At 36.6% G+C, this 139,358-nt stretch overlaps 1 protein-coding gene across 1 annotated transcript; it reads right to left on the bottom strand.

The window, feature by feature from the left end:
- Window positions 1–53,346: 53,346 nt before the first annotated feature.
- SLC16A7 (solute carrier family 16 (monocarboxylate transporter), member 7) lies at window positions 53,347–121,696 on the bottom strand. The gene is made up of 5 exons (XM_014963656.1): window positions 121,657–121,696; window positions 89,764–90,006; window positions 66,136–66,279; window positions 63,650–64,462; window positions 53,347–60,834 (listed from the first exon to the last, which is right to left on the bottom strand). Exons 2-5 carry the CDS (start codon window positions 89,975–89,977, stop codon window positions 60,563–60,565), a joined length of 1,443 nt encoding a protein of 480 aa, XP_014819142.1. The 5' UTR covers window positions 89,978–90,006; window positions 121,657–121,696; the 3' UTR covers window positions 53,347–60,562.
- Window positions 121,697–139,358: the final 17,662 nt, after the last annotated feature.

Here is a 139,358-nt window from a genome sequence, read left to right on the forward strand (position 1 = left end):
GAAGGGAAAATTCATGAAGCTTTTAAATTTCATTTTTTTAAAGTACAAGTAATGTTACTTCCTATTACCATATAAGTCATTACATGAAATACAGTGAAAATCATTTCATTAATTTTAAAATATTTCTAGAAATGTTTAGTAGAAAGCAGAACTAATGGGTTATCCTGCCTAATTCTGTACTTGCTTCCTGTTGTTTAGGTTTCATTGAAAGAAATGTTTCCTGATGGCTCATTGTAGGGGTTTTGGCAATGCCTGGAATGAGAATAGGATACACGAGACCAAGGTTTGCAGGAGGAAGTTAGGCCATTTGGACCTAATCCTACAGAACATTGTAAAAAATACATTTTCATATTGTCTCTAGTTTGTTTACATGAATTTTATTCAGTTATTTTATGATGTTCTTGTACAATAGTATAAATTGGCATAGAAAAAATTAATAGAATAAATACGTGCGCTTTCTCAGTAAATCAGTATATAAACTAGTCACCTTACTGTAGATAGCATTCCGCAGTTGAATAATCAATAATTCATTCTTGGTGGCACACATATTCCTTTATCACTGTTTCTTACAATCTGATGAAACAAATACTTTCTGCTAATATTTAGTGTTATTAATAAATGTTCATGCTAATTTACAGGAACAATCGCATACACACTTGAACGAGGTTATAAGCTACAGACATAAAAGTGTTACACTACTCCAAAAAGGTTTGAAAGCTTAAGTCTTTATTAAAGGCTTTAATAAATTCCTAGTCACATTCTTTTAAGGCTCTTAAATCCTGTTCCCGGAGCAGTGGCATGACTCCTACATGAAGGGATAACTAAGTATGATCTATATACTTAGAACACGGCCAAGACAACTGGTGCAGAGATAGTAGGCATTGCAGGTCTAACAGACCTGTAAGTAACAGATATATCTTTCCCTTCTGTTTTGGGTCTCTTTACTCCTCCCCCAACTTCGAGGAAGAGCAGCCACATAAAACCAACTAATTCTGACTTGAAGATGGATTTGAAAAATTTACCATTTGTGCACAATGGTGACTTCCCCACAGTCGTGTTGTCCCCTGAGGATGCTCCTGAAGCTGCCAGCTTCATCGCCTGCCAAGTTTGGTTCTGTTTTATTAGCTTGACACATTGCACAATGACAGTCTCAAGCCTTGTGTGTCTGAATTCTATCTTTCAACATATTGCTTCAGGCCTGTTGTTTCTAACTTCTCATCAGGTGTTGTTCCAGTAGCTCGCTGTGGAGAAGTACCTTCTATGCTTACCTAGCACACTATAGTTCCTGTTTACATTAAAGAAATCTGCACCAACTACGAGAACAATGATGACCTGCCCTCCTGGCACAAAAGTGAACTCTGTAAATAAAAGCCCACTCTGAAATTAATCCAAGAGATTAGGCTTTTGTCACAAAGAAATTTTATCAATTAACTTAAACATGTGTGACTTCTCACAATAAATAAATGTCTGCTTCATACCTTGACTAATTTTCTGTCACCAAAGATGGATATTGCAGTACAGTGCTGTACAGTGCAACTTATTTAATTCACCTAAGTTAGGAGAAACTTAATAAATTCCAATTATGAAAAATAAGCACATAAGCACTGAAAACCAAAAAATATTGCATCAAAACATTTTCTGAGATAATTTATTTTTGATATGTTCATATAATTTTAGTAATTCATAATTTACTTGTAAATGCAACCAAGAAGTGTTTGTAAATATTGTGATGCTGAGTAATGTGATTTAGATTATTGGAGTTTGAAATTCCTGAACCGATGGGAAACCTGTGTTGCTGATCACATGAATGCTGTCACAGTCATGGTATCACACCGGGCCTGGGCCATGACATTAAGGGGAGTGGAAGTTCTTAAAGGCCCTCGGGAATAATCCTGGAAAATGAGGAGTAGTGAAGTAGCTCTGCTGTCCTCTACTTACACCGTGTGTAGTCTGTGGTCCCTGGAGCATGGTATGACAGGAATTGCATCTGGGCTTTGTCTCAAAGAGAAATGTGCAGTTCATTGCAAAAGAGAATTAAGCGATATATGTATGTGCAGGGTGGACTATTAGGTGAGCAACCAGGATCTGGGAGCAAAACAAAAGGCTATTTAGCTGTTGGCAAAATGCACCCTGTATTATCTGACTCATAATTATATATATCTAGTCACTTCTGAAAAGTTAAACTCTGCATTTTCTGTTTGTTGAAGCTTATTTTTAATTGCTATCCAAAAGTTTTGTTGAAATCACAATTCCAGTGCTGGCCCAGATTTGGGAATTTAACTTGAGGTGTTTATTGTTATATTTGATTAAATACAAAGCCTGTCATTCCTGCATGCCAACAGTTTGTGTCCAGGAGCACATTTTTCTTCCGCACTGAAATAAGAAAACAAATTTTGCTCATCTGCCTTGTATTTATGCATTTATATGTATACACGTATGTATCATGAGGAAAGAATACCAATGGACCAATGAGAATTAGTTACGCAATGCTTTTTATCTATGTGTTGCTGAGTCCTCAATAAACAATGATAGGCAGCAAGAATGACTAAAATCAACATGCTCTCTACCATGTTTTCTCTGGGTACTGGAAGTGGAATATTCAGAATAATTTTTACTGTTTATTCTATCCCTTGGTGCCCTGCTAAGCACAAGACTTTTTTATGAAAAGAAAAAACAACCACCATCACAGCACTATAAATAACCTCTGTTCTAGTTCTGAAGGACATTTCTCAAAAGATACACTGCACGTAAATCAAAACAGAGAACATCAAGCATCAAAATGAGATATTAAGTTCTCTGTTAGGGATAAGCAAGGTAACTCCTAAATCAGACATCTACCATTGTTCAGCTACCACTGCCTTCAAAGCTTGCTTGTTTTGTATCTGAATATCTAGAATTTAATGGCAAACAATAAAAGGAAGTATGACTCTATTTGGAGGATGAATTATAATATGCGGAGGTCTACCATACAGGGTGCTGAAATGAATAGGTCAAAAAAAGAGACTGTGAAGTTGTAATATTTAAAAATATAGAACCCAGAAGTTGATGTAATTTACTTATAAAATGGTTAAGCTTTGTTTTAGAATGGTTCTTTGTTTTAGAAAAACATAATCAGATATGCCCAAATAATAGAAAAAATCTATTAATCACTTCCCTTCTTAAGAGAAAAAAAGTATTTCATAACTATACTATACTGCAGAATATATTATGCTTGTTATTCTTTAATGACACATTTTTCCTCATTATATTGAATATTTTTTTTCAAAAAAGCATCTTTTCATTATTTCTTGAAGTTGTAAGAAACACTTTCCCTTACCCAGAGAAAGCTCTTCACTGGCAGGACTGCATGGATTGTCAAGGTTTTACTTTTCTCACAATTGCTCAAAACTTCAGAATGTAAAAGGATGAACCCTTACTGTTAGAGGTAAAAGCTGTATATCAGCTGAAAATGTAAGAGATTCAAACCTCAAAAAGGGACCATGATCCATATAAGTCATATAAAAATGTTAGAAATGCAATGAAAGAGTTGTGCTTGTGGTTGCAGCTGGGATTCCATAAAGCACAGAGTAAAAGGAGTCATGTAATTTTGGTATTTTTACCTTAAGTTCTGCCCTTAAAATTAGCTATCTGTAGATAGCTGCCAGTGATCAACTAATTTACAAGTATGTAGCTGTGCTGAAAACAATGCTTGTAGGATGTTGTTCCTTGTCTGTATTTTTTCTTTAGGGAAAGGCAGAAAGTCTGGCTCATTTTTTCATTTGGTCAAAGGCTCTTAAGCCTAATAAAGAGTGGAAAAAAATGCTATTCTTTCCAATCTTCAGTCATTTATGAAAGCCGTTTTTCAACCATTCTGATTTTTCAACTTAAAAATTAGTCCCTAATACTTTTGAAGAAATTAAGCCTCCTGCCTACCAGTTGGCTTTATTTCTCTGACACAGAACCCTCAAAGGGAACTTATAGATCTCAGGGGATCACATACCTTGTAAAGGGAACTGCTAAGTAGTTTTACGTAGGTCAGTCTCATGTATCCTCACAGTAACAACCTAAAACACTGAAGATAGTACATCGATGGTTGAAGAACTGACTGGGAATCTAGTTTCCCTTTTTTTGCACAGCCCTGTGTGTTGCTGACCTTTTTCTTAATTCCCACACTTGGTTCTGAAGAGTTAAAGGATTGAAATGCAATGATATACAGCAGTGGAGCTTTCATAAGGTAGTTGGGTTCACTGACATCACTTTATTGGATGTAAGACAGGCACCTTCCATGAAGCCTGGGTCTTCTTAAAAACCTTCTGAAGTTGAGAAGACTTTTTTTCTTTTTTTTTTTAAGTTAGAAGGACCTCTGGATCATGCAGCAAACAGTTGCACAGGGGAAAAAAAAAGCCAAAACAAAGCAAAAAAATCAAAAAACTCCCAACAACAAAACAAGCAAGCACACGAGGATACCTTCATCTTTTGCTCTTTTTATGAGCAAAGTTGATGCACATGGCGGTAGGACATTCTAAATTTTACACAGACACATTGGAGAGAATAAGGAAACACTCAGGGAGAGTGAATTTTCCAGAGAAAAATGTTACCAATTTCAGCAAATCCAAAGCTCTACAGTAAACAAAATAAAACCTCAAATTTAAAAAAAAAAGGCAATTTGTGTTAAGCTATTTTTATTATCTCTGTAGAAAATCTTTTCAATTTTGTGTGGGAGGAGAAATAGTAGTAACATTTTGTGAGAAAAATAACAATTTTTTGTTAGAAACATCTATATAAGGAAACACAAGAAAGTGTCTGAAAATTTAAGTTCAACAGCTACAGGCTGACTCATATGGTTGTTTCCATTTATCAGAAAGTGTGCCTGCATAAAGAATGCAGGTTGTGTTTCCAGGACATCAGTTCATTTCATGCTTCTCTTATGAAAGAATATGAAAATGAAACAGTGGGAGAAAATTGAGAATTTTTCCTGCATGAGGAAATTTATCAGTGTATAAAACTGGTGGGGCAATGCCACTGTCTCTCTGCTGCTTTCTTCACCAGCCACGGCTGGTAGCAGGAACTCTACAGACTGGGACAAAGAGAAACAGAATACAAGGTGCTGGCTTAAGGAGGAGAATGGGAAGGTGACATAGTAACACACATCTCTGCTGAAACTGGTGAATGAGTTGATAATCTTAAGGATTTTTAGCCAAAAAAATATAATTGTATTTTAAACAAATGCCAGTATCAGACATCCTGGTATCTGCAAGCCTCATATCACTGCTTCACAACAAAGCTGAGGATGAAACATATAGACATTTAACTGCATCACTTTTCTCAGCATCTCAAGAAGTATTTGTTACCGTAGCCTAAAAATGTGGTAGGCATCATATCCTTCTCTATTTATGGACCACTTAGAATCCTATCTTGTATCTTCACTGAGCCTCCCAGGCAACACAGTAAAAATGGAAAACATACATTTTGAGTGAATTTTCCAAAATTCCTCCAAATCTTCAAGCAACTCTTATTATTTTTGCTAGCATTTCATTTTCAATTCAATACTTAATTGCTTTCAGTTTGCTCACTCTTTTGATTGTTAGTCTAATTTTCACAGTATTTCTCAAACACAGGGCTGATAGATAGCGCCCCCAAGTCCATTATCATCCTCAAAGGAGTGATTAACGTTGTGTCTGATCTCCATGAGAAGTCAGTAATATGCTTTGGGCATTAATCTGTTTTCTATTTTTGTAAAATGTAGAACTGCGGGTATACCTCTTTATATAATGAAAATCATCAAAGTCTGGAAAGGAGTGGTTCCACACACAAGCAAGCGGTGGTACCACAGATATCTCTAGCAGGACTTTCATTTTAGGATTTTGTTAACCATTCCTTTTTTTCAGTAGGGTAGAGGGTTGTTATGTTTTCCCGATTGTGTGGGGTTTTTTTACTACTTTGACATATATTTTATTTCACCTTATATCCTCACCAGCAGCCACAGCAGCATGAGCAATAATTGATTAATTAAATGGAAGGAGCAGGAAAAAGGTGGCAAGACTCTTCTTAATAACATTTTGCCAACAGACAAATCATAATGCTGCATCACAGTGAAGTTTATTGAATAAAGTGGAAAAGAACATTTTGTACTTGGAAGAATTAAATGCTTGTTAGTAGTTCTGCTGAGTAAATGAGGTATTTCTGTTATGTCCAATAAACAGATCTTTAACAAAGGGAAAAGCAGCTCATAGGCTTGTCTAAGAAGATTCAGAGCACCTCCGTAATAAGGGTAACTAATCCTTTGGGAAGAGAAAACTTGAAATTGTAAACTCCATCCTCAAAGCCCCACCCCCCAAACTTTATAGGTAAAAAACATTAAGCAAAAATTTCTTGGAAGGGAAGGGTACACTAGGAACCCATATTCTAGGCTATACAGGGATTGAGTGAGGGTCCAGCTTGACCAATGGACAAAGAGGAAAGCAGATGTTTGAGTTTGATTCTGATGGGGGCTTGTTTGCTTCCTTGTGTGTCATGCAAATTATTATATCTTTGTTTCCTATTCTGATTTTTGGAAATAAACATATAAAACCCCACAGATTAATTCTTGCCTTCCATTTCTTTGTGTTATGGGTGGTTGCAAGCTAAAATCGAATCTCACCACCCCTTTGGTGTACCTTCAATGAGGCTTGTGGGTTATCCTAGCAGTTTGAATCCTCTCCAGTTTGTGGCTGCAGAGAATCCCTAAGCTAATATTTGTCTTCTGAGCTATATTGGCCTAAAGCTAGTGAAAGAAGAACCTTAGGGGGATAAGAATTTTACAGTCATACATGCAAGTGAAAAAAAATCCCCTCAGAAGAGAAGTGAAGAACAAACAAAAGGACAGTGAAGAACAAACTTACATCCTGAGGTTCTCAGGCAAGTTTGTGAGCGTTGTATTTTGTCTTCTGCCTTTATTATTGCCACTGAATTGCATGAACATGGGTAAAATCACTCTTATTAAGGGATTTCTATCACTGTCATTAAAAATAGTGATAAAATATGACAAAAATTTGACAACAGACTGAGGGCAAAGTTGACATCAATTTGAAAAAAAGCTTTTCAAACTTACTTGGAAAAGGACCAGAACTGGTCCTCGTTAAACTTTTCTTTGCCTTATAGGGAAAAAAAGAAACCCAAAGCAAAAAAAAAAAAAAAAAAAAAAAATAAGCTACCCATATACAGGCAAAGCTCACGGATATTTCCAACCTGCAGCACCGTAGCATTGCCTGCAGAGTGCTGGCTTGTGGGATGAACCCCAGTGAGATGGGATCATTTCTTCCCTCAGCAATCCAAAAAAAAAAAAAAAAAGACAACCAACCAAAGAAACACATGACCACAAAGTTGTTCACTGTCATACTTACATACAAATGTTGCATAAACATTTTGCATTGTATAAAAATCTGTAGTTTCTAGCTCTTGATGACCATATCTGAAACCCAACCTTTCTTATTCCATACTTAAGTGATCTAGTATTACACATATAAAAAATCTCTTATTTGATATGTTCCTGGCAATATACCTTGTCAGACCTCAATAAGTCAAATTCATAAAGCAAATTAACAAAAATTGTAAGATACATTTAAAAATCTTCATAGCATTAAAGGATGATTGGAAAGTTACCATCAGAATTATGTTATCACTGCTCTTCCGTTGTAATACTGTCAGTTTGGTTAATTCTGCTTAATAAAATTGTTTCCTCCTCAGCTCACTATAGTTTAAGATCCATGTTGTCCATATTCACAAAACTAGCATTTTTACCATTCACAGGAACAAGAACATAGCTGAATGCTAGCATGATACAGATCCCTCAGTGATGCCCATGTGTAGGGCTTTGATATGGGAAAAGATTTTCTGTCAGAGAAAATAGTTGTTTAATTTTTAAAATATATTTAAATCCCATAAGTCAAAGATTAGCTTTGTGCAGTATTTATGGGTAAGAACACACAACCTGAAGTTATCAAGTCAAGATCAGGTTTCTGGAAGATGTTTTTTTCAGTCAAAGAGAACTTACAGAGCTTATTACAGGAATAAGTGAATTATATTTTCCAGTTTTGTTACATAAAGTTTCAGAATAGATGGTCTAATTGTTGCTTCCTGGGTCAAAACCTATGAGCATGCTGTTATCTTGAATTGTGACAGATTTAGGTGTGTGCTTAAGTGCTTTTCTGTACGAGGTTATAATTATTTTTGTTGCAAGTGGGAGAAGGGAACACTACTCTGCAAATTAAAAAAAGAAAAGAAAAGAAAGAATCCTTACCAACAATACATTTGGTCTTAATTGTAGCTCGTAAATACCATTTTTAGAAGTGATTCCAAAGGCTTTTAATTATGGATCCAGTAGAGAGACACAAATATTTTTACAGTGATTACTTAAAAAGAATATAATGAGCAGTCTGAAGGAGTCTACAAACCTAGAGTCTATGCAGAGCAGATAACTATATAATTGGGAATATGTCAGCACCTCTACTCTGAATCAGAGAAAGCTGTTGAAGAGGAAAACATCTTTCTTTTTTTTGAATTTTATGGGTTTTAAAAAAAAAAAAATGATCAATCACTTTTTCTTGAGAATAAGTGTTGAGTTTCTTCCCCTGTAATTTATACCAAATTGTCCTCTGACATTTCATTTTACTGTTTAAAATTGTTGCAACTTTGAATAAAACATTTTTTGTGCTTTGTGTGTTGTAAATTAATTGCTCCTGTCAGATGAACAGCTCATCTTGGGAATACAGCAAATTGTATACTTGACAGTGGTTTTATAGTGCACCCATGAAGACTGAAAGACGCAAAAATGCAAAAGAAAAACACAAAACAAAACAACAAGCCCCACTCCTTCCTGAAAAAATGAAATAATAAGCAGAGCTCAGTTCATCTCGGAAAGGGCCTCCAAGCACTGTCACGTCAGATATTGGAGAGTAGAGTACATTCACCCTTCAGGAAAGACCTTTTTAAATTCATTTCAGTCATTGCTAGTAATTGAGTTTAACAGCTGAAAATCCTTCAGTTGACCTCCTGTCTATCTTTGTTTCTTCTTCTAATCCAATTGCTCAGAGAACAAAAAGTCTATCCAAACGATCTGGAATGACAACAACATTGCACATACATACACACATATATACACACATATAAAACAGCAATATGTTGCATATACACAACAATATGTATATAGTATTGTTTTTATATACATATATATGTGTAATATATGTTTGTATAGTTGTTAAATATATACCATACCTCTACACACATTAAAAAAAAAAAGAGTCAAAGCCATCTGTTTGTTTTGAGAATGTTAGAACTGATGCAGGTAAATAATTGCAATTGCTTAAATTGCTTTTTTTCCATACACAAAGAAAATCTCAGAGCCACATGGTACAAACAGATCACATATGGAAACTAATTAAAACCCTGTCAAAGTTAGCCTGTCATCTTCAACTGAAGTGAGTGAGCGAGAAAATGGAACAACACTTCTAGAAAATTTGGCACAATAAGTTGCTTTTATTTGAAAATGTATTGAGAGAATTTAGAAGCTGAAATAGGCTCTTGAAAACACTGTTTTAAAGCAGGTATTCTTGTCACCTCCCTACTATTATTTCTATTACTTGAAGTTTCTAGCCATAAAATACCTCCAGCCTGATTGGAATATTATCCTAACATCATAGCTTTATCCAGTTTTGACAAAAACTTATAATACTTTGTTCTATGGAATAAAGATATGGGAGGAAGTAGAATATGGAGAATGTAAACCAGATGAAAACATCAGCCGGAATTCTGGAGTTGCTGCACTTTAAAGGAGGACTTCCTAGATGGTCAGTCCCACCAACTTATCAGACCTTTGGTAAAAGTACCAAGAATGGTCTAATTGCCTAAAGGCCTGACAGTCTGCAGTTCTACCTCCTGCAAAAAAAAAAAAAAAAAAAAAAAAAAAAGTTTTTCTTACTTAATTTACTTTGGTCAATATCTTGAAGATGTTGGCTTTGCAGCTAGCAAATAATTTCATTTCACCTTTGCCACTGTCCTATCAGCATTTCTTTTTGAAATATGATCAAGGTGTTTGACTAAGCTAATAGTTAAACCACGTACTTCTGAGGGAGATACTTATCATTGTACCACCTATCAAATCGAAAAGGCGAGGAAAAAGAAGCTTTTGCTAATTGGGTTACAAAAGTATGTTATCAGATAGTGTACAAGTTCCCTGTATACCTTTCTTGTTGCCTCTTTTCTTTCCCAGCTAGGAGGACAGACAAACTTTCTCACTCCTAAGGAAAGACAAAATGAAGCTTGACATCTCTCTACTAATTTTTTGTCTTCTGAATACCTTATATCTGTTCTAATGAAAGAGAAAAAGATTTTCACCTAGGTTTTCTGCCTACTCTATTCCAGTACTTTGTCCAGCTCCACTTCTCATCCTCAGGCCCTGACTAATCTTACCTGGAGCCTTCACCCACACCAATCATCCTGTGAACTCTATTTAAGCTCAGCCTGAGGCACTCAGTCTGTGCCTGAGCAACATCAGAAAGGTGGTAGTCTCCAGCTCAGCTATAGCCTGGTAATGGGTCCTGTTGATACTGATTTTGACTTATAGACTGATTTCTTAGCCCTGCCTTATCACAATGTATTTGTCCAGAAATTTCTGGACCCTGGCTTGACCTTGAAACTGCCTCAGCACCAAGAAATTACCTTTTGATCAGGACTCTTGGTTGGACCTGGCCATAGTCTCCAGCTGATTCATTCACTGACCAAGTAGGAGGAGTTTGGAATTTGGCTTTAGTTTTAAATACTTATTTCCCTTCCTGTAGAATAGTTGCACATACACTGGTTAGGTATACATACACTGTATACTGTTTATTTTATTAAACAGTATTGACTTACAAATGGTGACTGGAAATCAAATAAATATGTGCATGATTAGACTATTTACTGTATATAAGTGAGATCTGAAAGGTGGTTTTGTGTTTAGAAACAGGCTTCTCTCCTCCCATTTATCTGTCATTGAAAATATAGGTGATATTGCATTTTGTCTTCCTTGATTGCAGGACTTCTGGACTCCTCATTGATGTTTTAAGTCCTCTTTATGCTTATAGTGGAAAGTTTATTCAGCAACATAGGGGGTACTTTCGTTCACTGCTGCCAACAGATGTTTAATGTAAAAATTTCAAATATTATTTCTAGTAATTAATATATGTAGCTTGACTATGCCCAGGAGCTTTGGCCTAGAACAAATATGATTAATTGATCTCTACAGCCTGCATTCAGTTTGGATATTTTCCACTGCAAAGACTGTGCACCCTGCTACCTTGTAAGATTTCTCAGATCCAGATTCTGTTCAGCAGTCATGCTGAAGCAGGACCAGAATAAATCTTTGCAGAGTCTCTAAGCCAACAGATATCATTAGATTTGAAGTTACAAGCTTAGACATATGTCCTGAGACTGCAGTACAGATCCATCTGTAATCAGTGAAAATGAAAAGAAAAAATTACAGTTGTATCTCTACTGTGAATGCTGATTGAATCCAAAACTCAGGTAGAAACAGTCAAGGCACTTTGGTCCAATATTTTTGTTGAGCTTTAACATGATTTTATGCAGTGGATCTAGACACCATTTTGCATATTTCCATGTGATATACAAGTATAATCCAACAGGACTACTTAGAAATCTAGACCTCACAGAAGGCGGCCATTCATTACCACCTTCATATTCAGAAATTATGAAGGGGCAGGAGAGGGGGAAGATTTTATCCATTCTTTTCATTGTGGCTGCAGAATAGTCAGCTGAAAGATTTCAACAGCCGTCAGACTTTTTCCGCCTTGAAAAATCCTACAAGAAATAAAAGCTCAAGTAACTTCGCATTTCCAGTTCTACCAGCAATGGGAACACTGGAAGACCTGCCAAGTCTGTACTTTCAGGGCATTTTTATTTGGTTGCAGAGCAAAGAGAGCATAGATATGCATATGAGACGAAATGTAGATTTTGTCCTTCAAATTAAAATTTCAATGCCTTTGAATTTCACCCAGTCATCATTCCTTGTTTTCAGACCCTTTCCTTGTAACCTTCCTATGACAGTTTCCTGACGTCTCTTGCTGTCATGCACATTCAATCAAGTTACAGAGATAGTCCTTGTAATGTATATTTTAATTTGATTCTTTTGAAAGGTAACTCTTATGCTGGTCCTCAGGAGGGACTAACACATTAGGAAAAGCACAGGAAGTGCTTAAACAAACAATAATTGGAACAACTAGTGAATTTGAATTTCTGTCATTTTTATTTTGTTCTATTTGATTTGTTGCCCTAATTTACAGAACCAGACAACATACCCATAAAATGTCATTCTCTATTCCTGAGCTAAGTTATGGCTCCATTCACATGTTGTGAAAGCTTCAGAAAGCAGACTTTCATATCTTCATAGCAGAATGGATAATTTAACTAACACATTTCTCTGAATAACTTTATGATGTTTTCTCCTTGTCTTGTTGCTATGAGGGTGTCTGTCCAATAATGATGTTCTGCACTCATGTTCTGCACATCAATTAAGAAGATTCTAAATTCTATTACACTATTATAATGTCCATATTGCAATGAAACCATCTAAATTGCAAAGAATTATTTCTTATTCCCTGATTGAATGAAAGATCAAAGCGCTTCAGCCCAAATATTAAAGGTAATTTAACACTGCTTTCCACAACATTCATGCCAGTAAACTGCATTTCTCCATTAACTGTGAAAAGCAAGTATATAAAAAAGCTGTAGAACAAACAGACAACTGTTGCACAGATCTTTGGACTTAATATTGCAATTGTATATGTATAATGTAACATCTGTATTTTAATAATGAATAAAGAATTTCTTTATGGGTGTATTTTTTTTAGGTTTTTTTTCCTTTTGTTCTAATAAACTTTTTTCAAATAATATAAAATAAATTATCTTAGGTCGTTGCATCTTTTTTTCAGAGGTCCTAGGTAGATTTTGTTTTACTTTGACAGTGTTCACTCAGAAGTTAGTTCTATGATCTCATGTGAAAGAAATAACACAAAATACATTAAATGAATCATAGATAGGTCTTATTTTGCCTGTTGATTGTATTGTTGATTAATTGAAGGATGGAACATATGACACAGGAAGCTTTAAATGCAATTTCTGATATAATCTTTTTGAACTGACACTTCATGTTTACAGAAAAACTACTGTTATGAAAATAACAAGGAACTGGATACAGAATGAAATGGCTTCAGTGTTTTTCAGCCTGACTCATGAGTATGAATTCTTACTGCTATTGCAAATCATGCTGTTCTGGGGTTTTGACCATTAGCTGAAGAATTCAAATCAATGGTTCATAATTTCCCCACAAGGACGCTAAATGCCTACCCTTATGTCTCATGCAGTTTGACAGAGTGCAATTTATCTCTTACTTCAAATTGCCTTGCTGCCTCTTTATAATATTAACAAGTCCCAAGCAGACCAGACAGGAATATAGAAATTAAATGTAGCTCTGAAAACACTCAGGTGTATTTTATTTTGCTGTTTTCCCCCTTTGTCTAAGAGAGTAGACATTTGAAAATCTCATGGTATTTTAGTAAAAGAGGAAAAACTTCTGAAGAGAAGTTGTAAGCAGAGCTGATGATCAGCAGAGGCAACTGTCAGTTCTTGGAACAGGGAGCAGACAGAAGCACCGAGCAACTGCTGAGATGAATAGCACACAAAAAAAAGTTCACATGTGATAAAGAATCAAGAAGCAAGGAAGAACATAATGCAAAAATGCGTCCATGACAATCTAACTTCCTAGAGTAATCATTCCCAGTTCATACTTTGCTACTTAGGAATGCAGTGGCCTCTCCCTACTGTCCTGGAGAACAATATTTACATGATTTTACTGTACTAAACTGGAATGGTGATGGTATTGTCAGTCCTGACTCATACACAGTATTTTCACAATATGTATGTGTGTGTGTGTGTTTATATCTATTTAGTCATTTATAAAAGAATTCACATATATTAGTATAATGGATTTCTTGCTAGATATTATGTCAATCCATTTATCTCAGATGGTTGGACTAGATGACCGTAAAGGTCCCTTCCAACCTAGACAATTCTATGATTCTATGATATTCTAGCTCAATTTTTAACCAGATGCAGAACTTGAAAGTAAATCAGGTATGGAGGTCTGCTTAGAAATCTCAGCAATTGGTGACGTTATCTGCCTAGAGAAAGCCCTCTGCCATCCAAAATAAAATGGTTCAACCTGTTCTCCCTTAATCTTAATTTCCCCTAATTAGGTGTTAAATGCATATACACATATATGTACATGTGTATATGTGTATACACACACCCCTGCACATAGATGCATATCTGGGGGCTTATGCCATTTCCAAGGACTTGGGTTTGAAGAAGTACTTGGATTACAGTTATGTTATTTTCATCACATCTCTCTGAAATATCTGTCAGGCTTGACTTTTATGACATCATCTGTTTTGTCCTGTGTGCTTCAGGCCACAATTTAAATGAAAATTTAAATGAGAAAAATTTGTCATCAAATAATCTAAGAATGAGCTAAGTAGTATGCAGCAAGACATCCAGCTCAAAAGTGGGAAATAAAAGACCTCCCTGTCATCTTCTGTTCTGAATCTTCGCAAGTATACTGCTATCTCAGTTTTAATCTGTCATGTAGTCATGAAGTCTCAATGTGGTTTTAATTTTTTTTTTAATAATTTTTCCAGGGTAACTGAGTTAATAGCACTTTTATAAGTCGCTTGCTATTGTGAATTTGCTATAAACATTATTAGTAAGCACTTACATGCAGTATTTTCTAAATTTGTCACACTTATTTTAAGAAAGAATCAAGATATGTGCTACAGAGCAATCAGGGTTCTTGATTTATTCATTAATGAGCAAAGTAGGGCCTCAGATGTTGTATCTCAGAGGCTTGAATTCCATACTAACCACTTCTGAATCATAGGATCACAGCTGCTATTTTTGTAAAAAAAAATCAAGGGAAGAAAAGAGCATCCTTTAAAATAATACAGTTCTGTTCCTTCTCTCTCCTGTGAAGAAAAATAAGAACAAAACAAAGAAAAGTAAAAAGGAGGAAATATTCCTAAGCAAAAACCTGCAATTTAAATTGTGGTAGTTTAAAATCTGGTGAGTGAAAGTTGGCTAGTTTTGCTAAAAATTAATCAAAATATGTATTCTAGGTTCCAACAGAAATGTTTTGAGCTATTCTTTCAGCGTGACACATCCCAGCCTCTCCTGTGCCTTTTTTGTCACACAAGAGATGTAGCTACACAAAAGAGTGTAGCTCTTTTGTTTGCCTTGTGGTGTACTGGTGTTTTGAGGAGAATATGGATTTCTCTCTGGTATTATGAATCATAGAACCATTGGATCATAGAATGATTCAGGTTGGAAGGGACCTTAAAGATCATTGAGTTCCAACCCCTCTGCCATGGGCAGGGACACCTCCCATTAGATCAGGTGGCTCAAAGCCCCATCCAGCCTGGCCTTGAAGATATTGTTCTTCCGGTCTTAAGTGGCCAAGTTCTACAGAACATGATATTGTCTATTTCTCTTTCTCAGTTGAAGACTGTTAACAAGTACACCTCAGGAATGTGTAAGGAGATTAAATCGTACACTAGATCTGTAATGAATGGTAAGCAAATGGTGAGACATCCTCATTTCAAATCTTACATATAATTTAAGGTGTTGATTCCATCAGGGAAGGAACTATAAATTGATGCATAAGCCTTTATGCATTTTACATATTTTCTCAAGGATCTCTGTTTACTGGGAGAAAATAAGGCTTTGTTGTTAATGCAGTTAAGTCAATACTTGAATTCCAAACTGAAACTGATTTTTTTTCTGACTCATGGGTCACTAGAACTGCTAATTCCAGTTTGGGAATATATTAGCGTATGTAGTGCCTGCCAAAGTTGTTCCTGAAGCTTCAGAGTAAACTAGTCTTTTTAAACAAGCTCTTCATATTTCATATTGAACTGCTTTATAAAAAGAAGAGGAGATACAAAGGCAAGTGAGATAATCATTAAGAAGTTTTTTTAACCCTAAGCATTTTTTCATCAGTCTGCCTCACCATCTCTAAAATTAAGCACCAATATTGATTAATAAATATCATACAGAGAAACCTAAGCTGAAATACAGAGTACAGAAAATTTCCAAGAGGAATTTGTTTCCTCTCTATGTTACAAAATATGCAGTTTTATAGGTATAGTATTAAAACTGAAGCAAAGTATGTAGCCACTGAAAAGTCAATCCATTAATTCAGATCAAATTTGGTGTTATATTTTAAAATGCAGAAAGGATCATGCTGCAGAGTTTTCACCAAAACTAATAATGTTGCTTTCTTCAGAGATATTTCTTAATCACTTCAAAGTTTAAGAAATAGGATTAAGGAATGGATTTAAGAAAAATATATCTTCTCTAAAAATTTGTAGATAACATAATAAATTGTTTATATTTTTAAGGTTCCCCATGTTTGGTGGCTGAAATCTTGATATCTTTGACATCAGTGAGACCAGAATTTTAGCAATGAGTTATGGGGTTGCTGCAACAATATGTCTAGCACACAGATATATTTTGGAGTTCTCCACATACCAGGACTGAACTATTGCCATAAATTACAAGTCTCAATTCAGTAAATATTTTAGAGTTACCATATATGAACATTTATCCTAAATTTTACAAAAATCTTCTATTAGAACTCATTAAGTTTGTTCCTTCCATGTTTTAGAACTACAGACTGCAATTAATACAAGAAAACGTTATGAGAAAATTGGTTTTGTAATTTTGCAGGTCCTATTGGTTTTACAGTATTCCTGAATTTATGCCTATTCAATACTATTGTTAGCACACATAGACAGAATAAGATGTAACAGCCATGCATTATTTAAAAGTCATGCCTTGACAAGTGATGACAGTTGAACATGACAATTTTGGAGATGCTTATTTGTTAAGATTTTACAATAATCACTTTTCAGACTTCTTGAAAAATTCCAGTTAAATAATAGTTTGAGACAGCTCAGCAACAGTACTTTATTCTATTAAACTAGAAAATTCCTCCTCAAACCATCTGGGCTGGCAGGTGTTCATCATCAGATCTAGGTTGCTATGAGACAAGAGATTGCTTATGCTAATTAGTCATATAGCAAGAAACTCGAATTTTGCTCATTTGAAACAACTTACATTTGCAAGAGGATATTATCAGTGCCTGTAAAACTCAAGGTATAAAACTCAAGAATGTAAAAAAAAGCTGCTTCAGAGTAAGGTCTTTGGTGGGGCTACTCTCAGGTAGCCTCTCAGGTTCACCTCTACCTCTTACCTATGGACAGCTGATGTCTTAGCATTTATCTCCATGAGACAGATTAAGTCCCAAATCCAGCTCAGTCATTCAGTTTAAATAACAGAAATTAGGAGTGCCTCTCTGAGTTGGAACCATTGTAGTGTTGATTTTTTCTCCCATGAACTTTCTTAATGCGTTGAAACCCACAACAGGGGAAGACAGGAAACTATGCGGCTCGAATACTCCAATTACGATTTTTTATTATTTGTATTATAATAAAACCCAGAAGTTCAAGCTGATGTTAATATAGCATTCAGTAATCAACATTATAAACAGGTAATAGACATAGCTACGGAGTGTTCCATGCTGGAGTTGGAACAAGAAAAGGGTAAAATTCAGTGTAAAATCTGCTTAAATTGAAACAAATTCAGACAGTATGCTCTGCAGGCCATCTAACTCTGGTAATGTTTTAAGTAAAAGACGACTCCAGTTTTGGATCTCAGCTTCCCTACCCACTAGCTCCCAAGCAGTCTATTGCATACAACCATATAATCACTTAGTCTCTTTGTAAACAACATCAAAATTAAAAGATAGGTTGGGAGAGGTACACAGGCACTGATTATGTCCCCACGTCGGCCAAGACCACTGAAAACAGGTTGAGTTAATTCTAAAACACAGTTGTCCAGCATTTCACAGTCATGGTGGTTTCATTCAAGGGCGTACCAGCAAAGGAGACAGCATCACTAACTTTTTGTCCCTGCATCCAAGGTTGTGTTTGCATATTTTCCTTCAATGCAATATGTCTAAAGATTTCCATAAACAATATATATATTTTGCAGTTAAAGGCTTTTTTTCTGTTTCATGTCTCTCCTGTTGATTTTTGCTGTACCCAACATAACGTGTGTGGACTGACTCCACGCAGTTGTAGCTTCCCCAATGACTAATACTTGATCGTGTCTGTTCTAGGATAAGCATCCATCTGTCTTAATCAGTACATAGGGGCTCAGATTCTATATTCCTTTCTCTTGGTGGCACATAGCCTTCCACAGAAGCACTAATTTGTAGTGTTGATTATGTTGTTCTCCCTGACTCTACACATATTTTTTTTGGTCAGAAGAGACCCTGTTTTCAGTTGAAGAACTTGCAGGATAGTCCGAATCTGAGAATGAAACATTACTGCTAAAAGATCTGCACTCAGATTAATACTGCAAGCCAGTTTTTACTTAATATCCTCCTGGGGAACTTCAACCACATCTAGTTCTGTTTACATTACCAAGCCACAGGAATAACAGAAGTGCATACTCTAGAATGAATCACATGATGCTGAAGACTTGATGTCCATATGTGTTTTGGAGGTTGAGATGGGGTTGTTAGAAATGGTATACATTATTTCACAAAGTTTTAATGCTTAAATGAGGGTGCAATTTTGGATCTCAGTCCATTCCTAAATTTTCATTTTCATTGTCTCAAAATATTAAAAGGCTCAAAACAGTCTAGTAATTTAATTCTGAAGCATGGAACTACTGGAATTCTTGCAGAGCCTCTCTAGTTCAGGTTGAAATGTCCCCCCAACACCTCCCAATATTAAAGATCCCATAACCAAAAAAAAAAATTAGAAAAAGAAATAAAAAAAATACCATCTCCGTGAAGCTGACCTGAAAGGGATTAATTATTTTCCCCACAGAAAAAATTGTTGTGACAAGAGATGAAGCAATGTGAAGTGTTCCACTTAATTGCTGAATGGAATAATTTGGCTGGAATCGTTAAAGTCTTATTCACTCATGCAGCAAGCAAACCAAGAAACCTGCTGATTCAAGGAAAGTTTGATTATTTTATAGACATCATTCTTCAGCAATTAAGGAGAAGCAAAATTTTGTGCTGTCTTGATGTGGGGTTAGGAAAACAGGCATTTAATTTTCTGGTAGCACAAACTCATATAAATTGAGAAGAAAAAAAAATTGAAAATTAACTAAATTTATCCTAATATTTTTGATGAACCATGTAACCAATGCTTTTATTTTTAAGGTGAGTGAAATGCAATAAACTGTAGGGATATTCTGAGATTTATATAAATTATTGATGAATACCTTCTTATTTTAATTTATCTGTGTTTGTGAGATTAATGGCATTTATGTCCTGTGTTTTTGTGGTTGTTTTGTTTGTTTGCTAGACTATTTGAGAAAGAGATTTTATCTGCAATTTGTACATGTCAAAGTGCAAACACTGGTTTTGTTACTGTATACCTGCCTCAGGTGCTCTGAAATGCATGTGTTACAACAGGAGGAGGAAGTTAGTTTTCCAAGACACCAAGCAATCAATTAAAATTAGTAAGAAGGAAGAGGAATGTGAGGAGTATCCTGTGCACACAAGGATAGCGTTTTTTCTTCTTCAAAGTGTCCACTGCGTAGCTGGATAAGAAGACAAGTTGAAAGATTAGACACTGCACAACATGCACTTTGTATAACTGCATTTGTCCAGCACAAGGTAATGGGCTATGGGCTTCCCGAGTAGTCTGTCTAGTCAAAGAGCTGATGGGAAGGAGAAATAGCCAACACGGTTCTTCATTAGGGAGAAGTACAGAACCAGGAAGAAAGAAGGAAAAGACATCATAGAAACAGATAAACAGTACTTATGGCTTGCGTAACACTCCTCCGACAATATAAAGGCTGCTGAATTCTTTGTCCTACTTTCCTACTGTTTTCTCATTAGCACCTCATCTTCTGAAGCGCAGGTCACTGAATTCCAAAATAGTTATTTAGAAACCAATGTTTCTAATTTTTTTCCAAAGTTTTTATCTTAGAACAATAACCCTTAACTTGACTTTTCAGAGAGCTGTGAATACCATTTCAAGCACAGAAAGGTAAAGAAATACTGTCTTTCCTATTGACTCTTTATGTGTCTTTAGGCAAACATCTTTCTGTCTGCTAAATCGAAGTTAGATGCAGCCATGAATTTGAGATGCTATGTATGTCCAAAAATAACCTGTCCAGACCAATGTCAGAAGAGGAACTAAAAAGGAAAGCTGATTGTGTAAATAAAGAATATATATAACCTGTGACTTTTATTCAATCTATACTACTTAGACCAAAACAGTGTGCATGCATAAATGCACACACATAAATCCAAGCAAAGTTAGGAAGAAGGAGGTGCTGCAGTAGTCACAGCCACAAGAAGGATGAAGTAGATGCTGTAGCGGGTGTTGCAAAGCTTCAGATGTGTACAGGAAGCTAATTTTGCATAACAAAGAGGCTGACAAAATAAGAAGGGGGAGAGAGAAAAACAAAGTTCTGACCCAAACAAAAACCAAACAAAATTCCCAGAAAAAGAATCTAAGAAATAATGTGGAATCTGGACTCTTCTCTGGCAAGAGATAACACCAGCTCAGTCTCAACCACAGTTTTACTTACTTTCAGTATAAAGGTTTAGGAAATGTTATATCCAGTGGTCTTTGGTATTGAAGCCACACATGGTGTGTCATCCTGTTTGCACTTTTGAGTCAGTCACACAGTAGATTAGAATAGCTTTTCATTCTTCTTCCATTGCCTATGTCCTTAAAATACCTATAGGTGAGCACACTAAATGTCACTCAGGTAGTCTGACTCCTGAGAGGTGACTGTGGTGGTCCTGGCTGGCATGCGTCACAGTCCCCAGTCCTTGGATGAGAGGAAATGGTGTGTGCCTGCACAAGCTCTCCCCACTATGAGATCCACAATGTACGCTGCTTTGATCATGTGTTCTCTCCCTGCCCAGGTGCCAACCTGATCTTTATCTCTCATAACGCTGCCCAAGAGATAGCCACTCATGGTGGTCATAACGGGTGCATGTAGTTGTGATGGTTACACCTGCTCAATGTGGTTTTGGGGAGACAGATAACAACACAAAACCAAGGGATATCTTGAGCAACACTGCTACTGTGCTCAATATGCAAATATGACTATAGGTCAATCATATTACCCCTGCAAATAGTGAACAGCTCAAGGATCTTTTGAGCTTTCCTGCATAGCAGTGGGCTGCACACTCTCCCCTTGAGTTGGGATGCCTCTCAAGGTTATTTCCCAAGATTCAGAGATACCTTGCCACAATAGATCCTCAGTAAGTGCCTAATAGCATGCTAAGCTTTGAAATATTAACTAAGTAATATAAAGGTTTGATTGCTCATATATAATCCTTTACACGTAAACTGTTGACCAAGTCTGGGACTATAAGGAGTTTAGAAAGCAAAGCATTCCTTTCTGAAACCTTGACTCAATGGGAAGGTCTCCCTGACAGCTCTGTCTGACCCTGTCCACTATGCAGTAAATAGCCAAGTGTATCTTACCATTGAATCTTGTTAAAGCAATGCCACGTTTACTAGGAAACTTTGTTAAATCCCTGTTTTATATCAATAAATCTATTGCTGCTTCTTTCTATGAGTGAAGTGCATCACTTCATCCTCAACACCTGCCCATGGCAAGGCTAAGGATGCTGCCCCACTACTGCCTCAGAAGTGACAGTAGTGTGGAATGATGTAACTAGTAAAGGGGAGCATTCCAACTCACCTCACGTGACTGGGGATAGAAGGTGCCCTGGGGGTGTAGTTGCAGAGCCACCATGACATTGAGCTACTGCTTTGCCTCCTGATTCCTAAGACAGACCTGAGCCCCCTGTGTTGCTCAGAGCAGCCTAGATCCTTCTGTGGCTGAACGGAAACAGAGCACTGCCCCTACATTGTAACTGAGCCACGCATTTCCAATAAAACTCCAGCATTTCCATGCCAATGGAAATTTCTCTTGGACCTTCCTTGCTGTCCTGTGAAACCCCTATGATTCTTCAATGGTGCAGATGGCCTGAGTCACAAATCTGGCCCACACCACTGTGCTGCATATAAATAACGTTGCTCTGAATACTTTGTCTCAAAGGATGCTGACAGAATTTTAAAATATTCTTCACAGAAAAAGCCAGCCTTAACCATATACAAAGTCCTATAAAAGCACTTCTCTTAAATGAATTGCTAATTGGAAAATGTTTAATGCTTATGGTTCACGACTTGGACATTTAATTATTATTTTTTTTTAATTTTAAATAAATTAGTGAAATTCTGTTGCTAAGATAATTAGGCAACTGCCTTTCATTTCTGTGCTGCTTCTTGCCAGCTTGGTTTTTACAAGTAAAATGAGCATGATGGTTCCAGTTTACTTTCTAGCAACCTGATACACTGAACCCTTATATCTGGCATACCTCAGCAATTAGTATAATGTCCAAATGTAATGGGTTTGCTGGTACAGCATCTGAGCTCCATCTCTGGTAACTCGTATAATTAACTAAACAAAATAAACCAAGCATACTTTGTGGAAGCAGAACCTTATTGACAGCAAGACTTGAACCCTGCTTTGCTTCAACTGTACATTCTTTCCCATCAACATTTGTTCTCTTTGTGTGAATGATAAGGCAAACAGGAATGAGTGACGGTTTGAGCAGAGGATTATTGTGTATGTGTAGAAGACGGGATATACGCTGATAAGAAGGACTTCATCATCAGCCTGTGCAATACAAGTGGGCAAATTTGGAAGTGTTCAAGGTCAGGTTGGATGTGATTTTGAGTAACCTGATCTAGTGAAAAAAATCCCTGCCCATGGCAAGGGACTTCAGAATAGATGATCTTTAAAGGTTCCTTCCAACCCAAACCTTTCTATGACACTGTGGTAAAGGACTTGATCATTAGGATGCCTACATAAAGTCAGTTACTTTACCACTTACTCACTTGCTTAAGTTTGATTTAAAGTATGCATTTCCTTAGCTGGTCAGCTGTGAAATACACATAGTGACTTCTCTATGAGAATAGACACATTCAGAAAGCAGGGCAACAGGGTAAAATAGGTAGAGCACTGCTGACAGCTAAAACAATCTTCTTTTCCTTTCCATGACACAAAAAAATAGCTAAATTATGCAGCAAGGTGGGCATGAGGTAAGATCCCCCCAAACCCCCCTTTTTTTATTACCTAGGACCAAATTTATTTTTTCATCTTTGCACTCTTTGCAATAATAAAGCACTTGAGAAAATAAATAAATAGGTAAAAATAGTTCAACCCCTCTGCTCCTTGACCAAAAAAACCTAAAAACCATTTCTGTTGTTTTCTTCAGATGGAAGAAAGACTGGAAAAAAAAGCGGGAGTATACTACAAGTTAAGTAATAAACAAGCTTTCCACAATAAGTACACTTTGCAAGACTCAAAGCAAGATAACAGGATAAGAAGCCCTCTACAAAGTGATAATGGATACATTGTTCATGATAATACTAGCAATAACAGCAAGTTGTATTTTACAATAATGTATCTTCTTGTACAGATGATAGTGTTAAAACTCCTCTGTGCTCCTTCTCTTGGTATGAAAAATGAATAGTAAACATTAACAAGAGCTTCTGTCTGGTGTCTTGATTCTCTGTTTGAAAAATGCCACTTTTAGGTAAAGAAAGCTTCAAAAGCCTGCAGTTATCAAATTAAATAAAATCAGTATGAGTTCAGGCATTAGTACTCAGAACCCTCATTGGATCTGTTGCAGCATTAGCGCACACACACCCAAAAAAAACCCTAAAAAAGCAAAAAACCACCCACATCAAAGAAAGACAAAACCAAAAAAAAACCCAAAACCAACAAACCCAGAAAAGTTTACTATATTACTTCATTCATTTCCTGCTTTGGATGCAATTTTGTGCTGAAGTGCACCAGTCAAACCTCCTTACTGTGTGAAATTTACCATGCCTGGTCCCTTGTATAAAGGCAAAGAAAAATATATCTCAGATCTTACTGTCATTACCCACTTTTCTAAAAGAGCAGTGAGTAGCCAAGTGGCCACAGACTGCAGTTGGAGCCATGATCTCCATCCAGGCTTGGTGCCTGTATGAGAGCAAGTCCAAGGCAAACCGGAGACGTCCGAGGAGTTTATGCTGATGCCATAGCTGCAACTCAGCTGGTGTTCTTGCCTTGACATCAGAATTGAACAGCATTGGCACTGGGATGAAGAAATGGGCCAAAAAGCTGCAGAAGGTGTTCTTTTAGTAACTGAGGTAATTAAATAATCTAAAAGTGGAAAGAAATAGAATATTCCAGAAGCCTGTGAAGGTATATTAAGCAGAGATAGAAGTTGACTGATAGTGTAATGACCCAATGGAAAATAAAATGTCATATTTCCAAGAATTTTTAACACCTGTTTTTTGTTACCCTCTGGCCCATGTGGAACTGGTCCACATGGTCAAACTGGAAAAATCAGAAGCATCAGCCAAATAAGCAGCAAATGTTAAGAAGAGCTGGGGAGAGGAAAGTCTGTCCCTCAAAGGGCAAGTCCACACAGAATTTGACAAGCAGTCAGCAAAGGTCCTTCCCACGTTGCCTGTGCTTTTAGCTCTAGCCCTAATTTATTTAAACACAGAAAATAAATTCTTATTCCAATATCCTTTTCACATATTTTTATCTTTCTTTTTTTTTAAATTAACAAAAATTATACTTAGTAATTTTGGATAGACTTAATTTTATCAGAGAAAAATAATGTAATGGTGAATTAATAGAGAATGTCTTAAGAATAAATTGCTTTTTTTATATATCCCTTTTAGTACCTGGCTATGATAGGGTAAGCTCCCTCATCTACCAGTTTAATATTATTTTTCAGTATGATTTATTTTGTGTTTATTAAATGTTAATGATGAGAACATTTATCATAACTCTGTCTCCAATATTAGTCAGGTTTGGATCTGTAGGCATTCAAAATTTAAGAAAAGAAGGTGGTTGTTTTCAGATATTTAAATCTGTGAGATCATCTCAGAAGTGGATTCGTAACCCCCCACTCCGGCCCATTGGCAAATGGAAAAGATTACTCTAATATTTTTCCAGGTCTTTAACATAGATTTTTCTATGGAATGAAACACCAATGAAGTTAATAGCTATGAAATTTCAGAAGCTTTTGAGGAGGGAAGCAAAAAATGAACACTAAAATGTTAATACATAAAGATATCCTAATTATTTCCATGGTGTTAAAACTGTGAGGGAATCCACAAACAAACAAAACCCCCCTCCCCCCAACTAAAATCACAGAATCAAAGAATGATTAGATTTGGAAGGGACCTTAAAGATCATTGGGTTCCAACCCCACTACCATGGGCAGGGACACCTCCACTAGAGCAGGTTGCTCAAGGCCACATCCAACCTGGCATTAAAGACTTCCAGGGATGGGGCATTCACAACTTCCCTGGGCAACCTGTTCCAGTGTCTCCCCACCCTCACAGTAAAGAATTTCTTCCTAATATCTAATCTAAGTCTCCCCTCTTCCAATTTAAAACATTACCCCTTGTCCTGTCACTACGCTTCCTAACAAGAGTCCCTCTCCAGCTCCCCTGTAGGCTCCCTTCAGGTATTGAAAGGCTACTACGAGGTCTCCCTGGAGAGAAGTTGATAAATACAACAGATTTTGTGTTTTATTCTTGTTAACACAATTTTCAGGACAGCTCTCTTAGTAGTTGCACTAGCTCTGTGCCTGGGTAAGATTTAAAAAGAGAAACCAACTTCAGTACAGGATATTGCATGAACTGGACCTGACATTCTTACCTTTGGAAACCATTTTTTGGTGCATTGTGTGTTCTCTGGGTACAAATTTTCCAGAGACATTCAATGTGATTAGTGATAAGTTTTAGCCTTACTCTGCCTCAATTCATGGATAGATATCCATGATATAGTATAACAACTTACTACGGAAATGAATAAGGCAACTTTATGACTCCATCTTCTGTTATCTTGCTTTTTCCTCTCTACATTTTCACCTGGAAATGCTTAGAAATAATGACCATGAGTATGGACACTCAGATATATCATTGGCTAATCTAAATAGAATATTATCTGCATTATTTTCTGCATTTTTATGTTCAGATTCAATGAGCCTCTTACAGAGGTTAGCAAAATCATATATAGGATTTCCTATTTCATAGTAAAGAAACATTTTAAATATAGAGAAAAAAATACACTTATTATGTAAACATGCACATCTTTTTAAAAAATGGTTATCAACACCCAAAGGTAACTCTGAGTTTTTCATTCATAACTAATTTTCAGTAGCAATTTAAAGTCATAAATATGACAGTCAGGGGTTGTATCTCTATGGGCCCACAAAACATTTGATCTACATGCGAAAAACTCCAAAGCAAAATATACTCATTTCACTCCACCTTAAGGTACAGTGTAATAAATAAATAAACAAACCCACAAAATCTTTGGGAAAGAAAAATCTGTTAGAAATACATGGTCTTCATCCTTATTTTTTCATATTTGCCTGTTGGTAACACAATCACATATAGATGTGATTTGATCAAAATCAAATCGTTTTCTGTAGTTGTGTAAAACAGATTATACCTACGGAAACTTTCTAATGAACTTCCCAGTAGAACTTCATAAGAGACAGCAGACTTAAATCACAAGCATAGAAGTATTTCCAATGTCACCAATATAGACTAAACCACCTTCTCTCATTTTAAAAGTCATCAGAAGTGTCATCCCAAAGGCAGGAGAAGATTGAAAAATTTTCTTGATAGCAAGCATGTAGAATACTTGCCTTGCATTAAAAAATTGCAAATGTTTCCTATTATATCAAATGCAATTTACTTCTCCAACTCCTAGGAGGTTTTGAAGACTATTTCATCCCTATAAATTTTACAGAAAGTCAAGTTACCATTTCTTAATGAAATAACTTTTCTTATTCAACTTCAGTGCCATGACTCTCAGGAACTTTTATCTTTGGTGTAGTCTGTATCTCTTAAAATTCCACAACAAGGCATTAAGTCACATTTAATCATATTTAATTAAGAAACTATTAGTTTTTATTGAAGTAAAGTATTGAAGGCTGCACAAAAAAAAAAAAAGGTTGCACCATTTTACTATTATAATTTATAATCTCAGTGGATTTAGTACTTCTGGAAATAAAGCTGAATTTCAGTTGTGGAGTCCCCTTCTTTGGAGATTTTCAAGACCCGCCTGGATGCAGTCCTGAGTAACGTGCTCTGATAAGCTCTAGGCAATCCTGCTTTAGCAGGGGAGTTGGACTACATGATCACTATGGTCCCTTCCAACTCTAAAAAAAATTCAGTGAAATTCAGTTAAATTCAAAAAATTTGGCAATGCATGTTGCCAAGCAGTGCAAGCTGTGCTGAAAGTAACCACAGGACTTTGCCATGGGAACTGAGGTGTGATTCACCTTTGGGGGACACAGTAAAAGGCCAACAGTCTTCTCAGGGTCTTTGATGTAGCTGTGAGGAATGATTAAATTTGAAACACTAATCTCTCTCATTTTCATTTGTAAACCAAGACAGCATGTGAACAAAGGTTTTTGGAGATTAAATAAGATGTATTGACTGACAGTGTCATTAGTCCCTAGCATTGCACGTGTCTGGATTTGGAAAATATATTTCTGCTTAGAAAAAGGCAGAGCTTTATAGTAAAAATATGTAAATCAATGGAGTTAGAGCACTGTTGCCTCATTCAACCGCTAGCAAATTGACTTGAGGAAGTTTGACTTTCATAGCTCTATGTGACAAACAGGAAAGTATTTTTGATCTCTATGGGATTTTTCCTGTCACATATTTGTGACAATGCTACCATATACACAATTCTGTCCTGAGAACTGTGTGCATCTAATGCTGTCCGTCCTTATCAAGAAGTATCCCATGTTTGGTAACTTGACAAAACCTGCTCACCACACACAGGGGAGTGCAGAGGAATACCACAATTAGGAGAATCCCAGTACCACCCTGCCCAGTTTGTCCATGTGCTGGATGGGATCCATCAGCCTGTGAAAAGCTCATCCCCATAGCTGCAAAGGAACACAGAGATGTCATGGCAGGGGGGAAGGCCAATACCTCAGTCAGAGACAAGTGTCAGAGTCCTGGTCCCAGGGCTGTCCGAGGCCAGCCCTGGCTCCATGTGCCAGGGGACATCCAGCACCAGAAGAGGGTCTCCTCCAGGTCAACTCACAGAGAAGGCACTGCTTATGGTACAGGGCTTGCTGTGGGGTGCAGGAATGAACATTTCAGGACTGCATAGAACGTACTATGGGATGTTAAGGGGAAGTAGTAAAGGTGGGGAAAGGGAAGGATCACAGTGGTTTGGGGAGGAACAAGTGTGGGAACAGAGGGAGAAGGGAAGAAAAGGAACCAGTCCTGTGCAAACAGGTGCTGGGATGGATGTCTGTCTGGCCATGCCTGCATTTGACCATCGCGGCCTGCGCTGGATTCTCACTAAACTCCATATGAGGTGATTTTCCTGGGCTGTGTACATGTGTGAATGGGAGAGCTGAGAGTCAGGGGTGGACCAGGGGTGAGAGTGCCATGTGCCCATGCTGCCAGCATGACATGCTGTCAGTGTGTGATTTGGCCAGCAGCAAGCTGTATTGGCTGGCAAGGGATACATTTGGCTTGGGGATTGGGTGGTGTCTCCGGGAGCTGGGCACCTGGATGATACTAGGGGAGCATATGCTGGAGACAGTGCAGGAGGCCCTCGGTGAGAGCAAGAATCCAGGCCCAGCAACTGGACAAGCTGAATGTCTGAGCCCATGACGGAGAGACACAATGAGTGACTCACTAGACAAAAAATAGCTCACCATTGGCACTGTGTGCGTGACTCACATTTTTTGGTATACACCCTTGAATCATCTATGGCAATATTACTCATCAAAATAGAAATTACCAAAATAGGGAATTTCACATTTCAGATTTGAATCTATGTGACAAAATTAAAAATTGTGATTAATGCTGTCTTGCTGTATTTCCTTTTATAAAGTGATTTCTAACTATTTATGAAAGTTTATTAGATAATGGGGAAACTCTTGAAGTAGATTGAGCCTACCTAGGAAAGACTGGATTCAAATAAATCAAAACAGAGTACACCTTCTAATGCTTAAATTTTAAAAGTTCATAGGGGACTGGAAAGTAAGGTGTGGTGGAGAAGTGATGGATTAGTAGTGGTGTCCTGGGATATGTGCAGGATGGGAGGGGCCCCAGGGGCTGTGCAGGGACAGTCAGGGCTGTGGGTGCCCTGAGAGCCTGCTTTGAGAAGGAGATTGGGCTACCAACATTTCACCCTGAATTATTGTATGACCGTATGACTGTGGGAATGGCAGCATAACATGTCTTTTTCCTAAAATTAAATGCAAACAAACAATATAGGAAAGGAAATATTTAAAGATTGAACTTTCTAGCTTTTAATAATCAAAAGACAAGCTCAGCAAATGAAGTCACTTTAAGCAGGGTATATTGACTATAGCCTATTTGGATGGAAAAACGCCATACAGCCACTGCACAAAATGCATAGAAATAACAGAACAGACCTAGTAGTGAAGAAACAGTGCTGCTGCTTAGACAGCTTAGTAAGTTATAATGAATGTGTTATATTTGTATTATATATGTATTAAAACCTAGCATGAAGTACATTTCTAAAGATAAGTAGGAAATGTAATACAAAGTATTAGCCAAGTGATTGTGCATCTGGCAATCTTAAAGTACAGAATTCCTAATAATAATTGGAAGATCTAGTTATTCAGATGGATAGATAACATAAGATTTAGTTCAGCAATAAAATTTTAGACTGTTGCTTGAGGCAGTTAATCACAAAGTCCAAATCTATGCATTAAAACTGTTTGAAAACTGGCTTATAACCAGTTAGTGAGCGAAATTTACAAAATTCAGTAAGCTGCATAAAACTGAAAAGCAAACAAAATTGCCCAGTATATTATTTATTAACTTCTAAGAAACGAATTATGGAAAAATGAGCAAGAGTTTTAAAGGAACATCAAAACAAGTAAAGTGTTTGTATGCCACACTGAGCATGTTTAATGACACCAAATCCTCCAAAAATAACCTAAACCATCTTTAACAAGAACAGAAATAAATACAGCATGTGTGAAAAGAAGTGTAAATGAGTATCCTAAAACTAAATGACTAAAATGACTGCCTAAAAAGCCTGAAATTTCTGTCAAGCTATAAAAGTACACAGATTATAAAAAAATTAATGAAAAAACCTAATACATGAATCTAAAAAACTATTTAGGAACAATTTAGTAATGACATCAAAAACAAATACAATTTTTTTGAAAGACATTAGAAGAGTCTCAGAACAGAGACTGAAGAACCAATGGGTGATCAAGATACAGTATTCAGGAAAACAAAGACTGTTCAAGGAAAATGAGGACAAGCCAGAAAGCTATATACTATGTTTTGCACCAATGTTTCCCATGAAGATATGAAAAAAGTTTCCTTTATGGAATATATTTTTATATGGTGGAGTTTCTGTTTCAAATTAGAATACGTATCATTTTAAAAGAAATCAATGGCTTTCATAGTAATAACCGCTATAACCGTATTTTATTTTTTTTTGCCACAGAAAGCTAAAAGAATTCATTGTCAAACTACTAACAGTCATTTTGTAGTTAGTGGGGTGTGTACTCAGTTCATTAAGTTGACTTCAGTATGAAGGAATAGTAGACAATAAAAAGTGATGTTAATTATAAAAGCATTCAGGGGACTTATCAGAAATTAACCTTGAATAAATCTGATTCATATATTAGAAAAGCTGAAAATATACATTTGACAAGGGTCAGAAATAATATTGGGAAATATGGACATGTGGTCTGAGTATGGCAGCTGATCCTGTGTTTATATATGTTTCTTATGTAAAATTATCCATAATACTATTCGGTTTCACAGATTAATGGATTGTTTGGATATTTTTGCAAAAAATATTTAGCAAGATTACATGCAAAAAAGTCTGTTTCTTCAGCAGAATGTTTTAGGTGCTCCAGTGATGTCTATCAGATGCATGGGGATGCTTTGAAAGCACAGTATTACTTCATTTTCCAGGGAAGAACAGTGGTGGTAGGTGTGAAGACGGAAGCTTTTTCATGAAGAAGTGGGAAATCAGTGGTGACTGCAGAGTAGCTTACTAGAGGTTGAATGGCTGTTAACTGTATTACCAAGTTGTTGATTTACATGTTGTACACTTTGCAATTTTGCAAGTAAGTCTCTCAGTCTAACTGACAGGAGATATATTTATGTTCTTTAACAGCTTTTGCTTGCTTCAAGTATTTCTGTTTTTCCTTGAGGTGCTTACCAACAGGGATTATTAAGAATAATACCCACTTTTCTTAAGAAGAACTTGACTTTATAAGCAAGGACTGCGGATAACCCTTTTTGATATTTTTTTAGCCTTCCATTAAACAAACCTTCTTTCAAAAACTGCTGACCACACTGGTCCTACAAACATTTAGGCATGGCTATGCAGACCACTGAACAGGGAGGGACATAAGTGATGAGTTCTTGCGTTTCTCTATATGAATACAAAAACATTCAATTTCTACAGTAATTGCATCTCAATTTACAATTAATTTACCAGCATAGCATATATGGTAGTTATGAGTTCTTTCCTGAATTTATCTGCATGCTACGTTGATTTCCACTCACTACAATTGTATATTCCAGATCAATTTATAATATTTGAATCTGTTGATGAAGATTTAATATTTAAAATTCATGTTGTTAGTAAAAACAATAAGACGTCTTTTCCAGGATTTATTTAAATTATGGATTAATTTGATTTAAAAAATCAGATTAGATTTCTATCAGCATTGAAAAAAATTGAGACGGTAACTGCTTAATAATTGATCTCAGTTTAAGAATTATTGTGCTGCTGTTGCCTTTCTGAGGAGCTATTTTTTACCTATTAGAAACCTTTTTTTTTCCTGCCTAGTAATCTACAAAGATGTAACTTGTAATATATTTTGATTAAAAGTGCTAGGGTCTAAGGTACAATGAAAAGAAATCTGCTCACAAGAAGAATTTATATGCTTTGACCTAGTAATAATTTTGAATACCCACACCATGCCAGAATCCCGTCAAATTAACAAAAAATGACAGATTTAATTTTCAGCATTGATCTTCATTACCTACACTTTACAATTTGTGTTGTAAAATTAAGTTAGTGAAAAAACGCAGGATGAATTTTATATAAATCTTTTGATATAAAAAGAAAACAACTGTTATATGGGATTAACAATTACTTGAAATCTTCAGTTCTGAATTATTGAAAACTATAATTACTAGGATGAAAATTCCAGTATTTGATGATTATTTTTTTTCTTTCAGCTTCCAGCTGAAAGTATAGCTTTCAAGCAGGTGAATTTCAATTAATACATCCAGTCCCTGAAAAAAAAAAAGGATGATCCTGTGCTTATGTCAGGGTATCTGCTTGACATCTACATGATATTAATCTTTGCTGAAAAGGAACAAAAAGATCAGTTAGATGACTTACTAAAGGCAACATTACCACTGAAATGAAACTGTGTACAGTAGCTGCTTACACGTAAAAGTGTTTTAGTGGGTGCCCTTTGATCTGAGAGTTTGCCTGATTTCTGCACATCTAGCTATGGTGCATGCAGCCACAGGTTTGGACTTGACTTTTGCCTAAACATCACTGAATTGTAAAGACTACAGGATTAACGCAAAGGTCACTTGACTTGATCTATAGACAGCTTTTCCACACGTCTAATGATATTAACAGTAATGAGGCATTAGTGAATGCAAGGTACAGGTTTTCACTACTCCCTACCCTACACGTCCTAGTGATTAGAGCCTCAAAGTAGTAATTATGTATTTACTTCCCTACTTGAGATGGAGAGTTCCAAATCAATATTTCTCCCTCTCATTTCCTACAAAATTTTTAGTAGGCTGGATAGCCTGGAAAGCCAGTATTTTCCCTCCTCCTCTGGAAATATTATGAAAAACTGCAGTTTTACGTTTAGGCTACTTACTGTCTTCAGTGTAACTGAACACAAGCCCTTGAAGCATTTCTGCATTTTGCATTACATAATTGAATAAAAAAAAATAAATACTGGCTGACCAAAATCCAAGACTCCCTTTGGTAAGGAACATTAATATAAAACTATAATAATAAAGCATAATATAAAACTATAGAATCATATTCTTTCTTTCTCATTTTCTGTCTACATGACAAGGATTTAGTATCACAAAAAGTACACAGGAGAGAGATAAAACATCCTCAGTCCCTAGATCATCCTTCTGGTAGAAGTTAAGGAGCTTTCCTAGGAAGCACAGCTTTGAATCCCAGTTTCCCCAGGGACACAACCAATGTATCTCTCTCCTTAATGATTTTTTAGATAACAGTATAAGGCAAGCTTCTTGTACCACTGCCATCAGAAAATCAATTATTTCAGCTAAATTCTGACTAACAGTCCTCTGAAGGAATTTCAAGCTCCAATTTCTAAACAGTAAATTTTATACTTGTAGTACAGTACTGAGTGGTGCTCAGTAGCCTGAGTCTGATGATAAACTGAAAAGGCGGAGTAGTTTAAAGGCATAATATCTGCCCTATTTAATTTTAGCATCTAACTGGATCTAGAGTAAGAACATATTTGCAGGACTATCTTCTAATATGTAATCAGCTCTGCTTCAATGTAAAGGACAAACAAGGCAGAACAAAAAATTGATGCTACCTTAAGTGATAGGCTTATTAACATTATCATTAATAATAATTAAGTAATTAATAAGTTATTATCCCTTACTATTTCAAGAAAAAAAGATTCTTTTCTATTTAATCCAGCACCAAGTGGGGATTTTTTTATGCCCTAGCTAAAAGGGAAGTTTTATTTAATAACTACCACTAATAATTCCTGCATCTTGCATATTTTTTTTTGAGGATCTCCAAATTAGATTGAATGCCTCCACGTTTCCTTCCTTCCACACATCATTTATAAGATCTGACAGGATCACAGTCCAGAGTAATATGGCTGTAGAGCACATAAATAAATATTTAACGTCTACTAAAGGAAAGATATTTGGTAATTACACTGAATTTTACAAATGCAAGTCACAAGAGTCTCCAAACGTTCCATAGCACTATATGAGGTTCCATTCACATGTTGGAACTTATAAATATTCTCTCCAACTGGAAAAACAAGCAAACATGATCTTTAGAAGCTGGCCACATCACACCATCCTCAGTGCTAGCAGCTCTTACTACTGTCAGGACAAAATGCAACTGTACTCTGGAATGACTCTGAGTCTTGCTACTGCATGATCAGGACACTTCATACTTTTATCTATTTTTTCTAAATAAAGAGCATGGAGAGATGATGCATTCACATATATCACAAAACTACAAGTGCCCAGTATGTCTACATAACTTATTATTTCTGGATCAATAACATGCTTATGACAAGTTTCATTTATTTTTACATGATCAATAGCCTTTTTCTTCCATATGTGAGCCAAAATGGAGGGGTATGGATTTAATGGGTGGACTGTTCAGTGGATAAGGTTGCACCCAGAGGGTGGTACTCAAGGGCTTGAAGGCCAGATGGAGAGCAGTGACAAGTGGCATCCCTCAGGGGTCCGTGCTGCGACCGGTACTGTTTAACATTTTTATCAATGACATAGACAGAGGGATTGAGAGCACTATCAGCAAGTTTGTGGATGACACCAAGCTGTGTGGTGTTGTCAATACACCAGAGGGATGGGATGTCATTCAGAGGGACCTGGGCAGGCTGGAGAGGTGGGCTCAGGTGAGGTTCAACAAAAGCAAGTGCAGGGTTCTGCACCTGAGCCAGAACAATCCTCAGTATCAATACAGGCTAGGGGCTGAGGTATTAGAAAGCAGCCCTGATGAAAGGTACTTGGGGGTGCTGATGGATGAGAAGCTGGACATGAGCAGGCAGTGTGCACTTGCAGCCCAGAAGGCCAATCGCAATCTGGGATGCATCAAAAGAAGTGCTGCTGGCAGATCCAGAGAGATGATTCTGCCACTTTGCTCTGTCTGCCCAGCAGCTGGGCCTGCACCCTCGCTGTCCCCAGTCGCCTCTCACACTGCCTTCAGCACATGTGTCCCACACTTGTTCCTCCCCAAACCACTGTAATCCTTCCCTTTCTCCACCTTTATTACTTCTCCTAAACTTCCCATAGTACGTTCTATGCAGTCCTGAAATGCTCTTTCCTGCACCCCACAGCAAGCCCTGTACCCCAAGCAGTGCCCTATCTGTGGGGTGAGCCAGAGGAGAGCGTTCTCGCTGTCTTCTGGTGCTGGGTTTCCCCTGGCACAGGAAGCTGGGACAGCCCTGGGGCCAGGACAGGGGCTCCTGTCTCTGACTGGGGCATTGGGGTCCCCCTGCCACGACACCTCTGTGCTCCTTCTTGGCCATGAGGATGTGCCTTTCAGTACCACATGAGATCAGATTGCAGTTAACACAGACAGGGTCTGTAGAAGCACCTGAATAAAATAGTGCCGTGAAAGCTCCATTTTTCTTCCACTCTTTCAAACTGAGAAAATTCCAAGTACACGTGAATCTGTAAGGGTCTCAAGTAAGATCCTCTTTTTTAACAGATCTGAGAGCTCTTTATCATTCCACAAATTAAGTTGGCTAAGAAGGTACAGCAGCACCTGTGCCTTACCCTTTACACACTGTTTTCTTAGGTTGGATAAAAGAAGAAAGTTTCCAAATGTAATATTCCAGTCTTGTCTTGAAAGTCATTTTCTCGACCTCATCAAATGCAATTGGTGAGACTGCATTTCCCAAAGTAAATCAAGATCTTATATTTGATAGTCTACATGGAACCCCCCTGGGACATAAAAGAATGCTCCTAGAATTATTAACATTCTTTTTTCTTCTATTTACATTTGCCCATTCCTTGAAATACCAGATAAGAACAGATATTCTCTATAGCTTTTCAAGCTAGGACCTTTTATTTTTTTTAATTTTGTTTTCATTATTTGCTTTTTGTTTAGTTTCTAGAAATTTTGATAATAAACTTTTCACTTTTGGATTACATTTTCACCTGTATGCCATATTTTATCCTGCGAGTGTTTTCTGTTCTTATTAACAATTAAAAACAAAAGCTTTCAGATTCCATGACATCAAATGTTTCAGAGGCTGATTAGACCCAATAATCACAGAATCACAGAATTGTGGTGGTTGGAAGGGACCTCAGAGATCATCGAGTCCAACCACAAAAACAAAACAAAACAAAACAAAACAAAACAAAAAACAAAAACAAAACAAAACAAAAAAAAAAAAAACAAACAAACCACCACACCACCTAAACACACAACAACAACCAAACCAAAAATCCATCACCCACCCACTCAGCAGCCCACGACAAACCAATAATCTTGGGCACTAGAGCATGCCCTGAAGAACCATGTCTACACGTTTCTTAAATACCTCCAGGGATGGTGACTCCACCACGTCCCTGGGCAGCCCATTCCAATGCCTGACAACCCTTTCAGTAAAGAAATGTTTCCTAATATCTAACCTGAATTTCCCCTGGCATAATTTGAAGCCATTGCCCCTTGTCCTATCATCTGTAACTTGGGAGAAGAGACCGACCCCCGTCTCTCTACAGCTTCCTTTCAGGTACTTGTACAGAGCTATAAGGTCGCCCCTCAGTCTCCTCTTCCCCAGACTGAACAACCCCAGCTCCCTCAGCCTCTCCTCGTAAGACTTGTGCTCCAGACCCCTCACCAGCTTCGTTGCCCTTCTCTGGACCTGCTCCAGCACCTCAATGTCCCTCTTGTGGTGGGGGGCCCAAAACTGGACACAGTACTCGAGGTGGGGTCTCACCAGTGCCGAGTACAGGGGGATGATCACTTCTCGGGCCCTACTCGCCACACTGTTCCTGATACAGGCCAGGATGCTGTTGGCCTTCTTGGCCACCTGGGCACACTGCTGGCTCATGTTCAGCCGACAGTCGACCAACACCCCCAGGTCCTTTTCTGCCAGGCAGCTCTCCAGCCACTCTGCCCCCAGCCTGTAGCGCTGCCTGGGGTTGTTGTGACCGAAGTGCAAGACCCTGCACTTGGCCTTATTGAACCTCATCCCGTTGGTCTCAGCCCATCCATCCAGCCTGTCGAGATCCCTCTGCAGAGCCTCTCTACCCTCCAGCAGATCAACACTCCCACCCAATTTGGTGTCGTCTGCAAATTTGCTGAGGGTGCACTCGATCCCCTCGTCCAGATCATTGATAAAGATGTTGAAGAGAACCGGCCCCAGTACTGAGCCCTGTGGGACACCACTCGTGACCGGTCGCCAACTGGACTTCGCTCCATTTACCACCACTCTCTGGGCCCGGCCCTCCAGCCAGTTTTTAACCCAGCGGAGAGTATACCCATCTAAGCCATGAGCAGCCAGTTTCTCCAGAAGAATCCTGTGGGACACTGTATCAAAGGCCTTGCTAAAGTCTAGGTAAATAACATCCACAGTCTTTCCTTCATCCACCAAGTGAGTCACTTTGTCATAGAAGGAGATCAGGTTTGTCAAGCAGGACCTGCCCCTCGTGAACCCGTGCTGGCTGGGCCTCATCACCTGGGTGTCCTTCATGCGTTGCATGATGACACTCAGGATGATCTGTTCCATGACCTTCCCAGGCACCGAGGTCAGACTGACAGGCCTGTAGTTCCCTGGATCATCCTTCCGACCCTTCTTGTGGATGGGCGTCACATTTGCAAGGCGCCAATCGGCTGGGACCTCCCCAGTTTGCCACGACTGTTGGTAGAGGATGGAAAGTGGCTCTGCAAGCACTTCTGACAGTTCCCTCAGAACCCTTGGGTGAATCCCATCTGGGCCCATAGACTTGTTTATGTCAAGGTTTTGGAGCAAGTCCCTCACCATCTCCCTTAGAATTTTGGGGGCTTCATCCTGCTCCCCACCCCTAACTGCTATTTCAGGGGTCTGGGCACTTGGGGGACACCCTAGTCCACTGCTAAAGACTGAGGCAAAGAAGGCATTTAGTACCTCAGCCTTCTCCTCATCCTTTGTCACTATGTTACCTTCCATATCGAGGAGAGAGTGGAGGTTCTCCCGAGTCCTCCTCTTGCTATTAATATATTTATAGAAATTCTTTTTATTATTTTTAACATCCAGGGCCAGGTTTAGTTCTAGCTGAGCTCTGGCTTTTCTAATCTTTTCCCTGCATAACTTTGCTACTTCTTTGTAATCTTCCTGAGTAGCCTGTCCCTTTTTCCAAAGGACATAAACTTTCCTTTTTTCCCTGAGCTGTGATCTTATTTCTTTGTTCAGCCAGGCCGGTCTCTTCCCTCGACAGCTCGCTTTCCTGCGTTCAGGGATGGCCTGCGCCTGTGCTTTTAAGACTTCCTCCTTAAAAAGTGTCCAGCCTTCCTGGACTCCTTTGCCCTTCAGGGCTGCCTCCCAAGGGACTCTGTCAAGCAGACTCTTGAAGAGACCAAAGTCTGCCCTCCGGAAGTCCATGACGGCAGTCCTGCTGCCTCCCTTTCTTGCTTCCCTGAGGATCCGAAACTCTATCATTTCATGGTCACTGCACCCGAGACGGCCTCTAACCATTACATCCTCCACAAGTTCCTCTCTGTTTACAAACAGCAGGTCTAGCAGTGCTCCTCCCCTAGTTGGCTCACTCACCAGCTGTGTCAAGAAGTTATCCCCGACACACTCCAGAAACCTCCTAGACTGTTCCCTCTCAGCTGTATGGAGTGTCCAGCTGATATCTGGTAGGTTGAAGTCACCCACCAGGACAAGTCCAAGTGATCTCGAGACCTCTGCTAGTTGTTTATAGAACATTTCATCTACCTCTGCATCCTGGTTGGGTGGTCTGTAATAGACTCCCACCATAATATCAGCCTTGCTGGTCCTCCCCTTGATTCGTACCCATAGACACTCAACTCTACTATTACCCTCATTTACCTCCACACATTCGTATTCCTCCCTAACGTACAGGGCCACTCCTCCTCCTCTCTTTCCTTGCCTGTCCCTTCTGAAGAGCTTGTAGCCATCCATTGCAGCACTCCAGTCATTTGATTCATTCCACCACGTTTCCGTGATGGCAACTACATCATAGCTTTCGTGCCGCACAATGGCTTCCAGCTCCTCCTGTTTATTGCCCATACTACGTGCATTCGTGTAAATGCACTTTAGCTGGGCTAGTTTTCCTGTCGCTTCTATGAGGGGGCGAGGCCCATCACCTCCCTGTCCATGCTTAGGCCCTTCTGTGGTTGCCAGCCTATCACTATCCCTCATGCCTTCACCACATAGGTTGCGATCCTCCACCTCTGAGGCAATTGACGACAAGACCTTGCTGGTACTTTGGCCCATGAGCACTGGTAGTCTGCTCCTAAGCTCTTCTTTAGTAATCCTGCTTACATCCCCATCCCCCTTCAATCCTAGTTTAAAGCCCTTTTAATGAGCCCTGCTAATTCTTGACCCAGTATTCCTCTTGCCCTTCGGGTAAGACTTGGCCTACCAGTTGCCACCAGGTCTGATGTCCTATAAATTGTCCTATGACGAAAGAAACCAAATTTGTGACGGTGACACCAGTCTTCAAGCCAGGAGTTAATCTGCTGGCTCTTCCTGTTTATCCTCTCATCAATTCCTGCAAGTAGTGGGATGGAAGAGAACACAATTTGTGCTCCTGATCCCTTAACCAGCTGTCCAAGGGCCCTAAAGTCTTCCTTCAGGGCCCTTGGACTACTGTTAGCTACCTGGTCGCTGCCTACTTGAAATACCAGTAATGGGTAGTAATCCGAGGGCCGGACCAGGGTTGGGAGATTTTTCTTTATGTCCTTAATCCTGGCCCCAGGGAGACAGCAGACCTCTCTGTGGGATGGATCCGGTCTGCAAATGGGGCCCTCAGTTCCCTGCAAAAGGGAGTCGCCAATTACAGTTACCCTTCTTTTCTTCTTTGTTGTTGAAGTCCTGAGGCCCAGGGGTGGGTTACCCATCCAGGGTAATGGTGGACAACTCCACAAAAGAATTTAAAAAATATATTATTTTCAAATAAAATTATAGACTTAAAATTTATCAAGTAGTGAGACAAGGTGAAGCATAAAGCAATAGCCATTTTTGTATAAGTACAGTTCACTAAAACTAAAGAAGTAACCTCATCACATCTGAGTTGGCTGAAGCCTTATTCACTAATTAGCTAATAAGAGGGATTTTCTACTAAAAGTACTTCTGTGTAGGGGATGTTCTTTAGGATTATGTTGAGAACCACAGTCAAGATAGTGTTCCATTATTCATACTAATCAAAACAAAGGTCAGCTCCAAAGGGGTTATTCTGGAAGATTTACATCTTTTTAAATGAACAGTATAGTACGTTCACATGCTATTGTGTATTAATTCCAGATTTACTTCTTCCTGATTATTACAAAATTACAGTAAATTATGTTTTTTAAACATATATTCCCTTAAGAGATGTAAGGATTAATTTATAACTTATTTTTGGGTTTGAATTTGATAAATCATGAGGGGTGACTCAAAGACCAGTGATGGAAAGAGATTTTCAACTATTAATGTAGTAGTTCGAGTGCAGTATGCAGACGGGAGCTATCCTTACTCTATCTTCGCAAACCTTCAATCCTTGCTCATTTTGCAGTCATTTACATGTGCAAGTGACAAGTGAGAAAAAAACAGGAGCAGGTGAAAATAAAAGCTTTTTTTATTCCCTTTGAATATGTTAAAATAATAGCTTAATTGAATTCTGTGATTTGGCCTTTATGATGTCCCATTCAAAATGATGTTTTAATCTGGCCTATGTATGTTATTTTTCTCGAACAAAATAATGGACAAATTTAAACACCTATTATTGAATGTAAGTTCAGCAAATCAACCAGCACTTCGGATTTCCTGCTGTCAGCACTACCTCATCCCGTACCCATGCTCTACTGCTCAAGAATGGTGCTCCCACAAGGCATAGCCTGTATCTTTGAGGAAGATAAATATGCCATTTTGCTTCATGATAGGATACTTTGGTTCTGCTAAAATTCAGTTACCCTTCATCCATTTTATTTTCCTAGCTCAAGGAAAAGAAGAAACAAAGCAACCAACAAAAAATAACGCCAGTATCTCCACACCCTGTAGAATATCACTGACTGCTGAAAAAGTTGATAAAAGATCTAGAAATAACTGTAATAGAAGATGCATAAAAATAAACTGAGAAGACAAATAGTTACTAGAAAAAAACGTGTAACCAGAAAATAAAAGCTCTTAAGTTTGATTCCAATTTGAAGACATGTATACGAGTTGATTCCTGTATTATTTTAGATTTTTTTGATTACTGACTTATACTTGGTTCAGCAGAATCTTGTTCTTACCGATGATCAGGAGGAAAAATAATTACCATGATTTTCCTGTAGTCTTTGAGATAAATACTCTGAGATGTAAAGAACACACTTGTAGAGTTGGGAAGATGAAGTCCAAACATAATTAAAAAAAAAAGAGATAAGCAAGCATAACAATACAACTAGGAGAGAAGGAAGAATATTTACAAATTGGAAAAGTAAATAGTCACACAGATTTCAGTCATTTCTTTAGTGACAAAGAGACAAGCTATGGTGCCAAACAGTTTTGGTTTTCTTTCTGTGCTTCACCAAGGCTGACCCAATCTCACACTTAGTAATTACGTGCCTTTCATCACAAAAAAGTACATCTTTGAAGTGAGACTCCATGAGCCAATTAGGCAGATTAGTTTCAAAACACACAGGATGCAGCAGTTCTCATTTGTTGACCTTTGGACAGCTGTGCTAATGGCTTTGTCTCCAGATTATCAATGTATTAGCTCAATTACAGCTCCTTTGGTTTTAAAAAATGTTAGGAACCTGATTAGTGTTCCCAGCCTAGCTGGAATATGTGGGCTGACTGTCCAGCTGTATCTTCTGCTGCCGAGTATAAAAAAAAACATAAAGAGGACAAAGACACAGTCAGTAAAGTGGAGCGTCAGCTCAAAGTCCAGGTCTAAATGTTCCTAATTGCAATTGCTTTAATTGGCTTGATCGACAGAAATTTTCTCTGTAAACAGTGTATTGTTTATTTAAGATATGGGCAGCAACACTGTCGGAAACTGTATGTATTTTTCTCCTACTACATAAGAGTAATGAACAAATTCTAACTTGATTTATTTTTAGAAGGTTTTTAATTTATATGTTTTTACTTTCAATATTGTGTTATGTATAAAGATATGTACTTTAATTAACGTGAAAACACAGAGGCAAATGCGGTAGTCATTACTCTTCAGTCGTCATATTTATGTCTTGTCTTGAATTTTAGAATTATTTGTAATAAGGCAAGGAATCTACAGCCATCCATTTCTCGATTATACTTATGGGGAGTAGTAAACTTGCAAAAAATAGTAGGGCTTCAGTTTAATATTTCAAGAGGATTAAGTCAGCATATCCTATCACAGCTTCCTCCCAGCCTACTGAATATTAATACTGATTCTAGTTAAGGCCAAGAAAAAACTAAGCTGAAATACGACCTTCAAAAGATACAGAAGCACTGCAAAGGTGATTACATCATTTCCTCTGCTTGCCCTTAATGTTACAGGGGAAAAGATCCTTAAACCAGACTTCTGCTGTCACACTGATGTTAGTGATCACTGTACTCCAAAATATGTTAGACCACTCCTGATGAAAGTAAAAACAGCTCAGGAAAACTGGTCTGTGCAAAATGTCATCAGGATTCTGTGAAAAACAAATTTATGAATCTCAGTCTGATCTAGCCATATCCCAGGGGTGAACCAGGTTTTTCACAATACTGGATTTTACTGCTTGCTAAAAAAATAGTTCTTGAAGGATTTTTCACTTTGATAAGGCTTTTGTTGTTTTTTTTTTGTTGATGATGAATGCAAGCAATGTTTTACACTTTTTCAGTAAAACCTGAAATATGAAGAAAAATTAAAGTTTATAGGGAGAAAAGGAATGAGGGAGAGGGAAAGGGAGGAGAAGAGGGAAGAGGAGATGGAGAGGGAGAGAGAAGGTGATGGAGGAGAGGGAAAGGGAGAGGAAGAGGGAGAGGTATTCCATAGTTGTCATATGCAGGAAGAGACAGACATCTCTAAAATAGTAATTAATCTCACCTTACTTAGGACAGCAGAAACCCGCCTCTAGAATTAATGAAATTAGGTGACTTGATGTGTAAAAAGACTGAGGTATCAAATACCAGCAATATACTAGTGGGGAGTTATTTTCAAATAATGTAAAACAGTTCAAAAGCACAATACATGCACAAATAACCATTAAATTTATTGTGAGTAGGGGTACAAAACCAGATCTGTCATGTAGCTGATGCATTTCCAATGAAAATGTTGAATTTGGTTATCAAGCTCACAGAAGCAAAGAGCTCCATTTATTTTCTTGCAATCTTTTCTACTGTGACTGAAAAATATTCATTTATCCTACCTCATTGCTTCTAGATAAAACCTGCAGTGTGACCTTCGCTCTTTTTCTTATTAGTTGAGTGCAATTATTAGGTAGGGAAAGACTAATTTGAAAAAGTAAATGCACTATGCTTGTGGTATGTAAAATTATAGTAATCATGCTGATTTACATAGATGAGGATCTGGGTTCTCAAAGAGCATTATTTATATTATCAAGTGTTATGGATACAGTTTTACTTGGACCTATTTTTGCTTCGCAGGTGCTTTCACTTTTCTTTTTACATTCAGTTTCCCAGTTTAGGTGCGACACATCAAATCCTCTCATTTTCCCCCAAATTATTTGTAACAAGTTCATAGCTTTTAGCACCAGGATTGGAAAGCTCTAGATAATATATGACTTACGTGGTGAGCTCTTCAAAGGATCAAATATCAGGTGACATCTCTCTCATATACCAGTCAAATCTCATTTAATTTTGGGAGGATAATCTTATTTTTTTAAACTATTTCTTGCATTCTGTCAACAATTTATTTTTCCCTCACAGTGCTGAATACAAATATCTAGCAGAAATAAGCCAAGAAATTTCATGGAAAAGCATATGCCACTGGGGAGCAAGGAAGCTATTGCTAGATGAGAGTCATGTTGAAGGCGTGTTCCATAGTGTCATGGAAATAAAAGAATCAGAACTGGAGGATTACTGGCTTTGCACAGGTATTCACTGCAATGCAATGGACAGCACACTGGAAGATCAGGTTATCAGAAACACGCTGAAAGGGCAGAGAGCTGAAGACGGACACAAAATTAAAAATTCTCAGATGATTACATAAAGAGTTGCTTCGGCACATTAACCTGGCCTTTGATGAGCTTTATATATATATATTTTTATTTTTTAGTGGGTACAGTTTGTTGTACCTGAGTGTGCCTTTTCAAACTATTTTAAAAGATGTAGAGCCCCAACTGGATTTCTTACAGGAAGACTTGAATCACTCTTCAAAAGCTTAAACCTAAATTTTTGTTCTCTTCAGCTCAATTCTAAGCTGCAGTCTTGAAGTTTGAGAAGGCTAAGGATGCCTTTAATTTCTTTTGTTAAAGTATGGATTTCATGAACAGAGCAGCAAGTACGCTTTTTGACTTTACACAACTTCTCTTTCCACAACGTTTCAGGGCCATTCCTTTAATCTTCCGAGGAGATTCTCTTGATGACTCAGATTATAAGGATAGATCTCATTTACTGATCAGTACAAGCAGACTAAGTTTCTGACACTTTCATATATATTCTTTTTTTTTTTAATAATCTTCCTAACAGAAGAGCTTAAGGAGACGAAATATAAAATAGACAGATAATTATGAGTATAGAGAAACTGCCTGAATTAAATGAGGATTGTTCCCTATGAGCAGGAAAGCTTTAAAAGTGGAAATATGAAACATTTTTTTAATAATTAATATTTTTAAATTGAAATTAATCAAATGAAAATTCAGCTGAAAGCTACCTGGAGAGCTCCACAGGAAGTGTATATCCAGTACAGCAGATTCCTATGGACCTTCACACATACATGCTACGGAAATGAAAGTGAAGAGATATAAAAACTGTATTTAGTACTGGGATTTTAAATTATCTGATTGGGATGAGAAATTTTTTTAGTGCTGAGTGAAATCTTGTCTGCCCTTTTTTGCAACCAACTCTACTTTCATTAAATGTAAAAGAGGCCAAGTAAATAACTCTCAGAAATATCTGTTTTCTGAAGAAAATTATTTTCTTTCTTTTGTCTTTAGGGACAATTACAAGGTATTGAACATTAAATAAAATGTGTATACAAATGTGATAAAACAACTTTTACAAATGTATGCATTTAAAAAATACATTTATAATATAAATATGTATGTATATCCAGATAAGTTCCTGGAGATTAATTTAAAATTGAAATTCACTGCAGTCACAGTCAGTTTCCAGAACTGTTACCTGCTTATCCACCTGGTAGATTTTTACAGTAGGATTTACCCAATGAAACATATGGCTGGTATTTTCAAAGCTGCTGCTGACATCTCCAGCTGTGGATCACCAACTCGTTTAAAATACGTTGCAATCAAGCAACAAAACTGTTGCTCAAGTTTGCAGAGCTCCATACGTATTCAGAAACTCAGTTGTAAATCCAATGGTAGGCGTGAATGTACATCAGGATGCACATTTTCATTCTTGCTCTGTATTAAAAGGTTAAAAGTAGAAGGCCATAAACTATAGCTTCTTAGGCATTTGTTTTTTCAACTGTCCTATAATGTAATCAAAATCATGTTTTAAATAAAAAGCTTCATTCACAATTACATCACAGCGGGCAGAAACTCTGCAGTGCACCTGTGAGTCACTGCTGCGTAATGCAGGTGAAAGCAGGAGGCTGATTGTGATTTTTGTCTGTTCATGAAGAGTTACAGAAACACTGTTATTAACTGAAAAGACTGCAACACTTTGAACTTCATAAATAAGACAATAACTAAGAAACAAGCAGAGCTGACCATGTCCTTTGTGGATCGCACTCATTCTTTCCTTCCTTCCTTCTCCTTGTCTTTGTACTGTTGAAATGAAAATTTTGGGGAACACCTTTTTCCTGATCCCCTGAGAATACACTGTCTTCTTCTGCCCAACAGGCAGCTCATTTATGACTGTCTCACAGACGCATGTACAGATATATGTGGGTTGGTAAAGCTGAAGCAATCACAGCACATAGCTCTGGAAGACCTCCCATTTTCTCCTCCCACCTTGTACCTTTATTAATGAAGAGTCCAAAGCTAGTTTGAAGTGCTGCTCATTAGGCCATCTGCTGCCTGTGAGGACTCCTCACACACACCCTCTTCAAAGTTCCTCACCTTTGTACAGGAAGTTGTTGCTTTCAGGTGGATGGGAACAGCAAAATATGATGCAGTTTAGAGAGCTATTTGTTTGATGATGTGGATCAGCCAGGCTTAAGGATAGCAGATACAACAGCGAAGATGTGGATAATAATAGAGATGGAAGTGAAATGCTTTTCCATTTTGAAGCAAGCAGCTGCTGTGATGCAGATGTTTCACTGAATCGCTACAACATAATACATCACAACTTGTCATGCAGCAGCATAACCATATTGCAGTAAGATTATTCCTACTCAGCGGCAATCACGTGTATTCACAGTTAGAGAGCATTTTGAGAGACACTATGGTGCATTTGGAAAGCCCCAGTGAAAGGAAAAAGAGAAGAGATAGCCAGACAAGGACCAGCTCCTAGAGTCCACTTAATAGTTTTCAGGGTAGAAGTTACTCACGTGTTATGGGGAAAATGGAGCCTTTCCCCTTTGTTGCGCTTTTTCTCCAGGCTGAGAACTATGAGAGAGCATGCCTTACCTTTTGAAACAGAAGAAAAGATGTAGTCAGGAAAGAACACCTTATATCAGCTTAGCAACATGCGACCTCTTCAACCACTGGTGACAAAAAGGAGCTCTCTGTGTTTCAAAACAGCACCCAGGATCGCTCACAGGAGTAGGAAGTGGTATGGGCCTTCCTTTTGCTCTGCATCCTCTACAGGTCCACAAACCTGTATAAGGTTAGCCAATTAATACAATGTAGTGGTAACCAGCTGGGTTTACAGTTACTTGTTTTTATAGTAGAAAAGGAGACACGGTGACTGTGAGCAGGATGACTTTTCATAGAGACTAGATACTGCTTCCGAGACTCCAGTGCTTGATTTGTATTTTTAGTTCAGAAAGCTTTATACATTCTTTAGCATATAATCCACTTGCACTGTTACAAATGTTGTCCATATTTATTATTTCCTACTGTAATAAGCCTCATGTAGAAACAAGCAGCTAAGTAGAGAGACAGTTGCCTTTAATTTAATGTGTGGCTTTGAGTTTTGCTTGTGTGGCTTTGAGTTTTGCTGAACTGTGAAGGCATTTCTAGGACAGAGGTGTTAGAAAGCGAGTAGCTGTGTGGTACTCTTTCTTCAGGGATGTTAGCAACCTCATGCTGAGAACTTATTGCCTGCAATTCTGTAACAGGGTAGTGGTTCTTCAGCTGCTACAAAGGTGACAAGGAAAACAGTGTGTGTTCTGAGAAGATAAAAATATTAGTAATCACTGGTATTACACCTTGAATTCATAGGTTTCACCTTTCTTTGCAAAGGTGTTTAACCATAATTTCTTGATTGCTTAGAAATGCATGAAAATAGAGACAAAACAAGTCCAGAAAGTTGCTTGGAATTTTCCTAAAATAATCCATAGGATATACATGAAACAAACTCCAGTTACCTTGCATTTTAATTTCTGTGACTCTGTTTTAAAGGGGAAACTTTCTAAATATGCAAACTTCCTAAAGTCTGTATCAAAAGAGAAATTCTCTTCAGGAGTGGAAGAAAGACTCCTGAATATGGTGTTCCTGAATCTTCTTATATTGGAAGTTTTTTTGTGTTCCTGCCACTCACTCAAAGATACTTTCTGAACTGGATTACTTATAATATTCACAGTCACGTGTGTTTGGTCAAAAAAATTGTTCCAGAATGTATTTTTCCATACAATGACTGAAAATTTCTTGACAGAGAAACCTTCCTAGGAGCAGGCATCCTGAATTGGAAAAATCTATTCATAAAACTTTTTGATTGGTTCCATGTGAGATTTTTTTAGGTTTTTTGCAAGATCCATCAGAAAGAGAAGTTCCCGAATTAAAAACTTTACATTTTTTTCCCGTGGATTATATTCACGCACACTGAAGCTTACAAATACCAGAGAAAGAACTGCACAAATTGTTCAGCCTAAATGTTTTGTGGTCATCCCTTGATGTGGCTTGTGTCAGAGTGAGGAAGAATCTGTGCCATGTTCAAAACAGACACTTTTTAGTGTAACCCAGTGAGATGAGCCCCTGACCTGAGCACCTTGCCATGCTGAAGCAAGCCATTGCTTGTTTGTGTATTGGGGCTTCTTAGCTGTAAAGTGGAGAATGTGCAAAAAGTGTGAGGCAAACAATTTCCACCCCAGGCTCTACAGTCAACTGTCTGGTCTGCACTTGGAGAAAGGTGAGAGAAAGGCTATCGTGGAGGCCTCTCAGTGACTGTCGCTTCGGTAAACAGAAAACACGTTGCCGAGTCTGATGACACAGGTGTGGGAATAAGTTATTAACTGGTACACAAAATGGAGTTGTAAATGGTTCCAGGGTGTTTCATGCTTGTTGTTGATGCCCTGCACCAACTGTAGAACTTAAAGCATTCCTTCGGCTGCAAACTCCCATTAATCGTAAATTCTTGAAGGCAATTTAGTGTGTCACACTTTTGAGTCCCTGGGACTATATACATCTGTTAACAGCCCACTTGCCACCCTCTGCCAGCTGCACTGAATCTCCAGGCTGCTGCTGCTGCTGTTATTAAAGAGGAGTTTAAGAATGCGTTTTTAATATCTTTTCACTTGATTAATTTTAAGACAAAATCTTGCTTTTATAAACCTGAGTGGAACCCAGAATTCAGACCCTTTAGTGACACTGTTACTTGTGAGAAAAATACTGCTAGAAAGATTAACTCTTGGAAAATAATTGCTACTTTGGAGCATTATTTCCCATTTTGAGTTACCTTTTCTGTCCAGACCAAACTTTCACGCCTCTGGATTTAAGGATGGGAAAACAAATATGTGGTTCTGTGAGGCAGTCGTTTTCAGTCAACTCAGGCTGTATCTCTGATACAAAAAATCCAGTGTCCATGTAAACACAAAACAGCTGACTGTAATTTTATTAATATCCAACAATATAACCTTTTATTTGCAGTGGACATCATCTGAGTAAAATGAAAGAGGAGATTATCAAAGCCAATCTACTTTATTTCATTCTTTCTGAAGCTATGGATTCTATATATTTTCAAACCAATGCATTTCCTATAAATCCGTAAACACAACTCCATAGGATTTTTCTGTTGTGCATGTATTAGCAATTTGTTTTATTGGTGCTCCTTCACTTTGCATAAAATATTTGCTGTTGGAAGATGCATAGTCCAGGTGCTAGAATGACACCATGTGAAATGGAGCAAAAGGTTTCCATTTCTGGTCTCTGAGCAGTAAAAATTATCAGCAGAACAGCAACTTGCTCCTGCATCTCCAGCAGCTTTAGAAGAAGGAATCACGGGTTCATTCATGTCAGGCAGAAGAAAGAACTGAATGTGTCTTTCTTTATGTACGATGAATAATGTGATCATTGCTGAATCCTATTGTTTCATAAATGGTATCCAGCTCTCCCTTTATTTCCATTCAGAAGGTCTGACATAGAATCGAAAGCTTTGCTTTGTAATTAAGGCAAAGAAACACTTTTTCTGTGAGGGGAAAAAAACCCCTTCAGTTCAACCTCAACCATTTTCCCCCAATTATTCAGTTCAGTGATTGAACTGAATAATTACACGGCCTAACTGCTACTCATCTATCATTCAGGCCAAACTGGAATTGCAGTTATTAATCAAAGTATATTATGATGGTTGGCAAAATGAATCACTGTTCCTCCAAAATAAACTCTTTGTCAGTGAAAACTGATACATCTGTGATATTTCAGCAAACTTTGCCATTTCTTTTGGTACCTAGCTACAGGTTTAGGTTTCTACAGGACCATTTCTGAAAATATTTATTTTGTGGAAAATGCAAGTATTACAAATTATGGATATCTGAACCAGATTATGTAAACCAAACATTTTCTATTCGTATTCAGTTTAAACTTATTTTAAGAGAAACTTTTGAGAGTTTTAAGGTGTTTGAGTAACACGTTTTCCTAAATATTTCACATGGCTTTTATGCTCAGACTTTATCATACAGAGAGTTTTAGTAAATGTTTGTGAGTTTTCTAGGTCTCTGTGAACCTTGATGAGTACAATAAAACCAAAATTTATTGTGCTAATATATTTTTGCCTGTCTTAAACTAAGAAACAAGGAAAGTGGCATTAGCAAATTTCCTATTCCAAATTCATAGACACATTAAGGGGTTCAAATAGATTGTGCACATTTCCAGCTTATGAAAAATGACATGAAAGGGAAATAGGAAGGAGAACAGCCATAAGACTTGACTGGGACTCCATATAATTGGTATAGAAGGCATGAAAACTCTTCTGCTGTCACAGTAAATCTGCAACAGTTTCATACAGAAAATATATATTGCTTGATTAACTACAGTTACACATTTTCCAGGGGGAAATGCTTCTGTAACAAACCAAAAGAAACCCTTGCATAGATACTACTGCTTAAAGCACTCAAATTTATATTGACAATTTCCAGATGTTAGCATCTAAATCTATCTTTAATTGAAATAATATGTGCAAGATTTTAGGATGTTATCAACAAACGCTGAACAGTATCTCCTCCTGTCATGCATTTCCATTCAGTTTTTTCTTTATGGAGACTTTGTCATTTCCAATAAACTTCTCAGAGATGCTTTTTATCACATAAGACCTGAGAGTTTTTGTTTTTCCAAATGGGTGGAAAATAACTAATTTTTTCCATATTCTTTTTAGTTACTGTTGTTTAGGTGTATTTTTTTTTAAAGAAGATTCATGTCTAGTGGCCAAAATATATTACTTGATGGATATTCTTTTAGCAATATCAGCACAAGTGAAGAAGTTAGGAGGAGAAGAGCACATGAAAGAAGGGAAATAACTTGATTGCTTTCCTGTCCCATTTACTCTAAATTTTGACAAATCAGTTAAGAGAAATACTAATTTTCACAACTTACTTTTCTTTCAGATATTCTAATTTGAAATATCATTTTGAGGTAATTTGTAAATAATTCTTTGAATCTGCAATTCTAAAATTATAAACAGAATTGAAGTACAGTTCTAGATGCTTTAAGATACACCTGTGCTAATGAACGTAAAGTGGGTTAAGTGTCCTTAAAATATCATTCTGCCTGAGTGTTTCTGGATTTTCTCCAAGCAAATCACTTTTTTTAAAAATTTTTTTATGTTGCGAGAAAAACAGTGGAACTGTGTCTTAGCTCAAGAGTTCCTTTGTACAGAAAAGACTACAAGGCTGAAGCTTCATGCTAGTCAAAAAACAGCAGACTCATGTCTTAACATCTCAGCTTTGAGGCAAAAACATCATTACATTTAACAATAGGATCCAGTAGGAAGCTTCTATGAGAAAAACATTTGTTTGGCTGGGTGGATATATTCTAACAAAATATTTGTTACCACATGGGATATACTTACGGTTTAGTTCACTAGGCACTGGAAATTAGAAGCCACTTAATGAAAATTGAACAACTTATTCAACCGGTGAATGTCAATCACCAATTATGTGTCTCTTTTTAATGCACTATATACACCATTTATTTTTCTTTGGCTTATCATTCTGATTTTATATTCCAATAATAAACTTGGTATCTCTGATCACTAGGGACTGTCCTATCTCAATTTAGGAACATGAACTGAAACATAACGTGTTATGGCAAATGCATGCATACCAAGGCATAGGAAAAGGAAGCATGAGGAAAAATAGATGTTTGCGTATATACTATTAGAGATATATTATATGTATTATAATATATGCATATTATGTATTAGAAACCTTATTGAATGGCAATGCTTTTAAGTCTTGATCAGAGGTAATAAAACTGTGGAAGTGATTACTTCTGAGCTGTAGTGGTAAATATAACCTATCAGCTCAATTTGGGATAACTAATAGAGTTAAAAGGGCTCATTACTAGAATAAAATACCATTAGTGGGAAAACATAGTAACAACTGACCTTAGAGACAAATTACAGATTGAGGTCACCATCTATCTTGCCACTGAACTATCAAAATAGAAAACCTCAGGAAGAGGTTCATCTGAATTCAGTGTCTATTAATCAGCAATGTATTTAAGTCATGCAATATGAGTCAGTGAGGTGACATGCTTTAGGCATGCAAGTGATATCACCAATGTCTTTAAGCAGGGTTAAATATCATACCTGGCTCATTGTGCTAAAGGGAAAATTTTACCACTATGCATTTTAAACTTTATTTTTATTTTTTGCTTGATCAACCCTGAATATGGATTATTTATGAATATTACAAATACTCAAATATGCAAATATGCGGCTGGAATTTAAACAAAATCTAAATACACTCTGGTAGCTGAATCAGCACTTCCTCATCAAGAAGTTTACAAACAACATTCTTTGAACACAGATTTTAAAGTTATTAGAAATCTAAAAATAAAGACCATTTGCTTTAACAGACAAAGTTATTCCTTTCTTTTTCAATAGTTCATCTTTTAAACCTTTGTTTCCTAGTATCTGTTTGTTCTTCTGTGTAAAAAGTGTGTAGGTAGCATGCAATAGATGCTGGTATCTCTAATTTTAATAGTATCTCTACTATCTTCTTAACATTTCTAATTTTAAATGTCCAATCATTCTATAAATAAATATCATTTTAACTGGGGCAAGCAACCATAACTTTAAGTCAAATAAGTATCATCTGAGCACACTTAGAAAGATGAGAAGAAATAGAATTATTATATAATTACATCCACTATTTCAAGCCATATGGATAAATTCCTCTTCTGCGTGAATACGAGTCTTAGCAATAAATGAATCATTACATGTAGATCAAATATAGAAAAACATTCCGATCAGAGTAATGGGAAAAAATCCTGGGTGTCCAGATGGTGTTTGAGTAAAGTATGAGGTTAAATTATAATTATGGTGGAATTAGGAATAGCAAGGGGCCGGTAGCATGTTCTGATGCTAGTAGTATCTTTCCTAGAGGAAATCTTCCAGTTCTGTTTCTGTATGCAAGGACAAGTGATTCTGATATCCCAGTTATATTTGAACTATATTTGAATACTGAATCAATTAATATATCTATGAATATTAATACTTTAATAGTGTAAATTACTTACTATTAAAGAGTCTGAAAAACCAGCATATACATCCTTTCAGAAACTTTACATGGAAATTTTATTTTCTTTTCTTTTTTTTTTTCCCCACTATTTATCATACACATTTTTCATTGCAATTTTCCATAAATATATATGGACAAACTTGACATATTAGACGCTAGTACAAGCCTGGAATAGAAGTTAATGAGCAAGTATGCATTTAAATACAATATAATGCAGTGTATAAGCATTTTACAGGGTTAATATACATTATGAACAATGAAATTTGTCAGGTTAAAAAAGGGATTTGGCATGTAGAAAGAGAATCTTATCATTCACCCAGATCTCTTTGGAACATAAGTAGCACCTCTAGCTAATAAATGATTGTCAAAAAAAAAAAAAATCTAGCCAATATATTCAAGTAAAAACCGTACAGTATTGCAAAATACAAAAAGGAAGAAAAAATTTGTTAGTCAACAGCAATGGCTACTGCATGTTTAATTATTGCATAGCAATACCAAGTTCAGTTGGTAGACTGCAGATATGGTGAACTTTCCGAGTAGGCTAATACGAGTGGAAAATGCACGTATCTAACACTTCAGGAAGGGTATTTATGTAAGTACTTTATGTACCACTCTGAAAAATCCCTCAATAACTAAGGTAGAACTTTTGAAGTGTCAGAGACACATGTAGGTTTTTACTGGCTTGCCTACTAGCAGACAAATTAAGAAATCCAAAACCTGGAAAAAGTATGAAAAATTGTCAGTGTTTTTAGATCCTACTATTCTGGAGAGTTTCCCATAAGAATTTAACTTATTTGACTTAATATTTAACTTAAATATTGTTTACAGGGCCTTGAGTATCCTCATTCTCCATACTTTTTACAAGAATATCATGTTCCTCAATGCCTCGTGTGATCTTGTCTTACATACTACAATAGATGACAGCTCAGTCTATGTGTTGCTGTCTGTTCAGAGATCATCTCCGTAATACTTCTACAGCAAAAACAACCAACCAACACCCCTCCACCAACAATGTAGGTTTTACAGTCTAACAACGGTGAAAATTCTGAATGATCTTATGCCACTTTGAACTGAGTAATGGTTGAAACACCAATGCTAGGTAATATAGCAGTTTTATGAATGAATTTCTAATATAAATAAAACCAGCAGAAACTGAAAAATAATAAAATATATTCTTGTAGAAAACCTCTATATTTTTCTGTCATTTGGTGAAGTCATTTATCTGCTTACAAATATGCTTCATTTATCAGGCACAGTATGCAACTTACTCTAAGACATTATATATATTTTATATATACATAAATATATATAATATATATAAATTAGAGTTTTATATATAGGGGAATACATATATACACACATACACACATATGCTTATATATTCCCTTATATATAAATCTATATATACATTCCAAAAGACATAGAACATTTTCTCAGAAATAACAAAAATGAAGATTATAAACTGCTGAAGGAAAGCTTGAAAGGAAATAGATAATTTCCTTTGGGGTTAAGCAGATTTGTTTGGATATTTATTTAAATATATCCTTTATATTTTATAATCTACATTCAGAGTTTATGTTTGATTTTTTTTTTTATTTACATATGCTATTAAAATAATACATATTGTGCATTACTTCAGGGACTGATTCATTAGGTATACTATGCAGGCATAGCTAAATTGCCAGTCACCACAAATCCTGCATTTCGTTTGTTATATCTGATACTCCTGAGATTTGATATGGAGAAAATAAGGCTGAAGCCTCCACTGAAGCCACATCACCTCCAATGTCAGATAAAGCTTTTTGACTTTGAAAGGTTTTTTTTATGTTGGTTTCAGTGGACTTTGTACTAGGTCCTAGAAGGCAAGAATGGTTTTCAGACCGAAAAGAAGAATATTTTTGAAGAAACAATCATTGCTGTTTTTGTGAAGAGCACATGAAGAATAATCATCATTTCTTGACCCCAGTCCAACATTTTGTGATCATCTCCCTCAACCACATCACAAAAGGGGAGACAAGCTAAAATTCTGTATTATAGCAAAATCAAAGAAACTTTCTTTTTTTGGGGGATGTAAAATGCAAAGTATTCTGTAATGCTTTTTCAAACTGTTTCACTGTATTAACTGTTTCCATTTAATTACTTCCACTAACTCAGAAATCGAAAGACAACCAAAAAAAAAGTGAGGGACAGCATCTCATAGAAAGGGCAGTAGACTTTGGATAGCTAAATGACACACTGAGTTTTTATACCAGTTCAGTGATGTAAAAACTACACCAGTATGAGTTAAATTTTTAAATTTAATAATGCTATGGCAATTGATAAAAGAATTTGGTCATAAATATGCACTGTCTTAAAAACAGAACTCTTAGCTTCAAATATTTGGGAGATTTTCTAATAGTCTGTACAGGTTTTAACATTATGTGTTTTGATAACTGTATTCTTCCCGGGTCTTGCAAGTCTCCAAATTTCAATTAAGAGGCAGATGACAAGGAAAATTTGAACTGCAAATCAACAATATGCAAATTATGTAGAAATTACTCAGCAATGCTTATGCAAATTGTGATCAAAAAGGTGGTAATACATGCCAACAGTTTATATATATATATATATGTGCACAAATATCAGAAATGCACTCATTCCCAAAAAAATCCAGAGCGCCTTGTCAAAATTGATATGTCATCTTGGAAAATAATTATTTAAAAATTCCCTTTATATTCCTTTCTGTGAGTAGAAAAATAGGCATCTATAGATAAACTAACAAAAGTTGCCTCGATTCAATTTTATTATAGGCAAAACTGTCAGTAACAGCATGTTTATCTATAAAAGTGGTCACTGGCTTCATTAGTGAAATTCTGATGGCTGCTCCAAATCTGGCTGTATGTGCTATCGGTAGCTTATTATGTATTTGAATAATGCGTCCCCACTAAATACTCAGCCATCCAGACCTGAAAGTAGGAAGTGAAAATGTTGCTAAGGCATTTGAGGAAAGAGAAAAACAAGAAAGAATTTAAGAAAAATCAGTACATGTCAGGCCCAAATTCTCTGTGTTACGTCGGAATGGAGAACAAGGGTGGGGGTGGGGAACCTTCAAGAGGAACGAGAGTTGTCTGGGAGGAACAGTTATGTACGCACTGCAAATGTTTTTTAAGCAGACTGGATGCTGATATGCAAAAAACCGATTAAAATTCATGCGAATTTTGAATCATGATGTCAGTGAAATTGCTGCCATTCACTTCAGTTGGAAGTAAAGCTGAACTTCCTCTCATAAGCACAGCACCATTTAAAAGAAACTATTTGAAGATAAAATAAGACTTTCCCTAACTCTGTCAAAACAGTTCTCAAATCACATTCCTAAAATAAAAAGATTGTAGTCGACTATGTATGCTGCAGGATTTCATATAAAAAGATGCTTTTGTGAACTTAATAGAAATACGGAACTGACAACATTTGCAACCACAGTTCAATGGCGAGACGTGGGAGGGGTGAACTTTTGATATGTTCTTGAAAAAGTACTGAGAATTAGTGGTGAGAAGTCTTCCTCTGGAGTTGGAGGAAGTTAGTACAAGAGAGTACAATGTCAAAAAACTCTAAAGAGAGAAAAATATCTGGATGTCTACTCTGAAACTACTTGAAATTTAAGTTGTTGTTAAACAGGAAAAATGTTATTGCTGTTGTCCTACTGTTCCTACTAATTTTAAAATTTTGACATTATTTTTCTTGATTGATCAAATAAAAGCAAGATGATAATTACGCTCAGTGATATAGTAGCAGAGAAATTAAAAGGATGAAATATACTTGAGTATCAATGAGATTAAGAGCAATCTTGCACTGCCTGACAGAGTCTACAGACTCCATAGTGTATAACAGATGCATCTGGTAGGTCTTGAAGCTTGAGCATACATTTCTTGATTGTAGGGCAGGGGCATCTGTTAGCCCGAACCCTGCAGTGGTCCAGATTAGGGGTGTGGTAATTAAAAGAAATCAGGGGGATTTAGAGAGATGGTATATACCCAGGTCTTATCCTGAAGGCAGAAATGCAATGATGAAATGATTTGCAGTACAAATTACAGCTCAGTGCGAGTAAGAGTGATATTCAGGGATTTGAAGGCAAGTTATACTCATTTTGCTACTTTGCTGCTCAGTATAGAATTGATTCAAGGCAATTTATTATTATTACTACTTTTTGAAATAAGAGCTACATATACAAGACAATTGCCCCTTTAGGACCTGTTATTTGGAAGACATCATTTTTTTTGAATTCCAGGCAGTTTTTGCATAGATATGGTTCCAATTTTATTCATTCATCTCTGGATTTTAACTTCCTTAGTATTCAGTAATATCATTAATATTTTGATGTTTTTTATTTTGTTGCTAGTATTATTAGAAAAGCAATGAAAGAGGTATAAGGAATTGTTTCACTTGACTCAGTTCACACTTTATATTGCTCCATTTGCCTGTTATATCATTTTACTTTATGGGATTAAAAACTGCACATTGGTGAGCAGCTCTTTCATTCCTATTATTTTTTAACGTAATTGACCAGAGATGAAAGAGTAGTAGCTTTGTAGAGGTTTGTGTTTATATAAATTTTTATTTCCTCTGGAATAATAACATATTTTTTGTACTGGTGGTCAGGTGTGTCTATGGCTTGAGGAACCTTGTTTTTCGATCGAACAAGTAGTTTGCCTGCATGTTTCTTGAGAGCTTTTTTTTTTTATTGAGTCCATTATTTATGCAATAGCAATTTTCAACAGACTTAAGGCAAAACTTAGCACTTGTCTTCTACTCTATATTCTTAATAATGCCATTTTTTGCAAAGAGATAATAAGCACCTAGAATTTTGCCTCAGTCATTTTGGTTCAGTCTCTATATTCATCTCTTTTCAAATAATATCTGCTGTTCTACCACTTGCTGTCAAGAGCAGAGTGATCTTCCCGATGACTACTCTTCAGCTAAAATTTCAGTTCATCTTTCACAATTCAGTATTTATCACTGATATTCCTCCCTGTATGAAAGCTTAGTGTCTATGAAACTCCTCATCACTTTGTGGTGGCTCTGGGCACATAGGGTCTTCACAGACCCTGGAATTCAGCCTGTATGTTTGTGTAGTCAAAAACAGAGCAATACTTTTGCCTCATGGGGTGATGGCAGGGCTATGGTTTGAAAGGAAGTGCAATGTATTTATTTCTTCTCTGAAGCTGGGGGCTGGGAGAGGAACTGCAATTTTCCTGGGACTAAATAATTCTCCTTTACACAGTTCGCTGCTCAGATCTGAGCACATAACCCATATTTTCTACCAAAACTCTAAAATGCACATATTTTGTTGTTGATTAGAGGACTTGTAGAAGGTATTTGGTTTTCCTGCATATAATTAAATAACAAGTAGGTATTAACTGCTGTGCCAGGCTGTGAGCAGATTCATGATGCTTCTCCCCCAAAACAGTGCTGAGATAATGAAAAAGTTCAGCATTACTGTGGAATTTCACAGTATATAAGATGATAACCCAGCAAAACAGGAGCAAGCACTACCAAAATTTTTAGAACAATGAAAATAATAATATTGAACGTTATTCTTTCTTAAAAGCATTCACATATTTGCTAGATTTTACTAGTAAGTTTTTTATTTTGTTACTGGTGCTTCAAACTATGTTTAATACAGGTAGCTGTCTGTCCAAAATACTTGCAACTTTTTGAGATTTAAAAGAAGACTAAAATAAACTATATTCTTTTCCCTGATTTGAATGTATGTGTATTCTGCATAAACAGTGCATAAATGTTTTATGAATCAGACCCTTAATTTTCACAATTTCTGAGGCATTTATATGCATCTCTCCAAACGAACAGCACCTTTCCTCATCAGAACAAAAATATTTTCACTTAATACCTTCAGAAGCTTGCACTTTTAGCTTTCAAGTGCAATGCTAATTTCTGTAAAGTAAATTTGTTGATTTATACTTTCTTTTGCCTAAAGGAACAGTTGTGTACATTTTAATTTATTTGAGTGTCTGTGTGACATTGCAGACAGAAGACCAAATATCCTGCACAACGATGATATGTTAATACAAAGCTTCCACACTGGCACGGTTAATGTGCACTGCAGCTTTTCTGCTCGAACTGGCATTACAAAGAAGAAGTAGCTTTTCACTAAATACATGGGAAAGGGAGGTGAGAACTGATATAAAGTTGTCTGCAAAGACCTGAAGTTAGACCTTAAATCTCCTCTCAGCAGACCGTCAAACAACTAATGACCTGCCAATAAACCCGAGCATCTGCTTGAAGACATTGCCATGAAACTGATTCAGGCCACAGAAGCCAAGGGTAGGTATCCTTTTAACATCAGCAGGTTCTGAATCTAGTCCCTTTAGGAACAAGGTTTCACAGTCCAATCCAGTTCCTTCAGCCATACAGGAATACATAACAGAAAAAACTAATTGTCACTCTTGTTAGCAACGCAGATTTTGGTTTTAAATCCTTTTATGTACAGGCAGATTTTAGCTTAGTTTGAATTAGTGAGGTCTGAACACATTTGTGTTCAAATGTGTATGTTGAAGTACAATGTAGCCAGCTATCACAGCTATCACAGGAGGAAACAACTTCTGGAATATATTGCAATTCAGCTGTTTATTGTATTTTGGAGATGGTGCCCACCAATCATTTGTCTTCAGACCTTAACTTTTACATCCATATTATATTTTTTGTACAGACATAATGAATCTTTTTGATCTAGTGGCCATACAAAAGAGAAAAAAGTTTCAGTGTGCTTCACTTCAAGTACTCTGTCTCTTTTGAAACAAATCTTCGAGCTTATATTCTTTTTAATATCAGTGATAAGTGCAGTTTGGGCAGATTATTTCAACAGACTTTAATGATAATCTAAAGATGAACACAAAGTGTCTTCCCAAATAACAGTTAGAGATACTTTTGCATTCGATATACTTTTAAAACAAAACTGTTTGTCATTGGAGGGCTTTATATATAGCTTAGTTTACCTGACTCTTGATTGTCCAGAGTCATAGTTTGATGGACTCATTTGTGTGGAGTCACTACTTCTGTAATCTCAATTTTGTATCACTGAAATAAATAAACTGTAATAGTAATTTAACTTAGAGTCTTGCCACGGGTCAAAAATCTGTTCCCATCCAATATTGTGACTGATCATTATTACACAAAACCTGGCCTGTGTCTTGAAGACGTATTTCTAATGGAAGTCATAAATGTTGCCTCCTGAGCTATATTGCCGATTAAATGTTGGTTTCTCTTTCTGAAGGATCTTCAAGAGCTTTATCAGCTCTGCTGGCAGCATCTTCATTCTCATTGTTTGTTAACGGTTCTGCTTCCTTCAAGTCAGTGTTCTTCTGTGCTTTCTGCTTCTCATCTTCTAACTTCTTTTCTTTTGCCAAAAGCCTGTAGTTAATGGTATTGCCAATGAACAACCAGATACTGGCCACAATCACAATCACTCCGCAGACAAAATACATGTATTGATATTCACCGGTAACATCCACTAACCAACCTGAAATCAAAGAGAGGAGAGAAAAAGAGTGTTTAGAATAGAATACCCAATACAATCCACATTTTTCCTAGGAGAAATACCTATATATTGCCTGCTTTTGAAGTTGGAGCAGAAAACATGTTCAAATGGTCTAACATATATAGCAGAACTCTAACAAAACCTGTATTATTCAAGCTAGCAATTGTCACTGGAATCACTGACAATGATAAAATGTTGAAGAACAAAGTAAGTAAAGCTTAACGAATAATGACAGACAGTTTTTTAGTTCTTTCATTTTCCTTCTTTCATTGTCTTATTATTTTATTCACCTCCTAATTTTGTTTCTTATTGTTTTGGAGTGACTGTCTGACACTCACGGAGGCCGCATACAGACAATAGGATGAAAAGGTATGTGCCTTTTTAGGCTGCTGTCACTGTGCCTCAACTGCTTGCTTTTCATTTTTACTTTCCTATGACTGGTGAAAGAGATAGAAAGGCTTGTTCCTTCAGTTATCATGCTCAGCTGCCGAGTTTTGAACTCTGAAGCCTGTACCTAAAAATTACATCCACACCTCTGAGATTAATTTGGTCATGACATGACATTATAAAAATAAAATATAACTGTTCTTCAGCTTTTTGAGCCATTATTTCAAAATTTTCTCAACTGCCAAATCAAGATTTGTATGTATCCAACTTTTTAGCTCTGAACTCTGCTACACTATCATTGAAATTCACAGGACAACTCAAATGCTTCAATTTTACAGTTTTTAGATGCTTTTACTGGGTTGAAACCATAATGCCAGCCTATTCACCTGATACACATTTACAAGCCATCAAATTATTTTCGTCTTTTCTTTATTTCACAAACTTAGTATTAGGAAAAATCTCAAATAGCACTGCAACTGTATAATTCACCTCAGAGTAAATAGTACCATTTACTGTTTTTTATCTATGAGCAGTCTCATAAAAATTATGATTAAATATGAAATTCTCCATTAACATTAATTTAGAATAATATTTTAAAGGATATGAACTAGTCAAAACTGGAATTTAGCTTTTCAATATGCTCACCCCCTTTGTTGTCTCTATTTAACAAGGTAAATCAATTATTCATACAGTTATAGCACAAACACATACTTTTCGAAACTTCTGCAAAGCTAATATACTGAAAAATAAATAGTTGCATATTCTATTCCTCCAAAAATATTAGATTTTATCTCTTTAGACATAATACTAATATTGATTTCAGAATCTGACTGAAAAGACTGGACTCCATTGGTCACAGGCTCAGTCCCCCCACTAGGTGGCAGAGGAAGAGTCTGCGTGAGAAGAATATATTTAGTTCTACCATCACCAAAATGAATTTCTTTGTTAAAAGACAAGGGAAATATGGAATATCTTGAGGACTGTTAAACACTTGCTTGTACAAATATTATTGTACTGAAATGAATGAAACTGTTTTGACATATTTAAAATTTCACTCGACAACACTATTTTCACACAAACTGTGAGAGTAATCCTTAAAACACTTTGATACTTAAAAATGGTTTTAGGCGCATATAAACTTTCTGACTTTTGTGGCTCTGCTTATGTGGGTATAATGTATGTTCACAAGGCTTGTAATCTCAGTATCTTTATATTTTCGTATTGGGCTTACACTGCAACACACACACATCCCTTTAACAGACACTTTTCAATAAGATTTGAGCATCTATTTCTTTAGTTTCTTATATCATCAGAAAGTTTAGTATTATAAAACTTACTAAAAGCATTATTAAATACTGACTAAAATTCTAGAAAACAGAAAATACTTTAGGTAAGACTTCATCATTTTTGGTGCTAGAAGCCCAAAAGTTACGAATACGGTCCAGGCTATGCACTTAGGCTCCCTTTAAGATACCCTTACACTCAAAAGAGAAATTAGCAACATTACAATCTTTTAGTCAATGTAGGATGGTTCACACTCTGAATTGCCTTATCTGTTGGCTATAGAAATATATGTTGGCTATAGAAATATATGTTGGCTATAGAAATATATGTTGGCTATAGAAATATATGTTGGCTATAGAAATATATGTTGGCTATAGAAATATATGTTGGCTATAGAAATATATGTTGGCTATAGAAATATATGTTGGCTATAGAAATATATGTTGGCTATAGAAATATATGTTGGCTATAGAAATATATGTTGGCTATAGAAATATATGTTGGCTATAGAAATATATGTTGGCTATAGAAATATATGTTGGCTATATCTGTTGGCTATAGAAACACGTTAATGGAGCTGGCTGAAAGTGAGTTTTCAGTGTGAAATCATGCCAGGGCACAATGCTCCACAGCTCTGTGCTGGAATCCCACCAGGCACACACGTCGTCTAGGCTGCTGAGCATGCCTCTATCCTTTCTGGCACCTCCCTACTGTTTTCTTTTCTCTAGAAATGCCAATCTTCACAAAAACTGACTAGTGGATTCGACCAGTTCAAGAGAATAAGAACTGTGTTGGCAAAGAGTAAATTGGAGTGAATACATGTAAATCAAGGCTGCAAAGCTAGCACTACATGCTATCAGAAAAACATACATTTATCACATGGATTTATAGGCCAGTAGAGATATGCTCTTAATCTATCTACTGTACATGAACACATTGTATGCCTTTCAGATTCTCATGTAGATCTGCAGCTGTGAAGTGTATAGACTGATGCAGTGCACTGCTGCCACAGTACATTCCTAGTCACGCAAAAAACACTAAAGAACATTAAGTATATTAATTAAATATTAAATCGCAAGGTTATGCTGTAATGTCTGAAAAAAAATGGAATAAAAGAGATTCTTACCTCCTAGTGGAGGGCCTATGAGCACAGGGCAACATTCCACAATGGTGACAAGTCCAACTGCACTGGAAAATCTGGCAGCCCCAACAAGGTCCATCAATGTCTCAAAAAGAACACTGCTAACCATTCCAAATGCAAACCCAAAAAACACAGCATATATCACCAAGCCAGTATAATTTGTTGCCAGAGGACACAAGATATGACAGACGCCATTGTACAAGACAGCAAAACTAAAAAAGTACTGAATCTTTGGCCGGATAAACTTGGAGTTTGCTACGAGTCCCATTGAAGGCCTAGCAAACATGTCTACAAAGGCTAAGATAGATAGTAAAAAAGCAGCAGAATATTCATCAATTCCCTTGTGCTTGGCATAAGGAGCCAAGAATACTATTGGAGCGAAGAAACCGATAAACATAATGACATTTCCTGACAAATAGATCAGAAACCCTCTGTGTTTGAAGAGGGACAGGTCTAGATATTTATTCATAGTTTGACAAAAAGATTTCTTGTTGTTTTTGTGCAAGGTAGAATCTCCTGTGCCCTTTTCAACATCTTTTTTCGCAGGAGGGACTGTTTTCGGTCCAACAGGTCTCATAAGTGACCCAGCCACGCAGCAGTTCAAAAGAAGTCCTCCCAGAATGAGAAAGCTTCCTTTCCAGCCAAATGCATTAAAAAGGAATTGATTGAGAGGTGCCAATGTACTCAGAAACACTGGACTTCCAGCCATGGCCAATCCATTAGCAATGGGACGCTTCTTATAGAAATACTTGCCAATCATGGTCAAGGCAGGCTGTAAGTTGAATGCTAAACCCAGACCTAAACAACACATAAAAGACAGTATTATTGAAGGTCATGCACTAAAAACCACATCACACTTCTTTTAAGTTCTTTTTTAAATGACCAGTATCTAATCCAGTGATTCCCAATGAAGGAAGAAACCAAGTAGCATTAGAGAATGAAATACATCTTCATTGCCGTCCATATGTGATAATGCCAAGACTATGTCAAGGGTGGCATTCTACTAGTTCCCCCTGTAGCTCTGCAATAAAAACCCAAACTCCTTGTTGTGTTTTAGCAATGATAGAGACAGGGGAACTGCAGAGGAATTATGCTATCAGAGCCTCGACTCACCATTTTTATGTTTACTAAGCTGTAATGCAATTCTCTCCTGGCTCATTTCAGAAAAGTTATTAAATGTCACCTCAGCTACAAGGCATACAAGGTATATTTAAATGCATAATTCTCCTCATTTCATATTTCCAGCTCTGTTTAAGATCAAACTTGTGTAAAAAAGTGGAGCTTAAAATGGCTAATTCTATCAGAGCACATTTAGCTCACTTCCCCAGGTATGGAAATCAATACTAAAGGTGGAGAAGTTGTAGAGGACATGTGTGGGAACAGACCCCATCCACATCAACTGAATGTATAAGCTGAATCTCTAGGCCACCTCTCTGTATTAAGACATCTAGGCAATAAGGTCTAAGTAGCTATGCATCTCTGAATGGCACAGGAGAAAAGTTTTCTTCTCTTATAGTCCTATTCCTGGACCCTGCCTTTATTCTTTCAGTGAGCACTAAGTTTAAGATGTAAAAAATAAAACTTTAAGAAATAATTACTGAACAAAGCAGGACTCCTTTAGTCCCAACACAAAGAAAGATGAGCTTGAATATAGCAACAAGTATTAACTCATTCATTTATTATCTACCTATATTTCACCTCGCTTGACTTCCTTATTCTGAGGAGGTAGTTTAAAAAAAAAACCCACAACTTTTGAAAAGGAGGTTATTTAATTTACTGGCTTTATGATCACTGTAGTTCATTGCCTTAGGCAATATCCAATATATGAATAATTTTATTTGGGGATTGACCTTGGGGGATTTTAAACAGAAAGCTATTGAACTGAAAGTTGCTATACTTTCTTGTGAGAGTATTTATATATATAAACCTACAGAAAGCTGGTACTAGCTTTTGCATTTTTACTAGAATTCTACTAGCCTTTGCCACCTCATTTGAAGTGCAACATGATTGAAAGCTAAAAGAATAAATGTGATATTTTACACAAATGACTGTAATAAGTGCTGTCATGAGCCAATCAATTTTTATATCATAATTACAATGCAGTGTGGAACAGTACATACATACAGCATTTATTGAATAAAATCATCAGTTGTTCCTGAAATATCCTAAGAAATAATTTAACATCATACCAGCTAATTTAAAGGATTAGATACCTCAGGTAGCTGAAATGAACTGATTTTGCTACCTTTTTGATTTGCATTTGTACAATGCCTTGCACAGTGTGTTCTTGATCAGTATGGCTCATTGGTAGAACAGTATTAGAAATGAAAGAATATAAATAATATAGCATAACATAAAATAATTAACATAACATAATATATAGAATAGAATAGAATAGAATAGAATAGAATAGAATAGAATAGAATAGAATAGAATAGAATAGAATAATCCCTTTTAAACAAAACTCTTACCTCCAACGACACCAATACATATATAAAGTTCAAGGACGCTATTGCAGAAAGACGAAGCAATCATACCAAAGGAACACAGAATACCTCCTGCTATCATCACAGGCCGGCTACCATATTTATTCACCAAAATGCTGCTTATGGGACCTGTTGGTAGAAAGAAAATACGTTAAAAGGTATCGGTCTTTGTGTTTAGGATAGAATGGCTTGGAATGCCTTACTCTTCCACCCCAGAAAAAGTTTAGCTGTTTCTGTACCAATTTGTCTTACAAACACACTTTGTGAGTTTGCAGACACCTGGAGCCTGGATGTGGATATATTGCCTCCATGACAATATAAATATTGATTAGTCATGGAGATGGATCAAAAGATTAAAGACATCAGACAAGCAAGAGGGATTGTTACAGTTCACAAGCAATCAATACTGAGATCGGTCAATGGAAGTTTTGAAAGTGCAAGGACTGGAGAATTTCAAGTATGGGACAGATATCAAAACTCCACAGAGCTGGCGGAATCCAGGCAAGCAAACAAATAACTGGTCTTAATACTGTTGCATTTCCTGGACCCCTACTTAAAACTACACATAGACTTAAAAATATTGTCAAATCAGATTGTAAATCGCTGCCCCTGAGGCTTGTTTTCCCTTACCTCATCCAGAAAGGAGTGTTAATGGGCAGTAAGATAACTATAGGTTGTCTGGGAAAATCTAAGATATAGTTTAGCATAAAGACCTATAAGCTTCGAAAATAGTGCTACAGGACCGTTTTTCACTTTCAACTGCAATTCAGTTTATGGTGTAATTACGTCCATACTAAACAAAGAGCTAGTGTGCAATTTAGCATGACAAGCATTATATGTTTTTTAAACGACCGTGACTAGAATAGATGGTGTGCTACATATCAAGATTAAGAGGTTGTCAAAGCTCTTTAGGTAAACCTGCATACCATCTGACTGCACTATATTTGGCCCAAACCATTACGAATAGTCTTGCTTTTGCAATAACTAAGCTTATCCAATTCAAAAATAAATTAAAAAAACATAATAAAAAGCAATAAATTTCAAACTCAAGATAACGCAGGCACCTAGCATAAAGTGGAATGCCAAGCTCTCCATTTGATTTTACTGCAAATCATTCACTGTACTGGCAACAGTTTTAAGGCTTTATAAATATCTAAAGGAATAAATGCCAGAAACTCCATGATGTGAAAAAACTAAATCCAACTAAATTTAAAAGTATATTTTCATAAGTCCAGTGTTCTTTTAGACCCCACTGTCTGAATTACCTTAAATGTTTTAAAGTATTATTACGGATGTACTTTAAATATTAATTACTACTTGCATATAGAATCATAAAATAGAACAGAATAGAATTGTCTAGGTTCGAAGGGACCTTTTAGATTGAATCCAACTGTTAACCTAACACTGCCAAAACCACCACTAAACCGTGTCGCTAAGCACCACATCTATCCATCTTTTAAATACCTCCAGTGGTGACTCAACCACTTCCCTGGGCAGCTTGTTCTGATTTTTTGATAATCCTTTCTGTGAAGAAATTTTTCCTAATATCCATTCTAAACCCCCCCAGAGGCCAGTTTGAAATGAACTTGACTGAAAAGCAAAGATTTGAGTGACATTTAGATCTTATGGTTTGTGCACTCATTAAATAGCTTGGGTCACAAAGAGTCTAGGGCAGCACTTGTTTAAAACAAGGAGGTCCCTGTCCTGGCAGCACAGACACTGGCCAATACATTCAGCTCCCCACCAGGAAAAGCAATCTATCTTCTTGCCCAGGCAGCTGTACTGTTCAAGGAAGGTGTGGGCATAGAGGATAAACAGGGTGGCTGTTTTACTGGGAAGGTAAAGGATACTTAGACTGAAGGCATTATGGCTCACCTTACAAACTGCAGTTTAAGCATAACTATATATTGAAACCAACAGACTTGAAAATCCACAGCATGGAATGGCTCACCAAATATACAATAGTCCAGAGATTTATTAAGAGACTTTAAATCACATATGAAGCAATAAAACTTTTTGCTGACAGCTTATATTATAAGATACTTAACACTTCTTTATTTCCATTTGGTGGGAACCACTGAGCAGAACAGTGACAGTGACCTTTGAGGTCATATGGAGAAAGCAGTGAAACATGAAGAACAGACACATTACACTCCGAAGACTTCCCAAATATATCATGTTTACTTCTCCTGTTGTAATAAACTTGTGCTCTCATAACTATGCTGAAGCATAACTTCAATTACAATTTTTTTATTTAGAGCTATATTTGGACAATCAGCAATTTTGTTGATGTTTGAACCAGAAAGAAAGCCCTTCTGAAATACATGAACAATACAAATATTTCCTCTGGGTCAAAAAAGCTCATTTTAACTTGGACTCTTTGTTTAACTCAAAGCAAAAGTTCCATTCCTATATCACTTAATATTTATATTTTTGAAAATAAAAGCAATTTTCTGGAAAAAAATGCTATTATTGCTAAACACAATAACAGTATTTCACTATAAAGATACCAGAACAATGGGTTTTTTTATATTATTTTCAAGTTCTTTTTCCTGTGATGAGACGGATGTACTTATGAAATTGTAAATTAAAAATTTGTGTAGTATATGCTAACATTCTGATCTCCCCCCCAAATTACTACTATAATAAACATTGCCTTGCTGTAGTCTTACTTCAAATGTTCCTTTGCCAATCTTTAGAAAAAAATGTAGGAAAGAGGCATCATAGGAGGTAAATATTTGACCATACAATTCGCAGATTTATTCTCTAGAGGCAGCACCTTGAATTCTACCCTTACATAAATACTTCACTTATGATGTAGATAGACCTGTTAGCAATCTGTTTCTTCACTCATTAAACAAAGACAGCATGAAAAGCCAGAAGGATAGCTGTGAGACCAAATGAAAAGATGAGGGAAATCCACACATAGCAGCCTATGAATTGTTGGAACGAGAAGAATGGCATTAAAAAAAGATTGTTGTGCAATATTGTTATATTGTTAGCATTTGAAATAAAACTATGGATCAAAAAGACAGCATTGCACAGCACTAACATAGTTTTCCAACCATAATCAAGGGAAAAGATAAGCTCTTCTGTAATATTTTCCCCAGAAGAGTACTGACTATAATAATCATATTCTTTACTACTGCTCGATCAATCCTTCTTTTCTTCTCCTGTAGAACCTGGATATGAGCCAGATCCTTGTTTGTTTTGGGGGAGAAGTTGGTTTTTAGTGTTTGTTTGGTTGGGGCTTTTGGGGGTGTCCAGAAATGGTGAGTTTCATAGCACAATCTTTTGAGGGAGATCATTTTGCAAACCATCCCTTATTAGGAACAAAAAAACTTGACCTCTGTGGATCTTAACTGTAGCAGTTAGGCCAGGACTGTAAGCTACAGCTTTTCAGATCAAAGTGTGCAATGTTAGCCTTACCTACAGGTCCTGTTAGCTAGAGGTCAAATATGGATGTATTAATTTATGTAGTCAGTGGATGAAGACACCAGAGGAAAGACAAAGCTGTCTGATGGGTCTGAGCTCTGTACTTTCAAATGACCTACATCTGGAGTGTATTATGAATTTAAAATTCCTTTAAACATAATATTCTCTTTGAGATGTTTTCCTTAGGTTAATGATGTGTATTTACCACCACAGCTCCATTTGATTTGGGGTTTTATTTTAGTGTATTCCTGTATTTTGATTTAAAATTTGTACATCTGGGAAATATTAATTGTTCTATGGGCCATAAAGTTAGTTTAACCTTACTCCCTAAGCTATCTAGGAACCTTTCCAATCTGATGAGTAGGTTGAATATTTTCTAGTGACATCTGTGCATATAGTTGGTTTTGGAGTCTCATAAAATGGTGCATATTCATACATTAATGTATATGAATCTACATAAATTCCAGCTGTCTGCCTGCCATCATACGTTTTACAGCCATGCACAAACTTCATTTCACATCTAACAGCTTCTACAATTATTTAAGCAATGCTGACATGCCAGCATGTATCCATATTCCTCACGTATCGTTTCTTTTTAGCAGAAGGCAGATTAAGCTGTTTAAGTGCTGTAACACTGCCAAAATCATGCTATACATTAATGCTCATTAATGCACTAAAGGACTGCTGGATCTCTGAGTCTACTTTCCCGAAGCCTGAAGTAACTACATAACAGATGTTAAGTCAGGAAGCCCACAAGAATATTTACTGTGATCTCTCCCTTAGCACCAACAAACCCTCAGTCACAAAAGACTATACACTCCCTAAACCAAATTTAAGACCATTATCATAATATGCTAACAGTCTCCTGGCTGTTATTTTTGTTTTATATCTTTCTGTTTGAGGCAAATGACAAGAGTGTGAGAAGGAATGGGACAGCAGCTGTAAGCGGTGCCACCGAAGAACAGTTTCAGGGCCGTGCAGCAGGACACAAAAGCTTTAGAAGCAGACAAGAAAAAATAGCAGCTTTTCATATTCTTCGTCATATGCCAAGGGAAAGATGGCAAAAGTTATTTCAGCTATGTGAGCAGAGACTGGCTCATGCATTTGTGAGCTGTTTATAATGTTTCATACAAAGCTATAATCATGTGACACCTATGTTCTGGTTTGTTGGCTCAGCAGAACATTCACCTGCACGTTTGTATTGTGCAAAATGTGAGGACAAAGCTGCTTTCACCAGTGTTCAGCGAATGCCAAGACCTCTTGGAAGAAATATATTGCTTACAAATGAGTTTAATTGTTTCATATAGTAATTAAGGTAGCAATGATCCATATTTTCCTCTCACTTCCAAGTTTAACTTTTCAATCACCATTTAAATCTTCCTTTTTCTGCTAAGCCATACTGTTGTAAATGAAAAGCAATAAAGATTACATAACTGAATAATAAGTAGATTTAAAAAGCAGATGTTTGAAGAAAAAGATGCTTATTGTGCTGATATGGTTTAAACATAACTTAAACAGTAAAGTTTCTTTCTAAAGAAACATGCCGCTTGCTTTTTTTGAGGAAATGAAGAGAGGGCTCAAACTCTGCACTATAAATTTAATAGTCTTTCTCATACAGTTACATTCTTAGAGATACATGCTCATATACACACATCTATCCATTTATTTGCTTTTTTCAGCCCTAAGAAAATATACACTTTAAAAATTATCTGACTCTGGAGACAATGCAACAACTTTATATCTAAAAGCTTAAAGGATGCACACCAGATAACAATATTTCCAATTCATAATAACTTGAGGTAATAGTACAGGCAGATCAGTTTTAAGGCCACAAAATAGACTAAAGGAAGATTTATTTGGCATAAAATCTATATCTTGCTCGGCTCTCAGGTAGAGTAACATTTATAAGTCCAAATGCATTAGGTACACTCCATTAATTCATAAGAGGAAGAGAATCTAGGACACTAGAATTCTCGCCGCCTTTTCTCTTTTCCATAATTTTTTTTCTTACCACAAAGAAAAAACATATATTTACTTTAGGCAGTTCTCCTGTAAATAGACACCTCTTTCTGCAAGGAATGAAAAATTGTTCTGCAACTAAAATGGATAATAACTATTCTGAATGGTTACAATAGTAGGAATGGTTTGTAGCAGTATCAAGCTGCTGTAATTGACTTTTATGTCCATAACGAGGTCATCTTTGGGTCTATTCTATATGTATATTCAATGCAGGAATAAAAGTTTCTATAGAAAGTATATAATCTAAGTCGTAGTGTTTAATTTATTTGTCTTGCTTCGATTTCTCACTGCTATAATAGATCATTCACATCTGTAATTTTTTTCACATACAGCCAGTGCATTCATGCTTTTTATTTTGCTACCTGCATTATTTTTAGCATGGAACTAGAGATGAACCTTGATATAAAGGTAATATTTTAAACATATATTGACAATGTCATACAGTGTTCATAGTGTCATTGATCCAAAGCAACCTGAAATGACTCAGTCTGAACAATATGACATTTATTTAAATAAAGTGAATTGCTGAAATAATTTGGAAATAAATGCAATAATAATATTTCAAGTTGCACTAATGAAATATTGTTGATTGTATCCTGTCAAGTCAAGTGATTTAAACACAAGTACATTTTCAGCCATCGGCTCTGCAGAGTCAATGCAGCTATCTTTCCAGTCCAGGTTTATTTTTTATTTCCGTTTCCTACAAGGCTGAAAAATTCCAAGGATCTCCAAGAATTAACATTAGGATAAACTATTTACTGATATTATCAGGTTTTTATTTTTCTTCTTTCTTTTTCCTTTTCTTCTTTTTTCTTTCATTTTCTGTTTTTGTTTGTTTGTTTATTTGTTTGTTTGTTTTACAAAATACAAAATCCACTTGCCAGAACTGATTTGCTTTGTTTGGCAAAAAATCCCCAGTGTTTTGCTAAAGTAGAGCCTTATCTTCAACCACAAATACTTTAAGCAGTACTTAGTACTGCTATTAGAATGTCATCTCTGGCATCCAGAGGTAAATCCAACTCAAAATTTATTCTGATCATGTCTAAAACCTGTTCATTAAGTTGGAATATGCTTGAAAAATATGCTGCTTTTCTCAAGCAGGATGGGATGAAAACAAAATACTGAGCATTCTGTGACAGTCTTACCTGTAGCTCAAAAACCTTTGACTAAATATCTTTAGTAGTCTTGGACAGGCATTTAGAGAAGGCAGACAACAAAAAATCCCCCCCCCCCCTTTGAAAATATTGAAATGTCATGCAGCTATTTTGTGCTAGATTCTTTATCACGTTTCTTGAAATGGCAGCATGTGTTTCTGACACATCCTGTGTGTTTGTGTTACAGCAATGAAGGTAGCATAGTTCAACTGTTGTTGGAAAGCTTTCTCTGTAGTTCCTCTGTGCATTTGGCAGTATTTTTTTTCCATTTCATATAACATTTACAACTGGCTGCACTGATTCCATAAACCTAGATAATATAGTAACCTTGACATAAAGCAAAGAGAAAAAATATGCTCTTGCAATAAATATTGCCAAAAAGAAATGGCTAACAATGAGTTAGGGTCGCTAAACTGTGAGTTAAGGTAGGTCAACAGCTGAAAGCAGACCATGCTGGGGAGTATGCAGTCAGTCGTTCAATCATCCATCACACTTTGCTCACCACTTCTCCTCCTCTAACTACATTTCCTCAGCGTCATTACCCTGAATGCACCCATTCTCACTCATGTCCTGAAGGATCCTTGAATTCTATTAAGTTTTTTTATCTTTTGATTACTAATGAGGATTAATTTGATCTTAAGAAGTTCCTTTTATAGGAAATACAATAATCATGTATGTGGTAACCCATAGGAACTTGGCTGATGGTAGAGTGCCTCCACACACTGGTTGCTTCTTCATGGTTCCTCCTCCCAAAAGGTTACATCTGACAATTTTGAACTGATGTGGTCTAGTCAGGAGCACATAAATCTGGCTGCAAATATGAGCTGTCTTTCTCCTGAAATGTTCCAAAGAAACAAAATAAATGATCAGTGATGCTGGTGCTTGCTTTAAATGGATCGCTTTTATGTAGAAATTACAAATCCTTGATCTCTTTGGGTATTTTTGTTTTCTGTTTTCCCAGTGATACATCAGAGATATGAACCAAGGGCATTACGTATTTTGATTAAAGCTGTTGTTTGCATTACAGTTTTTTTTTTCTTGTTTGCTAGGGTGCAAATATATAAGGAGTTATGGACCATGTAATTTAGAAAACATCTTCAAGTTAGCAAATTACTCTATATGAATTTTTAAAAAGTTGGAAAATTGCCTAGTTTTTAATCAGGGAGTAGCCATGCTGATTATTATTTACATGGATACATATCAATGCTTTATATTAATTAACTTTTGCATGGTCTGCTATGGAACTTTTTTCAGGAAAGGCTAAAACACTTGATTATAAAGCAGAAGACTTTAAGATGATTTATAACATTTCTTTTGAAGTCAGTAACATGAAACTTCATAATATTTAATAAGAAATTAGTGTAATCCTATGAGCTGCTGAACGCTCGGCAGTTTTCAGAAACGTTTGTGGTCACCAACTACAAAAAAAAGTTCTGTGTCAAAATTAATTGCTCACATTTCTCATTGACACATTTGTTGTGAAATCAAGTCAGATGCAGCAAAATATCTCAGCATTTCTTTAAACTGCCCTTGTATTTGTATTCCTGTTACCTTCAGTATCACTGACAAAATGAAGCCCATGCATAGATATTTGCAAAAACTAGTCTTTCAACTTGGAAAAAGGCAAGAAACAAGAAAAAAGAAAGGAGGGAACAAGTTAATGATGAGATGGAACCAAAACACCTGTAAGTGAGATGCATATAAACAGAGACACTGTTACATCAGGCATATATTTCTCACAATGTGCCCTGCATGCCTCTGTAATGGGGATAGCTAGAAATAGCATCAGCATGATATCTGCATCCCAAATGGTCTTCTCAGAAAAATATTCTTTTCATCTCAGAAAGCCAGCTTGTAACTTAAGCATTACATTTAATGTAGTGTCCCAACATGAACATTAGAAAATTCAGTGGCAAATATGAGGTATTTGGAAGAACTGACAAAAGTTTCCTGCAGAAGACAATGACATTTTAAAGCTTAGTGTTTTACCACAATTTACTCCTCTGGATGTCATAGGCTTGCATCAATCTAAATTTAAAGCAGCTTTTCAAACCAAAAAATGTTTTGGAGATTTCACTTAAATAATACACTGTTGACACGCACAATGAACCTGTGCCATTAAAGGTTACTCCTCCTTTAAATGAAAAATCAGACATGAACTTATTCATTTTTCCTCTCTGGAAATGCAGTAATGATAATATTAGTAATACATTGCTATTAGTAAATATAATTCTCTATAGCAATAGTTATTATGAAGGTATTAATAATAAACTTCACTAAATTTATATCCTTTTCAGGGTTTCACCAGGAATTTCAGGAGGCATAACTCTGCTTCAATGAAAATATTTAGTGTTTTTCTTCCAGAGGTTTCATCCTTGAAGTATTATCCATTCATCTCAGTGGCCGGTCACTCTTTCTCTGTGGATTGTTGCAAGTGAAAGACTTGGTTCAATTTGTTAGTATCTGTGTTTGAGCACTTATACTCGAAGAAGCACCATATTTCTTAAAAGGTCCTATCTACTTTATCTGCTTTCAGGAAACAAACAAAAGTTAATACTAATCCAAACCAGAGTTTCATTTATAGCAATCCAGTATTTCTACTAGTTTTTCTGTCTCAAAAATAATCTTACTGAAAAACTGCTATGCCCAGAGGTAGAGTACATATTCACACAAACACACAGCCACACACAAAAAGAACCCCAAAAACCAAAAACCCCACCACTTTTCCTTATCTGATTGTCTGACTCCTAATGATACACTTTTCCCGGTGTAATAAAATGTACTCATCCCATTTATAAGTATTTTTCACCTGGAAACTTCTGAACTCTTTCAGAGAACTTGAAAATTTGTCACTGAAGAAGACAGTATTTAGTAATTTGTGCCTTGCCAAAGCAGATTATAATTTTTAGCTATAATACTTCTCTTTACAGCTTGCTAACTGTGTGGACCAGATTGCCAAACAAGTTTTGCATATTCTGCTGTTACAAAGGGAGAACGGTTTTCTGTGTTGTTGCAGATCATAAAACTGAAAAGACAGACATAGGTTACAGTGTACCATTGTCACAACTACAATTATAACAACTTGAAAATAAAAGATATGTTGTTAATCTCAGAACTAATTATTGGGAAGTAAAAAAAAGGCAAGACAAACAGTGCTTGCAAACATTTATTTTAATTCTTCATAGACTTTGTCCTAAATCATGTTATTAACTAGTTACAAATATTCCCCTTTTATCTTTCTTCCTCTTTGAAGAATGACTGTCTTTTCTACAAATCTGTGTATGCACATATGAACAAAATATTCGTAAATGTTCATTACTCAACACTTGATATTATTATTCCCTATTATCATTCAAGATTTGTATACACCTTCTTAAAAATCTCTGGCTACTTTTCCTGGAAGCAGAACAATATTTTGTCATTTGGGAGCCTAGCAGACATCACAGAGAGCAAAAAGTAATAGGAAACTCTTTCAGAAGACCTAGGCTATTTAGTAGTCCTTATGAACGTTGGGTATATTCTATGCAACTCAAATAATTACATCTTTTGGATAATGTATACACTGAAAAATTCAGCCAACTTCAGTTAAGATTAATATTGTCATTTGGATTGCTCTGTCTTCTACAAATTTCCCATCATATTAATGTTCATACGATATCTCATTTTCACCCTACACATCCTCTTACAGTTTATTTGTTTTCTTCCAGAATAATATTATTACTAACTCAACTTGGAAATGATTCCTTATATATTGTTACAGGCAATAATATGTAATTTCAGAGAAAGCACAAGATACATGCTGCTTCCTAGTTGCTTCTTTATCATATTCCTTTCTGGTCTTAATTTGCACTGTATAATTAAACTTCAAATTGAAAATACTCAGTCAACTACCTATGATGTTTCCATGGATCACTTACTGTGAATTATGAATCATGAGTGGATCATGAGTGGAACATAAAATCTCATTTACATATTCAGAAGATATGTAATGAGATGTATAAATCTGGATGTATTTATAACTTGGAAGTGTCCTGAGAAGTCATCATACTTAGGTCATCATCAATAACATTGTAGGATTATTTCCAAATGCATTTGCTATTTAACAAATATATATCATTAAACTTAAAATATACTTTCTAGAGAAATATTTCTAAAACATTATTTTATCATTATTTTCATTATAATTGTATTTTAATAATATCCAGTAAAATGCATATGGTGACTTTCAGTGGTAACAATAAGAAGCTTAAGAGTAGGAAATTCCCACATTCCTTTATAGTCTATAAATTAGATCATATCTGAAGAACTGCGTAAGGTAAATATATGTGAATAATCTTTAGTTCACAACATACTGGGGAAATGGGAAGAAGAAGTGAAGGGGGAAGAGGGAAGGCAGAGGGGAAGGGAAAGGGAAAAGGAAAGAGGAGGTGGAAGGGAATTAATTTCTGTTTCAAAGATATCATACAAAATGGGAACTGAGCATTCTCAGGTTTTGGCACCTAAGGTATTCAGAGTGTAAATGCAATGGTAGTTTATTAATGGGATCATATGAGGTAGAGAATTTGCAATTTTTCCAGTATTTTGCAAAAGGGAAGACTGAGAAACTGGGGTGGGGAGTGGTGGGGGTGGTTTGTGGTTTACTTTTCCTGTTTTCAGATAAGTGAAAAAACAGCGTGTATGTATATTGAGAAAATCTGTTTAATAATAAAGTGGTATGTAAAGGTAACACTAAATATTTTGTCTTCCAGGTCAAAAAAGACTAAAAGCAATATAAACCATTAAATGGCTAGAAACATGAAGAAAAAAACAAAACTAGAATAATAAAAGCCAAAAGTTATCAAAAGAGTATCCTCTTGATCAACAAGAGTAACAAGATTTATGTGATGTTTTCCATCTTTCAATGAATTTCTTTATTTCAGCTGTGCCTGGATCAAACCCTAGCAGAAACAGAACCTTTGGAGACAACCTAGTGAACAGGTCCAGAATTCTGAAAGTGTCCCACAGGTTCAGATCAGAACATTTTTGAATTTTCCAATTTACTTAAACTTTAGACAACCTAGATTTGACTGCTTTTTAAAAATAATAATCTTTGGGAAAATATTTCCTGATTGATTGATAATTTAAGAATGAGTTCTAATTTCATCTCTCCTTGTTCTTTTTTCCTTGCTTCTCCCTAGCCTTTCATAGCAAAATATATACTCTATCTGATAAAATTGAAAAAGAAATCAGATATTTTTTTTTTAAATCTATTCATTATCTGAGTGGATGTCAGTTTATCTTTGCATATTTCCATACCCACCTCACATACTTTTGGTCATCGGAGTTGAATTTGTCATTAAGTTGACACTTTTAGAATTCCACCTACAATGGAAAGAACTTTACCTGATGGGTCTTTCAAATTTTCAGATGTTTCCTACAAATAGTCACATGCCATTTCTTTTGTGGACTAGATCAACAAATATACTTTCCATGGACTGTAATCAACTAAAACATGACGACTTCCTTTACTGAAGGGGAAAGTATGCCTTCCCCTATGAAAACAATAGTTCATAAAATATGATGAATTAAGGAGTGAAAGAATCATGAAAAATTAGAAGAGGAAACCTGGGACTCAAGCAGTGGAAAAGGAATATATTGTGAGAGAGTTGAGCAAGGTCTTTATGGCATTTTTGTTTTTCCAGGACTAGAGGGGAAACAACATGTACACGCTCCTTTCCCTTCTAGCAGCAGAGGATACATCTCCATACAGAAGGTCCTATGAAAATGTAGGGGTGGAGGGGTGGGGGAAGTCTGTATCAGGTCTGCTTACACGAACAGTGATTGTTTGAGTTCTGCTGCAAAAAGCAACATGAAGTGCCTTGGTGACCTAGGGCCATCTTATTGCACTTGAAGATAATATTTGTGTGGCTTTTAAACCTTTCTTACCTAGTGTGAAGAAATAAAACAATCCACTGCTGGCAGAAACTTTTTCTCCACCGAGTAATGTCAAGCAGCTTACTTCTGATGACTGTGATGCATCATAAATTCAAAATAAAGTAGTGGCCATTAAAATATAGGCTTCTCATGATTTGTATTACAGATGCTGCCTAAACATCACGCATTTCTGGAGCCCTCTTTCATCTAAGGAGTTATGTTGATATTCTTCAGCCAGAACATATTAAAATAATCCAATGAAATATTCCCCCTTCTGCAAGGATTTAACATGTGTGCCTGCGAGGAGAATATTACTTAGGTTTACTAATAAAATAATTATTTTCTTCCCACAGGAGGAACTATGTTTCTTTTACATCTTACTGAAAAGCAATTGGTTAGAAAGTTGCCTGATCTAGGCAATATATATCTGAACATCTTGTCAGGTAAAGACAGAAGAAATGATCCAGAAGAAATTCTATGATACAAATTTGTTCTTGTCTTAATCCCATATGCCACTTCAGCTCTGTTTCTCTGAGCATAGGGTCAAGTGCTTTGCACTCAGGTTACTATTTACATTTGAGTAAGTAAATATGAAAAGCTTCTAAATCACAATGGCAATGGTTTATATAACCTTGCACACTCTTTGCACAGGTATAAACTATGGTGCTGTGTGAAAGACAAGACAATCACTCCCACGTGTACTATTTTTGTGACATGCTATTTGATTTTTAAGGAACGACACATAAAATTAGAACTAGCATTGCACAAAACACTCTTACGCTTCAACATCTATTTTATTCCCAAGGTGAAATAAAAATTTCAAGTCTCAGATTTGTGAGCTGAATTAAAACTCTTCAAATAAGTTACTCTGAAATATCTCAAATGTCTTCTGTTGTACAAATAAACAATTTAGAAATATAACTATATGGCATTCCCATGATCTAATTCTTCCTCTTATCTTTTCGAAATAATCACAAGCATTTTGTTTCAGATAATTCGATACTATTTTGCATTTCATTAACACACTGTCTTAAAAAAAGTGCAGCTCTACAGTTTGTTAATTTAATATAAGCCCAATTGCTGGACAGTTGCTCATTATTGTATATGCAGTCATATAACACTCATTGGACCTCTGTCTGAGATGAATTGGCCCATCACATGCGGAGTAGTGTAGCCCTTCTGCAAGTCCAGCCCATAGGAGAGAGGGGTTTGTGGGGGTTTTTTTGTCAACATTTTATATATATATAATTTTTTTTAACTTTCTACGACAATAAAAATACGCTAATCAAAAATGACTATTCAGGCCCTCAGCCCCTTACAACCATCTCTAATATTGACTACATACTCTTCTCATGTGGGAATCATACAGTTTCAGGTCACTACCTGAAAGCGTTTTGTTACATAGTTTGTTGCTTCAGTGAATAATCAAAACAATCCTTACAGTCATGTTGCCTGATTTGGGGGTTGGACTAGATGATCTCCAAAGGTTCCTTCCAACCCCATATCATATCATTCTGTGATTCCCCTCTCCTCAGTGCACTTTGAAGCACTGGAACTCTATGGAATCCAATAAATTAAAATTGAAGTTAGGAGACTCATGGCTAAATTGTACTGTCTCCTTAGATTTTTATTTTTTATTTATGAAGCAGAGATAAGCTTATTGACAAATAAGCCAAGAGTTTAATCAAATTATAAACTTACTAAAGTGAATATTTCCAGTTTTACTCAAATACTGTAAATCCTCAAAGCTAATCTTTCATATTTTTTTATATTTTATTTTGGGGAAAAGACATGGATCTTTTATAGATAATATCTTTTTAAGGATGATATAAATAAAAAAGAGATTTTAATAAATGCCTCCAGGAGCACTTAAGTCATTGAAGGTACACTGTAGGTGTACTGTCACTGAAGGTACACAAGAGATCTTGATGTCACAAACACCTATGGATAAACATATTTGCATAAATATATAAACATGTTTATATGCTGACTTTAAGCAGACGAAAAATTTAACGTGGAACTTTATGAGATTACTAAAATATATAAGATTAAGCACATATTGCAGTATTAGCACCATGGTGTCTACACCTGGAATGGAGTCCCAGGTAGTTATTTTACATGTCTCTGATAAGAGCATAACATCATCAGTGAAAACTTTCATTCACCACTATGTATATCGATGGATCTGTTTTAAGTTTTACTACTGTCATCTTTTATTTTTTCCATTGTCACTAGCCAAACTATGACTTTAGAACATTTGGCTATAAAATCAAAGAAAACCTGCAGATTCCTCATATGTAGCACATGCCCTAAAGTTCTTTATCAATAATGTAGTTATTTTACATCAATTCTTTCATTTTACTGCATTTTGCTGAGCAGATGTCCAGTCAAACTAGCTAACTAACTGAAAAGTCTTATTTCACTATAAGTAATGTCATGCTGCTTCTCACTAGCTTTCAAACCTTATCTACCTTAAATGTTTCATGGTAACTGTTATAGAGTCTTGGTTTCTTATGGATTGCAGAGTTCCTTCAAAAAGAGTTTTTAAAATATCCAGCAGTAAAACTGTCATCACTTTGTTTATTTACTTGCTTCTCTGGAAATTACAACAATTTTGATTAGGCAAATAACAACAGATTCAGCTACTTAATTACACACACTCAAAGCTTAGCAATGTCACAATAAGGAGGGATTAATTCTGCCATTTGAGTATATGGCAATATTTAAATCAATTTACAACAGAACTGCTCTTGAAGTTTTCCTGAGATAAATTTGACTTCCACGGACACAAGATTACTCCCCTTTGTAGGGAAGGCCAAACAGGACACCTGTCCTCTCCTCTTGTGCCAGTCCTGCCCTGAAAGCCATTGCAGAGTTCTTGGGAAGTTCTGACATTAAGTTTTATTCTACTATGCAGAATATAACAAGAGATAAAAGCTAGGACACATCTGCAAATCTGGAAGCAGTATGTGCGGGACAGAGGAGCTCATTCTGGTAAATGAAGAACAAAAATTCAGGCAAGTAATTTCTGTTCCTGGAAAAGCAAAGGAGTCCTCCAGTCCCCCATAAGAGAGCAGTACAAGTAATGCTGGTACCATGACAAAATTGGTACTGACAGGTGGTACTGAGAGAGAAGTGTTTGGGGATCTTGTTACAAGGGGGATGAAGTGTATTCAACTTTCAAATCATTTACAGAACTGAAGAAAATATAGATTTCTAGATAAATCCATAGATTTCTATCAGCTTATAATCAGCTACAGAAGAATGTAAACTTGGTCAATTATTAGACAAAACAGCTATTCTCCCAGTTGTGTTTTCTTAGCTGGTGATGGAAGAAAGGGAATTATGGGTATGAGGAAAGTCATTGCAAGATTAGAGGAGATTTACAAGCTAATAGGTAATCTTAAATTTACCAGGTATTTTTAATAGTACCAGAACTAGTACAACTGAGTCAGTGTCATTGAAACGTAGGAGAATTACAACCCATGTAAGATACAAGAGGAAGATTGAAGAAGAAAATCGAACCTTAACCAGAACAAGCTCAAAATCACTAACCACGGGTGCATATCTCTAACAGGAACATTCTTAGATTTCAGGGTCTCTGGGGAGTAAAATATAACATCTAAGTATAGGGCAATAATAAGGTAGGGTGGCATCACCTTAGATTTGTGGAAAATGGATATCTGAACTCTTCATCTAGGTTCCTTTGGCATTCAAAAGACAGAGAAGACTTTCTAAAACATGATTCATCTGACATGTTTCAGACATTTAACTTAGGAAGGGATGAATCAGAAATTCCTGTTTTTATTGACTGACAACAGATGATGTCTAGACAACTGGATCAGATGTAGGTGTCTATGCGGAGGAAGACTAAAGACATGAGTCCTGTCCATATAATCTCTAGTTACTATTGTTAAAAAACTGTAAGGGTAGCGCTACTTCCGTCACAGTTTTCTAAAAGTCAAAGGACTGAGATATAAGTGTTTCAAAGCAGTAGACGTAGAAAACCAAACAGGGCACATGTTCTCATCATCAGTGGGAAAGTGTTGCAAGAAGTGTTTGAGCTATATAAGGAAATCAACGTCCCTTTTCACAATACAGTCTCCTATTTTAATCACATTCTTTCATTTGGTTGTCTAGTCATAGTACATATTCACCCAAAGTCAGGTAAAACTGCAATGAAAATGCTTAACTGTTTCTTGGCAATTAAAAAAAAACCCTGCCAAAACTTGTGGAAAAGAAAGGTGAGGTCCTCTTATGTTTGTCTGCACCAATGAAACATATATTACCTACTAAAGCTGCAGTTGTTTGTGCTCTTTGGCATACCTAATCTAAATAGAATACCACTGTTAGATGAAAAGGTTCTCACTGATCAGAAGTTCTTTTTTATGGTATGTATGTTTATCTACATGTGGCATCTGTGATCTCTGCAAAAATCTTCAAAACCAGTGAATCAATTAAAAAAGTGTCTAAAGTAACCACAAAAGATAATTTAAAACCATCTCATACTTTGATTTCTGTAGTTCCCCTGGCATCAGCATAAAACTGTCACTATGTCCCTGGTCCACTTACTTTTGTTAATTACTATAGATCTAGAAATCTTTATGAATCACAGTAAAAATCTCAGCTGTTGCCATTTGATACTGGCTTAGAATATCTTCTAAACATATCAGTACAACTCTGTTTCCCTTGAATATACCCTTCAAAATAAACAAGGGAATAGTTCTTAGACATTCCAAAACAATGGACCAGTAAAATTCTATAATAAGTTCTTTGTAAAGTGCTGGGTTTATTATTTCATTTGAAGTACTGGTGTGACTACAATGGTATACACAGACTTTTCCTTCCCCACAGTACTTCTCTGGTATCTGCTTAAATATCTCATGATTCCCAGTTGTGTTAGACCATTGTTTCACTACCTTTGAATTACGAGACACACATCACAAATACAACCATTGTATGATCCAGTGATATGAAAAACTATATGGGAACCAATCCAACATTATTAGTACACACAAAATAAGCATTCTTTCGTCAAAGTTCTACGAGCTCAATGAACATATCAAAGGCCTAAGTTTGTCCCTTGATATCTTTCTTAAACAAACCCAAAGTTTTAGCCCCTTAGAAAATGTATTTTATGATGCATGTTATTTATTATTGTTTGACTTTGACCCATTACTTGAAACTAAGCGGGAGAGAAAAAAGAATATTCTTTGCAAAGCTGTCAATATTGATTACTTTTATTTATAGAAATCCCTGGCTATAAAACCAAATGAAGATTAAGACAAAAACAAAGCCTTAAATAGGAGAAGAGCACTTAACTAATGTTTATTATGTAATCCACGTTGCCTACTTGTATGCAAATGAGAACTGTTTTAGTAGAGGGCTTGAGCTAATTAAATTTAAGTTACCACAAATATTTCTATGATATTCATCCAATCATTATTAATAATCTATGGTTTGGATACCAAAAGAGCTTGGTAGAAAGCACAGTGGGAATTCTTTGTCATGTAATGTCTTTCTGACAATTATTGAAAATTAACATAAGCCTACAATAAAAGAAAAAACACCTTTATTTCTCTCAGTGGCAGCATGTCCTTGACTTTGAGACTGGCTTCCTGAGTGTGGCTCAGTGGATCTCACAAAAACTTATGTTTTTAGAAAACTTGACAAAACTGGATCTCCAAAAGGTACTGAATATTTAACAATTAGATCTTATCTGTTCAGCCAAACACGACAAGTTGCAGAACAAAAAATCTATCTTGCTCCTATAGGGCAACAAACCTGTTTGAAAAAAATGTATAAAGCAGTCTACAACAGATCTGCTTTTTTCATCTTTCTTCCCATGAGCATTTTAAAGAGTGTTTTCTAAACATTAGGGAAGGCCTCTGTTTAAAACAACCATTGCTGCGGCAGAACACTCTGCCCTACAAGGCACTCTGCCCTACTAAAACGCAAAGCCTCCCAAGAAATATACGAAGTGGCTTTATTATCCTTCAGAGGCTTTATCAGGCACTCAGGTCTTCTTTTTAAAAACTGAACTACTGTAAATTTATTATATTTTTGCTGCTTATGATACCTCTTTTTTGTACTTACCTCCACTTGCTAGTAAGATTCAAAATGCTCTGTTCTTGTGTCACCTCATTATGACTTCTTTTCCTTTATCTGAGAGTCTCAAATTAACTTGACATAGATGTTTTACATGTGTTTTAGGCTAAATGTGAAGTATTCCCTCATGTCCATGAGGCATTCAGAAAGTTGATAAGTTCTGCTTTCAAGGACACTCTAAATGAGGTTATTAAAATTCAACACTTTGCATATTCTGATGGCAAAAAATGCTTGTCCCTGACAACAAAGGACATAGGTCAGTTTAAGAAAGTTTCTCAATCTCCTTCTCCATGGCCACTGAAATCTTTGTGCCAGTATTTGTAAAACCAAGATAAGAAAATGTTGCCAGAGAGGACGAAAAGTGTAGGAGCCCAGGTCCTGTCCAAAAGTAAAAATCCATAACCATCTGTTGTTTGTGTTACATGGATTTCGCAACTGTCATCTCCACTGTGCACGCCATTTCATCTTCACAGCAATATCACCAAAACACCCACTGAGATAAAATCACAAATATTTTGAACATACCATATGATATGTTATTTTCCAAATTAATATTTGACAAAGTCCAAATGAGAACTTTTCTATAGGTTACTTCTCTGTTGTCACCCAAAAAAATCCTTGAAGTTTTTGCTACTATTTGGAAATACTTAACCTCAAGCTTGAATAATTTAAGAAACATAGAAGAGCTATTAAATGCTGCATTTTTTGATTATAAGCATGTTTTGAAAAATGGTAATGGCCACTAGGTACACAATATAACACCTTTCTGCAAAAGGTCCTTTTTAAATTATTTACTTAGAAATATAATTTAAAATTTAAATGGACTTTTCTTTTTTGGTCTTCAGAACAGCCAGAGTATCCTACATTTCACAGCTGGATATTGCTTGAAGGATTTATCATCTCTCAAGCTAATCTCTGTAACCCAGTGTCACACCCAAAAAGTTATTTTGGAAAAAAACCCAAATGAAACAAAGAAACAAAAACCCCAAACTGAAATTGTCCTTGGAAAAATGACAGAAAAAGAGTTAAAGACAAACGAGTAAACCAACTGCTTTTTCCCTCAGGAAATTTAAAACTCAAGGTCAGCTGTGCCTGAAATCACCGGACCTGTCACATGGCTTTCATAGCTGCCACGAAGGCTCCTATCAAACCTACACTGAAAGCAATGAAAACATTTTTAATGGAAACAGATCAAGCTTCGATAAGAAGCTCTCTGATCACCTTCGGCTGTTAACACTGTGCAAATGAGAGGTGAAGTTTTGAAAAATAGAAGAATAAGCTGAGAGAACTTGAGGTCAAATGAATTTGAGCTTTTTCTTGAATTCCTTAATGCTTGTGTGTGTTAGAGCATAAACATTGCTCTATGAGTATATGAATACATATACAGTTTATGTATATAAGAACACATACGTGCACACACATTTTATAGACATACGTGTTCATACACATACAGAAACACAGGTTGCTCTGTCAGGGTAACTCAACTAATTCCATTTTATCCTAGCTCCTGTCCTCCAGTAACGAAAGTTTGGTGGTCTCAGTCACAGTCCCTTGGGTGTAGGAGTCCATCACAAAGCCATCACCCTTAATATCATACAATTGACAGTCTCTGCTCAAGAGAGGCAGAAGAAGGAGTTGCCATGGAGACTGAACTATTGCTCTTCTCCAGAGGATGTTTTTTTCAAGGCACAGAGGCTGTGCAATACCTGTAATCTTGATCACATCATAGGATCTCACTTTTTGGGATGGCTTTTTAGTAAACTTTAACAAACATCCAGGAGATAAGGGGGGCAAAAACGAGAGAGCTTAAGAAAGCAAACAAACAAAAATAAACAAAAAAAAAAACCCAAAAATAATGTGAAAGTGCATATTATGCCAGACTGAGAGAGGAAAAGAGTTTCATATTGATTTGATTTATCAGATTTGTCACCTCTGCTTAGTGCTTTCCTAACGGGGTGAATGCTGTGCTTGACCTATTTGCTGGAATTAACCAGAACTGCAGGAGACCATATGGATTGCCAGATGGTCTGCTATAATTTAATGCCATTTATTCTAAGTATGAAGTAAGTGATAAACATAATTAACATTCTTTTAGCTCCTTACTGGATGCCTTTTATTAGTTTCTTTTTTTTTTTTCCTCAGGCATTGAAAGGTAAGTTAATTCCTTGTTACTGAAACACAGATGCCAGCTAATTACTGCAAGAGGCTGCAGCCTCCAAAGCAAAGAGTGTCTGCACAGACTCTAACTTATTCACTGACCCCACTGTGATGATTAATAGGTTGAATGCTGAGCTCCAATGAAGATGACAGATCTTAGATGTTTTCAGGTTACCTTAATTAGTAGCACGATGAACAGAATGTTCATCGCAGACGTACGTTATCACACTTCATAGTAAACAATACACCTTGTACTCATGTTCTGAACATGTATTTCGCATTACAGCACATCAAATGCTAAGGAACCAAACCACCTTCAGACAGTAAAAACAATGGAGTGATTTCCTTCAGAAATGTTTTTCCTGATTGCTATTTCATATTCTGCCAGTGATTGTCTAAATGGCCTATTTTTTAGGAAGTGATTCTAGAGAAGCTATGGCTTCAAAGAGTGTTTACATCAAGCAGGGTCGTCATTCTCAGCATTTTAAAACCATGAGTCTGTAACAAGATAGCCAAACAACTTTGACTATTCTTCCTGTGCTCATAAACTTCATAGTGACTGAGGTAGGTGTTAGCAGAATTAATAGCAAACCATTTTGTAATTTTTCATGTCAATGTACAGACAAAGTTAGTATGCTGGTACTCAGAACAGTAAAGGAAGAATTAGAGAAAAGATAGGAGTACTGAATGCTTTGTATTGTGCATTAAAAGTTGTGCACATTGGCCCTCACAGATAAAAATGACCACAGCTAAACATCTTGCGATTCATGTCTGTACTTGGGTGAACTTTGAGATGACAGAAACAGCATAAATTAAATGTTATTCGAAGATTAAAACAAAAGAACAGCACTTGCGCTATAAAGCAAATCTGCCCTTAGAAAACAGAACCTAAATTAGAGAACGTGGTGAAAAAAGAGTCCAGGTCACAAGTCACAGCATAGGGAAAGCTAAAAACAAACTCCAGCTTTTCAAAAACTGTGCTCTTCCCTTGTTCTGGATGGGTCCAGCACTCGTTCAAGATCCTCCACATGTACACCCCACAGTGCAAGTGCTCATGTGTCCTTAAGAAGCAACTACATTAAAGGGGACCTGAATGTGATGGAAGATGCCTCCTCTTTTACTCCACTCTTGAATGCATTAGTTCAAGTTACTTCTTCAGTTGGTGAATTCTGGTGAATCAATTGGTTATTGTTGCTGGTCCTATAAAATCTTTTATGATTCTCTACTAGTATATGAATAATTTATGAATCTCTGGGATACAGGGATAAATGGGATCAAAATATCTGAATAGCAAGATTTTGTTGATATTGACACCACTTGTCAAGACATCTCCATCTCTGCAGCATTTGAAAAAAGGATCCAATTTTCCAACGCATTAACTGAAAAATATTTACCTGAGGTGCTTAAGCTAATCCTATCCTGGCTGAAGGTTCATTTTTTATAGTCAGGGAGGAAAACCGGGTACTTAGAGACAGTAACTGAGATAGCCTGAATTTCTCTCAGGAAGCACTTACCTCTCTTCCCTGACTGCTACGGGATCTAGGATCATTTACGTGTCAAAACTTACATAGGATGAAATCAGAGATAAAAAATTACCATGTTAAAAACAAGAATTCATCCTTCCTCCCATGGGTTGTTTACTGGACCTGATAATACCATGCTTTGGTACTACACAGATACCACTTCTGAAAAATATTTGAGTGATGCTCTTCAGTGATCAAAGATGTTGAATCTCAGTGTGATACTGGCATGTTTTCAGTTTCTATGTATATATATTTATACATATGTACATATACATACAGGTATATATAAAAATGTACACATTCAATTGCTTCACTGTGGCAAATAGTCTGAGATGTTCCAAGTGGTTAGCTCATAACATCCAAAGAAAGGGCAATGCCAGATCTATTTACTGAAATAACCTCTTATTCAGACCTCTGGACTGCCTGAAAAAGTATTTTGCCTAAGTAGCACCCAGCTCCCACCCATACTTAACAAAAAGTATTCTGAAAGAATGAAGAAATCAAGCAGAATTTAACAGCTAGGCTTTACAGTTGATAGACACAAAACCTGCCAAAGCAGGTTTGACACTTAGTACTTAAACATGGCTTTATACTTTAAAATCCTTTTTCATCTGTCTTGTTCTTCACTTACTTGCTCACAAGAAAAAAGACATCAGAAAATTTATGTTCACTGTTCATTTCAGTCCCAAGAATAAGATTGTCTGTATCTTAGCTGTCATGCAGATGGCATGTATGAAACATGGCTCTTGGCCTAAATGGAGGTAGGATTTTATTTTAGGACGAAGAGGGACAAGATGTAAAAACCGTGTCTACAGAGGAATACCTGTGCCTGACTAATGAACCCTCATTGTCATAATAATTTTCCATTTAAGCTCCATCATCTGATCTATTGAGAGATCTCACCGAGAGAATGGAAACAGAGAAAATGTATCACCAGTCCCAGGAGTAGTTACTTGGGCATTGCTTTGTTGGAAAATGTGACTCTTAGAAACTGTGAATTTCAGGCAAAATTGCAAAATAGAATTAGGTAGAGGAACAAATAAAAGGCCCTAAGGGGAAAACAAAAAGGAAGAGAATATAAAATGTTTTAAAAGAGAAAGTAAACAGTGCTTTAATGGTGATGTGGCTAGCAGTACTCTCTGATAAACTATGATACAAAAAGAAGCATTTTTTTTGGTAAATGTAATAATGATAAAATTAGGTAGCAATTAACTTTAAATGCTTTAAGACCATAGGGGGAAAAAAAAAATAAAAATCAAACCAAACCCAAGTGATGATATTTGCAAATGTCACAGATGTCTTACCTCCTGCATACATGACAGCCAACATTATCGATGATATCCAAGCTATCTCACTGTATGATGTGTGGAAGATTTCTTGTATTTCTTTGAAGAATACTGTGATGGCTTTGGGGAATGCATAGGAAAATCCAATGGAGATAAAAGCCCCAAAGACCACAACCCATCCCCAACCTCCATCTGGAGGTGGGTACTGTGGCGCTCCAATTGCTGGTGGCATTTTTGGTCTCTGTGTCTTCTCCAACTAGGCTGAAAAAGAGAAGAAACAAGGTTTCAAACAGTTTTCCTCTTTTCTTTATCAAACTGCAGAATTCAATCATCACCTGCAGGGATTATAAAGAATCCTTAGAGGAGAGAATAATTTCCAGCTTTCATGGGACCATGGAACGCTAATACCTGTTTTTAGAAGCGAAATCTGTTCTGCAAAAACACTTGTAGCAAGAGTATTTTGCAATACCTTATTCAGTATGTGGCAACTGTTACAAATGACTTGTCTCAGTCACTGAAGTTGTATTTGCAATTAGTCACTTATTGGAAAGTGACGTGTTTGTGTGGGTTAATTTACGTAGCTCTACTATCTACAGTGTAGACTTAGCACAGGAATGAAAAATAAGAAAAAAACCTGGAAATTGGACTTACAGGCAACAATGGAAAAAAGTTACAGTAAATTATCATCAAATGCCATTGTGTCAGCAAGATTTACCAGTACCAGCACAATCATCAGCAATGACAGCAAGGGACAAATTCATTACACTTTTTTTATCATATGCTGTCATATCCAGTTTTTGACCATTGTTGATATCTCTTGCTTCTCTCATGAGAACACCTAAGAAGTGGGTTCTAAGCAGAGATTTAAAATTCTCTGTGTATCCATAAAATAAATGCAAAAATATTACAATTCCATATTGTACTCTTATTTTTAAAATTTTCTTACTAGTTGACGTTGACATTACTTGCAGGAACAAGCCGGAGCTTGATGGTACTAATTTTGTTCTGTTTGCAAATGTTAGAAGACTTCAGGAAGAGTTTTACTAACATCACAAACTTTACACAGCTATTCTCTAATTTAGAATTTACCATAATAGACACCACCAGAGTTATAGAGGTTCTGAGAGGTGCAGCCAACACATTAAGGCAGCTCAAGACATCATAAGTAATCCACATAAAACTCCTAAGGCCTGAAATAAATTTCATACTGTTATTATCATCCTGATATCTAAAAACTTAAGCTTTCTACATTCTGCATAACCCTTTTAGAAAACGTGCAGTACCAAGAATCCATTTTGTAATTCCGAGATTTTTTCCACTATCAAATCCCTTTATTAAACATAGAGCTGGCATCCGCTGTGTTTTCTTCTGTGTAATTCAGCACACACAGGCAGTATGAACTGAAAATTCCTCCTTCCTCCCTGTTTCTTTCTTGGGCATTTAGGCAACTTATTACTCTCGATTGGTCTACTGCCATACCAGTATCGAAAGCTGTGGATGATAACAGTGTGTAGGCTGTTGTTATGCTTATGATTACCAGCAAGTCTCTATGTGATTTCTTCCATGCCACTTATGGCATATTCCAATTTCTCACAGTAAACTGCATTAGCAGTGGGAGTGATAAGATTACCTTAACAAAAACTGAAAAACGGACTGTGTCAGCTTATATTAATCTCTTGGGATAGTGCCTGGAGTACTTTCAGGGGAAACACCATGTAGCATTGCATGCAACACATGCCACAAAACTAGCAAAGTGTTGCTTTTAAGATTATCTATCACTAGGCTAGCCCTGTGAAAGAAACCCACTGTACTTTTCATTCTCCGCTTTACTGAAGGTGATTGTAGACATCACCCTGATATTGGCAGACCTCTGGGGGAAAGCTAAATCAACAACTGAAACATCTGACTTCTACGCAAGGTTGCAAAAGCCCAGGTAGTTTGGCTTCTGCATCATACACAGACTTGCTGCTGGCACCAATAGATATCTATTGCTCTGTACAAATCTTTTTATACATATGTTCAGAAAAGACCTCTGGCATGCACTTTGTTTCTGTTTATCCTACTCTCCGCTTAACATTAGTCCACAGACATAGATCAGTGAGGAAAAGCTGGGCCTGCCATTAGAAGAAGTTGGACTATCAGAGACAGTTCCGGATGCCAAGACTTAACTTTGGCAAAGCAGTTTAATACCAGTTTGGTTTTGCTGAATCAGGACCCATTAGAAGGAAGAGTACCTCAGAAAAGCCATAGTAACTTATAACACATACAGTGATGATCGATTGCCTTCAAAAGCACAAAACCTCAAATTGGCATGAAAAGCAGAACTCTGTTTATGTGACATGAGTGACAGTAAACAACTGAGTTTGCTATCTGTCCCAGAAAGCTGTTGTTCCACTCATCTGAGAAAACTTTTGGTCATTTCCTAAAAAAGGTTAACTATTGTTTTCTTACACTTCAAAGGTTTGAGCATATTTGTTTTCATATTTCATATGCATATGACAACACTTCTATCTCTATTATAAATTTTAGTAATGCCACACAACATCAAGGCATAGCTCTCCATAAAAATGGAAAGGCATTATCAATTTCTTGAGGAAGCACTCCTTTTCCTAAAAATAATACACAAGTACTTTGAAAAATCACTGCCACTTCACTAATCAGAACGCTGGAGGTTCCTGAAAGTCACTAAGGCATCTTGGTTCTTTGGAAAGATCCCATTATATCCACCCCTTTAGGGCAGCAGAGCAGGCTCTGGCAGTTCAGTGCTTTCCTCCCTTCAAAGCCTTCACAGTAAACTAAAGGGGGCATTAAGGAGAGGGGCAAAGGGACATTGGCAGCTCCTACGCCTCTGCCTAGAGGGAAACTGCTGCACAGCCCGACTGCCTGGCCAGCTCGTAGCGCTGCTGCTGGGAAAGGCTGTCTGCTAACCTACGCTAGACATTCCACTGTCACAAAGAAGAGCCTGGATCATTGTATCTCACACCTCCTGTTTATCCCACAGAGTTAATAATAGCTTCCCTGATGTTCCTTTATGATCATGATAGCCAATTTTAGCTCCGGTTAATAAAGGGCAAAAAGGAAAAAAAATAATAAATACATGTTTGCACCAAGAGAAAAAAGTATTAGTTTTGTCAGAAAAACATCCCATACCTGCTCAGGAGTTAAAGCAAGCTTCTTCTGTAAAACCTGCACTAAATATCCCTGAAACTGAACTCCTCCTAAAGCAGTCTAGCACATTAAGATGTCTAGTTCTAATCTAAGCCCAACTAGTAAGACTTGGGTAGTATACACAGTACACAGAAAAGTGAGAATTCCATTAACAATGAAAACAAAACAGCATTTTAGATGAATGGATATAAATATTGACAAGGGAAGAGGCAAAAGAGGGAGGAACGAAGCAGTGACAAACAAAATGACTTTTCAGAGCTCTCGGGGTTTATTACAGACTGTGAAGAATAAAAAGAAATACAGTACACTACCAGACAAAAGAAAATAAAGGCAGCACTTGAGTAAATAAAGGTCACCACCAGTGTTTTTAGTCAGTCATATGAATTCTATCATGTGCTTAAAGCTAGCGAGTGAGCACTGCTCATACCTATGCTTTTATAGGCAAGCAGTGGGTGAGGAATGTTGCCTGCCCTCTGCCCAGGGAAGCGGCCAGGGAACAGAGACTGCATCGCGTCCTGAGCGAAGCCATCAATCTCCCTTCTCTCTGTCAGACACAGAGAGACGTGGCTCAGCCTTTCCATACCCCGAGTCTGACTGTGCGCGAGGATTTTCTCCTAAGCTCCTTCTAGTTCCCCTGTATAAATCCCATTTATGTAAGCAGTGAACAAGAACATATCTTACTGTAGTAAGAACTATATGTGTCTGCTAACAAATAACAGGAGAGAAACAGGGCAAGAGGACACTTTTAAAACATCTGCTATGCATCGTTTTTTATTATATAGGTCTCAGCACATTTGAACTTAATTAGGCAAATGAGAAGTGAATGAAAGAGAAAGAGAGATAGGGAGAGGAGGAGGAAGGGAAGGAGGAAAGAAGGGAAAGGAAGAAAAAAAGGGGAAAAAAGAAAGAGAGAAAGCAACAAGCAAGTAACAAGGTCAAACTAAGAGCAAATGCTACAGACAAATAATGTATCTTGATATCATGCACCACAGACTTCAGTCAGTCATGATCAAACTGTTCAGACTGCTCTTGTACCAATGCTTCATTAATATTCTGCAGTTGCCAGCTGCCAGAATCAGCTATCAGTACAGCAGCCCGTCAAAGATATTTCTGAGAAGGGGTTATGTTGTTCTCTTGTTTACAGAGACTCTGATTTTACTGGGAGTTCTAGGTTTGGGTTTTTTGCAACATTACAGTAACTGTTCTGCTTACATTTTTTCTGGCTTGTCCTCAATGTGCCCTGTCACCACTTGACTCAGCAGCCATTTGTCCCAGAGTAAAAGAGCTGGTATGTGAAAAATCTGTCCCCAGTTGCTGCAGGATAGTAGGAATATTTGGCACTTATCTACTGCACTCCAGTTCCACACAGTAAGCCAAGGACTGCAGACAGTTTTGCAAACTTGAGCAAATTCAGTCTTATAACATCCCTGTGGGGTGATTAAAAAGTATCATCTACTTTTTGACATGGGAAACAAATATAAACAGGCTAAATAACCTAAGTCTTATCCCAGATCAGCGCCATAGCTGGAATGTGGACTAATGTCCAAGCTGTGAGTTATGACTGAGTTTTTTAAGTACACGTGTGCTTTGGAAGCTCATTAAGTAGCAAATGCAGATTAATTGTACTGCTTAATACTTGAGTTAGGCACACAGGTGGGGTACAATATTTGCTTTATAGGTTTGAAGAGTCAGCTGCTCTAACTTACCCTTAATGAATGCTAATTACATTGCTGTATTTGAAATAAATGACTTTGTGGTAGCATTAGTAAAATAATGATCTCTAAAGGAGTTATACTCTTATAAAAGATCCTGGCTTAAAAGCTGCAAAAAATTTCAATTTTCTTATTTTTATTAACTGCCGTTTAATGACTTCAAAGTGGGAAATCAGGATAGCAGGTATCATCTCATCAAATGGTATTTCCTCAAAAACTTTTACAAGCTATTGTCATCATCTTGTGAGCAGTGTTAGTTTTGTGAGAAGGTTTTGCTCTGACGCAGGGCCATGGAAATGATCAGAGGGCTGGAGCATCTCTCCTATGAAGACAGGCTGAGAGAGTTGGGGTTCTTCAGCCTGGAGAAGAGAAGGCTCCAGAGACACCATCTAGTGCCCTTCCAGTACCTAACGGGTGCCTACAAGAAAGATGGAGAGGGAATCTTCATCAGGGAGTATAGCGATAGAATGAGGGGTAACAGTTATAAATTGAAAGAGGGGAGACTTAGATTAGGTACTAGAAGGAAATTCTTTACAGTGAGGGTGGTGGGACACTGGAACAGGTTGCCCAGAGATGTAGCAGATGCCCCATCCCTGGAGGTGTTCAAGGCCAGGCTGGATGGGGCTTTGAGCAACCTGCTCTGGTGGGAGGTGTCCCTGCCCATGGCAGGGGGGTTGGAACCAGATGATCTTTAATGTCCCTTCCAACCCAAACTATTCTATGATTCTATGATTCAGAATTCTTTCATGGAGAAAGGGAGGATGCAGAAAGACACTGACTGAAGGGATCAAGAGAGCTTATTCTCTGCTTTTAGCTCTATGTACCCAGTTCTGGAGCAAAGTAGCTCCTACAGAGGTCTGGTACTCAGCCCTAAAGAACTGCCTAATTGCCCTGAAAGGAGAAAACAGTCTCCATTTTGTCTGAATGTCTGTATTCAGAGACTGAGAGGGATGTGATAAATGAAACCCAGGTCAATAAAAGATATACTCAGAAACTGACTAATGCCTTTTTTCCACTAGGGTCCAACCTGCAGGACAAATACACTCTGTGTAAGACTAAAACTGCTAAAATGTACTCAGGTTATCTAGCATTTCAGAAAGCTGCTGGTTTTAGTAAAGTTTCTCCATCTGCATTGAATCAAAGGGTCATGTCATGAATGCTTTCCAGACTTTTATGTGACAATAAAATAAATTATATATACAGTATATTACATTAAATTGTATTTAAGGGCCTTGTGTTAGGATTTACTATTTTTGCTAAAACTCTAAGCAAGTCTTTAAAAAAAAAATCACAAGTCTTACTTAATTTTAAAGCCTATTTCCCTTCAGTCTTTAATAGCACAATATCCAACAATATCAAAAATATATCAAAATATATTACTATAGATATTTCAAGTATAAAGCCTGTTCTTACTGAGAAAAAAAACAAACTTTTCTTTTTCTTGAATAGGAGGTGAACGAACTAGTTCTTAATAATCACATCTATGAAGCAAACATGGAGTCATTCAGCCCATCCATAATTTACAGCTAAGAATCAATATTGTAGTATACTTGTCATCCCACTGAAGCAGTAACAAGACAAGTATGTGCTTGAAGACAGTGTGGGAAAGTAATAGCCCCTCACACATCCAAAGCAGGCATATTAATATCATTCTTCCATATGCCTAGGAGGTTGGCAGAGACAGGCTCCGTGGAGGGAAGCAGAAGGGAGGGAAAGGCACACATTGTAAGATAAAAATAAACAAACAATCCCAATAACTTTCTTTTTTCTTAGGGTATAATTGTCTGATTCTTAGTAACAGCATCAGCTGAGCAGATAATTGGATGTAAAAGCAACAACTGTTTGCTGAGTTAAAGAGGAATGATTACAGATATGGGTTCCTGATGGCTGTGGGAATAATGAAAGGTCTAATTCACTCACAGTCCAGAAGACTGGAATAAAGGCACATGCCATGTAATTCCTTGTTCCTGTTTGAGGACTCAAAATAGCATTATTGAGACAGACGTGAGCCCTCTAAGATATTGTCCTATAAAAAGAAAAAATGTATAAATGACGCTGTGAGAGTGTAATTAAAATCCCATTTTCACTAAGGCCCTACTTCATCACCGTTTAAACAGAGGCTGAGGCCAAAAGCTATTACTAAGTCAGTCACTAATGTTAGGTTTTTACAGAACTGGAACCCCCATCTGAAAAAAAATGCATTGAAACTATATTGGAATTGTTACATTATTGAAATCAGATTTTGAGCACTGCTGAGTCAGTGGTGAGATGACTAATGTAATTTGTCAAAACTAATATTAATGCAGCATTTACAATTAATTGGAGTTTGTTGCAGAGGGTTGTTGGTTTTTTTCTGTTTGGTTTTTTTTTAACCTTCTGTGTTCTGCTGCCACATTCTCCTGGGAGACCATAATCTGTATTCACAATTACAGTCATGGGCTGGACTTCCATTCATCATGTCTTCTGTTATTACCTTTTTTCATTGACTTTAAGGGAAACATAAATGACTTGCTTACTCTGGATGACTAAATGCCTAGATGAGTAAAGTTAAGTGAAATGAATTCCAACCAAAGTGATTGCAATTCTGTTTTAATTACTTCAAAAAAGCAGTCAATAGAATATCTAGCCTAAAGAGGTTGGCATTCCACCCAAATTGAAGTGCACTGAAATGAAATGTTGATGGCTAAATTGAAAATGCCACTGATCCAGTCTGAAGAATTAATCAGTTTTAACAATAAGTTGATTGAGGTTGATGAAAAATCCTGCATACCTGGAAAAAAATAAACCTTCAAACTAACCAACCTTTCAAAAAACTGTAAAACAAAACTCTGTTGTGCCATTATAGAACTAGTTTTAATAAGCTCAGCTAAACACATCCTTTATAACTCAAAGTGTTGGCTCCCTGCTCTGCAAGAAAATTGATTCACTTATTAATTCATTTCTAACTACTTGTACCAAACACTTTAAATTCCAGTACTATTCCCTCATCTTTGACTATGATAGTTACGAGCTTTACAACCTGTTGATAAGATTATGTTAACTCCGTATAGACCAATTTTGAAAGCTTTTTGGTAATATAAGCCTTTTCAGTACATCAGCACACTCATCATCTTTAAAATTCATAGTGTATGAATGTTATAAAAAAGAATACTCAGCACACCGGAAGTCATGTAAACCTGGAGCTGTATGTTTGGTACATATTTTTAAGAGTTCTGATGTCTAGAAGATGGGGAGTTATATTTTCACTTATTTGTGATATTTTATAAATGGGAGAAGAACTAAGGTTTCAAGTCAGTGTTAATGGAGCTGTCTGCACAGCTGCTGCACATTGCTTGAAAAACAAATAGGATAGTCTTTCCAAAGCAGCAGATTTTCCATTATCAATAATAACAGATATTCATTTTAATATCATTCTCTCAATACTAAGCTGAAGAAAAAAAATATCAATGATGGGAAAAGCTAGTCTATTCTTAAATTATGTTATTCATTAAGGTTTGCAAAATCAAAATATGCCTCATTTTACATAAACATATAATTTGGAAGTGGCAATATTTAATTCATTTATTGCTGAAGATAATATTCAAATCCATCTATCACCTTAATATTTGACATTATGAAGATGCAATAGATTCCATTTCAAATTCTGCCGACTGTATTTTCTGTAAACTTTAACAAAGTTTCTCTGTGTTCTCGAGATTAGAATGTAACCCCTGGCTGTCTTCTCTAATGCAATCTTATGGCCCAGTGTACTTTCTGTATATGTCCTAGCACTCGCCTAAATCCTGGCCTGGAAGCATCATCTCACACATACTGGGAAAATATTTCTCTTCTATTCTCGTGCAGCACATGACTCCCATGGGTGGAAATAGTTACTAATGCTTAAGTCTCAGTGATGACTACTTAGATTATGTAATAGGAAGTAAACTGATCTGGATTCTGTTCCTAGGAGCATATGACTGGAAACACATAACAGGCCAAGGCTGGAAAATAACTCCAGACTTATACAGGGTTCACATTTCATTTATTCCTGCCAGTTTGGAAACTGTTAGCAGTTTAAGAAATAGTTTCTATATTATTAATAAAATGAAAAAGTTAGGAACACTTCTGATGACATAGAGCCTTTTAAAAGTGTGAACTGGGAAATCTAATGAATTATGAATTTTCTGTTAGCAAAGCTAGTTAACTTAGGTACTATATAGAAAATTACATAAATAAGGCAAAAAGGAAGTGGGCAGAACCATCAAAAATTACAATGAGGAAAATAGCTTTTAAAAGAAATTACTTGGGAATGATTGTATCTTGGAAAAGCCAGAATAGTTTCTGCAATTATAGGTATCCAGTCTACAAAACTCCCCAGAACTTAGGTCATAAGTAAGAAGCTATTTGGTTAATGTAGATTTGAAAACCCTTGTGAGAAAGTAGAGGAAGCAAGTCATCTATTTGTATGAAATAAAATTTAAAACATACAGATAATTCAAACTGAAAAATCCAATCGATGCAGCTGTGGCCATAAAGGCTTGATGTGTGAGCTCTTTCTGCCAGTGAAAGATAAAATGTAAGCCACTGATTCCAAGCACTATACAGCCAAAAGATAAATTAATCCAGAAGTCCTTCCAGAATGATTAAAACACATTAGGTTGATAGAAAGAAAGGAAGAAAGGAATAAAGATAAGAAAAAAGGAAGGAAAGAAGGAAGGAAGGAAGAAAGGAAAGAAGGAAGGAAGGAAGAAAGGAAGGAAGGCAGGAAGGGAGGGAGGAAAGACAAACAATCAAACTTCATCTACCTTGACAAAATTTAGCAGAGGTAAAAACTTTTATACGTTCATAAAAAACTTTTTTAGAACTGAATCGGCGTGGCTTCATAAAATAAAGTGAAAGAAGTCTTAAAATGTCAGTATTTTTCTCCCAGACATAGTATACCTGAGAGTTTTCTTAAGCCGGAGACATTAATTTTCATTTTATTAATTCATTATCAAAGATAAGCCTGGCTCTGAAAAAGGAAAACATGACTGCAAGGTACACTCCTTACTCCAGTTGTCTCCAGTTCCAAGTAGATAGGTAATCATACAGATATGCTAACATGGTACTTGTGTTTGGAGGCCATGCAGGGGCCACCCTTGAAGATGCACTTGCTATTTCTGAAGTACAGAAATCAGATTTTAATAGCACCTTGAGGACTGTGCAGGGGAAGGCAACATTGCTAACCACTTAGCATTAAAGTAGATAGCAATGGCCAGTGCACTAAACTTTCAGCCTTTCTTATGGCAATATTTATGCCGGTAAAAGATTGTAAAAGAAGATCTATTCTTGTTTGATAGCCTGTAACTTTGAGCAGACAGCTAAATAAATTATACATTCATTTATAAATGACATATATATTTACGTGGAAGAGTTTAGTACTACACAGATACACATGCTCTCTCTTGGTGGCTAAACATGGCCAGTAGAAGCAGAATAGCTATCTTAGTTCCAAACCCCATTGAGGCAATTCAGCTCTACTCGGGTATCATGGCATTGTGCTACATAAAATAAGTACATGTATGATGATTATTTGTCCTGTCTGGAACATGATGATAAAAAATTCATTTGAAGTATGTACCAAAACTAATATAATTTAGGCAATGGCAATGTTTTACCATAAACAAATATAGGGAAGGAAGAAGTTATGATTGTATTTGATTTCCATGGGAAGGAAGAGGATGTTTATTACAAACTTACTATGTACTTTGTCCAAGTGTTAATGAGGTGACCTGCTGATATATATACAAAACAACTTTAAAGACCAAGAGGTTTAATCAAATTCTGATGTGTACTCCTCCACCCATTGTGAGAAATTTGACATGGGGAGATCAAAAAACCTCTCTTGTCTATTATGGACACTTTTTCCTACCACAGAGTACAACATACTGCCATCTCTCTCAGAGAGAAGTTCTAAAATGCTACAGCTAAAGCAATCTTCAACTAATTTGCAACAAGCTTTAGAATTCATCAAGATTTTAATAGAAATCATATAGTACACATGTATCATTTGCAACTTTTTTATTCTACTATTTACTAAATCCCCAAGAACATCCAGAATATATGCGTGAAGCCTGTGGTTCTGCTCTGGCACAGCACCATTGAAAAGTTTAGTGTTTGTCACTACACTAGAAGAGATGAAGAGATCACCCACTGCCAAAGGATGCAAGAGAAGTGTTACATAATTCCGAAACCCCTATCTTCTCATGCTGACATCAGGAGTTCCCGAAGAATCTATAATTTTTTTTTTTCTTTTTTTTCATATTTTCCATATTTGAATCTCCCATTATAGATTTTCCATTTAATCCCAGCACTATACATTTATTTTATTTAACTTCCTATAAATTTTATTTATCTTATATTATCCTCCAGCTTACAGTGGGGAGCATAAGCCTTCTGGAACATAAGCCTTTTGCCCACAACTTATCTATCTTAGCCTGTTACAAAAGTGCTACTTTCAAACATTAAGACAAGAGGAATTCCTCTTCTTACTACCAGTGGATGATCCAAACAGGCCACTGTCCACATTCCAGACCCAGAAAGCTGACCTGAAAACTGAAGTTCTGAGTGCAATGGCTGCTAATTACACAACTTGCTATTGCAATAGTACTGCGTTATCTGGTAAATTAGTAATTTTTGACAGAGGATATGGGGTAGCATTACTTCATTACTCAAAAGCAACCTGATAAAGATACATTTTTGTTGATATATGCTGGACTTTAACTGTAAAATTTCTCCCATGTACCAAAGTGCTCTGCTCGACATAATTCTCCTTCGCCAAAACCACAGCAAAGCACACAGACTCACAAGCTTTTACATTTGTGCATCATCACAGGAAAAGCTTTACAGTTCTGATTGTTCTCCTGTGAACTGAGATAACATAACATGCATAATTCTCATTACTGAGAATCTAGATCAAAATCATTCAAATCCTCAGAATTTCACTATAATAGCTGCAATAGAATCAACAGTAGTTTACATAAAGATATAGCAAATGCCACAATAAATATAAAGATCTCTGTGGTATTTGCATGCTTCTAATTAGCAAAAGGGCACAGTAAAAATATTCACAGAAGAGACTAGTTTAATCATATTTACCTGGAAGCTTAATAAATCAAGACCAAGCCCTAATGAATGTAGGGCAATGAGTGCATCAATCTAAGCAATGACTCTGTTGTCCCTTTCAAGACAGAAGTTTAATCAGTTCAGAGGCAAAAAATTGAGTTGTGTTTGTCCTCATGAAAAGCATATGCTCATTTGGTTGTTAAAATACGATTTCTACTGGAAGTCAACTTACACATAAAATCAAGACTTTAGTCAAACTTTCTACATGTAAAATTGTTCATAATGTGTAAAAACGTGTACAGCACACTTCACATATCTATTATTATTATTCTTTTAGTATTCAAGACAGTAATAACTTTGGGTACAAAGGACCCAACTCTAGAGTTTATATGTTTTTCTAAAAGCTTTATAGACATCTCTTTTACTTGTTTCTACTGAAGTCTTAAGCTATTATCCCAGTTATGTATAGGTATGCATAGACTATGCATAGACTTCCTATACATAGACTTTTAATTTCACATACAGCCAAACTGACTTCAAAGGGGCTTAGATGGATTTGAACTACAAATCCATATTTCTAATTGTCATTTACGTAGATCCTTTCTCAGTCAATAGGTGCAGATGAAACAACAACCATCTTCTGGGATAACTGGATTTAAATAAGAATATTTTTGTCTTTACATGTTCTTCTCCAAACACACTTTTCATTATTTCACTTATCTCCCAAAATATTACTGGATGTACTGCCAGGTGTTCCCGAGGGAAGGTTGTACTTGTTTTAATCCGATTCAAGCACAAAATCTGTGTTCTGCTCAAGCTTAGTATTATCATTATTCCCTTTTGATGGTAATTTGCATTTCATATAGTAACATAGAATTTTGGTGGTTTTTTTTTTTTTCTGTAAGTTACATAGGTTGAGATTCATCTCTTCCATCAAAAAAATGTTTATACTAAGAGACAAAGGTTGGGTAAAATGAACTCTGCCCTAACTGACTCTAAACTAGTCTGTATGTCTTTCATTTGTAGAAAGAGCAGAAGAGTTTCTTTCTCTTCTCCCTAGCATAATTTACTGATTCAAAAATTGTCTGTGAAATGCCACATATATTTATTGTACCATTTACTTGATAAAAGAAGTATATGATGGAAAACATACCTAAGTTGCATTCTTGTGGCTGGGCATCTCAGAAAATGGTACAATGTATGTAGGTGGCAGTGCCTATGAAATGAAATTTGAATGCACAAATGAAATCTTCGTTTGCTCTTTGTTGGGAAATGTGTGATTGGCCCCTGCAGGATAAAGCTGCCTGTTAGAAGATGCACCACTGAAAAACCTTGAAAGTTTAGGAAGTGAAAAAGGACAGTAACAGAATGTACCTGCTCAGGGAACCTGAGCAAATATCAGAGTGCAAAACGATGAAGCAAATAGTGTTGTTTTCGTCTCCAAAATGTGAGTAAAGCTATGACTCATCTTCTTTGCAAAACAAAATAGGACTTTGAGGAGGAACACATGAAATGTCATCTAGCTCTGGCTATTTATGAGTTTTTCATTTGGCTCTAGTTTCTATATGTTATGCATCAGATCTAAACCTGCCCTGTAGGGTTAGCTGCATTATAGAAAGTCATGCATACATTTGCAGCACATGTACATTACAAAATAGGTATTATTATTACCTATGATAACTGTGCATATTTTAACTGGTAAATTCACACAAAGTACTGTTCAATTTTCCATCAATCTAAGAAAAATCTTAATCTTTTCTAGCACCATCCATAAATAAGACTATTGTAGGATTTTTTATATGCTAGTTCATAGATTTTTCACAATTTTGAATTGAAAACAACACAGTAGTGCAAAGACAGTGTATAAACTATGTACATAAATGAATAAATATTTTCTAATGTATTTTTATAATATTTTTCTAAGGTAAAATCCTTCAGTCAAGTTTCTGTAAGAGACAGAGTGGGGATTCCTTGCATTACAATCTGCTAATTCAGTAAAACAGCAGAAAAGCAATAGAATAGAATGCAAAAGTCTGATTTTGAATAATAGCAGATGTTTATGTACTTCTGACATTTCTCACACCCAACATTTGAACATGAAGGTGGTGGTTTCTAACAAATGCATTTTTATGTATCTATCTCCTGCAAATTTAAGCATGAGTGCTCACTGAAGTAAGTAAAAAAAAAAAGGTCCCACAAAAATAAAAGATTAAACCTCTTTTAAACTGAAGAGGTACTGAAGAGGTGCTGTAATTCTTGATTGTTTCTTAGGTATAAAATAAACAGATTGAAGGTCTGCACTCAGAATATTTATTTGGTTATACTGAATTTGTACTATTAGAGCAGCCAAACATAGAGATACAGTATAGTTATTAATAAGAGAATTTGACCAAAATTGTGACCAGAAGCACTGTAAGAAAAGAAAACACAAGTAAAGAAACAAACAAAACAGAACACCTGTCATATAAAGCTGCATACCTTTTAGGAACCGGAAAAAAACATACAGCAATCAACTCCTTTCAGGCACGTAGAATAACACGACATGTAAAACAGACACTAAAGCAATACTATGGTAGACTCAAGGATAAGATTACTCATTACTTAATGCATAGCACATGTATTTCAGACCAGTGGCTGGATCACCTGCTATAAATTGGGCTTTTTAAATTTATTTTTTTAAATCAAGAAAATAACCTCTTGAATAATTTATCTGCCTGCATATCTCATTGCTATGGGTTGCTCCTAAGAAAGTGTTGTAAAAGGCTACTCTAACCATTACCTGAGCATTGAATCACCCATGCTCATGCTTTTCAAAGCTTTTATATCACTTCCTGAAATTCACTGTATTTTGGCTTCTGCATGAGGAATACCTCTTCATTAGGCAAATACTTTAATACAACTATTCTAGAATTATTTAGGATTTTTAAACCATTATAATAAAAGCATAATTATTTTCAAGTTAACACAGTTTGAAAGAAAAACTTTACAAACAGTTACCCTTTGTGAATAATGATTATATAATGCCAAAAAGCCATTAAAAATTGTGAAATGATGTTGATATATTTCACATAGACTGTTTATCTACAAGTCTTTATAACGAAGATATGCACTGCTACACATTACCTTAAGAAAATGCTTTCTTTTGTCTGTTAACAGGGCAAAATGTTGGTTTATTTTCTCTAATATATTATACATACTTGTTCTGACGTGAAATAATGTAATGCCACTCTACTGTTTGCTGCCAAATCTACTTTCTAGTAGTAACTACAAAATCAGTTAATTGCCAGTAAAGCACTTGAAATAAAGTGCTTATTTAAGCAAAGCAAAGAGGGCTGTAGGGCATATTTGCACCACAGGACTGACATAAAATGGCTACTATATAACCTGAGATGAAGTCTTTATCCTTCTCAATTACAAAGAAAGATATATTGTATCAACAAACCACTATCCAAAATACTATTATTATGTGCACTCCAGGATATTATGCTTCACAGAAGAATGTGACATATAGGTAAATTAAAATATAATGACTGGCTGTAAATTTTTGTTTCTTCTGGATATCCACCCTGAGTACCTGAATGTGAAAAATATGCAGCCTTTCTGAAGTATGATGTTTATTTTACAAATAGGTTGATGTACCCAGGACAGGAAATATGAAGCATAGAGATGTATTAAGTCTTTCAAGGTGTACATTAGCTCTTTCACCCTCAAGCATACTTCAGCTCCAGTATGAGTTGACTTGTATGTGTCAAGTTGATTGACATATTTAATTCCTCCTTTTTTTTTGCAATTCCTTGTTTTCAGTACTTTCCACCTTTCCAGTAGTATAAACCTGACGATTTTTAACTCCACAGCTGACATGGAAGCATAGTCTTCCAGTCAAGACAATGACTTAGGTTTCAGGTGACCTGGACCCATTGTCTCATTCTGTATCAAATATCTCTTGTAATTTTAGGCAAGCTCTCACATGTCAGTTTAAGATCTTAAGAACGCACATACATCCACTTTTATTTCAAACAAAACATATAGGCTCAACAGCTTTTCAAACTGTTTGTTGGGTACAGGTGTCTGTAGCAGAAAGACAGTCACTTCAGGAAAATCTGAAGTCCAAATGTCAACCTCCAAAGCAGCAATTTCTCCTGCTTAGGCTAAATTTTGTTAGAACTTGCATTTTCAGCAGCCAAGGAATATGAGATTATCACCTCCAAAATAGAACAATTTTATCAAGATGGACTGACAATGTCCTCCTGAATAGTCTTGCAACTGAAGTACTCTCCTGGAACGGAAAAGGTGTTGGCTAGAATTTTCTTGGATAGAAAACAAACCTGAATGTTAAATAACATCATGATAATTTTGAAAGTATCTAAAAAGGAAGTGCCAGCATCACCTAATAGAACCAGCAGTGTGACATCTTATTAACCAGGTAACCTCTATAAATGTAGAACAGTACAGATGTATCAAATGACCTCATCTTTTTTACCTAAAGGACCCCAAAGGGAGTAAGACATCTAGCACAATCAAGGCTGGGGCATTCCTGACCATACTAAGAAACAAACGTTAGCACTCTGAATCAACTAGGAAAGAAATGTAAGGGCCTTCACGATCTTGCAGCAGCTCTTTGAGGTTTTGATTACTGGACTTTATATATACGCTTATATTTATTATCATATATGTATCAAGCTTATATATCAAGCTTACATACGAAGCTTATACACCTTTCTGTATCAAACTTTATTATAGTGAATTCAGGGATGATGAGAACTGGCCAAATACAAGTCTCTGATGCAAATAGCAATCAAGACCATTTTCTCCAGCCACGAAAAGCTCTCCATTTAAGTGCCTATATGTGATCAGTTCTCTTATTTTTTTCCATTAAGGGAATTCAGTGATGAGTGGGACTGTTGTAGAATATATTGTCTATCAGCCTCTTCTTTCCTCTTTCAGTCTTCAGTGTGAGAGAATATGTGTGCTTCTCAGTGGCAAGGTCCTTAACTCTGTATTATTTTTGCCCTTTAAAACTGCCTTTTGCACAAGCCAATGTCAAAACCTATTTGATCTATCTGTATTTTTATAGCATTTATCGCAGTTGCACTGCCCTCAGAGTGGTGTCCAAAGATTATAAAACAACAGGCAGGCTACCTGCAGGTAGGCAGTGGAATCTATGTGTTCTGAGTGCTGTGATATCGTGAAGTTTCTCTGGAACAATCATGGGATACAGAAAAAAAAAAAAAAAAAAGATGCTCTGTACAAAACTTTACAAAATGAGAGAGGTAGTGGGAAATGAAAAATTTCAAAATATTTAAAAAAAAAATATTTAGTTTCCTATATTCATGGAAAAGCATCAAAGGTTTTTTTTATTCAAATAACTTGAACTCAATGGGAAAAAGGTTATTTTGAAAGTATCCTTTCTCACTCTCTCTTTCAAAAAGAAAAAAACCCAAAACCCAGTTTTTTTAAATGCAACTTTCATATTTAATCTAGCACACTCATTCAAGATTTATAGATGCATATATTTTGCAGGATGAACAATGCCAAGTCTGTTTTTTTTTAGCTAAAAAGAGACGAAAAGCATTCAAGTCAGCATTTCAGATAAGGAGAATTTTTAGTGATATGAGAAACCATAAGAGATGAGCGCCAATGTTTCAGACTTTGCAAAAATTTTCCCCTTTGTCTTCAATATAAACTTGGCAATTTCAATGTCAATCAGATTTTTAATTGAGAGTGAATGAAGCCTAATAGCAGTGTTAATTTGGTGATTATATGATAGCAACAGTCTCTCTACTGTTCAACTTACATAATTTCTTTCTTTTACGCAAAGATATGTATCTTTTTGATTATTCTGAATTCAACAGATTCCATCTTCAGTGGGTTAAGTGGAAATCTAATGTCCAAACTCTTCCACTAGAAAAATATGGCATCTTGATTTTGAAAATTTGAAACCACGATGTAGCAATAACCTCATTCTTTTACTCGTTGCAAATGAAAGAAGCAATCCATAAAGAACCCAGCATTCATCCCAAAACGTAAGGATTTACTGGAAAAATTAAAATCAATGCTGGCTTTGGTATTATACATCACTTAGCTGAAATCATATATGCAAAGTCCACACATTCAGCACAAGCCAAGCTATTGTCTCTTTGTACTTTGCAGCATGAGCAAGGGCTTGCTAAAAGACACAGGAAGAGAAGCAGATTAGCATATTTTCTGTGCCAAAGTAGATTTTACTCATAAAAAAGTTACCATAAACAAAACAGGAAAGAATTTTGGGGGATTAGCATGGCATGTATAGTATTTTTTGAAAGCCGTGATTGTATTTGCCATCCATTCTGCCTTCTGTATCATCACATTTATATTATTTAAGCTGTCTTTTATTTCTCCAATATTTTAATATCTGTGCTCACACTCAAGGATATCGCAAAAGGACTCAGCTGAGATTTCAGATGAATATTTGGCATCACAGCAGAACAAGGTCACCTTTTAGCCTCGTGACTAGTGGTTGTGGTTCACCCTCATTGACCCCGCCTGTACTATATTCTGAGTTAAGTCATGCAGGGAGGTGGGAAGGATTACACAAGAAAATGTGGGCAGGCTCAGTAATGTGTATAACCATATGCGCTTCTTAGAAAAGAAACACTTGGCTTTCTCCTCTCAGAAGGGTTTCCTTCTTTCTGTGGTCTTTCAATTGCCTCTTCTGTTCTGCTCTTTTATAATCAAGCCAGAGGAATAAAAATCTGTGCTTTCACAGAAATAATTAAGGTATCTTTCTTTTGTACAGCATAGCACAATCATAGGCATTTAAAAAAAAAAAAAAAAACAAACAACTTTTTGTGGCTTGTTATCACCATGCAGCACTTTTTCCGATAGCCATTCTCACCTCAGCTGACCAGAGTAGAATGCCACAGCATTTCTGGAGAAGAACTGCCATGCCAAAAAACTTTCAACTGCGAAATCATTCAACCGACTTAGGAAACAATGCAGATCTGGGCCAAACTGCTGGGCTTTGTTTGATAGAATTTATCAACACAGAATTCCATGGAAATTTAACAATTTATACTTCTTCATCAAGTGGTCTGGTTAAACACTAGTTTTAGGAGCGAATATAAAATAATTTCTATTCTATGTAACCATTTTCTTTCTCTTCAGCTTGTTCCCTGGCATCCAGCATACACCCAGTTGTTTCTTTGCAATGATTAGATTCATTATTTTGTGCAAGAAACACAGATGCACAGCCTTCACCCTCTTTTCCAAAATACTGCTGGCCAACAGTTGTGTGAGCACAGCCAAGATCATCTACAATGAAGAAAACTCAGAGACAAAATTGTTTTTTATCTTAGAATAATCAGGTCCTGAATCAAAGTAGAGAGAAAGGACAGAGGAGTTTATAACTAGGCTCAGAGGATAGGAATATCTATCATAAACTTTTTTCCTTCCCTCAATTTCAAAGGTCTTACACACAGGAGGGGAGAAAAAAGAGAGGAAAAAAACAACCAGTCTTTATTACTGGAACAAAATTATATAAAATTTTGCACAGGTTCCTTTGAGAGCAGTTTCCAACAATTAAATCTATATGAGACTGGGGCTTTGAGTTTCTTTTTCCCCCAACATTTCCCTGAGACAAAAGTCACATGAAATGCTAATGTTGATGCCAAAGTAGTTGAAGAAAAACATATTAAATGAAATAGGTAAACAAACAAAATCAATGTGATTCCAAAACTCTAGGAATTAATTCCCCAGACTCACACTCTCTTTGAAGCATGTTTGTCTCACCTGTGCATGCAAATTAAAAAAAAATAGCTGCTCTAGAAAAAGGAATTGCTCTCAGCAGTTAAGCTTTAAACAAGGAATCAGAAAGGATGATTTTTAAAATTGACCAGTTATTTCATTAATCTCAGTTTCTGAGTAATCAGCTCATGTCATGACAAAAAAAAAAAAAAAAAAAAAAAAAAAAGACACTTTATAAAACGCATACAAAGCAATCCTCAAAAGGGCCTACAAGCTCAAATGCTCTCAAGAGAATTTGAGGGGGAAAAGTGCTTTCAGTAACTGTTTTTTATCTTCAGTTTTTTTCTTTATCTCTCTTTCTCGAAGAGTAGAAGTTGACCCCAAGAGAGTCATGGAATCTGATTTATTGTACTGTGTTTAAATCAACAAAGTCAGTTTTTCAAAGCTGTGCTGGAAGTCTCAGGCAATCTTATTTGAACTTACCTACCTTTCTCCCCCCTTCAGGTTTGGAAGCTGTAGAAAACTTACACAGTGCAAAGTAACATGGTACGGGTAGGGTGTAAGGCAATAGGAACCTGCTTCTGTGTATGCAAGGCACTCACCAAGTTTCTCATATAGGAACTAACAAAATTTAATAGATTTGAAAGCAAACACATCTGCATATGCATAGCTCCCACCATCATCTGCTCACAAACATTATAGGAGCTTTAGGCTTAAAGAAGACTTTTAAATGTTCATGGGTTGAATATCTAGATTTCAGATTAATGCTGCCTAAACCCAGCATATTTCTGCCTGAGATTTTCTGGGCAGAGAGATGAGCATCTGTTTTACATGATGAAGCAGTGAGTCTCAACTATACTGAGTTGCGGGACACCACTGTGGATCCACAAGAGATATAGCTGAGATTTCTGCATAATTGCCAGAAGTCCTAAAATTCTGACTTGAAAAGATTTCCAGATGAGAAACAAGGATCTGCATATCAGGGTACAAATATCTTCTAGATGTACTGAACTAAGCCATAACCCAATTGCAATGAAATACACAGATGAACCCTTACTCTACCTATTCTAATATTTTGGATAATATTTATATGTTTCATATTATCATCTATGTTTTAATTTGGTTTTGGCAATCCCATTTCCCATCGTTTGTCCTTTCTTCGTCACTTTGTCATATAAAAAATAAATAGCATTTAGAAAGAATTATTTTTGCACTTATATCAGTTTAAATTCCTTATTGTTTCTTTTTATGAAGAGGCAAAAGAATCTTATTTAGAAATTACCTATTAATTCAGAATTCATCAAGCAGCAATGCTATCTACTTCACTTTCCAATTTTAAAACTAAAATTTTCTTTCTAAGGACATATATGAAAATTCACCTTGATAATGCAAACGAAAAATAGGATCAGAGTATTTAATATCTAAAATATCGATTTATATGTTCCGAAACCAATTTAAGCAAGTCACCTATGATATGTAGTATTTTATGATATGCGAGCAACAAGGCAACTAAAGCACGGTGACAAACACTGGAAATTATGTCAAAAGAAATAAACAAAAACCAAAACAAAACCAACCTTATTTTAGTTTTATTCCACACTCAGAACCACAGAAATAAATCTACATTTACAAAACCTGTTGCAGGACTTAAACTCCAAAATGCTTTGCTACTACCTGACAGGGGTAATTAATGATCCATCAAAAATGACAAGGAAGTAAATTTTACACTAACAGAATAACATGCTGAACCACCCTCAGCTGGCTGAATCCAGATAAACGAACCAAGTCATGCCTTACTATGTCAAGGCTTAAGTACAATTTTCCTACTTGCATGGTATGCCTGTGACAAATACAGCCTGAGGTTTCCAACAACAGACATGCTGTTATTATGGCAACTGCAGAGGGTAATAAAAGAAACCTTGTGAAAATCACACGTGACAAAAGTTGAAAGGAAAGTCACAGTAAATAATTGCTTCCCTGAAGCTGGGCCTACTGCTATTTTTTCAAGTATTTCCATGACTGTTTGTTAGTCTGTACATTACACTAATTCTGCAACAAAAAAAAAAAAAAATTATTTGTATTACAGGTGTGTACATGATATTAGATGCTGAAATGAGAATTCTGTAGAATCCGAGTTTTCTAGCTTTAGGCTAGAAAAACGTATTGATATTTGATTATTATATCACAATAGCATCAATCCATTTATCTTTAATGGGCTTCTTCAGTTAGAGGGTATAGGAAAGAAATAAAATTGGTTGTCTGTTCATAAAGATGTTAGGGTGATCACAACCAGGAAAAGGTGGATGTGCCTTTGAGATTTCATGAAACAAAATTGCATTTTATTCCCAATATCTGTTTAAATAGGTAAGGTGCTTCTCATTATTAATTTGTAGATGTGTGAATTTTATGGAATAAAGAGAAATCCATGTGAAAATATATAATAATTGAAAAAGAACAGAAGTTTACAAGATGAAATTCAGCATAAAAAAATTACAGGAAATGCACCAATATAACAGGTAACTTTGGGACAATATTAAAGTAATGCAAAGTAATTTTTATAATTTGTACTGCTTTTAGAATTTGCCTGGCATATCCTCCCAGAAATATTGTCTGTTAATATCTTCTGGAAATCTAGCACTGCTATTGTTGGCTAAGCCTTTTTAGTAGAGAGTGGGGAGAATCACGTTTGTTCTTTATACTGTGCAACAAAAGAAAAGATCAAGAGGTGGCTAAATGTCAGTAGCTTGGTGCTTCTGACTCACGCTACAGGTTCAGAAAAGTCCTCTTTCTAGTTCGTTACAAAGTCAACATATTTCAGAAACTGTAGTCCTCACCATGAATAAACAAACAAGCAATGCTCTGAAAGCAAGTTCTGACGCTGTCCTCAAAAGAAATGAGGAAATAGTGGAAGTAAGCCTTTGCGTGAAAGTATGCCTCTGTCTTACCTGCCATTTTGAGATATCACATTGAGATACCTCAGAGGCCAAGATCTAGCTCACCAGTTTAAAATTACCCCCAGACTCATCAGCAACGCTCTTTTATCTGATGCCCTCCCTGTTCGTGTGGCCATCAGGATACAGACATCAGGACAGTCTGTACTTTATGTGGACATTTCACATCCCTCATAAAAAGCCAGTACATCCATCTCTTCATGACAGTGGCTTCTATTACCAGGTACCCACACACTGGGCTGTGTGGCATCTTGAAAAACAGCTTTAGTAGTATCTTGAGTAGATAAGGACAACGTGAATGTGTGTATTTAGACAAAGATAAAGAAAGGGGAGAGAGAAACAAAATGTGCAAGAAAGAGAGAGAGAGAGAAAGATGGACAAAGTGATACTTGAGAGAGAAGAAAATTAATTGTTCTTCATTGAGTACTGGCAGACAAGGAAAAACAGTTTCAACTTCTTCAGTATTATAGTTAGCAGGGAAAGAGAGATGAGGAATTTATATTTAGCTAAAGAACAACATTTCCCTAGTGAAATAAGGAAATTAATGCATACCTACTTTTCTATGAACTTAAGGTTAAATTGCCCTTCAGACACCTCTCTGATAGAAATGAAATGCTCCTCAAGAATAGGAATCAACTGTTACTCCAGTCTTTAGAAACAATTTAGTGACTCAGCTGCTATGACAGTTGCAGTAACTAATGAAGCTGCATTTCTGTCATTGTTATATTTCATTGTGATATGTATAATACTTCTATTTGTGAAGAATTTGCTTCTGTAATTTCTCCTCAGATCTTCTATTTCAACTGTACAATACCCAGCAAATCATCAGCCTTAGAATATGATTTGATTACATACAGGGCTAGCACTATTTTCCTCAGTTTATATCTACTGCTTGAATTACAGTAACTTTTATTCTGGAACTAATTACATTTCCTATATTAACACATCTAAAAGTGTGTCTGCTTTGTCAGTCTGTTTAACCAGCATTGCAGAAGAATACTGGGCCCTTGAGCCTAAAATTATGTATATTTTCTTGCCATTTTCTTCTCTTACTGCTATTGCACGAGTAATTCAGCTGCACTATGCAGCCAGATGTTAGTACATACTGTTGATCTATATCATTCTTGCCAAGTCAGAAATTAATATCATGGGATCATTTTGAGCAAGTAAAGTACTTACTGAGGGACAGAAAACAATGTGTCTTATGTGAAGGATGAATTGCATCCCATAAGGCTTTTTTATAGTCGGTAATTAACTCTTTAATATGTTCATATATTATAGGAAGTCTTCCTCATAAGTTAGAGATTAATTACTAAGCAAAAAATGTTAATGTTTGTTCCAATGATGTATTTCATACTGATTAATACAAACTAGTTTCCTAATACTGTGTGAGTAGAGTTCGTTACTAAAGCAAAAATTCCTACTCTATGGAATTGCATTTCTGCTCACTGCTTTTCTTATTTCCAAGATAAAAAATGACTCATTTGGAATTTAAAATTGAGGACATATCAGCAATTTTATGTATCACAGTGATACTAAAAATCAATTCACACTCTCTAAAAAATCTTACAAAAAATAAATAAAGAAAGAATGAATTCAGGCCGGTTAAGATACAGAAATAGACACCCAAACGCACTTAAATGGTTGTTTCATTATACCAGTATGACTAGTGATTTAAAGTGTCTGTTATGCCAGATTCGGTTAAAATACTTTTTAAAGATGCCTGAACTGTCATTGGGCAGGATTTCTTCTCCCTTTTCCATTTCTCTTTATTTCACTATTGAATACCTTTATTTTATATGCCTGTTTTGTGGGTATGAAGGTGCATAAAATGAAAAATTACTTCCTCCTCACACTACACTGAGGCTTCTGATTTGCAGAAGGTGTAATTTTGCCCTCATTCAAAGAGATTTTTTCAAATATTGATTTGTAATATTAGGATGAGTTGTTGTTTTAAAACTATCTGGGAGAAGGGGGATGGCTTTCCCTCTTACGTCTTAAAGACTTCTGTGTTTGAGCAGCTAAGCTTAGATAACCATGCCCAAAAAGAGCTGATTCTCCTTCTTATGGCCTCATCTCAATTGTTGTAATACAGAAAACACAAGAAGGAAGGTATTTTTGGCTGCCTCTCATGGAGCCTTCTTGACATTGTATGGTCATATACTTCATATTCTCTTCATGCCGGGTACCTCCTTAGTCTTTTTCTCTTTCTACTGCACGTTTCAAGGTCTCGCCTCACTTCATGTCTGCCATCATTCCCTTTGTGCAAAGGGACAAAACCTAAGAGGCTCTAAAAGACTTTCTTTCCCACAGATCAAATGCTCTAATTTTTCTTTTCTACCTCCTACTGTCCACCAAGAGCACTACCAGTGCAGATTGCTTGAGTTGCACACCACCATCAGGCCACCAACTGAACTTATAATGACCTCAGGCTGAAGTTGCATCAACCTGCCATTTACAATGTAGATTAAGTTTTTCTTCTCCTGGTGCTCTAATTCAGATGTCTTCAGGCCAGCAGCGTAGGCATGTGTGTGGGTTACGTCCCAACTTCTGGGAGCGCTGGCTGCTGCGTGCAGCCTGCCAGGGGCTTCCCTTCCACCAGCAACCTGGGTACCCAGGCTGCACCAGCATGTCTCCATGTCTGCATTCCCAAGGAAGTGCAGGCTGCAAAACAAACACAAAGACCAAGCCAAAAACATTCACACTATATTATCTAACAAGTACTCCTTTTTTTTTGCAATATCTGTTTCTATCATACTCTTCTTTCATAAATGCCTGAAGTTTACTGTCAACCAGGGCAAGTGCTTCAGCTTTAATGAATCTGATAGCAATGAGGTAGAATGGAAAAGTGAATTAACACTTCATACAGCCACCACAGATAGCCACCCAGAATAAAGTGCAATGCATGAGAAGGCCCTTCTCAGTGAATCTACATATGATGTAATGACAGCAATCACATACTCTTGCTGCCCTATGTCACACCGTAAAAACTGAATGATGCAGAGATGGGCAGTAGGTAAAAACTACTTGCTACTTCTCACATTAAAAGGATGAGGAGCTACTCAAAGAAATGATCAGGTAGATTCTTTAATGATGCATGTTTTTAAGACAAATCCTCAAAGAGTGAATTCTGTTCCATTCTACTTCCCTAAATAAACTTTGAACCTTGCCTGAAACCTAGGGGGAAAAAAACCAAACAAAACCCCACCACCCTTCCCTTAAAAATCCTGCTGTGCAAATAATCCCAACAGCCATGTTACCATCCCTTTCTTTCATAACAAACATTAAAGAGGTGTTTTCTTTGTATTTTATACTTCTCCCAAAGGTCTAGATTCAAAAGACACTGTGTGGACTGCCACATTTTGCAGTCACTGTCAGGGTACTTCCTGCAGATACTGCAAAATTAACCGTTCTGAAAAAGGGAGAGTAATTATTATTCCCATTTGTGGGAGTTAGTCCTTATACACAGTGATGAGAGCTCTCTTGACACAAGGCAATAGTAAATTTAATGAAATAGAAAATAGGTTGTTAACTACTAAACATTGTAAACCGGTAGTTACCAGGGAAGCACTTACTATTTCCAACAATATTCCCTATAAAAAACCTCAATAAACGATCTCATTATCTTTCCTAACAAGGACTGTATGCCTCTCACTAGCATTCCAGCAATTCAGTGGCACAAACACATGCTAAGTGTTTTTTCTGGATGGGAGCTAGAAAGCCCAACACACCCAGGGACTAAATTCTAGAAAGGCAAATGACTGCGAAGTGCACCTTCCCCTTCTGATTCGTGTTTGTAGCTCAGCTGCATGATGGCTCGAGAGCCTAACTATGGCTGTCAGACTGATCTCATGAAAAGGAGGGGGATAAGCAGGACAGCTGGCCAGCAACAGATGGGGATATGCTGTTCCATCTCACAGGCTGTTAGAGCTCCTGTTGCAGCACATACTGCCCAGGAGAAATCTTAACTCAAATGCAGCACCGGTCTTCCAAAGGAGACCTGGCTTTAAGCCACAATCAAGTCCTAGAATTCAAAGTACTTCTTAAATTATCTATCTACTCCTTAAACAGTCCAGTCATTTATAGTTCAGATCAGTTTTTTTATGTTGGAAATTAATTAGTCAGTTCTTTAAATGCTTTTTTGTTGGAGATAAGGTGAAAGTATGCCGTAACCTTCTCTGGTTTTGTGAAGAGAACTTGATATACCTGTTGACAGCTTAAGATTTCTTGTCCTTGAAGGAGAAAATTCTTTGCTTTTCTAATCACATGATAAATGAGAAAAAGGTCATCATCAGTCCCAGTCACCACAAGGATGATTGCTTTCATTCATTCTGCTTTAGAGTAACATTGGCTTTGACCATCAATTGACTTCTAAAATAGTTAAGCTGCATTAAAATTAGACCGTTGTTATTGAAATTTACAATGAACTGAATTTATCTTTTATTCATTCTCTTAACTTTGTATAGACACCTAGAGTTTGATTTTGTTCTTTTGATATTTCAAATTAAATATTACTTGAAAACCAAAAAGTAAAACTCATTTGAAAACTTACAGACACATAAATGAAGATACCAGTTCATTTTGACCTTCTGAGTGGAAAGAAATGAATAAATTAAACATTTATTCCATTTCTCATTACCAAGGTGACTGGACGCAATTTGAGGGAGCTCATTCTACTATGCAAACTGACCCTGACCCAACTAGTGATTGTGTGTCAATACAAAGAATTACCATCTTGTCTTCTCTCCTTAAAATAGGGATACTGTCTATTATGGATAAAACTATCTATACCATGTCATACACACAATATCAGAGTACAGTATTGATTTGTAGTGCTAGATTCACACCAGGGTTTAAATTACAAGACATTAATGTAAACTAATGGAAAAGTTGAGCCAATATCTGAATATACAAAATGTGACACACAAGTTAAAGATTATTACAAAACAGGATTTGTCTGAGAAATAGTGCTTTGTGATATTGTCTGTGGCACTGTGTACAAAAAGTGCTATAACTTCACAGTGCGTGACAAAACACCTTGAGCTCATACTTGGCAGATTATTAGAAATTTTATACAAAAGTTTCCTGTACAATACCATACAGAGCCATAATTGTTTAGTAGGGGAAATTTTTTCTTTATGCTTTTTTTCCACTTTTAAAATGGTTTTCAAGTAAAAAAGAAATATATTAACAGTGATATATAAACACAACTCTTCAGTAAATCATTTTAAACATACAAATTACAAATTAGAAAAATAGATATGGTGTAATGTTAACTAAATACTATTTTTGCATTATCTATTTCTTTTTTTTTTTTTTTAACTGAAGGATCTGTTTACAGAATATACTGTCTGAGCCTTTTGAAATGCCTACTGCCTTCAAAGAAAATCTGTCAAGAACAGGAACAAAGTTCTACAGCTTCTACCTCATTATCAACAAATATTTCAGTATTTGAACTAAAAGAGCAATTCTTGTGAATTCTTACACACAGCACTTTAGTATTTGTGCATATTCTTACTAGACCCTACAGCATTAAGTTTCACTCTGATGAGCCTCTTAAAGGGAGTCTTAATGAAAAAATAAAAATGAAAACTTTGCATAATGTGCTCAATAAAAAACCAAAGGGATACTCAGAGTACTCATGGAAATAAAATTAATATTCACACTAAATGTTCACAGATGTGAGCCTTTGAACAAATGCAGTGAGCTAGAATTGAGTTTACCTTACTCTTTTAGACAATAATTCACCCTCACCACAAACTAGAACATAAATCAGATACAGTTCTACCCAGGAAAAGGAGTTGAACTTGCTGAATAAAATAGTGCCATCTTTATGTCTTGTTTTTCTCTGCAAAGTCACAGCCTACCGTTTTCCTTTTTCATGGTCTTTCTATGCTTAAACTTGAGGTCTGCAGTACAAGGCACCCATCATCTTATCAGTTATCAATTATTTTTTTAACTTATTAAAATAGTTAGAAATATTATTCTGACTTATTATTGTTTCTCTAGTTTCTTCAAATATCAGACACAACTGGTACTGTTTTACACACATGTGCTATACAGTATCCATGTAAATCACAATCCTATATCAGAGTTCAAGATCTAATGTAAAAGGATATATATATGCATATGTTTATAATTTTCACAATGTATATAATTGGCATATGTATGGTATATAGCTTTTGTATTAGCATACATCATGTACACTAACATTTTTTGTGATTAAAGAAATGTATGAATTATGATACACTGCTGCTAAACATATGATGCAAATTCACTGCAGTATAATAAAAGAATGGAAATCTGATGATGGAGATAGTTGAGTATTTTGTCAGTTTTCAGGATCTTCAGGACCAAGAATCACATATGGCAATTTTATTTGAGGTTGATGACCAGTTCCATTCGTCATCTAGAAGAACCTGATTCTATCAGTTTTGTATTGTTTTGAATAAGCAGATGGCACTTTTCCCTGCTCTAAAGACTCACCATCTGAGCATGTAGGAGTTAGATCTGGGATAAGCATTGCCAGCTGAACTGAGATTCTGTATAGATGTTGAGTACGTTACCAGTAACAAAACACTTATCTTGTTTCAATCTTCCTCTTTAGCTGAGAAAAGTCTTTCTCAAATTAGTTGCTGCAGACAAGCTACGTCTACAGAAGTGGAAAAAAAAGAATTTTTAAAAAAAACACTTTAGTCAACACATACGCACTGCCCAGCGACGTTTTTTTAAAGGCATTCTTTCACATTCCCCACAAGACTATATTTAAAGCACTTCTAACTTGAATAAAATTATATTGACAAAATTAAATAAAACTGCATTGAAAAGTTTGTCCACTTCTAAGTACGACTATTTTGTTGCTTCTATTCTGGCTATGTTCTTCAAGTAATTTCTCTCCCTTGTTTCCATGTGCAAACCACAGGCAGAAAAAAAAAAAAATCAGAAAAGTATGCAGTCATGGCAAGAGCTCTCAGTGGAGTATAATCATGATTCATTATCATCACATACTAATGGAATATCTCAGTGGAAACACCATAAAGCAATGTTTAAACATCATGCAGTGATTGCTTTATAATGTCTGTAACTACACTGAACACACATCTTTCACTCTCCTGCTTTCTTCTGTTATATGGGTCAAGCACAGCGCTTCCTTTCTCTGTGACTTTGGGGAGAAGAGACAGGCTCATTTAGGCTTTTTTCCCCTCCATTTCTTTCCATCTTCTAACTGTTTAAGGGGATACAGAATTGTACTGGTAAATTAATTTTGTGTGACAATCTGAAAAACAGTTTTTTAGGAGGTAAGTTAAAGCAAAGGGAATTTTCCTCATATTCAAACTTCACTAAGGTTGCATGCAGCATCAGAAAAAATAACTTGTTCAAACATGGCTCCATTATGTAAGGATTTGGGTACCTCTCTACCATTACCCTGTAGGAATACTTTTCTGTTATCTCCTATTTTTCCTAACAGGCAAGTGGCTGTTTTTACTGTTGGAGAGTTACAATGCATCAGTTCTACACAAGGACGTGTCCATGTGAATACACACTGGGAGCCCAGTCACTGGTCAAAAACAAAATATGACTTATTTTTTGGTGTCCCCAATATTTTCTTTTTTTCATAAATATTTTATGAATAATATTTCATGTAGATGTATTGACAATCATATCACAAGCAAATACAAATGAAAGAAATATAAAGAAAGGTATAAAAATGCCCATTGGAAACAAGCATGAAAACTGTTACCATTGACCAGTTTTGTCATTTTTTGTTTTGCAGTTTGACCCATTTAAGCCCATAGCCTTACTGTGTCGTAACCCGTCACAGTGCTTCTGACATCAGAAGAGCTGTGAAGATGACAGGCAAAAGTCTGGCCTCTAAGCCATCAGCCTGCTCTAGTGAAATCAAAGGCGGGTCTGCACTCAGTTTTGAGCTCAGTAAGCAAACAATTAGACCTTGAGGCTTTAAACTTTGATAACAGGGATGACAAAAACAGCACCAAAAATCACCAGGTTATCTCCATGAAATAAACTCAGTAAACTTTTCTCCAAAATTATGTATAATCAACCGTTGTAATGCTGCTAGGGCGTTAACTTTTGGCAAAACTGTTTGGGTTGCTTGGAGGTTTTAGAGGGGTTGTTATATACGAAAAACAGAATTGGAAATTACTTTTGCACTTGCTTCTAGTCAAAGGAACCTAATAATTTTTCAGTGCCTGCAGCTAAAACTAGTCATAGCTCACCAAGTTTTGAGGTTGCAAAAGACTGAAACAGAGTTACTTGTGTCAGTGAAATATACACCCATATTGCTCACTTTAAAGCAATGCCTCATTCTTTATTATAAAACCTCTGGCACTGCAGAAGAACTGATGGTCTAAGTGCCCAGTGAGGCTGAACAGGCTTCATCACTTGGTTTCATGCAGGGACATTATGTTATTGCTGCCCTCCCAAATCCATATGAAAATAAGATGCTTATCGTGAAGACTTGTCTTGTAAGTAAAATTTATATTGCATTTATAAATTATGTGTTACTTCAGAACACATGGGAGCAACACACAGTGTCAGCTCACTGCAGCCTTCATTCCCGCACAAGCTGCCATAGCACTCATATACCTTGCCTGTTGCCTCAGCTATGTCCAGCTTGTCTTCAAATCTTCTCCTGCCCTCATTCATCTTTTTCCATATTAGCTGTGAGCTTCTTGAGCTTCTTCAAATCTGTGTTTCTGCCAAACACTTTGCTTGCGCTCTTTATCACTGCCCTATCATTCTTCTAATGCAGTCCAAGTCACAGAGCCACAGAATCACTCCCAGCACGCCCTTCACTCTAACTCTGTTTTACATTTCATGTCCATCAGTTCTGAAGTCTGACCTGAGCTACACTGGTGCTTCCCTTTCTTCAAAGTTTCTCATTAGAAGACTCGTCTTTGAACTCTTTATTTTCTCAGAAATCCTGGCAAAACATATAAACAAAAACATCTATCAAATCTACAAAGCCCAACAAGTCTGGGGAGTGTCACCATTCAGTCATTAATCTTTGTTATAACTTTTTAGGAGTAGACAGATTGTAAGAATATTTCTTCTTTAAAGTGCCTCAACTTTTTTGTCAATATATGCTAGATAATCATTAAAAAGCCAATAGGAAATATTGTGCAACGTGCACTGGTGAATTGACTTGTCTTGCATTTAATTAGTCAATTAGTTTTGCATGGATTACCACAGTAATCTGAAACTACCTATTGCCACTAAGTAAAGCTAAACGGAATAGAAAACCAGCACATTACCTGGTAGAGAGCTGCTGTCGAAGACAATATTCTGAACTTGATAGACACAGAGCCTTTGTTCTGTTTGAACATTTAAAGACTCTTTGGAGACCTGATTGGCTGATTATCACACATGATGTTTGGATGGTTTATTTTGTGTGACCAATTGCCAAACCAACAGGCATCTCAAATTACTGAGGTTATGGTGAAACTCAGCATTCAGAACACAATCCCAGAGAAGGGCACCCTAGGTCTATGAACTTTACGCGGTCTGTTTATGGTTCCTTCCACAGTTTCTTTGTGTGACATGCAAAATTCTTCCTTATCATCCTCTGTGTATGTTCAAAAGTATATTTAGATGCTGTAGTCTTTAAAATGACTGCTAATATCTGGGGACACCTGCTACAGGAGTTCAGCATGTATTGAGATGCTGGGTGTGAACCTGAATTTTAAAATATATAGTAAGTTAAGATCAGCATTAAAATGGTTTTGTTCAACAAATTAAAACTGTAATAAAAATGCTCTAAAGATCATCAACAGAAGCTTAAAGGCAAAATAGCAGGCACTCAATGCAGCCAATGTTGCAAAAGTCTAATTTTTTTCTCATTTGAACAAAATTGTCCAGCAATTAACAGTAAATATCCAATTAACTTAGACTTTTTTTTAGACTGCTCCATTTACAGGCATAGTAAAATACTGCATTAGACTTTATAGAGCAATTAGAAACTTCTTTGTATAAACAAGCAATGCTAGCCACTACATTATTTAAAAAGCTGTATTTTGCTGGAGATAATGCAGAATTTGCTTCAGAGCTCCAAAGACTATTTTCTGTTATTTCTTAAATTACAAAAAATTCATAATTTTTGCATAGGAAAAAAAAAAATTCAAATCATCCACACACAATACTGATGATAAAATAAATGCATACATAAAAAGCAAGTTGTACCTTAGACCAGATCATAACTTCACTCAAGAATTCTGAGCAAAATGCTTTTACAAGTTCACATCAAAAGCCCTTCCTTTTTAATTGCAAAAATGACGTTAACTATTTTGTTGGAGAAGCAAACAAAAAGCTGTATGTTTTGTTAGAACTGCTATTTTTCACCAGTCTTGCCTTGACCCAATAAATGCTGGAAGGATGAAACTGCATGGTCAAATGAAATGGAAAAACATTCTGATGACTCAGACTAAAAAAACTGAAACTTTTTCTTGTCCTAGATATTCACTGTGCAACTGATATTAAAGCCTCAAAGCTCTTACAAGTGCTTTGTTGGGGATTTTTAGGCAGTCTCTGGGACAAATTTTATGAGAAAACTGCTGTTACTTTCACTGCTCACCACTTTGAATATTCACAGGGAAAGAAGCAATTCTCTCAAAGAATTTCTTAATTTATCTGAAGATAATGATGCTAATGGCAATCTGCATTTCTAAGACCTGTGGCAATCTCACATGAAAAGTGAGAGCAGTTCTAGCACTACTGGAAGCACACCCAATATAAGAATTGCTTAAAGGAAAAGACCAGTCTAATCATAAGAAAATATTATCATTTAATTGATCTCTGCACTGTCTAAAACTTTAATTTGAATCTGAAATGGTTCCTTCGGGAAGGATGAAATATGTTGAAGATAATACGTGGCAGTGATAGGTAAGTCTCTAATGCCAAACTGCAGGGAGGACTCTTTGCACGGGTTGCTCGTCTCAGCACTGAGGACAACAGCAGGAAAGGAACATGTTTGCTGACACAAGCACATGAGAAGAGGACAAAAAGGAAGTAAACATGGGTTGCTGAACTCTGATGGAGACCCTGCAGTGACAACAATGCCACATTTCCTATTATTGGAGAGAAATAGGAAGTGAGGCATTGTTCAGTCTGGTCACCCTCTGTTAGATTTTGACAACTTGTGTTTAGTCCCAGGTACAGCTTCTCACTTGTGTCAGCAGAGCCGCTCCCTGCCCCCCGCTGTGCCAGGGCCGTGGCAGGTCCTTCCTTCCACAGGATCCCCAGCCCAGCCCAGGCAGGGGAAGAGAAAATCTCCTCTGGCCTCAAGGTTTCTGCATCTGTGAAAAGTAGTCACAGAAAGAGGGATTAGCATCAGGTACCACCGTGGTGTTCCTACAAGGTGAGGCCACAGCTCTCCTCTAGGGACACTGGCAGCATGGTCAACACGACTGAGCACAGCACAGCATCCGCTTGGCATCTCAGTGGCAGAGAGTAGCTGCCTTTTGTCCATCAGCTTCAGAGAGCAAACAGAAGGGCTTAAATCTGTGCCTACACCAAGGCCAATCTTCTCAATTCAGGCAACTGAGCACAAGGTAGAAGGTCAGAGCTAATGTTAAAGTGTTCTTCTGAGTGACAGAGCTAATTGGCACAGGGCACACCAGTGGCAAGCAGTTGGCCTGCAGTTCACTGTCAGCTTGAACTTGACAAAAAATGAAAGTTAATTCTGCCTTGGACTGTTGTCTATAAAAATGTAGAGACACCAGGAGGGCTATTACTCAACTGACCACATAAGACTAATCTAGCAGTGTATTTTGTGAATAATAATGGCAGTGGGTTTTAGAATATAATACATATCCAGCTGTTACATAGCTCCTCTGAGATAGGTGCCTAGATATAGTTGCTTTACTGCACCTTTCTGACCACTCATTAGCTTAAACTGTTAAAATTGAAGTAAGTTCACAATAACCATTTAGCCTGGGTGCTGATCTGAACTTCAGCTCAGGTTTGCTCTTCACTACCATATGTTCCGGTACAATGTCTGTTTATTAACAGACTTAAAAAAATAATCTCTTTTACACACACAAGTGATATGGTTAATATTGCAACACAGGCTTTCCTTCAGTCACAGTCCAAGGATGTTGGCTTTATTGAAGCAATGCTTTATATCAGCAGTGGCAATAGTACTTCAAATTACATAGTGGTTTGTTCTAATAATGGAGGTTTGATCACAAACTGTTTTCTGTTGCTGTGTTTCTTTGGGTATTTTGTTGGTTCAGCTGTTTCAGACATCTAAGCTAAAATAAAATGATACATGGCCTACAAATGCCTCTCTCTCTCTATTATATAAGGTGAGTCTAGATAACTAGCAGAATTATGGATACCTATGCTACTGAACTCTGCATTTGGATCAAACCAGCCCTATATGCTCATAATAGTTTCTTAGTGTTGCAGGGAACTGGAAATAATGACCCAGTTCCTTCTTCCACTCCAATATGTTTAAATTTTATGTGTTTTGGGGTAGGTAGGAGGAGAGTTTCCTTGTTTGCTTATTTAACTCTTATGAAATAAATAAGTGAAAAATGTATTTTCTGGATTCTAAAAATGTTCTTTCCATCTTCTTTGAAACAGGTCCACAGCTTAACAGTATAGTGTTGAAATCTGAAATTTTGCAATCCTTTATGTACTGCAGAGAAAAATAAGTTCAGCTTGGCTGAGTAATGAGTCTCTGAAAAGCATGTGCTGCAATACCCATATTTTGTGCAGGATTTTATTTTGCTGTGTTTGTAAAAGGTGCAACTCAGCAATGTTGCATTACAAACATTTTTGGGGCTATCATGCCTGCGTAGAAGAAAATTTATGGGAGGTGCAGATAAACTCTCTCATGCTTTATATATATACCACGGGCAATAAATGCTACCCTTTTTGAAAATAAATCAAGTCTTATATAGCAAAAGAAAATCTCTAACTAGAGACTGTCTCTCTAATTAGACAAAATCTCCCTGTCTCTCTAATTAGACAAAAAAAACAGTGATGAATTTCATACATGCCATTTTAATTCACAATTTACTCAACTAAGTGATTGCATAAACCGTCTAATTAAAACTTGAAACAATGTTCAATGCCTTACAGTACAACATAGAGGGCAACTTACCTTATGTACAGACTGGACAGTTTCCCAGAGCTGCAGAATTGGAAAGGCAACATTTTTAGAGCCAATTTGTGACTGCACTGATTAAATTGCTAATAAGACATTAATTTTTATAATGTATAAATACTTTGTCTCATATTTTTTCTGCAATTTTGTAAGTCTATATTTCATAATAGCTGAATATATAGCATTCTAAAATTTTATAAAAACACCTGGTATTAATGTGATTTCTTTCAAATGTTGGAGAGGAGGCAGCAGGATATATTTTAGTCAAGACAATGAACTAGCTAGTGCTGTCTCTGATGATACAGATACCAAATATGTATCACAACTGACCAGAAAAACAGTAAATGACAGAGAAACTGGCAAGACTTTTTGAATAAGCTCCAGAACTCCACAGTAGATCTGTTTGCAGGAAAAAAGGCAATATTAATTTAATGCGGTTCTCTGAATTATTTAAAAAGCGTTATCATTCAGGCCTGAAATTTCGTCAGCTTAGACAACTGGAGATACACAAGAGCTTGAGTAATAACATACGCCATAGGGTGTGACAGTGCACAAGTTTGAGTGTGTTCGGTATGAAGAAAATGCAAATCTGAAAGTATGTTGCACGCCACATTGCCCAACATTGTGTGAACATGCAGCCTTTTGGGCTGGTTCTTGCCAGATTCTCCTGCAAGCACTCTTTTGCAGTGGCGGGCATCAAGGGATAGTATGGAGCGAATGGAGAAGACCATAAGGAGCCATGAATGGCCAACAGCAGTACAGGCAATGAGTACCTGGGCAATGAGAAACACAGATTTTCTCACCTATCTCCAAAATGGCAATAATTCTCCCCTTTTGTATGGAACCCTTCAAAATGAGCCAGACACACTGGTGGATTAAAACCTTCAGCATACGGAGGGCTGCATGTGCCTGTGCGCACACGCGGGCTGAAGAGACATCTCAGTAGTTTCCTTCTCACCACCTGTACTGTAGCGCTCATTGCAATGCCACTGTGGTGAAAACACATGCTCCTCTGCCAGCCCCTTAGTCTGCCAGCCCTCCCCAACAGCAACTGCTGCTTCAGCCTGCTCTGTGGGAGCACTCGCTGTCCTCCCTCCACTCTTCCTCCCTAATCCGATCTCAAAGGCTGGCGGTTTCACCCCGCCTTGCTCTAACAGCCCTAGTAACTCAAAAACTTACCAGCATACAAAGTCCAAGGTAAGGAAAAGCTACTCCGTAACTGACTTAAGACTTGTTCACCACAGGAATGATACTTCATGTTTCCCCTGGTGCCTTGATTTCCCTTCAGTTGTCCTCACTATCTTGTATTTCAATGTATCTATATGAATATATAGATAATCCTACACAAAACAAAATAATGCAATACCTTCAAAATATTGTTTAAGTCTACTCTATCAGGACAGACTTAAGCTACAATTATTTGAATATCACCTAATGCCTTAAATAATGCCTTACATGTTAAAAACACTGCCGTAGCTCATTAAAATAAAACATGTTCAAATCACTAATATATGTTTTTAATGTTTCTGTTTCACTTGGATCACTTTAGATTCATTATCAAATCACTTCTTTTCTCTTTCATAAATTATTTGTGGGCAAGTGTATTTTTAAGAGTAGAAAAATATGTTTTTCTAGTAAGATCAGATAATGTATGTGATCCTCATTCAGTGGAACTGACTGTGTACATGAGACTTACTGAGTATTAGAAAAGAATTTGTGCTCTTCAGCTGTGAGGATGTTGCAAAATATAAGCCAAAAGGAAAATGAGCTTGAATGAAGTGGTACTACTGCCCTTACTGGCATCTTAATTTTTAATGGTATCTTTCTTGTGGAAGCCTGTAACTCTTAACTTCAACTTAGTAAATCCTTGTAGTTGCATAATTGTTACATTAAGCAAAAAATACTTGTTTCCAGCTTGTAAGAAAATGTGAGATGGTCTCCAGCTTGAAAGTTTATGATTTACGTACAGATATATAAATTGCTAAGTATGTACTATATTTGTTGGAGGTACACTCAGCTTTTCAGCCAAATTTGGACTATGATTAAAGGAGGTATTTAAAACAAGTAAGCAATAAATGTAAGTGCACCTTATAGTGGGAACATGACAGTTGTACTTGGGAATACATTACTTTAACAGATGAGCATAGAGATAAAAATATTCAGCAATTGATGAAGCAACATTGTTAAAGACAAGAAGGAGATATAACCATAGTGATTAAAGGGTGTAATACAATGTCTTTCTACTTTGCCTAGAGGGGCAGCTGTGCTGGCAGAAGCTTTCACCCTGGAGGGATCAACTCTTGGCTGTAGTTTCTACCAGGGCAAAGCAGGTTTATTTTTGTGGGCAGAAATGCACGCAAATCCTGCCAACTGAGGCTCCTCAAGAGACAGATAAATTTTATGCAACTCCCAGCTGGCCTGAATACTGCAACAGCAGTACCTTTCCCTTACAGATCACTTTTCTTTTTTACTCTCTGGACTAATCAGCTTCTTTCGAGCCACCCTGAGTATGTCTATTTGAGATAAATATTCAATAAACACTTTTAGCTACCACAGGTAAAAGATTTAGATCAATGTACAGGTTCACTGTAGCTCTACAGCAGGTACTTTGTGCATGTCTGGGATTTTTTAAAATGGTAACCCTAGCAGGAACACAAATCACCTCTCAAAATTTAGCCCATGGTCCACAACAGAACTGCTCAATCTACTCTAGTACTTATGCTGCTGCATTTTAGGATTGAAATTAAAGCCAGTGCTCCGACAGCATTGTGCATTCCCTCCACTTTGATGCACAGAGGTTTTTTAAGGTAGCTCATGCTACTCTGGTTTTCCTCAAAAGCAGGGAAGAAAGAATTGGTGTGTTGCTGGGCTGCCTGAGAATTAAAGCCCAGCAGCCTGACAGCTTATATCATGTACCTTTCCGTCTTTCACTACCTTCAAGACCTTGCATCTTCTCACTGCTGTCACCAGCCTTCCTACTCCTGCTTGGAGAATCACTGCAACACCCTCCATGACAAGAAATTACCAATTTTCTGGAGGTTTAAAAAGAAGAAAAAAAAAGAAAAAGAAAAAGAAAAAGAAAAAGAAAAAGAAAAAGAAAAAGAAAAAGAAAAAGAAAAAGAAAAAGAAAAAGAAAAAGAAAAAGAAAAAGAAAAAGAAAAAGAAAAAGAAAAAGAAAAAGAAAAAGAAAAAGAAAAATCAAACACCATCTTACATAAGCTCTTCTCTCTTTATGACAAGTGATAGTCTCTAGTGGTTCCCGTTTGCAGAAGAAAGTAGGCAGCCCATTTCTATCCTCAGCAGGGCCCAGATACACAGTTCTACCAAATGAAGAAATAAACAAGGATTCCCTCTGGCAAGGTCAGAGGTGCAGATGCAAATGCTCCTGGGAGCACGAGTTCAACAAAATACAAAAGGTTCCGTGCTCAGTGGGGTTTGGTTAAATAATTCAGGTCCAATCTTTTAGGAACACAAATACAAACCATTCCCTTCTCAATGGGGTAACAGAAACAAACACACAAAGTTAATGAACCCAGCAGGGATTGACCAAACAGTTCAAACTCCCCTTCGGAGCAGTGAGAATAGCTACGAAGCAAACAACCTCAGCCACTTGGCCCTGGAAAACAGAACCTGCTCTGCTTTCATTGGGTGAGTGAAACCTTCGTTGATTACAGGAGTCCTTCATTCTTTAGGGGGCTAAATTTACTAACAAATGCTGGCGAGAGTCATCCATTCAGTTCTGACAGTTCATGTGTGAAATCAAAGCAATGGCAGTGAAATGTCTTCTCCAAGCATTCAATCCCTCTGTTTTCTTACTGGGTCCAGAATGTACATCTCCTCACACTCCTGTGCTGCCAACGTATAAGTTCCCTTCCTTCAGACCCATGCTTTCTTTCACACTGTTCTCCTGGCATGAAACACTTTTCCTTTTTTTCTACATGAGTATCCACTGATCCCTCTAAGCACCTGGTCATAAAACTGTTCCAAAGGAGTCAACAGGATCATATAGAAAATACATCCACATGTATCGATGGTTCTCATGGCAGACCAATATAGCCTGTAAATCCCATACTGCAAGACTAGAACTTCCTGAAACATCAAACCAATCTACCCATACTTTTTTTTTTCCTGTGCTTTCTTCTTTTCCCCACTTCATCTCGTAGCATTCAGCACGTTGCAAATTTCTTCCGATTTTTTCTATTACCTTCTGTGTTTGTATGTGTGCATACAATTATTTCTGTTAGAAAAACTACCTCCTCACTTAAGTATATTCGGTTGACATAATGAGAAACAAGTAGATGCTTCTTTGAGACTACACCAGAATGCAAGATTCTCTGCTTACAAAACAACTATATCTGCTGTTCAAAGTAGTTATAAAATAGGCTGTTCAGCATACAGTTATAACTTCTGCTTTCATCCTGTACGAGTGTTAGTTAGAAGAAAGGGATGATTTAAAAGTAGGATTTGAGCTTCGGTTATTAAGAGATAACAACCTACTTACCCAGGATCCAGTAACACTGAAATTAAAGATCCTAATTTAGGTGGCTAATTTAGGTTTCACAAGACTATTGTGCTGCATACAAAAAGTGTTGCATTTATGCACCTGGGATAAAACTGATAAATGGGGGGGAGGGGGAGGAGGAGAAGGAGGGGGAGGCAAGGAAAAAAAAAAGGTAACTACCATATTGAGCTTAAAAACATATTCTGGATACTCGATAAAAAATATTATCCAGTATTCTGTAAGAATCCTATTCTCTTACACTAGCCATTTAAGTATAATAATTTAGAAGTTAGCTTGGACATGGCAACTACAATAGCTTTACTAATTATTCAAGAAATAGCTACAAGAAAAAAAAATATCATGGCCTCATAGCTAAAATACATTTGCATTGAGAACAATAAGATTTAAGTCATCCTTTCAGGTACATAATATTTCAGCACTGCTAAAGCATATCCAGAAGTGCAAGCTGATTACCTAGTTAAGCAAGAACATCTTGTTTCATTAACATCTTTCTATGCTATCACATTCAGTAGAAGAACTAATTTTAATTGTGGAAAGGACAGGCTTTTGTACCCTATTACATTATGAACACAATATGACTATATTTTCCAGGTTGCATAAAACAATCCGCTTTAGTATTAAGCATAACAGTGGAAGCCACTATTATTTTTTTAATCACAGAAATGATTCTGAGCTGGAAATCATCAACTGGATCAACACTCCTGCACGCATGTGGGTGCTAAAGACACAGCCATGTGCACATGACATATTCTCATTTTGTATGTTAGAGCTCCTTTATCATGGCACACATGAGAGGGAGTGACCAACACAGATGCAGGTCAACTTGGCAAACATGCCCAGTGGGATGCGTTAGCTGGCTGCAGGCTGGCATGGGGCTTCACATGGGACTTCCTGGTGCTGTACAAGCCATAAGTCAGGAAAAAATCTCATTTTTTCCCACCCATTGCTAAAGCACCTGAACAAATCCATATTGCAGAGTTCATGTTGGCTCCCACTGATGTCACAGGCCACCATTACACAAGTAAATCTAAATGATGGTTCTAGCCTTTATTTAATTTTACAGTGTTAAGCGTAACGGTTTTGAATGTGTTTTACGCTATTTGCAAAGTACTTAAGGAAGTCAAGATATTCTAAACCACCAGGCTAAACAATGCCTGTAAAACTCAACATTCGCCTTTTATTTTCAAGGTTGCGATATTAATGTTTGCAAACTGTATTGCTCAATTGTTTGTTATTTTTTTCTCATATCATATTTCATATTTGTTTCTTTGTTAACATCTTGTTTGATAGATATACCGGTACACACAACAGCACTGCAAAGAGGGCACCCCCATTTGGTGATCGGACAACATGACTGACTGCTAACAGCAAAAACCTTGCTATAGCCTAGAATTAGCACACAGAAATAATAAAAGCAAAGGCCAACATCCTCTCTAGTCCTTTCTCAAAAATAAAAAATTAAAATTAAAAAATCTGAAGACAACTAAAAACCACTCTGACTGAAAATATGACATATTATTCCACTTCTGCTAGCTTGAAGTGATTTGCCTCTCTGAAATTCCTCAAAATGAAAGTATTTTGGATAATGTCTTCTACGCTGTTTTCATCTTCTACATTTGTCATTTTTCTGAGGCTATGTTTTTTCTTTACCCTTATTTTAACACCTGATCAGCAGAATTAAAAAACAGAGGGGTAAAGAATGTAAACATTCATAACTCTAAAGATAAAAATAGCATTAAAAAAACATAAATACTGGTTACTAGGCAGGACCATGATCTATGCTATGTAAAAGCTGTCCTACAAATGAGCATGTCTCTGACAGCTTCCAGTTTCAGTGTGGAAAACCCAGTATGCCAGTAGGATGAGCAGAGCAGAACAGTAACTTAATCTTTTACCTTGAGTTTTTTTATCCTAATAAATGGTAAGGAGGAAAACACTCTCACAGAAAGAAGGAGGAAAAGAGAAGGACAGAGAAGATAGACACATGAAAGTATGTGTTTGAAAACAGAGAAATCATTTTGATAATCATTATGAGAAATAATTTCCATTTAAACTAATCAGGCAAGTAAAAGCAAGTGATCCAAAAGACAGACTGAGTCTTGAAGAGCAGTGGAAAGAGTCTCTTCAGCCATTACTGGGTGTAAACTACAAGTAACCCCTTTTAACCCAGTGGAACTGCACAAGAGGGAACTTAAATTTGGACGTGGAGTCACAGAAAGATAAGAAATGCCAATCAAGAAACACTGCCATATTCTTTGACCGAGAGAAAACCCTACAGTGCTTTTAGGTATCAGTTTTAAATGCCCTTCCTGGATTTCTCTACCTCATGTGAGTGTGGTCCTTATATTCATTAGCTTTGCATATAAACCTATTTCAGTATTCTTTTATAGCTAAAACTGAAACAGGCCATGCATGGCTCTCATTATACTCTAGTGTTGTTATGTATGAATGAGGAAATAAGGTAAATTGAAATGAAGCATATTCATATCCAGCATAACTACATCAAAACATCTCTTTTTGGATAACTACATCAGAAAAAGAGGAGAACAAAAACTACCTTATGCCTCTAGCCAACATAATTATACCTGCACAGGAACAAGAAAACAGGATCTCCTTTTTTCTTATTCTTCAAATATACAATGCACACTTCATGCTTTGTAAATACAGGTTATTATGGTATATTCTTTTCTACCTATTTTCCTTAACTATACAACCCAGAGGTCTCAAAACACACAAGCTTTTTTCACTCCTTGCTAAAATCTCTGTTGTGCCTTCTAATCATGGGCTATTGAGTGCCCTGATTTGCCTTTTGTAGTGCTGGTGAGAAGGGAAAAAGGCTGCCTGATGGAAGACAGAGAGTTAGGATCCCTGTGTGATACGATGAACAGAGATCTTATAAATTCCTCAGGGCAGAAAGGAAGCCTAAGTTGAAGACTATGTACAAATTATTATAAAGACGTAGGTCTTAAAAAAGGGGTCTGGTAATGTGATAATTGGCCCATTGTTGCCTTCACCTTCCAGCACCAATTTCCCTCCACAGTCTATTCTGTTCTCTCCACCTACTCCCAGATGTAACACCCCTGCTCAGCCAGCTTGAGTCTCTGTCCTAGGAACATTTTTTCTGCCTCTGAAAGTTTCAGTTTGCAGTTTATAGTTCACCAATTTCCATTTCTAACATCAGTAGGAGGCACTCTTGAGAACACCGGGTCCAGTACCCAGTTTCAGACCCAAATCCATCCCTGACATAGCATGCAAAAGCAGTTAACTTCTAGAAAAGATTTGCTCAGTGGAGAGTGTACTCAGTAAATGCAGAATCATCAAGGAATTCAACACGTAAAATTCCAATTGTTAAGAAATCAGACACCTACATTCCCATGGGGAGCTTATTTGCATCATTAAGTTATTCTTTTTTTCTTTCTTTTTTCAACCTGCCCTGAGGACCATATTAAGAATGCAAACTATAGGAGGTCAATTTGGTAATCTTAACTCCTATAGTATTTTAATTCAATAGAATGGCAAACTGTTGAGACATCCTACATTTTAAGTTTTCCAATTTCCATCTCTCAATAAGGTCAGCAGAGAAAAGCAGCTATGTGTCTCAGAAGCCAAGTTGTTATAGTTGGTAGTTTGAACGTAGTCCTGTGTCACTCCAAAAATTCCAACCTTCACCACCAAATATTTATATCATTATCCCAAAGATTTGAAAAAAACACCACAAACCACTTCATTTCTAATGTTAAAAAAACACTCTAATATAATTGATTTCAAAAGCACATGCTGAAAGTGAGCACATTTCTCTTTCTGCAATACTAATAAAACACATTACAGTAGTAACTGGTTTTGTTTTAAAAATAAAATATGCATTTTGCATGTATGCTTTTGTCGTTGTTAGCACAGAAATGATAAAATTTTTTTTGTTTGCTTCTTCACATGTTTTTAGTACTGTAAAATATACATTTGTTCGCAGTATTTCTTGAATTCAGAAAACAAGCACTGAGAAGTACAAGTCTGAAGTTGACACTTAGTTTGATACTAATACAAAGACAAATTGAGATTTCAGTCTCCTTTCTGCTTGTATCATCAACTGAAAAAAAGTGTCTAAGTAATGAGTGGCAAGCAGGAATGCTAATATCTTAATTATCTATTTCTATGAAAAAAAAATAATTTCTGTCCTTTGGGATGATGTAGTGCTGTTTTGTGACTGATTTTACTAATTTCTATTGCACAGAACAAATGCAAAAGGCAATGTACATCATTGCACTATTGTTACCACCACTGTTAGTGACAGCAAATGGCTAAGTGTTTTGATGCCAAATACATTTTGAACACCATTACAATACTTTGTCACATGTGCTATCCCAAAGTGCCAAACTCGGGAGTGTTGCCAACAGTTTGCTATCACTGAGTCCATACGATGGAAGGGCACTACAGAATGGTCATGCCTGAAGCTGCAGCAGGAGTCTGCTAGCATGTGTGGGAGGATAAACTGTTCCAAAGGACCAGACCATTATAAATACATAAAGATAAGAAAAGCCATGAAATACCGGAAGTGTTCTGAGCTGTCTTCTGTACAATATACTTTCTGAATGTTTTCACAGCACCTTGATCATTACCTACAAGTGATGGAGAAGAGAAGACTGAGGGGGAATCTTAGCAATGTTTATAAATATATAAAGGGCAGTTGTCAAGAGGGTGGGTTAAGGCTCTTCTCAGTGGTGCCCGGTGACAGGACGAGGGGCAATGGACAGAAGCTGGAGCACAGGAAGTTCCATCTCAACATGAGGAAAAACTTCTTTACTTTGAGGGTGACAGAGGACTAGAACAGGCTGCCCAGGTACATTGTAGAATCTCCTTCTCTGTAGATTTTCAAAAACCACCTGGATGCATTCCTGTCCAGCCTGCTCCAGGTGAACCTGCTTTGGCAGGGGGGTAGACCAGATCTCTAAAGGTCCCTTCCAACTCCTACAATTCTGTTATTCTGTGATACAGCTGAGTCCTCCACTGGAAAATCTTAAAGAGAGATAAAAGTGAAATAACTACCAAGCTTGCTGTCAAAACAACTGGAAAGTGTTCTTTTGGGGAGTACAAGTGTTCATGCTGGAAGAAAGCAAAAACTGTTTAAGCAGTCCTGCACGTTTGGGCAGCTCCAGTCCATGGAGTTTTATGCATTAACATTAGATGCTGTCATCATCTTCCATAGTAATCCTACAAAGAGGAGGTCAAATCCACCTGTTCTAAAATATTCCAACTTCTACAATGTTTAGGCTTTCTGCAGTTTGTCAATAGATGACTTAAAAGTACAAGTTTCCTACAGTTGAAAGTTACTAGCCAATTCTATGCAGTTTGCACTATTATTCAGAGCACCACTTTCTTGTTTGGTGGAATTGACATACATTCAATACTTCACATTCAATAATTATGGCATCAAGTTAAAAGGAAATGCATCAACAGCTAAATTTAAAAACAAACAAACAAACAAGCAAACAGGCTTAAGTTTGTTGTCTAGTGCTTCCTGATTTTGTGAATTAACATTAATTCCATTTCTTAAGATCTTAAGTCTTGCAGCCACAACGAAAAAGAATATATTATGCTAAGGCCCCATTTTTTCCCATTCATTTTCCTCCTTCATTTTTGGGAACATTTTAATTGCCCTAGTTATGTTTATATCATTTTGGAAATGCTTATTCAATTTTTATCAGCAAATGCCCTTAATGCACACCTCTGATTACATACTACTGCAAGTGTCATGAGACAGAAAAGCACCATGTCCCAGAATTTAAAAAAATCTTAGCTTGTAACTGCGGGCTTGACCTTGAAGATAACAAATAAAGGAACTACTTAAAGACACTGCACAAACTAAAATTAAAAATATAATCAACAAAATAATGAGCTGATAATGATTAATCACGCACACCCCCAGACACAAACATCATGAATTAAAAATCTTGAGACTGCAAGGAAAAAAGAATAAACTGAGATTCTTTCTAGTCTGTCAGCCACCATAACCTGGTTAGCTAGACATTTGATCTTCAATAAAAGCTTAACATTATTTTGATTCCTAACTATAAGACCAAGAGCTGTAAGAAATATGGAAAATACGTGAAAGATTGTAAAGCCAAATAGAGTTTCCCAGTCAGTTTGTCCAACATCCTCTGTTTGTCAAGTCATGGAATATTATCTCCTTACTCCTGCATCCAAATTACTTTCATTCGAATACTGCAAACTTTTCTTAAAATATTCCAAGATTCACCAAAAAAATTATGACAGTTGGCACAACAGCTCACAAATACATGCAGGACAAGGTATGCAGGTTTGGACTGAGATGTGCATGTGGGACGCAGCTTGTTTCTCACTTTCATTTGATGCATAAAACACTTGGTCAATGAGGTCATGTTTTCCTATCTAACCTGCTCCTTGGTGCTGTGCAAATGTTAGGCCTTATATATTACATGAACAGGCACAAAAACTGGTAATGTTCTCTATCAATGATTAACGGCTATGACCTAACCCTTTTTTTAATAACAATCAAAAGACAACTACATTTTCATAATCATATTGACCTTGAAACATAAAAGTCATTTCACAGCACAGATTATTAGTACAAACCAAAAACATTCTTCTTTTCTTGACCCTCACATAAGACAATGGACAGCTTTAACTCTGGTGTAAGGGATACAATTAATTAATAATTCTATTCAGACACCATCTTTGTTAAAGCAAACCTCTCCTAAAGAAAAATACAACTCTTCAAAAGCATCTTATTATGTTATAATAGGGAAAAAAGTCAGGTGAGCTGTAATCTCTCTTCTGAACTGGAAGAGATCCAATAATAACCAGAGTTACTGGAAGCAAAACCACCTGCTCATCATAAAAAGTGGACAAGATAATTTACTTGAGAAACAAAGGATACCAAAGAGAAATTTTTTTCTAAAATGAAGAGAAAGAAAAACAAATGAGTGCCAGAAATATTTATATATATGTATATAAAGAAATAGACAAGAAGTATGACATAGTGAACCAAATCCAAGAAAGAGGAATAATGAAAGAAAAATATTTTTAAAAACATCAGTTTGTGATTCAAGAAGAGCTCTTTTCTCTCCCTTAACTTGCCTGTCTCTAAATAGCAGCATCTCCTTTAAGGTTGCCCAAAGGATGCCCTGCCTCCATAAAACTCAAATTCTACAATGAGGATTTTGCCATAGCAAGAGCTGAGTGAGCTTAATTCCAAAATATACTCCAGAGATGTGACAGATGGAATTAGGTAAAAGAGCAAGAAGACTTTTTTTATATACTATTAACAATGCATTCATTTACACTGAAAATTGCTGAAACAGAATTTCACCTCTCCTCACTGCAACTGCAGAGCCACAGTGTTTAACTACACCCTGGTTCGTTGATGTTTCCCTTTGTAATATTTCAAAGTTTCTCCCTTTACACACCTGTAAAGTAATACACCTGTTCAGATCAATCATATCACTAAGTAATCCAATGAGTTTTCCTATCTGTAAAATGTGTGAATTTAGTTTTCTGCCATCCATGAAGACCTTCCATGAAGGCTGCAGCTGATATTTAGGCTACTCCACATCTCCATCATATAATTAAAATAAGGCTGACTTCATTAACCAAAATCACTTACTGCTGCCATAAAAGAAAATCCAGTGTTTGCCTATTCAAAATGATTAGCTGTTTTGCTCTGGAGCCACTTACATTGCAAATGCAATGTTGCAAACTAAGCTAGCTGGGCCCTTACAGATATATGGAGTTCAGTTCTATAATAAATTGGACAAATAATAGAAACATCTGGAGTATAATTTCTTCTCTGAATTTATTACACCATGTGGAAGGAGTAGATAGTCAGCACTCACTCTCAAGTATGATATTCAAAGTTAGCAGTCAATAATGGAAGAAGAGAGGAGAGAGCTGTCTTTAAAAATAAGAAGGGAACCACTTATACATTATGCCCAGATTTAATACTTGTACATAAAAGCATTTACCACTTTTATTGAACTATTTGTCAGTTTTCTGCTTCCTTTAAATATCAGTCTACATTCCTCTGTCTAGAAGACTAACTTTCGTATCATGATTCATCTAGACAGAGCTGAGGCAATATTTTGTTGGCTCGATTGGTGTGCTGTTAAGTTTATGGCCCCATTCCTGCAATGGAAGCTGCAAGCACCTATTCCATTACTATTTGATAAGTAACTTGAGAGCCACAGATGGATGTCACTATGGAAACACGAGTTATTATTATAGAGACCGATGAAACAAGAATGGACGCCTCCATGAGGCAGCAGCTTCCTTTAGTTTCTTTCTTTTTCCCAAAACAGCTTTCAGTAATAATTTTGGTAAGACTCCTTTACTGATAGCATAGGCCGGCACCTGAAAAACCAGCTACCTCTAAATGTTATTCCTTTGGTTTGTTTTCCTACCCACCTGACTGGAAAAGCAATGGAGAACCCAAGTCAGTTCTGCATCCTTGCAGGACAGGGAGACAATGCGCTCTCCCAGGAGTACCAGGGGACACTCTGGTCTCTGAAATGTGAACAGGGCAACTTCTCAGTCTCCTAATTGCTTCAGTGCCTTCGACAACCATGAACCCAGGACACAGACATCCCTGCGGGCACAGAAAACTCCTTTTCTCTTGGGATGATTGCCCCTCACCAGGGAGACTCCCGACTGTTCCCTTCAAGGACCTTGAGCCCACTGTGTGCTAGCAGAGAGCAAGTAAGGAGAATGATGGAGAAGGAGTATTTTTCCTGCTCTGGTCCCAGTTACACCAAGAGCTGTGTACACAGCCGCTGACTAAAGCCAGCAGTGTTTGGAGACAATAATGACAGCATTGTCAGGCTCAGAGCAGCCCGGAGCAGGGGCACTGGTACTACAGCTGGCACGGTGCAGCAGAGGGTCCATCCAGACCCACCTTCCCCAAGGTCAACCCGACCCCGGAGCCATGACATCAGGGCTTCTCGCGGGCCCGTTTCTGATGGCGGCAAGGGCGGCAGCACGCTTTTTCCTTCGCTGCTCTCTCCGCCGCAGCTCCCCGCCCACATTTCCCAGCGGAGCTGCCCCCGGGGCGGGGGCGCCCTGGACCGCGGCTCCCCTGCGGGCGGGCGGTACCGCATCCCCCAGGGGATGCTGCGGGAGGCGGCCCCGGCTCGCCGCCCCGCAAGGATGCGCGCAGGGGGCGGGATCGCGCCGCGCCCGCCGCCTCAGCCCCCCCCGAAGCTGCGGCCTCGGCCCGGCCCCGCCGCCCGCCTCCCTGCCCCGCTGTCTGTCAGAGCCGGGCGCCCACATGGCAGCGGGGAGCCGTTCGCTGCGGGGCCGGC

This window comes from Calidris pugnax, unplaced genomic scaffold (assembly GCF_001431845.1).
Source record: "Calidris pugnax isolate Ruff unplaced genomic scaffold, ASM143184v1 scaffold44, whole genome shotgun sequence".
In the NCBI taxonomy this organism is placed as follows: domain Eukaryota; kingdom Metazoa; phylum Chordata; class Aves; order Charadriiformes; family Scolopacidae; genus Calidris; species Calidris pugnax.

Excerpts from the sequence above, each read along its gene's own strand:
- SLC16A7 (XM_014963656.1), bottom strand. The coding sequence starts at position 89,977 with ATGCCACCAGCAATTGGAGCGCCACAGTACCCACCTCCAGATGGAGGT. Across the intron at positions 64,463-66,135 it reads ATGTATTGGTGTCGTTGGAG|GTCTGGGTTTAGCATTCAAC; the intron begins GTAAGAGTTTTG and ends TGTGTTGTTTAG. Across the intron at positions 60,835-63,649 it reads CATAGGCCCTCCACTAGGAG|GTTGGTTAGTGGATGTTACC; the intron begins GTAAGAATCTCT and ends CTTTGATTTCAG.